General features: G+C 49.4%; 3 protein-coding genes and 1 non-coding gene across 9 annotated transcripts; 1 reads left to right on the top strand and 3 right to left on the bottom strand.

The window, feature by feature from the left end:
• Window positions 1-15,320: 15,320 nt before the first annotated feature.
• On the top strand, window positions 15,321-21,214 carry Tpbgl (trophoblast glycoprotein like). The gene has a single exon (XM_036176816.1). The coding sequence runs from the start codon at window positions 15,620-15,622 to the stop codon at window positions 16,772-16,774; it is 1,155 nt and encodes a 384-aa protein (XP_036032709.1). The 5' UTR covers window positions 15,321-15,619; the 3' UTR covers window positions 16,775-21,214.
• A 3,431-nt stretch (window positions 21,215-24,645) lies between these two features.
• Window positions 24,646-24,752, bottom strand: LOC118576791. Its single transcript, XR_004944002.1, has one exon. It is a non-coding gene; the product is annotated as a U6 spliceosomal RNA (small nuclear RNA).
• Window positions 24,753-45,222: 20,470 nt separating this feature from the next.
• On the bottom strand, window positions 45,223-110,738 carry Arrb1 (arrestin beta 1). 6 transcript variants are annotated; one of them, XM_036186953.1, is made up of 17 exons: window positions 66,825-67,071; window positions 64,225-64,255; window positions 62,422-62,482; window positions 59,632-59,676; window positions 58,741-58,967; window positions 58,053-58,112; window positions 57,340-57,407; window positions 55,427-55,562; window positions 54,129-54,213; window positions 53,698-53,770; window positions 52,061-52,198; window positions 50,757-50,840; window positions 49,767-49,790; window positions 48,136-48,206; window positions 47,052-47,103; window positions 46,827-46,895; window positions 45,765-45,825 (listed from the first exon to the last, which is right to left on the bottom strand). In XM_036186953.1, the coding sequence occupies exons 1-16, from the start codon at window positions 66,878-66,880 to the stop codon at window positions 46,874-46,876; spliced, it is 1,233 nt and encodes a 410-aa protein (XP_036042846.1). In that variant the 5' UTR covers window positions 66,881-67,071; the 3' UTR covers window positions 45,765-45,825; window positions 46,827-46,873. The 6 variants fall into 6 exon arrangements, with proteins under 6 accessions (XP_036042828.1, XP_036042800.1, XP_036042820.1 ...); XM_036186935.1 differs by lacking the exons at window positions 46,827-46,895; window positions 66,825-67,071 and adding an exon at window positions 110,575-110,738 and having other exon boundaries at window positions 45,223-45,825; XM_036186907.1 differs by lacking the exon at window positions 46,827-46,895 and having other exon boundaries at window positions 45,223-45,825; window positions 66,825-67,070.
• Window positions 110,739-129,051: 18,313 nt separating this feature from the next.
• Window positions 129,052-129,234, bottom strand: LOC118582076 (ATP synthase subunit ATP5MPL, mitochondrial-like). The gene has a single exon (XM_036184578.1). The coding sequence runs from the start codon at window positions 129,232-129,234 to the stop codon at window positions 129,052-129,054; it is 183 nt and encodes a 60-aa protein (XP_036040471.1).
• Between the last annotated feature and the right edge of the window lie 13,594 nt (window positions 129,235-142,828).

Raw genomic sequence — 142,828 nt, 5'->3', positions numbered from 1 at the left:
GATACAGTGGAGTGGGGGTGGCTGGGGAGGAGGAGGGCCAAGGCCAAGGCTGGGGTTGAGGAGGCTGGGCAGGGCAGCCAGCCAGCCTAGCAGCCTATGCCAGCACTACCTCAGCATCTTCTGCTAAACTGTAGTCCAGCATCTACACTTGGGTGGCAGCCGCAGGACTGGAGAGGCAGGGTGGGGTGAGTAGCCTGCTGAGGCCAGCAGCCTCCAGAAACCTCTCTGCAGGAGGAGAAGGCTGTAGAGAGCCAGGGCCCAAGCCCGGACTCAGGGATACTTGGAAAGGACACTTCTACTATTCCCCGGGGTGGGTGACTCAGGTCACCTAGAATCTAGACGTGGGCAGGCCCCCAAAGGATAGAGTCAGCTCCTCTAGAGAGCTGGAAATGAAGCTCAGTGGTAGAGCACTTGCCTAGTATGGTAAGGCCATTGGATTAGTTTCCAGTACTCAGTCTCCCCAAAAGAAGTTTCTGCTACTCCTCATGGATTCATGAGTCTTCTGGGGCAAGGAGCTCACTTATTCCCATAGCAGCTATTCCAAAATTTCATATATCAATTGTCAGGGGTCTTAGATATGCAATTACCCAGCATGCCAGGCTGAGTTCACCCTTCCTGTCCATCACATACATTGCCTTGTCTCTCAGCACATGCCTTGCTATCCACAAGCCAGAGACCATGCCCCAGGCCCTGATTCCATGTATGCAATCTGTCTCCCATCCCCCGGCACCTCCAACCCTCCCACTTCTCTGCATCCCTGCCCCTCCGCCCTGTCCCAGCATCAGTGCCTCTCACTCCTCATCCCTTTGTGTGTGTCTTGCACCTTGCTCCTTCAATCAAGCTGTGAGAGCGGCCTTTCGAAATGCAGTAACTTGGCAGCACCTCTCAGCCTAAAAGCTCTCAGAATCTCTTTCTGACCTCTGGAATAAAGGCCAACCTCTTTGTGGAGGGGGGAGTTTTGGGGGGGCAGGGTCTCATGTAGCCTAGGCCAGCCTTGAACCTGATGTGTAGATCGGGATGGCTTTGAGCCCTTGATCCTCCTGCCTCCACCTCCCAAAAGCTGGGATTACAAGTTTGCAGCACCATGTTCATGTTCAGCCAAGATCAACAACTTTAAGAACACCTTTGACTGAGCCGAGTGTAAGTCAACAACCTCTCCACCCCTCCCCCTGCCCTCCCCCCCCCCCACGCCTCCATTCCTCTCCCCCTACCCCTCGCCCTCTCCTCTTACCCCTAACCTCCGGTTTCTGACTCACCCGGTCTGTCTTCCACCTTAGAAACCTTCATATGTGTATTTCACCTTGTCTCCCTTGTGGGCACAAAGCTTGGGCTGCTCTTTTTTTCTGCTCCAAATGACTCCTAGGACATCTGTTCCTCACATGTCCCCTGCCTCTAAACATGAGTCCCCAGCCCATTCCACCTGCAGGAACAGCTGCAGGATTCAGCAGGGGGGTTACAAAGTAAAAGTGTCCAGAGCCAAAGTCCTGGAACCACCTATTGTGCCAAGAGGAACATCCCTGGCCGATTCCCAGGGCCTTCCAGGACTCCCATCCACTGCCTGCTATCGGCTCCCAGCTATGAGAAGGGGATTAAGGGTGGGGCCTGGCAAGCCTACCTCTCCCAATCTGCTCCTCCTGTGGCTTTGCAGTGGGCATCAGTGCCCCTTAACACTGAGGGACAAAAGTGAGGTGTCTAGCCTGGACTCCTAGCCAAGCCCACAGGCCTGGGTGCTCAGGCCAGGGGCTGCTTCTTGTGCAGGCTCCAGGGTCCCCTACAGCATTCTGTGCCCCCAGGGCTGTCCTATTCACCTGTTGCAGTGTGGGGTAGGGGCTCTTCTCTCATATCAGGGGCTCAACTTGCCTCAGGGTGCTAACAGGAGTTTCCATGTTAGCACCCCAAGCTTGGTTCCAGGACAAGCTCAGAAAAGAGGTCAGGAAAGGCTTTCCTACTAATTCAGGAATCATAGTATTGACACATGCTTTTTTTAATTGTTGTTTTCTTTTAGTACAAATTGTATTGCATGCTGCTGCCTATGTCCAGAACTTACCATGAAGAATCTACCCAAGGATGTGACAAACCTGGATTCAAAAACACAAACACAAAAAGGAGGTCTCACTATGTCACTCTGGCTTGTCTTGAACTCACAGAGATCCACCCACCTTATCCAAATCCCTCAAAATACATTCGATTGAATGGAAGAGCATAGGGGCCTAGGCCACTGGTTCTCTGTTGAGCTGACATGGACTCACCAATCTACTCTTGACACTGTCCAAGCAGCATGGTAGCCTCAAGCATCATTGTCGGGTCCAGCATCCAGACTCCCATCAAAAGACCTTGTCAGAGCTGGATGTGGTGGCCCATGCTTTTAATCCCAGCACTTGTGAGGCAAAGGCAGGCGGATCTCTGAGAGTTTGAGGCCAGTATGATCTACAGCTTAAATTCCAGGACAGGCTCCAAAGCTACACAGGGAAACCTTGTCTCGAAAAACAAAATAAAAAGATGTGTTTGAGATACAAATGCCTTTAGCAAATCAAGAGTCCACCATCACGAGAGAGGAGAGCTGGTTTGATTTCTTTTTCTTTTTAGGAGACAAGGTCTTTTGCAGCCCAGGCTAACCCTAAACTCCAGTGTTGCCAAAAACAACCTTAAACTTCTTGGAGGAGTATATGCCTGTGTCTAGTGTGGTGTGTGTGTGTAGATACGCCTGTGTATGCACCCATGTGTACTCATGTGATGCCTTTCTCTAGCACTCACCCCTTTATTCCCTTGAGACAGGGTCTCTAACTGAGCCTCAAGGTTCCTCTGTTGGCTAGGCTGGCACCAGTGAGCCCTGTCTCCACTCCCCAACGTCAGTGTTAGACGCAGGCACAGCCATGCTCAACTTTCACATGGTGCTGAGGGTTCAAACTCAGGTCATCACACTTGCACAGAAAATGATCTTACTCATCCTTCCAGCCCAACCTTGATCTTCTTGCCTCCACCTCGCAAGTACCGAAACCACAAGCGTGTACTACCATGCCCAGTTTATCCCTCATTTTTCTCAGTCTTTGTTAATGGTATTAAATCTGGAGAATTTTCAGTGAAAAGCCACACCCAGAAAGGATGCTGTCAGCACAGACTTACTTGCCCACAACAGACAGCTGTTGGCTGGAAACAAGTTAAAACATGAGTGAACTCCTGCCCCACAAAAATCTACTTCCTTTTTTGTTTGTTTGCTTAATTGTTTGTTTTTCAAGGCAGTGTTTCTCTGTGTAGCCCTGGCTGTTCTGGAGCTCACTCTGTAGACCAGGCTGGCCTCGAACTCAGAGATTTGAGTGTCTCTGCCTCTGGGATTGCAGGTGTGTGCCGCCACACCTGGCTAGGAAACCTACTTTATAAATGAACGAGTCTTTGGGGGAGTGATAAATGTCTGTTCTGCTCTGAGTCACTGTACGTGTGGAATGGCGAAATTCGAAGTTGCTGCCTTGTATTAATAACACTGTGCCAGGCGTTCACTTGATGATATTGTGTCTTAGTAAAAGCTTGGCTGCCTATTTTTAAGACCTAGAAAATAAACTTAGCTGACCACAGCTCTCAGATTTTTGTATGATTATTGAGAACACAAAAAGCCAGCACAGGAGGAAGCATAATGGAATCCAGCAGGAGTAATTTGTGATTAGAAATCCCCACGCCACATCTCAGCCAAGGATAATGGTGATCCATCTTAAGTGCATACGTGTCCCATGCTGGGCGCTGATGAGTCTAATCAGACCCACTTCACTGGCATTTTCCACAATACCAAGGGGCCCCTAATTGCCGGTGGGTGTGGAGAGCTGGGCTTCTTGCTGTTACTCTGGGGTAATCATAAAGATGAAGAGCCTAGAGTCAACTGCCTGGAGGTGTGATCCCAGCTTCCCGGAGCCTTTGTGGCATCTGTCTACCTCATTTCTTCATCTTTATTTTGTCTTGACTTGTTTTGTTTTTGTTGATGGGGTCTCACAATACAGCCCAGGCTGGCTTCAAACTCAACATGATCCTGCCTTTGCCTCCAGTGTGCTGGGATTACAAGGGTCTTATCTTTAAACTGGGGTTGACACCTTTCAGGATTGTGTTGGATGGTTTGGTTTGGGTTTTGTTTTATTTGTTTCCAGTCTCAGGCATCTGAGGCTGGCGTTGAATTCCCTACACAGTCCACCATGACTCTTAATTCTTAATCTTCTGTGACTGCTGGGATTACAAGCATACACTACCACGCCCATTTTCTGTTAGAAATAGAACTCAAGGCTTTGTGTACATAGGCAAGCACTCCACCAACTGATCTCCATCCCCAGCCTGTGGTGGTTGTGAAGACTAAGCCAGCTCTGTTCACCTGTGTGTCCCTCAAAGTGTCTGTCTTATCCCCACATTGCTAGTCCAGGGTGCCCACAGGTAGGAACAACCAAGGGCCCACTTCCCCATCTCTTACTTCTTTGTTAGGACATTTTGCTCTGCCAGAAGATCCAGCGTATGTGGAGAGTCATAGTGACTACAGTGGCCCTTCCTGAAGCCCAATGTACCCTCTGCTCCCCAGGGTCCACCACCCAACCTGGAATCATAGCTTGGCTCTGAGCATCTAGCCTGCTGATGATGTGCCTAGCTCCCACAGGGCTGCCTTGTTGCCAGCAAGGGCTAAACTTTCTTCAGTTGGTTTCTGCTTCATTTTAACCATCTGGGAAGGTGGGAACTTGGTAAAGAGAGGAAAACAAATTATCTGTTCCATGTTTACTTCCCCAGCCCCACCTTCCCCATCCTGTGTCTGGCAGTAGCTCAGTCAGGCGCTGATGTAGGCTCCTGGAACCCACTGCATGGCTTCCCACGGCCTGGAAAAGATCTCTCCGTCTGCCTTGGAGCACTTCCACCATCCCTCCATCTGTTTCCCTCTCTGTGTCCCTTCCTGGCTCAGCCTCACTTGCCCACCAAGTTCAATAGCCCTTCTCAGCCCTCATCACATGCCTGACCCTTCCTGAGGGGATCACTGGGGATACTAGAGTGCTACAGACCACAGCTCTGCCCTCCGAATGTTCCTATCTTAACACTAAAGCAGGCTGCAACTCTGAGCCCACCTCCCCTCTGCTGGGCCCCTTTCAAACCCCTTGCTCTTAAATCAACCACTTCATCTGAGTGGCCATCTCTGTATCTAAAAATCCTGGGCACAATCTGCATTTTAGAGGCATTGGGAGAAGCAAATACGATCCCATGCAGTGTTCTCCATGCAGTGTGCAGAGCACACACAATGAACGCATTCATAGTGAAGTCAGCCTGCCCTCCCTCCTTCCTTGACCATCCTCTCCCCCACTTCTTTTGCTCAGCCAGCTGCCTCCTCCTCTGAAGATCCAGCAGCATCTGTGGGTAGCTGTGGAGCCCTGATTCAGCTGGACCCCAGAAGCCCACATCAGGTGGGCATGGGGGCCAGGTCCTGTGATGGGTGAGGAGCAGCCGAGCTCTGCCTGCCAAATGCTTTCTTTTCAAAGGATCCTCAGCCCCCTGACCTCCTTTTCCTCTCTCACAGTGGCTAATTAGTGCCCATTGTGGGCTCCTTTTTAGCCTTTCCTTTTCTGAACTTCCAATTGGCGCCTTTTCCTTCCCCTGCCCTCTGAGAATGGGGTGGAATGCGTTGGCTGAGACAAGCTAAAACAGGCCAGGGCCTGTGCGAAGTCTGAGCAGAGCTGCTTGCCCCACTGTGTCATGGGGATTCTGAAGACTATCAGAAGAAGGGGTTATCCCTACAGGGGGGCTCTTTTTTCTGCTCTCTATCACCCATCATCCTGAGGTGTCTGTTCTAAGCCCAGGAATATACAGGGCAATGAGAATCAGTAGAGCATCTTGGTGAACGGTGGCCAACACAAGGCAGGAGAGTTAGAGGAGGAACTATCATGAACCACCCAGTGATGGGGAAAGTAGGATTGTGAGTTACGGGAACAAAGATCAGCAGTACCCAGGAGTACTGAGACACACACTGACAAAGATCAGCAGTATCCAGGAGTACTGAGACACACACTGACAAAGATCAGCAGTATCCAGGAGTACTGAGACACACACTAACAAAGATCAGCAGTATCCAGGAGTACTGAGACACACACTCACAAAGATCAGTAGTATTCAGGAGTACTGAGACACACACTCACAAAGATCAGTAGTACCCAGGAGTACTGAGACACACACTCACAAAGATCAGCAGTACCCAGGAGTACTGAGACACACACTCACAAAGATCAGCAACACCCAGAAGTACTGAGACACACACTCACAAAGATCCAAAGTATCCAGGAGTACTGAGGTGTCTGGACCCGGACAAGGCTACCACTTGTAAGGGAGCATGGGCCCATGGGAAGGGTAATAGGTCAGGCTGGCTCACTAAACTCAGAGCCTAAGCTGAGAAAGAGAAACCAGGGCCAGTGGAAGGCTTCCTAAAGAGGGTTGTCACTGGAAAGGTTGAGAGATTTTGTCTCAAAGGTTTGGGAAGAACTAGATTCAACAAGAGGGAGCTCAGGGCCTGCACTGGGCTCTGCATTCCTGGGTGAGGGAGTTGCTCTAAACCAAGGTGTCCTCATGCACCACTGCCAGTGAGTGGGGAGACCGCCACATGTTCCCAGCAAGCCTTCTCACCTGGAGCCAGAGCTGCTACTAATGGCTTCCAGATGTGTCCTCGGGCCTCTGAGGGGGTGACTTCCTAGAGGACACACCTGCTCTCTTGGTCACCTTCATCCACAGAGCCTGGTGCAGGCCACAGTGCATAGCTACAGTATCCATGTAGGGCCACCCAAGGTCAGAGAAGGATGACCTCTGACCCCAGAGAACTCCATAGCTGTCATTTCTGTTTCCAGTGTGGGACCCAGGAGGTCACATGAAAGCTGTCCTTTGGAATAAGATGGCTGGGTAGCCAGCCTCCCTTGGGAACAAGCTTGCCATGGACGTTCTTTCACAACAAGCATGTCTAGGCCTGTGGGTTTGTGACAATGGCTTATTTCTATCTGTGCCTGGAACTCTTTCTGCTCATCTGCCTTTGTAATGATTTACCTCTACTTCTGAGGAGCCCGTGTATTTCTCTGCATTTCACAGTAAAGTTTTCCTTATCCATAACAGCAAATTCCATCTGTGTTTATTATCTAATAAATGTAACTCCAATGTTGCTGCTTCTGCTTCACCTCTCTGTTCCTGGGTAACTGCAGCCTGAATAGGGGTGTCTGGATCACACTCTTGTTGTGCGCAAGAAGGAGAGAGGGCTGTGCTGGTGAACTGCAAAGGCACTGGGGGGTGGTGCCAGAAATTACACTTGGTGACAGAAGCAGGCCCTAAGGCCATAGACATTGGAGTCATATTGAGTCCATTTCCCATTCTCCAAAGGCTTATGCTTAACTTAGACCGGAGCTTATGTCAACACCCAGCTTAATTTCCTTAATCTCCACACATATCTCCTTCATCACTACCATCTTTATCACCAGAACCATCATCAACTGTCATTTTTCCCCTCCCCATTGGCATTGCTATCAACACTACAACGATTATACCATAATCATGGTCAACATCAACACGATTATTTCATTGTGAACATCAGACACTTTATAGATGCTTTTCAATAGCTACTTCTTTTGATTTCTCACCAGCAAGGATCACAATGTTCTATTTCTCCAACTCATTGATGATAACCAGACATATCTTGTAAGGGAGTGTGTTGGATTAAATTCAGGGGGTGCTCATAAAACAAGGAGAGGCTTTATTTACATTTTTTCTCCATCTGTTGTCTGAAGTGTTGGCTACTGCTTCTGCAGCCATTTGGACAACATGAGTAAGAACTGCATCCCAGGCAGGACAGACTGGAAGGCTGGAAGAAGTGTGGGTTCCTTCTGAAGGCAAGTGGCTAATTAGACTCTAGACTCCTCCTTCTGGACTTCCTTGCAAGAGAAAAGAGTGAACTTCTCTACTATAGCATTCAAGAGGCTGTTCTGGTAATTACAATACATACAATGGGACAGAGTCTTTATTATCCATCCCCATCACCACCATTATTTTGCACTGAGCAGTCCAGGCCAGTGATCTAAGAAGTCTGGGGAGAACACTAAGCAATGGTAGGATCCCCACCATGAGGAGTAGCTCCATTTGAGGGCAATCATTAGGAAAACAAATGACAGGGAACGGTGGTGAGGATGTGAGGAGAGGAATGCTCATCTGCCATGAGTGGGGATGTAAACTGGTACCGTCACTATGGAAGTAAGTATGGGGCTTCCTCCAAAACCCAGAAGAAGAACTAATGTGATAGAATTATAACAGCCCTAGGGATTTACCCAGAGGACTCTAATCAGAATATCACAGATACATTAGCACGTTCATGCTTGCTGACATGCCATTCACAACAGCCAAGGAATGGAACTAGCCTAGATGTCCATCATCACATGAGTTGATAAAGAACACACACACACACACACACACACACACACACACACACACACACACAGTGACATTTACTCAGCTACAGAGAAGAGTCAGTTATGACATTCACAGAAAAATGGATGGAATTGGAGATCAGTTAAGTGAAATAAGCCAGACTCAGATAGACAAGTATCACATGATTATTTCTCATATGTAGAATCTAGATGTGTGTGTGTGTGTGTGTGTGTGTGTGTGTGTGTGTGTGTGTGTAAAAGAGAGAGGGGGAGAGAGAGGGAGAGAGAGATGGGGAGGGAGAGAGAGGGGGAGAGAAAGGGAAAGAGAGAGGGAAAGAGAGATGGGGAGGGAGAGGGAGAGGGAGAGCACGCACACGTGCTCCTGAGTGCAGGTGCCCAAGGAAGCATTAGAACCGCTGGAACTGGAGTTACAAGCAGTTGTGAGTTGTTAGACATGGGTGCTGGGAACTGAACTCTGGTCCTCTGCAAGAGTAGCACAAGCTCTTAAACCTCTGAGTCATCCCTTCCGGCTGCAAAATTCACATTTAAGCATACAAACAGAACTGGGCACAGTCGTCTATGCTTGTAAACCCAATACTGGGGAAATAGAAACAGGTGGATTCCTAGGGCTACCTGTCATTAACCTATGACCTCCATGTACACACACACACACACACACACACACACACACACACACACACACACACACACACACACACACACACACACACACACACACACACACACACACACACACACACACACTGTACCTATCATATGCATGTACACACACAACAGAGACAGAGCAATAATTGGCATGAAGGAATTCAGCACCATGGACAGATCAAGGGCCTTCACTGGTAGCCCCAGGACAGCGCCCTACAGGGTAAGGATCTCTTTGTGAGGTGGTGGCTGTTCTTTGTCTAGGTCAGTTTCAGAAAGCCCCACTTCGAGCTCTTAAGACCAGAACGAAAAAATCAAAACGGGAAAGCTTCCTAGGGATGGAGGATTCAGGGGATGGAGAAACAAGACTGTGACAGAAGGAACAGAATATTGAAGAATAAGGGAGCATGAGGGTGGGGAGGTCTCCGTGCTGGAAGGACAGTGGGCCAACTGTTCCATGAGTGAAGGGACAAGGCAGCAATGGGTAGAAGTTAAGGAAGATGTGCTGGGGGGGGGGGAGGTCCTTCTACTAAGCTCTACATTAGTGCTTCCAACTTCTGGTCCCCCAACTCTGATGCTGGCATTGTAGGGAGCGTATGCAATGTGCCTGGGATTCGGTGCTTCTGATTCTCAGACTCTGCATCCCGTACTCTCTGCTGTGTAACATATTGCTCTAAGGTTCAGTAGCTTACAACCACCACTCAGGGGTGGTTCACAACTCTGTGAGTTAACTACTGGATAGCACTACTGCAGTTGGGCCCACACGTCATCTAGGATCTGGTTGGTCTCAGGAGATTGAGTTGAGATGGCTCACTCTTGCTCCATCCTCGAGTCTACCCATAGCAATTCCAGGGAAGCTAAAAAGGTGGCCCCGAAGTCTAAGCACTCACAAACCTCCTGCTTACACCGCACTTGCTGATGTGCCATTACTCCAAAGAAGTCATGTGGTCAAACCAAAGTCAGTGTGAGAAGCTCAGCGTGATAGTATAGATCAGAGTGGTAGGATGCATTCAGGAACACTGGGATGGCCTCCCACAGCTGTGCTGCGGTTAATTCCCCACCATTCCTATTACCAACACCACAAAAGTCTATGCTGTGCTTCGCAGACACTGTGGCTCTATGGTTCCCCAGGGCTGTGATTCTTAGAATTCAATGTTTTGATGTCAGGACTCTGTGACTCTGAGAGTGGAAGACTATACAGCTGAGGAAGAGCACAGGAGCCCAAGAGGAGGCTAAGGAAGTCATGCAAAGGAAGGGCCTGCCTAGATCTCAGCCCCAGCTCCATGTCTGGATTAGGTAAATGGCACCAGCAGCATGCTTGGAATTAGAAAACCTGGAATGTAGTTTCTGGGTCATGACTTCAAAAACAATTATGTGTAGGTATAGGGAGGGTATGTGCACACAAATGCTGGTACTCCAAACATGGATTTTTTTTTATTTGTGGCTTTTTGCAGTGTTGAAAGTGGAACCCCAGGGCCTCATGTATGTTAGGCAAGTGCTCTACCACTGAGCCACACTCCCAGGCACTAAACATGCCTCTACCCCAGCCAATGTTCTCCCACAGCCAACAGTTATGGAGCCCTGTTTTCTGAGTGATACAGGAGATCAACAAGGGCCATTACTGCGAGCCTGGGCTCTGTGCAGCTCAGGAAGAGGGGCTTGTTCCCAGCTCCTCCAACTGCACCCACAGCTGCTGAGACCTTCCCTGAGTTTCAAGGGAACCAAGATTTAAATGGGCTCTTGCTCTTGGCCCCTACTTTCATCTGCAAAAATAAAGAGAGGAGAGCAGGGGAGGGAAGAAGGGACGCAACCCTGCTCCTTCCTCTCTCCCTCCTGTCCACGTCTGACTCAATGGTCTCTTGGGCCAGCTGGTGGCTGTGCTTGACAGTCAGTAGCTGTGCCCCTTGGCTTTTCCCAGAGGAGTGATGGCGAAGCATGCTGTCTCTACAAGGGAAGGAGGCCTGGAAGAGCACAGCAAACCATGACAGTCCACTGCTACAGAGGGACCAGTGGCAACCACTAACCAAACCACCTTGTAGCACCGGTGAGGAAAAACCCAGGGAAAGACTGTGGCCTGCTCAGTCACACCCCAGCAGGAGACCAAAACCAAAAGCGTTGGGCTCCCTGCCCTTGGCTAAATGTAAGTTGCTGACTCTAAATGGGATCTCAAGTCCAGCCTGAAGCACCTTTGTAAGCCATCAAACTGAGTGCAGGGCAGTAAGGGAACATCTTTGTCAGTGGTGCGTGGGTGGAGAAGGGAGGTGGGAACAAGAGCACTTACACGTCCCAGGGACTCAGCCCACTCATTTATGTTAGCCTTTCCTTGGGGGCAGGACACAGAGTGGAGCAGAGTATTAAATATCAGAGAGTTATTTAAAAAGCCAATTGCCCGCCCTTCCCAAGCAGAGTATGGCCTCTGCTGACTCAACGGAGAAAATGAATCTCGGGCCTATGGATTTTCCTGTGTCTCAAGGCAGTGTGGGAGGAGGGAGGCTGTGACAAGTGACGGAAGAGGGAAGCCCACAGAGAAGTTCCCCCTCCCCCAGCCAGGGCAGGACAGAGACCGCAAAGAGAGGAGCCGTGTCTCCTGTCATGCCAGGCTGCTGGGATGCACCTCCATCTGCCATAGAGAAAGGTAGACACACACCTGAAAGGGACGGACACACACACACACACACACACACATTTATAGTTGCTTTCACTGTATGACTAAGCAAGTTAAGGCCTTAACTGCCATGGAGCCAAGTTCAAGGCCACATATGAAGGTGGAGGCACAGATATGAATGAGTTATATACTATTTCCATGCCTAAACATCTAAAGAGTCTAGGACTAGCCGGGCAGTGGTGGCGCACGCCTTTAATCCCAGCACTCGGGAGGCAGAGCCAAGAGGATCTCTGTGAGTTCGAGGCCAGCCTGGTCTCCAAAGTGAGTTCCAGGAAAGGCACAAGGCTACACAGAGAAACCCTGTCTCAAAAAAACTAAATAAATAAATAAATAAATAAATAAATAAATGAATGAATGAATAAATAGTCTAGGACTAAGAGGCCCTTTGCCCATATACATATTTCTTTCTTTTTGTCAGATAGGGAAACTGAGGTATAGAAACACAGAGGCTTGCCCAAGAATTTGAGTGATCTTCAACATCTCTAAGGGCATAAGGAGATGGTGCCTGCTGAGTAAGGGGATGCTGTTGGGTGACCCTGGGGAAGTCACGGACCTTCCTGTGCTCCAGGTGCACTGGAGCATAGAAGAAGCAGGGTCTTTTCAAAGAGAAAAAAAGGCCAGAGTGAAGGAACCTGAACACAGGAGGGGACACCTCCTTGCAAAGCTCAGAGGGAAATCCTGAGATCTAGGGGAATAAGAACTCAAGAACAGAGGCCCAAACTAAGCAGGATGATAATCTCCTTTAATCCTAGCACTTGAGAGGCAGAGACAAGCAGATCTTTGTGAGTTGATGGCCAATCTGGTCTGCATAGTAAGGCCAGCTGTAGCTACATGGTGAGACCGTCTCAAAACAGAAACAAACAAACCAACAAAACCCTGAGGCCTGGTCCAGGTGCACAGCTGCTAGTTACTCTGCGTAGATGTGACACCATACCTGCCTTGCCCTTAGCTCATGGAACTTTGAGAGGGCCAGCTCACCACCCACAGGTTCCCAGTCACACTGCTAAGAGGGGACCCTGGGCACAGAGGACTGTTATGGCAAAAGAGCTGTGGAAACCTGAGCTCCTGACCTGGTGTGGGTGGGAGGGGCGCACGCAGCCCTCCAGGTGAGGGTCTCCTGGTACACTTATAGATGGCAGATCCTCACCTACCTGGCCTCAAGCCAGAGACCAGAGACTTTCAATGGAGGTTCACTCCCTTGCTCCTTCTCCCTGATGAGCCCTGAGCTGTGTCCTGACAACACAGAGATCAGACTGGTCTGGAGTCCACAGTTTTAAAGCCCAAGAGAGTTCTGACACTAAATGACGTTCCAGGAGAAGACAGCAAACACAGCCAGAGGAGACTATCACAAAGGAGATAAACAGTCAGGAATCAGATACTTGCATTGACTGAATCAGGAAACAAACAACTTCAGCCCCAAATGTTTATGCATTTATTAAAACACCCACTGTACATAACACACTGACAACTCCCTGAGAGAGGGCTCTTCTTCCAGAGAACACAGCAATTTCCTCATTCCCATAACACAAAGAGCATGGGTCCCCCTGCCCAATGATTGTAGGTTCTCTGTGGCTTCTCTACCTCAGCTGAGGGGTTTAGCACCAATTAATGAAGGCTGCCTTCTGCCCTATAGCCCCTTTCCCTTACAGGGGGATCAGTGAGCAGCAATCAGAAGTCAGCCACCACGAAAACTTGAGAGGAAGCACTGGCCTTGGCAGTGGTCTACAGTTCCTTAGGAGCTGGAGGCGGAAGTTCTCCGTGCAGTCAGGCCAGGGAAGCAGACAATTCCGGCCACTCGTGTCTGAGCACATATGCCATGTGAGAAAAGGGACCTGTGGTCTCCAAAGACCAAGACCACAGTCTAGGGCTCCATCTGCACGTTTGCCCTTGCACACAAGTCTGCAAACTGCTCCTCTGAGGCTGCGAACCTGCTCTGGCCCAGTAAATGCGCACTCAAGCACTTAGGTGTACTTCTGAATCTGTGGACATATACCAGGTTGCACTCAAAGCTATATTCCGACATGAATAGGCACCAATGAGCCTGCATGTCTTTGTGTAAGACGAATCTGTTTGAACCTGCTGTGTGCAAGTTGTACAAGTCTCCCATGCACACACACACACATCCTAGTAAGAACGAATTTGTGACACCACACATGGACACGTGTAAGTCTGTGTGTGTAAAACTTGCCTTTCTGTGCAGAGGCATATATGTATGTATAAACTCATATCACCATGTATACAGACATGCCCAACTCTAAATGTAAATGGGAGAGCTACCATGGAGACAGGGAGAGAGGACTGGGTCAATAAGAGCTGGGGGACCTCCAGCATCACCAGCCTGGCCCTTTTGATGTTTGCTTGAGACCCAGGCCACCGAAGGGTGAGCCTCTAAAGTGGGTTCACCTGCTGGCCGACCTGTTAAATACAGCTTCAGGGAAGAAGTCAACCAACTGTCCCCAATTCCTGAGAGACAGCGACTGATTCTTGTAGGGAGGAGGGGAGCCTCCATCCCAACCAGCTCTGCCAAGTAAGATGCTCGAATGGCCTGAAGATCAAATGTCAGCTTCTCCAACCTGAATAATTCATGCCAAGACCAGGAATGCTCCCTTCTCTGGAGTCTGTCTCTTTAAATCAGGTCTTGAGCTTCCCAGTTCTGGAGAGAGAGAGAGGAAAAAAAAAAAAAAGTAACTAAGTAAAAATCTAGAACAAAACAAGCCTATTAGCAGCTCAGCCCCCACCTCAGCCCTGGAGCCTACCACACCCACACCCCGCACTGCATATTCAGTTCCTGATTTCCCTGCTTCTGGAGCCCTCTCCCCTAACCTGCACCCCACTCAATACTGACTGGCAGGGGAGTTTAGCAGGGCAAAGCTGACCCATCATATCTTAGGAGTGCTCAGGTGCTGGGGAAGGGTGGGAAAGCAGAGGAGAATCAGAGGCCAGGGTCCCTGAGCCTGGGGGAAGGGGGTCCAACCTGACGGGAGGAACCAATGGGAGAGGTCCTAGCCGAAGCAGCACAGCCTGAGTTAGGGGCATGAGAGGTTCGGGAACAGGGGGTACTGCAGACTTCCCTCGGGCATGGGACAGGGTCGACAAAAGACTGACGCACACAACCTGCAGAGGTGGAGAACCGGCCGCGCCTAACGGAACTGAGATCGCAGAAAGGCAGCCAAGGCTAGGTATTTTCCAGGCTCTCGCCCTTAGCACAGCCCCTTTCCTTGACTACAAGAAGAGTAACTTTCTCAGCCCACCCCACCCCTCTCTTCTAGCAGCAGCAGCTCTAAACTCCTCTCCCACCTTCGCGGGGTGCACAGACCCACCGGCGAGGTCAGCCCTGCGAGCCCCGCCCCACATGTGCCACGGAGGGGGGAGGAAAGAACCTGCCTAAACGTAGGGGGTGGGGAAAGAAGCAAGTCAGAGCTTGGGGAGCCAAACTTCTCAGCAGCTCGGCAACTAGAGAGCAGGGGAGCAAGAGAGCGCAGCGGCCCAAAGCTTGCTGCTGCGGAGCCTCCCACCCCGCCTCCCTCGGCGAGGAGGTGCGGAGACTCCGCTGGGGGCGGAGGAGGCGGCCGGGAGGCGGGGAGGGGGAGGCAAACCCTGCCCACTCGGCTCGGAGCCCAGAACGGCCGCGGAAGTCGGAGGCCGGAGCGCAGGGCGACCAGGGCACCGGGGGTGGGGGGCTCCTGCCTTACCCCTGTTGCCCCCCTACTCAGCAAAGTGAAGGCTGCTCGGACTTTCCAGGCAGAAGAAACCGATCGAGACTGCCAGCCGCTCCGGGTCAAGGTCTAGCCTACCCCCACCTTCCCGTACCACCCCCACCCCATCATCACCAAGCGCTCCCAACTCACTGGTGAGCGCGGCGGGCCAGGGGCTGGATGCGGGGACGGCCGCGATGGCCCCGCGCGCGGGACAGCAGGGGCTCTGGAGCCCGTTGCCAGGGCTGCTGCTCGTGGCGGCGGCGCTGAGCCGGCCCGCCGCGCCCTGTCCCTTCCAGTGCTACTGCTTCGGTAGCCCTCGGCTGCTGTTGCGCTGCGCGTCGGGCGCGGAGCTCCGGCAGCCGCCGCGGGACGTGCCACCCGACGCGCGCAACCTCACCATCGTGGGCGCCAACCTGACCGTGCTGCGCGCGGCCGCCTTCGCGGGAGGGGACGAGGAGGAGACGGACGGCGTGCGCCTGCCGTTCCTCACCGCGCTGCGCCTCACGCACAACAACATCGAGGTGGTGGAGGACGGAGCCTTCGACGGGCTGCCCAGCCTGGCGGCGCTCGACCTGAGCCACAACCCGCTTCGCGCCCTGGGCGCCCGTGCCTTCCGCGGGCTGGCCGCGCTACGCTCGCTGCAGCTCAATCACGCTCTGGCACGGGGCGGCCCCGGGATGCTGGATGCCCTGGACGCCGCGCTTGCCCCACTGGCCGAGCTGCGCCTGCTGGGCTTGGCGGGCAACGCGCTGAGTCGCCTGCCGCCTGCCGCGCTGCGCCTGCCTCGCCTGGAGCAGTTGGACGCGCGTGTCAATGCGCTGGCCGGCCTGGGCCCCGACGAGCTGCGCGCGCTCGAGCGCGATGGCGACCTGTCCCGGCCGCGCCTGCTGCTGGCGGACAACCCCATGAGCTGCGGGTGCACCTCGCGCCCCCTGCTGGCCTGGCTACACAATGCCACCGAGCGCGTGCCCGACGCGCGCCGCCTGCGCTGTGCCTCCCCGCGCGCGCTCTTGGATAGGCCTCTGATGGACCTGGATGAGGCGCGACTGGGCTGCACCGACGACGATGCTAACGAGCGCGGGGAAGAGGTGGACGTCGCCGGCCCGGAGCTAGAAGCCTCTTACGTCTTCTTCGGGCTGGTGCTGGCGCTCATCGGCCTCATCTTCCTCATGGTGCTCTATCTAAACCGCCGTGGCATCCAGCGCTGGATGCGCAACTTGCGCGAGGCCTGCAGGGACCAGATGGAGGGCTACCACTATCGCTACGAGCAGGATGCAGACCCGCGCCGCGCGCCCGCTCCGGCTGCCCCCGCCGGCTCCCGGGCCACTTCCCCTGGCTCGGGTCTTTGAGCCTCACCTCCCTAATGGGAGGCTGCCCCTGTCAGCTGATGACTTTACTGGGGCCACCCAGCCTTCCCCTGCCTGGCCTGAGCCCTGGAGATGACACACCAATGAGTTTGGATCTCCGAGACCTTTGGATCAATCCTAGCAGCTCTCCCATCCCGAAGCTCCAAAGTGTACTCTTTTCCCCTGGCCCAAGAGCTTCCAGGTCAAAAACCCAGAGATGCCCCCATCTGTTTCCAGAAACGAATCCTTCCTGTTCATCCTTCCCGGACCACTGAAATCCCTTCTCCCTATCTCGGCTTACCCAAAGACCCTGCTCTTCCATTTTGAAATCTCTAGCACTTTCTCCACCACTCTACATGCTTTGAGCCAGACACTTGGCCAGACTGCACTGATCCCTGGCCCCAGTTAGGAGCCCTCAGTCCCTTTCTCATAGCTCAGGGGGTCTATATCCCTTCTGGTCTTATCGGAAGGTTTTTGTGGAGTTTGAACCTTTTGTCCCACCCCAAAATTCTGAGCCCTCCATCTGGTAAGCCACATCCGGAGGCTCTGTGGCTTAAGTGGCCGCTCCTAATCTGACGTGCTTCCTATCCTGGTTCAGGCTCCTCCATTCCTTGGCCCTGGCTGGGTCTCAGCTCCCAGCCCCGTCTCTCTCAAGCCTTGGTATAGAATCCATCCAGAGCCTTTCCACGGGGCTCTGATGTCCCAACGCTCAGTCTTTGTCCTCAGTCTCAAACTCAGCTCTTCACCTCAGTCACTTTCAGGCCCTGGCCCAAGTCCTAGGCTCTCAGTTCCCTGGACACCCACCACTGGCACTTTTACCTGCCCCTGCCATTCACGGGTCAGGGTCCAGAGAGGAATCTCCCCATGGTGGAGTGCTAGCTACCCACTGCCCTCGGAGGAGGCGTTCTCCCATCCTGTAGGCAGACCCTAGTGAGAAAGAGAGCATGTGAGGTGCGCAGGGCCTCCAAACCGGGGTTGCTGGTCCATCTGGGAGAGGCTGGGAACCGCTGCCCATCCCATTCATCTGTGTTCTCTCCCACCCATGTGGTCCTCCCCTGGGAACTCCTTGCTACCACCTCTCATGCCTTCTGGAGGAGGACAGAGTCTGACCTCTTGTCTCAGTCGAAGGCCTTCCTGCTCAAGGTCATGGCCTCAGCGCCCTGCCTTCTGCATGATCCCAAAGCACAATGGTGAGTGAGAAGGGACTGCCTCCCTGCCTCTCACCCTATATCAGGCAGAATGGCAGGCCCCGCAGGCCTGCACAGGAAGTTTTCCTCCTCTGTGTATTGGCTTGAGGCCCGACTTCCCACCCTCAACTGAGAAATCTGGACCTCCCTTGGGCTGTTTTCTAAAGTCTGCAATAATCTCCGATACTCTCTGCGCTTGTAAGTGGTGCTGTGTTTTTCCTACTGACCTTGGGGCGCTGGTGGGAGCGAGAGGTGACGAGGGCATTTGGGGCAATGGCCTTTATGTGCTCTCTGGGGATGTGGGGAAAGAAATGGGCTGTGAACACACAGAGCAAGATTGAGGCTAAACACATGGAGGGGCTTTCCACCACTCTCTCGAACAGCCTGCTTTTTGATGGTCTCAAATGGGCTTATCCACTGCCAGCATGGGATTCTAGGCTTCCTTTACACTCCCTATCCCTTGTTTGGGGTGGGGTCTGCAAGGAAATATGTTTAGACTGACTGACCTCGCCTCAGATGAGCCTCTAGGGAAGGAGACTAGCTATAGAGGGGAGGCAGTTTACTGGGACAAAATTGTCTGAGGGGGCCATTGGCTGCTCCAGGTCCATCTGCTTGCTAGCACCTCCTGTGTCCGGCTATTTCATTTTAGCTAGAGGAGTTGAACCCGACCGAGCACTGGGTGTGCAAAAGGCAGAGGAACTGCAGCCTGGAGAGAGTAGAGCAAAGTGACCCCCTTAATAAAGGTCGATTTGGGAGGCGGGTAGGCCCCAGGCTGGAGGAAGGTGGAGGAAGGGGCTCATACTTCAGTATTTCTAGAATAGTTTACTTATGATCTCCAAGCCCTAAAACCATGAGGCAGGAATCTAGAGCTCCAGCATATATTTTAGAAGTTTAGAGCCACATGTTTCTAGAATGTGTGGCTTCTAAACATTGAAAAGGCGATCCAAGTGCCACAGGAAGCCTCCATTGTCTTTAGTGGGACACGGTGCACAGTCTCCTTGCCTTCCCCTAGTGGATGCTATATCTGTTCCCCCAGCCATTTTCCATGAACATCTGTCAGTGACCTTCAGTGTGTGCCCTAAGCATCCTCTAGAAAAGAATAGTGATGTTCTTATGTGGGTTAGGAAACCACCTCTCAACAGATCACCTCAGTGCTAAAAGTGTGCCCTCTGATGACTGCAGTCAACCCTAGCAAATAAAATGTGCTGTTGACTGCGGCTCATTGTCAGCAAACAAAGGAACCTTCTGCGGTAGTACCACTTTGGATATCTACTAAGCCCTAAGAACTTAGATTCCCTGAGTCATGAAATAGCAGCAGATATTTGGAAGATCAATTAAGATCTACTATATATGAGGCAAGATTTTGCCTTTATGTCTTTTATGGACTCCATCAGAAGCCAGCTCTGGTCTGCTATGAGGTAGTGATCTGCCAGCCCACATCCCCAGCCTTCCTCCTCGACAGATCTAGCCACACATTTCGCCTATACTGAATACAGCTCTGCCAGTCCTAAGGAGGCTAATGACCCAGAGGCCCTGACCCAGCCTTAAAGGACTTTGTAGATGAAGTAGCATTTGAGCTGAATTGGAGTTTATTCTGTTTTGGTTTTTCAGTGCTAGAGGGTTAAATCCAGATCCTTGCACATGCTGGGCAATTACTGTACCACTGAGCTATAACCCATAAACCACTGGTTTGTGTTTCCTTTGGTTGGTTTTGATACAGGGTCTTGCTTTGTAGCCAAAACTGGCCTTGGACTTAAGACCCTCCGGTCTGAGCCTCCTTAGTGCTAAGACTCCAGGAATGAGCCACCTTGACTCCCTGATAGCAACCACTCAGTCCATAGAAGTGCTAAAAATGAGAGGTGGGCAGAGGTCCAGAGGATAGGGACACCAGGGACAGAGTGACAGAGAAGAAGCTTTCTCTGGGATGTCCCTTACAGAGCAGGTAGGGCAGTGAGCAGGGGAGAGAGGGAAAGTGTGGTTGTAACTGAGAGTGTGGTAGACATGAACCCACTGCACACTTGGAGACACAGGCAGACTTCCCAGGCTGCTGTGACCCATAAGCAATTTAAAATTGCCATCCATTCACAAACTTCTCTGGGAGAAGCCTCTTGTGTCAGTGACCCTGAGCTTCCCCATGCCCTCAGAGCTGGAGTGAGAGCCAGTGAGGGCCTGGCTTGAGCCTGAGGACTGAGTTTGAATCTAAGCACCCCTCTTTCCGGGTCACTTGAATCCTTGGATCAAAATATCAGGTGAGTCCTTCTTGTGCATTGGAGAATGCTGCCGAGCAGGTCTCTCTCTTCCTAGCCCAGGCTGGCACTGTCCCCCAGAATCCCTTGCTTCTCTGCAGCTCTGCCTTGCTTCCATTCAGGCTGTGACCTCTGCAGACACTGCCTCCCACCGAAGCCCATCTCCATCTTCATTATGTCAGCCTGGCAGATGCTTGGCCCTAATTTACAAGCACGGCCTTTCCTAGGCTGAGGGAAGTGAGTAGGGCACTTAATATTGCTGTGCTCATGCACATGGCCACCTTCTGAACCCCTCCTTCCCAACCTCACCCCACCCTGTGGAATGCTTCCCTCAGCATCCTACAGGGGCAGCTTTTCCAGGGTTTGTAGACAGAGGTCGCTCAACACCCTCTTCCTTGGATGCCTGTGGAAGCCAAAGCTCAGAGGAGCCCCTTCAGGTCAAAAAGAGGCCAGAATGCCTGTCTCCAAGGCTGGTCTGCCCTGAGTCTGAGTACCTGGTAGGCCCATCACCTCCAAACTCAGCATCTTTTTATTCCTGTGGTACTGCTTCCAGAAGTCAGGATGAACCATAAGAACCTAAAGAGGAAAAAAGAAAGCCCACAGTGGGATAGGGGTGGAGGGGCACCATCAGCTGCTTCAAACAGTTTGAAGGAGTCCTTTTCTGGCTTCTTGGAGGCAGTGGGTGTGCTGGGAGCCATGTCTGCTGTGAGGGGAGCAGGGGTCTGGTTCTGGATGCCTGAGCTCAAGGCCCAACTTTCAACCCACCTTTCTTCCTCCTGCATTGGCTTTGGTGAGCACCTGAAGAGCACAGGGCTCACAAGCAAGAACCAGTTCTCACTGCTGTCCTGGGTCCAGATGGTGCCATACAAGGTCATGTGAATGTGGCCATACAAGCACAGGCTGTCAGGGAAGTCCCTGAGTTGACCACTCAAACTAGGAAACTTTGATATAAAAAGACTCACTATCAATAATCACATGGGGAGATTCTTAAAAAATAATAGTACAGGGTTGGGGATTTAGCTCAGCGGTAGAGCACTTGCCTAGCAAGCACAAGGCCCTGAGTTCGGTCCTCAGCTCTAGAAAATTAGTAATAATAATAATAATAATAATAATAATAATAATAATACACAGAAAGGCAGGCATGGTGGCACACACCTGTACCCCCAGGTGTCCAGGGACAAAGCAGGAGGATTACTGCCAGTGTGAGGGCATCCTAGGCCAGACGGAGACCTCAAACAACAGCAACAGGTACTGGAGAGGTGGTTCAGTGCCTAAGAGCACTCACTGCTCTCGTAGAGGACCAGAGTCCAGACCCCAGCACCCAGGTCAGGCAGCCCACAACTGCTACAGAGGGCCTATTGCCTCCTGCTGGCCTCAGACACCCACAGGAATGTACAAATACATACAGATGGACATAAATAAATAAGATTTCAAACATTTTTCATTTAAATTTCAAAAAGAGAAGCAGGCACTGGAGAAATGATTCAGGGGTGAAGAGCACTTACTGATCTTCCAATGACACTAGTTTAGTTCCCAGCCCCTTCACTGGGAGTCAGAACTGCCTGTAACTCCAGATCCCAAGGATCTGGGCCCTCTTCCAGTCTTAAAGCAATTATACATACATTTCATATACATACAGATGCATACACAAAAGTAAAAACTCCAAACTTAAAATTTTTTAAATAGGCAGGCTAGGGATGCAGCTCAGTTGAGGGAGTACTTTCCTAGCATGTACAAAGCCTTGGCTTTGGTCCTCAAAACTGCATAGATGGGACATAGTAGAATATGCCTGTAAATCCTGCACTTGGGAGATAGAGGTAAAATGAACAGTTCAAGGTCACCCTTGGCTACATAGAAAGTTCAAGGTCACTCTGGGCTACATGCAACCCTGCTTTTATAAGAATTCTAAAGGGGTGTGTGTGTGTGTGTGTGTGTGTGTGTGTGTGTGTGTGTAATCAAAGGGAGGCAGGGATTAATGAGAGCTGTGTAGGCTGCAGCCTCGGACCCAGTGACTTTTGACAAGATTCCAGGAGAGAGGGAAAGGGCTGAACTGTGCTGGGCTGCTCTAGCGAGCCTCCCAGAAATTCATAACTAATGCCCTTCCTTTCTTGCTCTCTGGCCGTGAGAGCTCCTCCTCACGTCGTAGAGATGCAGCCAGCTGTCCCCGGCCCTGAGTCTCCCTTAGCCCAGCACCCTTCCCCAGCATAGCATCAGAACTCTCTGTGCTGTGTGTCTGCGCCTTCACCTGCACTGGCCACTCTTCCTGTCCCCTGCCCACATCAGGACAAGGGTAGAACTGTCTCACTTTTAGTCCTCCTCCTAGTAACAGAGAACACTTTCAGAGCTCCTCTGCCCTCAGTCCTACCCATCAGATACACAAATTCAGAGGGAGAGGATCACACAGGGCGCTCTGACCTCCCTCTCCCGCTTCTCGAGACTCCCACAACCTCCCACCTCATTAAACTGGAATTGCAGTGATATAAGATGCCTGGGTGGCCAGTTCCTCCCTACTGTTCCACAAAGTGAATAAACTTGGTGAGGATGCCTCCTGGCTCTTGGGAGGCAGAAGTAGGAGGACCAGGAGTTCAAGGCCAGCCTCAGCTATTCCAAGACCAGCCTGAGCAACCTGAGGCTCCCCAACTCTAAACGAAACTTTTGGAAGGTCAACCCACAAGACATCATTTAGACTTGGCTCTTTCACTTCATTTTTAAGTATGACTTAGTCCTCTGGATCTCCTTTGGATACTTTTTCAGGGTCCTGCCTGGGCAGAGCCTCCCCAAGCTTTGTAGTGTGTATTCTTCATCCCAGGGACCTGAAGAGACATCCATTGGCAGAGGTGCACCTGAGTGGTGCCAGCTTTCTCTTTTCTTGGCATCCAGGCGCCATCTGCTGGTGAAGATAGGGCAGTTCCTTTCTTCTTTCCACGATCTATGTATGAGGTATTGAAGCGCCTAGGAACTGCTAAGAAACTAATGATAGTTTCGAGTAAAACAGAGAAAATACTATGTGACGACTCCAAGAATTTACTGTATGCCAGAGATTCTTCTAGACACTATTTTTCTTTCAACCTGTCGTCCTGATGGCAGTTCTTTGACACGGCTATCATTCCTGCCTCACAGATCAGGAGCATAGGTCACCAGGAGACGAATATGGCGACTAAGATCAAGATCACACGGCTAATAAGAGGCCAGTGGGCTTAGGACCCAGACAGTAAGCTCCACGACCATCTAGGCCGTAAGCAAGATACTTCTTCGGAAGGAAATGGGGCCGAGAATGGTAGGGAAAGACCTTTGAATGACGTAGTCACGGAAGGCTCTTCTGAGAAACCAGCTGGAAGACCAACCTAGGAAGAAGACACAGCCAGTGCCAAGGAACGGAGACCGAAATTTCCAGTTTGGGTTGGGAGCGAACTCTGGCCCTAAGTACCTCCCCAGTCTGTCCTCTTTTCCACCACTGCTACCTCCACCACTGCTACCACCAACTCTGCATGCCCACTTCCTTCATGACTTCCTGCCTGCAGCGCCCCCTCTGGTCCATGTTCAACACTGCAGCCAGGCTGATGGTGGGAACACACTAACCTTCTCACTCCTTTGCCACTAGCCCACTCTTTTGTGAGTGGTGACCTGTTGAGAGCTGCGTGCCGCACCCTAGAGATGGCGCTGGCTTCCGCCTTCCACCTTCCCGATGGTGAGCGCTCTCAGTAGTAAACAACTCCATATTCGGCTTGGCTTTAGGATCTGGCTTGCTTCCGTATACCTGGGCCTATCCTCGATGCCCACGTGGCGGTTTAGGGTTGGCTACCCAGAGGCTATTAGGGCTGAGGGAGGGCTCCCCCTGGGGTCAGAAGATTGTTCAAGGTTCCTGAATAAACTGCAGAAAGAAGAGCTCGGTGTTGCGTCTTCCTTGCTGGTCGAGGCGGTCGCGACAGTGACCTCATTCTTTGGGTTGATTGCCTTTGACCTTCTCCCTCTGGTCCAACTGGCTGCCATCAGACTTCTCTTCCTCCCAGAAGCCTGTCTGATATCCCTCTCAGCTACCCCAGCAGAGTATGAAGAGCCTCCTTAGCGTGGCATGCTGTACTATAAGTCAAGGCCATTCAGCAGCAAGTCCAAACTTTGGTCTTATCTTCTATGAAAGTATGAGCAATTGATGGAAGATTGCCACAAACCCAGCAAATGGTGCAAAACAATAAGCTATTGTTTGTAGTGGTTATCTCTTAATTGTTCAGCTTGCCTGTTTTCCCTCCTCCTCCTCCTCCTCCTCCTCCTCCTCCTCCTCCTCCTCCTCCTCCTCTTGTTCTTTTGGAGGCAGGGTCTCCCTATGCAGCCAAGACTGGACTAGACTTTCCTCTCCTGGACTTCTGAGCACGAAGATTTCCAACATGTACCGCTATGCCTGGCTTCTTTTCTTTTTTTTTTTTTTAAAGATTTATTTATTATGTAAAATATGGAACACTTCATGAATTTGCGTGTCATCCTTGCGCAGGGACCATGCTAATCTTCTCTGTATCATTCCAATTTTAGTCTATGTGCTGCCGAAGCAAGCACTTATTTTTCTTTCATGTTGAATTCAGACAGATAAAATCCACCCTTTGGGCACATGGGTCTAAGAGTTTTGAGGAGATATACAACAAGTCACTATCCTCTAAAATGACCCTCCTGATACTTCCCCACAGCCAGCTTTCACACAGTCCCAGCCACTGGCAAGTGCTGGCTCTGTTTCCCTCTTCACAGTGGTCCCTTTACCCACATGTGTAAGCTGAGCACAGATTGGTCCTTTTAAACTTACTTTGTCCATTTAGCATAATTCATCAGAGACTCATATATTTTGTGTATTATAGGCAGTTCGTTCATTTTTATCAAGGAGTAGCATTCCACTCAATGGGTGGAAGAACATTGAACTTCTTTCTAGTTTAGATTTCCATTTTGTCCTATGTTGTCCTATTTTGTGATAGAGTCTCACCCCCTAACCCAGGCTGGCCTTGAACTGCAGTCTCCTATATCATCTTTCTAGTTTTTGACAATTATGAATATAGCCCTTGTGGACATCTGTGTTAAGATTTTTGTGAGATTGTCATTTTTTTATGTCTCTTATGGAGAGGAAATGCTGAGTTTAAATCTAAGAAGCTTCCAGAGCTGCCCAGGGTACCATCTCCAGTTCCCTCCAGCAATGTGTGAGCATTCAGGTCCCATGTCTTCACCTGCACAATTTGTTGAAAATGACGGTTGAATTGCCTCTCTCTTTTGTCTAAATTCAAGTGGTCCTGTTTTGCGAGGCCATTTCTGGACTCCCACTCCAATTTTATTGATGTGAGTCTCATGTTTCGTGACCATCACAGTCAATTGCTTAGCTTCATAGGGAGTCTTTTTTAAAAATTCTTCTCTCACACATTACATCCTGACTGCAGTGTCCCCTCCCTCCACTCCTCCCAGTCCCCCTCCACCTCCCCTCTCCCCCAGATCCACTCCTCCTCTGCTTCCCTTCCAGAAAAGGAGCAGGCCTCCCAGGGATATCAACTGAACATGACATAACAAGTTACAATGAGACTAGACACAAACCCTCACATCAAGGCTGGATGAGGAGGAAAAGGGTCCTAAGAGCAGGCAAAAGTTAGAGACACTCCCACTCCACTGCTGGAGTCCCACAAGAACACCAAGCTACACAACCATAACACATATGCAGAAGACTTAGCTCAGACCCCTACAGGGTTTGTTGATTCTGTAGGCCATGTTCTTGTAGTGTCCTCAGCACCTCTGGCTCCTATAATCCTTCTTTCCCCTCTTCTGTAGGGCTCCCCTGGCTCCTCCTAGTGTTTGGCTGTGGGTATGCATCTGTTTCCATCAGTTCCTGGGCAATGCCTCTCTGATGACAGTTGGGCTAGGCATCAAGGCATGATCTACGAGTATAGCAGAATATCAGTTGGAATCATTTCATTGGCTTTTTTTTTTTCAGTCGTGTTTGGTTCTATCCTGGGTCTCTGGGCTCTCTAGACTCTGGTTTCTGGCCATTCAGGCAGTGTCAGATGTGGGCTCCCTCTTGTGGTGAGGGCTTCAAGTTGAGCCAGTCATTAGTTGGCACTCCCGCAAGTTCTGCGCCACCACTGCCCCAGCACATCTTGCAGGCAGGACAGATCCAAGGTTTTATGGCTGAGTTGGTATCCCAGTCCCACTGATGGGAACCTTGCCTGGTTATAGAAGATGGTTGTTTCAGTTTCCACATCCCCCATTGCTAGGAGTCTTCACTAGGGTCACTCTTCTAGATTCCGGGGAGTTTCCACTGCACTAGGTTTCCAAATAGTCCCCCAAGTGCCCCCCAATTTCACTCTCCTCTCCCAGTACATTCGCCCTGCATCCCTGCCTCCCACCTGATCCCTCCTGTTACCATACCCATCCACCCCCAGTCTACCTGCAAAATCTATTCTGTTTCCCTTTCCCAAGGAGATCCCATGCCTCCCCCACCCCTTGAGCCCTCCTTATTATTTAGCCTCTTTGGGTCTGTGGATTATAACATTATTATCTTTTACTTAATAGCTAATTGCCACCTATAAGTGAGTACATACCAAGTTTGTCTTTCTGGGTCTTTGTTGCCTCAGTCAGGATGATTTTTTTTCTAGTTCCATCCATTTTCCTACAAATTTCATAATGTTATTGTTTTTAGAAGCTGAGTAATACTCCATTGTGTTAACATACATTTTCTTTATCCATTCTTTGGTTTAGGGACACAAAGGTTGTTTCCTAGTTCAGGCTATTATGAATAAAGCTTCTATGAATATAGATAAGCAAGCGTCCTGTGGTATGATTGAGCATCCTTTGGGTATATGCCCAAGAGTGGTATAGCTGAGTCTTGAGGTAAATCAAATCCCAATTTTCTGAGGAATCTCCATATTGATTTCCCTAGTGACTGTACAAGTTTGCACTCCCACCAGCAATGGAGGAGTGTTCCCCTAGCTTTATATCCTCATCATCATAAGTTGTCACTTGTGATTTTGATCTTAGCTATTCTGACAGGTGTAAGATGGAATCTCAAAATAGTTTGATTTGCATTTCCCTGATGGCTAATGATGTTGACCATTTCTTAAGTGTTTGTCTTAGTTAGGGTTCTTATTGCTGAGAAGAGACACCATGACTGCAGCAACTCTTATAAAGAAAACATTTAATTGGGGTGGCTTGCTTATAGTTCCAGAGGTTCAGTCCATTATCATCATGATGAGGAGTATGGCAGCATGCAGCCAGACATGGTGCTGGAGTAGTAGCTAAGAGTCCTACATCTAGCAGGCAACTGGAAATCAACTGAGACACTGGTCAGTAACCTGAGTATAGCCCACCCCCACAGTGACACACTTCCTCTAACAAGGCCACACCCACTCCAACAAAGCCACACCTCCTAATAGCACCACTCCCTATGAGATTATGGGGGCCACTTACATTTAAACTACCACAGTGTTTCTCAGCCATTTGAGATTTTTCTGTTGAGAATTCCCTATTTAGATCTCCACCCCATTTTTTGATTGGATTATTTGGTTTCTTGGCATTTAGTTTCTTGAGTTCTTTGTAGATTTTGGATATTAGCCCTCTATAAGATAAGGAGTTGGTAAAAAATATCTTTCCATTCTGTAGGTTGCTGTTTCATCTTACTGAGGATGTCCTTGCCTTACAGAAGCTTTTCAGTTTCATGAGGTCCCATTTATTGATTGTTGATCTTAGATCCTGAGCTGTTGGTGTTCTGTTCAGGAAGTTGTCACCTGTGCCAATGCATTCAAGACTGTTCCCACTTTGTCTTCTGTCAGGTTCAGTGTATCTGGTTTTATATTGAGATCTTTAATCCACTTGGGCTTTTTATGCAGAGTAATAGATATGAATCTATTTGCATTCTTCTACATGCCAACATGCAGTTACACCAGCACATTTTGTTGAAGATGCTTTTTTTTTTCCATTTTGTATTTCTAGTTTCCTTATCAAAAACCAGGTGTCCATGGGTGTGTAGAATTGTGTCTGGGTCTTCAATTTGATTCCATTGATCAACCTGTCTGTTTTAATGTCAATACCAGGCAGTTTTTATTACTACTGCTCTGTAGTACAGCTTGAAATCTGGGATGGTGATACCTCTGGAAGTTCTTTTACTGTACAGGACTCTTTTAGCTATCCTGGGCTTTTTTGGTTTTTCCATATGAAGTTGAGTATTATTCTTTCAAGGTCTGTAAAGAATTGTGTTGGGATTTTAATGGGGATTGTGTTGAATCTGTAGGTTGCTTTTGGTAGGATGGCCGTTTTTACTATGTTAATCCTACCAATCCAATCCATGGGCATGGGAGATCTTTCTATCTTCTGATACCTTCTTTATTCTCTTTCTTCAAAGATTTGACGTTTTTGTCATGCAAGTCTTTCACTAGTTTGGTTAGAGTTACCCCCAAGATATTTTACATTATTTGTGATTATTGTGAAGGATGTTGTTTCCCTGATTTCTTTCTCAGCTGATCTGTCATTTGTGTATAAAAGGGCTACTAATGTTTTTTAGTTAATCTTGTATCCAACTACTTCACCAAAGGAGTTTATCAGCTGTAGGAGTTCCCTGGTTGAATTTTTGGGGTCACTTATTCATACTATCATATCATCTGCAAATAATGATACTTTGACTTGATCCTTTTGAATCTGTGTCCCTTTCATGTCCTTTGGTTGTCTTCTTGTTCTAGCTAGAACTTCAAGTACTATATTGAATTTACAATGGAGAGGATGTACAGCCTTGTCTTGTCCCTTATTTTTGTGGAATCGCTTTAAGTTTCCCTTCATTTAATTTGATGTTGGCTATAGGCTTACTGTAAATTGCCTTTATTGTGTTTAGGTATGTCTCTTTTATCCCTACTCTCGACAAGACTTTTTATTATGAAGAGGTATTAGATTTTGTCAAAGGCTTTTTCTGCATCTAATAAGATGATCATGTGGTTTTTTTTCCTTTCAGTTTGATTATATGATGGATTGCATTGACTGATTTTCACATATTGAACCAATCCTGCATCTCTGGGATGAAGCCTACTTGATCATGGTGGATGATTTTTTTTAATGTGGTCTTGGATTCAGTTTTCAAATATTTTATTGAGTATTTTTGCATCTATATTCATTAGGTCTGTAATTCTCTTTCTTTGTTGAATCTTTGTGTGATTTGGATATTAGAGTGACTGTGGCCTCATTAAATGAATTTGGCAATGTTCCTTCTGTTTCTATTTTGTGGAATAATTTGAGGATTATTAGCATTAGCTCTTCTAATGAAATTCTGCTAGAATTCTGTGCTAAAACTGTCTGGTCCTGGGCTTTTTTCTGTTGGGAGACTTTTAATGACTGCTTCTATTTCCTTAGGGCTTATAAATCTATTTAAATTGTTTATCTAATCTTGATTTAACTTTGGTAAACAGTATCTATCAAGAAAACTATCCATTTCTTTTAGATTTCCAACTTTATGGAGTAAAAGTTTTTAAAGTATGACTAATTATTTGGATTTCTTCAGTGTCTGTTATTATGCCCCCTTTTTGTTTCTGATTTTGTTAATTTGGATATTCTGTGTCTTTTAGTTAGTTTGGATAAGGGTTTGTCTGTCTTGTTGATTTTCTCAAAGAACCAACTTTGTTTCATTGATTTTTTTGTATTGTTTTCTTTTTTTTCTATTTTATTGATTTCAGCCCTCAGTTTGAGTATTTCCTGTCATCTACTCCTCTTGGGTAAGCTTGCTTCTTTTTGTTGTAAAGTTATGAGGTGTACTGTTAAGTTGCTAGTATGAGGGCATCTTTATGTAGGCACTTAGTGCTATGAACGCTTCCTCTTAGCACAGTTTCATTGTGTCCCATAACTTTGAATATGTTGTACATTCATTTCATTGAATTCTAGGAAGTCTTTAGTCTTTTCTTATTTCTGCCTTGACCCAGTAGTTGTTCATTTATTTCTTCTTTAAAGACCTCTGTCATCTTCATAAAGTTGGTTTTGAGGTATTTTCTTGTGCTTCAGCTGTGTTGGAATATTCAGGGCTTGCTGTAGTAGGATGGTTGGGCTCTTGTGGTGACACATTGCCCTGGCTGTTGTTGATTGTGTTCTTACACTGGAGTCTAGGCATCTGTGTTTGGGATGATTATATGATTATATTATATATATGATTATATATTATATGTGTTTTGTAAATTGGTTTTTGTTTCTTCTTTGGTCTTCTGACTAGAGTCGCCTGTAGTTGAGTAGAGGTCTCCACCAAAGTTGGGATCTGGACTTCTAATGGCTGGGATAGTCTCTGATCCAGCAGGGTATTTCCACCTGAGTTGGGGCTGGAGTTCTGGCAACTGGCATGGCCACTGGTTCAGCTAAGAGTCCTCCATTGGAGTTAGGGGTCAGGATATGGTAACAGAGAGGAGTGGGGCAGTTGGGATGGTCTGGACAGGCACTAAGTGGAGTTAGTTCAAGGGCAGATGGCCTACCTGGAGTTCTGGTGGCTGATGTAACCTCTGGTCAAGCAGGGGGCCTCTGCTGGAGTTGGGGTCAGGATATGGTGAGGGGAGGGCCAACTGGAGGTAGTGAAAGAATAGGGGCAGTCTGGTGGCCTGTGCAGCCTCTGGTGGAGCAGGGGTCTTCTGCCGGAGTTGTGGCCATAGTGAATCCTAAAATCAGATAGCAGATGCCTCCAACTTCATTATTTTTCTTGCTTTTTCCATTTTCCAAGTGTGTTGTGCATGTGTGTGTAGGTTTTTATATGTGTGGGGGTGCACACGTGTGCATACGCATGTAGAAATCCAAGGTTGATGTTGGCAGTCTTCCTGGATTTCCCACCATATTTGTGGAGGAAGGGTCTCAAACCCAGAGCTTGCAGATGTGGCTCATCTGGACAGCCAGCTTACCCTGGAGATCCCTGTATCTGCAATCCAGGGCTGAACCACAGGCGGCCACCATGTGGGTCCTGGGGATCTGAACTCTGGTTCCTGAGCTTGCACAAAAGGCTCTTTGACCACCAAGCCATCTTCTAGCCCCAACCTTATTATTTTTTAAAAGAATTCCTTGTCTATTTTAATTCCTTCGCCTTGTCATATAGATTTTAGAATTGATGTATCTACATGTATAAAAACAAAAAGAAAAAACAAAAACAAAACACTTTTCCTCAGTCTTGATTTGGATTCCATTGGCTTGTCAGTTTGAGGAAGATTAATGCATAATATCTGTGATCTTGAGCTCCCAGGCTTGGTGACTGTGAATCTCAGCATCTGGAGTAATCAGGCTTGGGACGGGTATCTGGTGCTACCAAATCTCCCACTCTGTGAATGTGGTGTAGCTCTCATTGTGTGTAGCTCTCATACTTTGATTTCTTTGATTAGTATTTTTGAACTTCCTGCACAGAGTTCATGTATGTATTTCCAATTTAAATTCTGTTGTCTTTTAAATTCCAATTGCACAACCAGCGAGATGGCTCAGCAGGAAAGGTGTCTTCGGCACAAGCCTGATGTTGACCTGAGTCCAATCTTTGGAACCAAGGTAAATGTGGAAGGAGAGACTGGACTCTACAAAGTTCCCCTCTGACTTCCTTATGTGTCCTGTGTCATGCCTCCTTTACACACATCATATACACATAGGCACATGAGAGTAATAAATAAATTTAAATTAAAATTCAATTTTGAGGCCAGGCAGTGGTGGCACACACCTTTAATCCCAGCAGTCTGTGAGTTCGAGGCCAGCCTAGTCTACAGAGTAATATCCAGGACAGGCACAAAAACTGCACAGAGAAACCCTGTCTTGGGCACACAACTTGAATCACAGCACTTGGGAGGCAGGGACAGACAGATCTCTGTGATTTAGGAGCCAGCCTGGTCTACATAGTGAGTTCCAGGACAGCCAGGACTGCATAGTGAGAGACTTGTCTTGGGGAAAAAAGAAAAAGATTTTAAACTCAATCCAGTTCAATATTCAATGTTACCATATGAAAGTGCAATTGACATTAATGCACTGATTGTATTCTTATATCCATCTAAATTTCCTAATATTTCTCCCACATTTTTGGTAAGTTTCTTGAGGATTTTAATGCTGTAATCAAGTCGTCTGTGAGTAGTGCCATTTTATTTCTTCCTTCATGAATGGTAGTTCTCTGTATAGTTTTTCCTTGCCTTTCCTTCTGTTGCATGGGCTAGGGCTCATGTAAGGTTGAGTGGAAGTTGAGAGAGCACTCTTCCTCACTTATTCCTAATTTTGTTTTGTTTTGTTCTGTTCTGTTTTGTTTTTGAGACAGAGTTTCACTCTGTTGTGTAGTCCTGGCTGTCCTGGAACTCGCTCTGTAGACCAGGCTATCTATCCTCCAACTCACAGAGATCCGCTTACCCCTGCCTCCCCAGTGCTGAGATCAAAGACATGCACCACCACTGCCCAGCTGCCTATTCCTAATTTTAAAGAAGAGTATTCAGTCTTTTAGCATGAAGTGTTAGCTGTGAGGTTTTAAATATGTATTTATTTACTTATTTATTTGGGGGCATGTGCCAGTGTGGGGGTCAGAGAACAACTTGCAGGAGTTGGTTCTCTCCTTTCACCACATGGGTTGAGGGTCTAACTGAGGTCATGAGTGGGTAAGTGCCTTTACCCACTGAGCCATCTCACTGGCCTGGCTGTGAGTTTCACAAACCTCCTTTATTGGCTTAAGATTTTCTAAGGCTGGAAAGATGGCAAAGGGTAAAGACACTTGCCACCAAGCCTGACAAACCTGAGCTCAGGACATGCATGGTGGAAGGGAAAAACCAGGTCTAGAAATCTATCCTATGACTTCCACACATGTGCTGAGGGATGCACAGACCCACAACACACAGGTATAATCAATCAATCCATCCATCCATCCATCCATCAATAAACGTGATTTTATTTTATGTGTATGATATTTTACCTGAATATATGCCTTTGTACCTCATCCATGTCTGGTACCCAGAGGGGCCAGTGAAAGGATGTTGCATCCCCAGGAACTGGAGTTACAGATGGTGGTGAGTTGCCATGAAGGTGCTAGGAACCGAACTCGGGAACTCTGGAAGAACAGGCAGTACTGAGACTGCTAAGCTATCTCTCCAGGCCCTAAATATAATTTCTTAAAAGCAGTTTTTTCTAAGTTTTTTTTGTTTAAAATCATAAATGGATAGTTTCTCAAGTGTCTTTTCTACCAAGATAATCACCATTTTAACTCTTATCTTGTGAATTTAAATATTTGTTCTTATTTTCATTTTTCCGTCCTGAAATAAAACGGTCATTAGCAGTAATGGTAGTGGTATTTGAGACAGGGTTTCTCTGTGTAGCCCTGGCTGTCCTGGAACTCACTCTGTAGACCAGGATGGCTGCAAACTCAGAGATCCTCCTGCCTCTGCCCGCCTGGTGGTGGGATATTGTTATTGTATTGTATTGGGTTACATACGGTCATTTTCATGCAAGTGTGTGAGTGTGGTCTGAGTACACCCCATATCCCACTACCCTCCCTTCCCCAACTCTTCTTTCACTTAATTCTATATTTATGCAGAACAATATTTCCTCTTCTTCCTTGTGAATTCCTTTTTGAGCCATTTAGAGGTGTTGCTTGAATTCCAAATACCTGCAAATTCCCCAGATACTTTTCTGGTGTTAATTTCCAGTTTATTTCTATGCTGATCAAAGAAAAGATTTTTTTTATGACCTAAAAATTGTAAGTTTATTAAGGATATCTTTAGGCATGGGAAAATATGAGCTATGTATTTGAGAATGCTTATGTTTTGTCTGAGGGTAAAATATTCGATGATGTCTTTTAGGCCACGCTAGTTGCATCATTCAGGCCTTCTATACCCTCACGTCAGCTGATGAGCGATGGGTATGTAGGTTCGTACATTTATCCTTTCTGCTCCATCCCTATTTCCTTGTGTATGTGGACATAAATGATCAGGTGCATTGTACTCTTAGGGTTATCATGTCTTGATAAGTTGACACTTTTCATTAGTACATATATCCTTCCCCAACCCTGTTAACATTTCTTGTTCTGAAATCTACTTTGTCAGTTACTAATATTGCATTCATTGTACTTTTTATTGTTTGCATGGAATAGCTTTCCCAACATTTGAAGGGCTATTTTGTTTTGAAGCTAGAGCCTTAGGCAGCCCAGGTGGACCTAGAGCTCACTGTGTAGCTGAAGTTTACCATCTGTTACCCCCTGACTGCTAGAATTATAGGTTTGAACCAATAAACCTGGCCTCTAGCCTTTAAAACTTAACATATCAACTAGGTGGTAGCTCACACCGTTAATCTCAGCACTCAGAAGGCTGAGGCAGGTGGATCTCTATGAGTCTGAGGTCAGCCTGGTCTACAGAGTGAGTTCCAGGACAGTCAGAGCTACATAATGAGACCCTACTTTGAAAAAAAATTAACTAAAAAAAAATAAATTTTAGCATACCTCTTGTCTTTATATTTAAAGCAGGATTCTTACAGACGGAATTTAGTGAGATGATAAAGCTGGTCTGGCAGTCTCTGCTTTTAAGTTACTGTATTTAGTACATTTCCATTTATTATAGTTACTGACATAATTAGTTTCAGGTCTACCACTTTTATTTTTCTATTTTTGTCATCTGTTTTTCCCTTTGTTGTAGTTGCTTCAAATTTCCTGCTTCTTTTGGAATATCTGAATTAATTTTTAATATGCTATTCTTTCTACTTTCATTTTTAGATTTGGTTCTATTTTTAGCTGTTGCTTCAAAGATCACAATACACACACCTTTTCCTGGCCTATTTAGGGTTATTATTTCGGCATTTCAAGTATAATGTATATTTTACATTTTCTTTATTACATGCATTTTTTTTTTGAGCTGAGGATCAAACCCAGGGCCTTGTGCTTGCTAGGCAAGTGCTCTACCACTGAGCTAAATCCCCAACCCTATTACGTGCATTTATGTGTGTTCATGCACATGTATGTGTGGGTATGCATGCACAACATACTTGTGGAACTCATAGGACAACATGAAGGGGTGGATTTACTCCTTCCACCCTGTGGGTTCTGGAGGATCAAACTCTGGTCATCAGACTTGGTGGTAGGCACCTTTACCTACTGAGCCATTTCAACAACCCTCAAATATAATATAGAAGATGTGTGAACAAGTAAGTTCTTTATTTCCCCTCACTGACTTCACATTACAGATGTCTTATGGAGTTAACTATTCATCAGTACTGGCAACCCTACCAGCTTTACTATCTCCTTTTCATTGGTCATCATCTTAAAGAAAAGTCAACAGAACCTTATACTTTTACCTGAATCACCACCATGTCTGCCACTTTTAATTCCTGAAAATCCAAGTTCATCTTTGTCATAATTTTCCTTCAACCTAAAAAAAATTATTTGCAGCTGGGCGGTGGTGGCACATGCCTTTAATCCCAGCACTCGGGAGGCAGAGCCAGGCGAATCTCTGAGTTCGAGGCCAGCCTGGGCTACCAAGTGAGTTCCAGGAAAGGCACAAAGCTACACAGAGAAACCCTGTCTCGAAAAACCAAAAAAAAAAAAAAATTATTTGCAATTTTTTTTTTTTTTTAGTAAGTATGATGGTGACATGTTCTTTTGGTCTTTCCTTCATCTGAGAATCTGTTTTACAAAGATTCTTAAAGGGTAATTTTTTTTACCCAGTATGAAATTCTGAGTCCACATTTCTATTAGCCTTTTAAATCTATTTCATGCTCTTTTGACTTCCATGTTTTCTCCTGAGAAACCTGTGTTTAGATAATATTCTTTAAATGGGAGAACATTCCAGAATACATCATTTTCTCTAGTGGCATTCAAGAGTTTTAACTTGACCTTGGGTTGTAGTAGTTTGGTGACATTTGTCTATATATTGTTTTTCTTTTACACACAGTGATGTTTGATCTTAATTGCCAACTCCACAGGATCTGGAATCACCTGGGAGATACACCTATGGGCGTGTCTTACCCTGTCTCCAGAGAGGAGTAACTCAGAGGTTGAAGGGATCCACCCTCAAAGTAGGTGGCATGTCCCAACAGGTGGCCCAGGTGTAAAGAGGTCCATGGAGGAAAGAGCTCTGCCTGTCTCCTTAGCTCCTGTCTATCACTGCTGCCACCAGGGATGCTGCTCCCCTTTGTCCTCCACTAACATCAGACTCCAGCTCCTTCAGTTTCCCAGTGTGGCCTGGATGCCAGCAATTCCCCACAAATCTTCCAGGACTTGACACCAGACTGGAGCTCCTGAGGCATCCAGCTTCGTAGGTAGAGTGGCTACTAGGTTCTCTACCTCTCCAGCAAACAGAAAGCCGTTTGTTGTTGGGCTACCCAGCCCATATCATGTAAGCCAATCTAAGAAATCCCCTTCATAATATATAGACACCCTAAGGTTCTCATCCTACACAGAACCCTGCCTGATTCACTTCTTGAATGTGTTAATGTGTGCCTTTCATCATTGAGGTGGGAGCAGTAGCAGCCATTATTTCCTCAAATATTTTTTTTTTCTGCACCAATGTCTTCCTCTTCTGCTCTGAGAATCAAATGACATGAATACTCTATGATCATGTCTCACGTGTTATCACACACACAGGACCCCAAGGCTCTATTTTCTAAAAGAAATTTATCCCCCCCTTTTTTCACATAGAATAATTCTATCAACTCTCTTCAAGTTTGGTGAATTTTTTCTGTTACCTCCTTTACGTGAGCCTAGCCAGGGAGTATTTTATTTCAGTTATTTTTTTAATTCAAAAATATCTGCTGGGCTGGAGAGATGGCTCAGCGGTTCTTCCAGAGGTCATGAGTTCAATTCCCAGCAACCACATGGTGGCTCCCAACCCTCTTCTGGCCTGCAGCCAGAACACTGTATAAATAAATGTGATATATATATCTGCTTTGCTATAGTTTCTGGAACTCTGCTTTGAATAACTGTCTTTCTAGCCATTTAAATTGTAACTGCCACCTCTGATAATAATCTAAGCATGGAAGTCTCCTAGAGCTGGCACCTTTTCTAACGTTTATCTTAAGTACTGGTCCAGGGTGTGTGTGTGTGTCTGTGTGTGTCATGCGTTCAGTAATCTTAGATCATGTTCTGGATACTGTGAATGTTACACTGGGTAGACTATGGGTCCTGTTGTAATCATCTATGGAATGTTGATGTTGCCAAGGCTATCTCAAGGAACAACCAACAGCTGGTGAGATGGCTCGGTGTGGAAATGCACTTGCTGCTCAAGCCAGTGGCCTGAGTTTGAGCCTCATGCTCACATAAAAGTAGATGGAGAAAAACAACTCCACATGGTTGTCTTCTGACCTCCACAAGTGTGCAGACATGACCCACCTCTCTCTCCTCTCTCCCTCCCTCCCTCCCTCCCTCCCTCCCTCCCTCCCTCCCTCTCTCTCTCTCTCTCTCTGTATGGGGGGGGGGGTGTTTTGTCTCTTTCTTGTTTGTTTATTGAGACAAAGCCTCCCTACATAACCTAGGCTGGCCTAAAACTTGCTATGTGGACCAGGCTGGCCTCAAACTTGTGGCAAGCCTCCAGCCTCTGCTTTGTACGTGCTGGGATTACAAGTGTGCTGAAATACTTATTTGTGTTTTGGGAGATGAAGAACAGATCTGGTCTCAGCTCTTATCTTCCCTTCTCTTTCTGCACTTCCAGGCACGGGCAGTAGCAAACTACATTTGCCAGAATGCCTTGAAAGTTAGCTGGGAACTGGGTTCAGCAATAGCAGGTACTGGAACAAAGCTGGAAGAAGGCAGGAGGAAGGCAGAGGCCAAAGTGTTGCTTCTACTCTCTCTGGTTTGGGCAGCATCCCCAGCAACAGCTGTGTGTGAGCCCATTTTCATTGCTGTTACAAAATGCTTGACATAAACACGCTGAAGGATGTATTGGCTCATGGTGTCAGATGTCATGGCAGGAGACTGTAGCAGAGGAAGCGTGGCAGTCAGAAAACAGAGGGAGAGACACAGCCTACACTAGCAGACTTCCTTCATTCCCTCTAAGCCCCTAGCCTATGGAATGCTGTCACCACCTTTGGGGCAGATCTCTGCTTTGCTAACCCTCTCCAGAAGGGCCTCTCTGATGCACCCAGAGATGTACTTTATTAATCCTGTGGGCACTTCTCAGCCCAATCAAGTTAACAATCAAGACTAACCACCTGGGTTGGGGCAGAACATGCCCACCATAAGCACGAAAACCAGGGTTCAGATTCTCCACTGCCCCCATATATGTATATATACATACATACATACATACATACATACATACATACATACATAGTCATAGTGGTATGTATGATCCTGAAACGGGAGGACTCTTGGGCTTTGCTGGCCAGTCAGTCTAGCCAAATCAGTGAGCTGCAGATTTAGGGAGAGACTCTGTCTCAAAAAAATAAGGTGGAGGACTGAAGGAAACCCTGAGACATGTACCCATGGCTTCCATGTGTGTACATGCAAATGTGTGCACACAGATGCTCCTCCCCCGAAACAAGCAAACAAAAAACAATACAACTCAGAACACTGACCATCACATCTGTCCCTTTTGTTCTTCCTTCTTGAGACACCTTGTCCCTCCACGTCCCTGCTTGGTTGCCCGGGTTCCTGGGCTGGCAGAGTACTGCCGTCTCCTCTCCCAGGCCCTCTACCCCAGGACAAGGGAAGGCCCCTCCTATCTGACCCCAGGGTCTTTCTCACACACTGTTTCCCTTTCATCCCCAACCTAGGAACATCACATTCCCTGGGGATGCAGGTGACTCCAAGGTTAAAGCGTGTGTTGCTCTTTCAGAGGACCAGGTTCAGATCCCAGCAACCAAGTGGTGGCTCACAACCATGCCTAACTCCAGTTCCAGGGCATCTGTGGCCCTCTTCTGACTTCCTTGGGCACTAGGTATGCACATGGTACATACACACGTGTAGGCAAAACACTCCTACACAAAAGATAAAAGGACCACATCTAAACATCAACAAAACAGATGAAATGCCCGTACACTCCTCCTGTCCTGCTCTGTCTATAAGAGAACAGCAGAAGGAAGGACCCACATATGGCTACTAAGGAGGGCAAGGATTTGATGTAAGTTGACACAATTTTATGGGAATATAAAAAATAAGTTTTCATCACATAATCAAAATTTTAAATTATTATGTTCATGAGACTCTTTTTTCTTTCTTTCTCCTTTTTTTTTTTTTTTTTTTTTTTTTTGAGACAGGGTCTCACTACATAGCTAAGTAGACTCAGAACTCACCCTGTAGTCCAGGTTGGCCTAAAATAGAGAGATCTGCCTGCCTCTGTCTCCCAAGAGCTTGGACCAAGGGTGTGTGCTACCTTGTCCAGCATGCCTTCTCTTTAATTGAAAATAAGACAGTCTATTAGAACGCTGGCTGGTCCTGTTCATCTAGGTCCCTCCTCTTCCCCTGTGTCCCATTAGCCCAGGAGCAGATAAAGCTTGGGGAACTGAAGTGACCTCAAAAAGACCCGGCAGAGCAGGCTATGGGAAGCAAGCAGAGCCAGAATCAGGACTGGGCTGAGGACTCCAGCTGAGAGGACAGTAACAGATGGGAGACAGGGGCTTCTGCTCAGGAGCAAACCAGAGCTCATGGAACCCAGCCAGTTCTGAGAGAGCCCAAAGGCTTGGCAGCTTCCCCTACAAGGCCCCTGAGGCTAGACACTAGGGAGACAGGTGCAGGGAACTCCCTCAGGAATCTTCAGGAGGGCACAGATGAGACACAAAACCAGAGCAGTCCAGGGCAGGGGGGCACTTCTCCGTCCCTGTCCTGTGGGCGCTTATGAGACAAGAAATAAAAACACAGCCAATGTCCTCTATCACAAAAGGCCTTTAATGGCCTCTTGTTCAAGGTTCTTTTGCTCATTTGTCCTGTTGGAGTTGAATAAACTATAATGACTTCATAGAACAAGGGCAGCCACAGGTACGACAGGTTGTCCTGGATGTGGTCCAGGAATGAATGTGCCATAAATCATCACTTCACAGAGGGTCACAGGCCTGAGGCTGCCCCAGCCACCCCTCCCCACCACACCCATCATATCAGCTCCCATCCCTGGCAAGAGGTAGCCCCGCAGCAGCCATGGCTGGACCTAACGCTGAGTGGAGATGCCCAGGGAAGACAGAATATCCTGTATATCCATTCTGTTGTGGACTCGGTAGGTTGGCAACTCACGCAAGGTGCTATTCCCTCACGTAGGCTGCCACCTCATATGGCCTCCCTTCCTACCCACTTATCTCCCTTCCAGTAGTCCCTGTGAGGTGGGCAGAGCCTGGTACTAGCCCTTTACACATGGGGAACCTGAGGTCAGTGGGGAACTCCTAAGTCATACTTGGACTGAACCCAAACATCAGTTGACATTCCCTCTCCCATACCGTGTGATTCGAAGTGCCCTGAGCTTCAAATCCTAACCTAGAATGCCAGGAGGTCCAGGCAGGGCTGTGTCAAAGGCTAGCCCAAGTCTCAACAACAAGCTGTCCTGGAAGTAGATTCCCATGAGAGTGCAGACCAACAGGGAGGGAAGCTGGTGGACTGCAGAAGGGGGAACCCACCTCTTTGGGCACAAAAGCCTCCTGCTGTGCACACGGACATCCACAGGTATGGAAGTGGGATCCTAGGAGATTTACTCAAGGAAGACGTGCTTAAAATGTCTCTGGAGAATCCAGCCTCATAAATGTCTCCCTGTAGTTTCACTTACATGAACCTGGATTCCCACTCCTTGGCTGTGTATAAAGAAGCCAGCCCTAGTTTCTCCACCCATTACCCCATCTTTCTGTCGAGCCATGGGCCTTGCCTGAGAATGAGTCCTGAGTGGAGACTGGGCCTGGCTCCTCGCTCCATGGTCCCATGCAGCCCACGCCAAGCCCTACTACCTTCACTGAGCATCAGGCCCGGCCCACATCAAACTCGTTCCCACGCTTCAGGGTAGGTCAACTAGAAAACAAGCGTCTGTGTGTTCAAATGCTTGGGCCTGGTGCTGTTCCAGCACGAAGTGTCTTCGTGTTGGGGTGCAGGAGTCACCCCAACACACGAAAGCAAGAGGAAAGCCTGTGCTTGCTGGTCTAAGATCAAACCTCAAAATGGTGGTTTGAAGATTTTTCTTCAGAGCAGTGTTTAAAAGTGAAACCTCAGGAGATAAGAGAGCTGAAAGCAGAGTTATTCTGGAGGAAGTGGAAATGAGGGGAAGGCCGGAAACTCAGCCTGTCCCCCCTTCCCCAACTTCTCCCGGCAGCAACCCCGGGCTATGTGGAACATGGAGAGGTCCACAGTACCTGGGGCAGACAGTGGGTCCTAGGGACCTGTGCTTTGACTGTGACCTCCCTTTGGGGGGGGGGGGTGACACAGTTGGTAATGTTGAGGGAGGGGGCATTTCCCCTTCCACAGGCCTCCCTGTGAAGCCAGTGTGCGTGGGGGGTGGCAGAGGTGTGGGTCTGCCCCCACCAGTAGGCTGCCTCAGGCCAGCAAGGAGGGCAGAAGTTATAGAGCTGCCTGGACCAGACCCAAGACAGGCTGTGTGGATAAAAATCAGAGAAGTCTCATTTGGTCCTTAAGTTTAAAAAGAGTAAGTGTCAGAACAGGCACCCGCCTGTGTCCTGGGAGTTCAAGGTTGGAGCCCAGCCCCTCTCCGGTGGATGGGAGCCACACATCCAGGCTTTAGCCATTGGTGAGAAAGAGCTGCCTCTGGGATGCAGAAGCTACTGTGAGTGGATGAGCTGGGCCTCCCCTCTCAGAGCAAGAGGACTAGACATCTCCAAAGGTCTCCAGGGAGCTGTGATGGTTCTGTTGATCCCGGATGGGACCTTCTACTTCTAAGAGACAACATCTATTTCCTCCGATGCTTGGATTTCTTGGGGGGCATGATGGTAGGTTTCTTGACTTCTGTGGGCTCTAGGAGGTAAGTGAGTTCAGGCCCAGGAAAGTCTAAGATGTTCCTGCCTGTCCCCCAATCACTGACAACATCCATGTCTTCTGTGTCCTGGTCCTGGGACCCATCCTTGGATAATTGCACCTACACATCTCCCCCAGTGTGGTCACCAAGGCCACAACAGCTGATTGTCATTGTGGCTGATATCTAACCCGGAAAATCCAGACAAAAGACTGGCAAACAGAAGGCTCATTCCACAGCAAGCTTCCTGGGTGACCTCGGGCCTCACCCCTGCAGTGACAGGACCACTTCTGTGTAGCAGATGGCAGCCTACAGAGTACTGGCTCCTGGCTCTCCTCTCAGCCTCATAGCAATCCCACAAATAAAGCAAACAAAGGCTATTGTTCCAGTGAGTAGGGACTGAGAGGTGACCTTGGGGACTTTTAGGACATGGTCCTTTTCACTGCACCAGGTGAGAATCAGGTTGTCAGCCACCCTCCAGCGGGAGTCATCTGGGCTTTAAAGCTGAAATGGCCATGGGGTCCAGCCAAGCAACTCAGTCCTTATCTTTCTGGGAACTGAATTCTTCTCTTGGCTGGGGTACTGGGCAAGTCTAGTTGCCCTCTATTGATGAGCTTTTACCAAAGCATGCTCTTCCTGCCCAGATTGGCATCAACATGTGCCCCTTGATCTACTGGAAAGTCCCAGTGTGGGCTGTTTGGTGGCACAAATCCCAGTCCCTCAGCACAGGAAAAGCCAATACCACTGGGTAGTGCCTGGAACCTCAGGAGGCTCCTTTGCCTCCAGGTTCATGCCAAGTACTTCCTGGCCAGGAACAAACACTCCAGGACAGAGAAGGGCCCTACAGAGAAACACTGGGTCACATCATGAGATGGGGGTTGGGCACGGTGTCTGGAACAGACCAGAGGTCTAGACAAGGGATCTAAGCCCCCTACTGAAGAAGAGGCCAAAGAAACAATTTAGCCTGTGCATCTCACCCAGAATGGCAGCACACTCCTGCGGAGCAGAGACAAGTGACACCCAATCCCAGCCTCGAAGAGTGTAATTACCAGTGTGTGTTTGAATCCACCTGGAAGGGGCACTGTGTCCAAACTCACATCAAGGCACTATGTGGACTTGTAGCCAGAGCTGTCAGTACTTTCTCTAACTTTCCCCTGACCAGGAGTTTTCTATAGACAGGGATCGAGGGAAAGATCCACCTCAGTGTCTATAGTACCCAGTGTTAAAGAACAAAGCTGTCAGCAAAGGATGGTTTAGCTGGAATCCAACTTGACCATTGCCCTTAGGCAGGCCCAGCTCAAAACACAGAGAACTCTGATCTTCCCAGCAGCTGGAGAAATTTCAGTTGATTTGTGGGATAAACCCAGAGGATGAGTGGGAATGCCAAAGTACAGGGAGTTCAAGAAACCGACTGAAAGACTTTGCTTGTATAAGTTAAGGATGAGAGGGAGGTTTGCCAGGGAGGGGTTAGCCCAAATGCTAAAGGGCCTTGTATCAGCTCCAAAGGTTCTAGTGGAAGCCAGTGGAGGGCACATGCTGGCCTTACACTGTTCAAGATTTTCATCAATTCTGTAGGTACAAAAGTGCCCAGCTAGCTCTGGCAGGGGAGGGAAACCAGGGGAGCCAGCAATTATGATCCCAGGGCTGGCCAGGGCACATGACTGTCTCAAACTGGCCATTCTAATCTGGAAAGAGGTGCCTTAGGTTAACTGCTTGAGATTTAGAAGGTGCAGGGCCAATGGGCCTGGACCATTTCACCATGAGAAATTACTGCAATCACTGGGCACAATGGACTAAAAATGGATGGGATCCAACCTGTAAAATAAAGTATGAAGCCAGCAATAGTGGAACATGTCTGTAATCCTAGCATCTGAGACAAGAGGATCAAGAATTCAAGGCCATTCTCAGTTACAGAGTGGGTTCATGGCTAGCCTGGGCTACATAATATTCTGTCTCACAAACAAACCAAAGCTGTGGTCTCCCTTCTCAGGCAAGTATGGAACTGGGAAAAAGAGAACAGAAATTGAGATGAGATCCTCTTGCCCTGCTAATCAATATATTTGATAAACCCAAGGTGTGCACACACTTCTCATGCAAGCCTCAGCAAACACAAGCTCTGGGACAGGGAAATTCATCAAGGCTGTGACCACAACTTGACATCAGACAAGCCGACTAGGGTCCAAGGTCAGCCCTTCCTAGGCAGGAAGCGGCACTCGGTACTCTGCCCAGCCCTGAGTCCTCAGGTCTGTGAACCTTCTCTGGAGGGGGCAGTTGACAGCCTCAGATCCATCTGGTAGACCAGAACTCAGAGAGCCACATATTTATAGAAACAAGAACTGGAAACTCTTGGGGTCATCTGGTCTACCTTCTGGCTTTCCAACAAGAAACTGAGGCCTGAAGAGGTGGAGGGAACTGGCCCAAGGTCACACAACAAGTTAGCATCAAAGACCAAACAAGGCTATCTCTGAGCACTGTTTGCCACCTGTCTGCCCTGTTACCCTGGGAGACACCCCAATCAAGTCACACTAACACCAGCTGATAGATACTGGGTACCCATGACCCTGATACTAATGGGATCAACTCCTCCAAGAGAGGAGGCACTTTCCTACAGATGAGTGCCATCTCTATGGGTGCCACCTTCTGGGATGGGCTCCCTTAACAGTGGAAATTGTTGCCTCAGGGACCTCTCTCTCTCTCTCTCTCTCCCTCCTCTCCCTCTCCCTCCCCCACTCCTAGCTGATGGGGCCAACTAACTGGAAAACTACTAGAGGAAGCTGGAAGATACAAGAGGCTTCAGCTGCCCATGACCCTCCATCCTTGCTTCCTGAAGGACCATCCACGAAGGGAAAGGAGGAGGATGGATGCTCATCCCCTACCCTGCCCTGTCTCTTAAAGCCCCCTCAGAAAACCTCCTCAGTAGCTTTGGCTCCCCGCTAGGGGCTGGCATTTGTTAAAGACCTGCTTCCCCTCTCTGTGCCCCCATACAAAATGCAACAAAGCTAAGATGACTCATCCTATTAGCACTGACAGACGTGTGGGTGGATCTGCAGCCTGCCTCGATCCAGGTGTCTGCTGGTTAGAAAGTCAGTCCATTGCTCTTCACTCCTGGGGTCTATGTGCCTCCCCCATGAAACACAGGGTCAAGGATGAGGGTGGAGGGAAGGAGTCTCTGGTGGGCCTAGACCACAAGAAACGCATCGAGAATCTATTCAGAGTCTTGCCCTCTCCAACCTTCAATACAGTCATCTTTTAGCTGCCCAAACTGTGTCGCCTCCTGGGACGGCAGACATCTTTTTGTGTGTCTTGAACCACCTTGCCCAGCCTCTCCACATCTTCATACCCACCATCACTTTGGCCTTCTGGCCCCACCCTCCCCTTTCTGCTCCCCAACTCAAGCCAAATCCCCAGGCCAGGTAGTGTGGCCTTCCTAGGAATGAGCGTGAAAAGGGAGTGGGCAGGTGGTCGCAGAGAGATGGCTGAGGAGGATGTGTGCTGTGGTCCTGCTGGCATGGTGATGTGAGGCCAGTTCTGAGGCTCATCACCGAGACTTGGAAGACCACTAGGGCCCCTTGGTAGAAACTGGAAGAACAAAAGGGAGGGGGAACCGGAATGGGAAGGAGACGAGAAAGCATCCGAGTGCAGAAGTGAACCTGGAGCTGCCAGGGCGAGGGCCGGCCCCAGTCTATCTGTTGTTGAGGTGTGGTGAGCCGGTGCCATCCTCCTCTTCATCCTTGTCGTCCTTCATGCCTTTCAGCCTCTGGCGGGCAAAGTCCTCAAAGACAATGTCGTCATCACTAGTGGAAGAGACAAGGAAAACGCCATGTGTTCGCAGGGGCAGACAACAGGCAGATCCAGAGGCCTGGTCAGATGTGGGAAGAGGGGCTCAAGAGAGACCCACACCCGCCAGGGTCTCTGGGATGACCTCAGATGGAAAGGCATGCTGGGCTGACCCATTTACAAACCCACTGGTAGCTGTGCGGATTGTCACATATAAATTCCAAGAACCTTCCCTCTCAATGTATAGGGGCTAGGAAAGTGGCCCACTTCCTGAGGGGGTGGAGAAGATAAGTAGGGGTAGCAATGTGCCTCTGCATTGGAATCCCCAAAGAACAGGCCCAAGGAACCCCACTTTACCTCCTCAAAATCAAACCAGCAAGGCTGCTTAAGGGACCAGGAAGTTGATTCTGGGCTCCAAGGAAGAGAAAGCCTTTACAGGCCCTTCCGACTAGAAACACTAATTCACATGCTACCCCCAAGGACCCTAAGTAGGCTAGGGACTTTTGAGCAGGGAACAGAGGAAGGGGGAAAGATGCCTCATTAGGGTTGCAGGACTAAGGACTGTTTCTTTCCATCATGTCACTTAGGCCCAGACAGAGACACATGAAGGCTCTTGCCCTATGGAGTTCAGCCAGCTGCATGGGCTTCCTCATAGGGCAACTTGAAACCCCCATTTTCCAGATCTCTCCAAAAAGTCGAGGAAAGGAGGTTTAGGGAGCTGGAGGGAAAAAGCAAGCCTGGCCCCAGAGGTGATTCAAGCCACTGAACCAGGTCCTCTTCCTCTGGCCATTGTCTGGTGCCTTCCACCGCAGGGGAATGCGAATCAGTTGGTTCTCAGGCGGCAGAAGTGACCAGAAACCTTCTCCACCCTACAGGCAGCCTCCAGCTGGCATGGGTCAGGTGAGAGAGGGGAGCCCAGGGTCTGAACCAGACCCGTGCCAGCCAGCTGAGTGAGCGCTGTGGATGGACGGACTGACTGGCGAGGAGGAGCGTGCAAGGACGAGAGAGGAAGACAGACCCCACCACTGCGGGAGGAAGAGGAACAGGCACGAAGGGTCCTTCAAGTCACATGCAGGCAAGCAGGTTGCTGAAGAGGTGATCAGAGGTGGCTCTCAGCAGACAGGTTAGACCAGCTGCTCCTCAGAGGTTAACAGGCATTTATGCAAATGACCCCTCCACCTCTCCCATCCCATCTCAAGCCCCTCCCACAGACATCACCCACCGACAGGGAGGTTTGGCTTACTTGGTGTCAAGCTCTATGAGATTGGTGTCTACTGGAGTCTCGCTCTCTGGAACTGAACATACACAAGGCATGTGAGGCGCCCAGGAGTTAGTAGGGGAACGGGATGAGAGATGAGGAATGGGACAAAGACTCCCCGCCACCCCCCTATCCTCTCGCGCCCCCCACCCACCCACCCATCCTGGGACTCCCTAGCTAAGATGGTGAAGTAAAGAAGGAAGGAGAGCAGGAAGCGTCCCAGGCCTCTGAATGACTCAAGTCTTCTCAAAAGCAGCAGAGGCAGGGAGGGAGGCATCCGTGCCCACCAAAGCCTCTGCAGGAGTCTCCAACATGAGACATATTCATTTCTTGCTTACCTGAGTTCCATTTACTCTAAAAAGACCATTTCTGTAGCCCTGGCTGGCCTCAAACTTGGGATCCTCCTGCCTCACACACCTCTCTCTGCTGGGATTGTGGGCATGTGCTGTCATGCCTGGCTATTTTTTCACATTGTAACCTCTCTGAATTCAGAGTGCCATCTGGGGCACTTCACCGTCTGTTTGTAGACACTGACTTCATTTACGTCATGGACTTTAACATCCCTTTCGATGTACTGTGGCCAATCTGTTACCAGTTTAAAAACCCAACCAATATAGGGACTGAGAAATGGCTCAGAGCACTGGGTCTCCTGGCTGCGTGTTCAATTCCCAACACCCACAGGGTGTCTGCCAACCATCTGTAACTCCAACCCCAGGGACTCTGACACCCTCTTCTGGCCTCTGAGGGCACTGTATACATGTAGTGTACAGACAGACATGCAGGCAAAATACCCATACACATAAAATTAAAAAAAAATTTTAATGGAAAAAAATAAAATAAAAATCCACCAGTAAGGCCTATCCTCCACTCCTGGCCTCCCTCTCCCATGGAGAACAGGAGTCAGGGCTCTCAGTCTCCTAGCTGGGTCAAAATCAAATGTGCTGTGGGCCCTGCAAAAGACTGGGGGCTCGGGAAAGGGTGATACTGGGCTAACCCAGAAAAAAGTGGGGTGGTGGGATAATGAGGAAGCTGGTAAGCCCCAACCCAGTGACCAATGGGTACCACTCACCTTCCCGATGTGGGGGCTCCTCTTTAGGCTTGGGGTGCATTAAGGTAAAAGGCAGCTCCACAGCCACGTCGCTGAAACACATACCCAACTCAGTGAGCTCGGAGGGAGCCTCAGGCTTTGAGACCCACTGCCCTGTCAGTCTGAGGCCTGGGAAGGTTCTTGGGAAAGCAACCATACTCCAGTTCTGCTACCCTGACCATCACCTTTTCTCATATCTTCACGAAGAGCTAGAAAAGGAACAGAAATTTCCCTTTTCTCCTAAGGATTGCCTGATTACCATGGCTGGGAAGCATGCCACTCACACCATGGTCAGTGGGTAACCCGAGTGGCCTGGGGTCCTGACCACCTCAAATCACCATGGCTTCCTGACATCACCCTTCTCAATTTTCCCCCAATCCTACCCACCCCATCTCCCAATATTCCCGTAAAGGGGTTCAGGTGACCCCAGGACCCTACCACCTACAAGCTTCAGGGACTGGGGCTCAGAGCTGTTGTACTGTGTGCAAGTTCTGACCCCTCATGCATGTGCATGTGACAGAGATTGCGGCCACCACTCACTGTTGATGACCAGGCCTTCCCTGATGTGTCCCTGAAGGACAGGCTGAGCACAAGAGCAGGCACTTGCATGGTACAAGCTGTATCTAGGACTGTTCCAAGACTCTCCTTGGAGTCCAACTCCTGTACTCCTCACAAGACCCCATTATTACCATAGGCGGCAAGGACCAGGAAGCTAGGGTACATGTAGAGTAAGTCTTGCCTCAGGCTGCACAGCTACTCAGTGGTAAGTAAAAAAAGATTCTGGCTCCATTGTTCACCCCCTTAACCACTGGATTGGGAGACTGATAAATAAAAAATTAAAAATTTAAAAATTTAAAAAAAAAAAAAGCCCCAGAGGTTCCTCTCTGCTAATGGTGGCATCATTGCAGGAGAGCCTCCCCTTACATTGTGAAGGTCTGCAGAAGAGACAATCACATCTTACTGAGAGGGGAAGGGACTGGGTGTGGTAACGGGGACTGGTAAAAGCCAGATCCAATCAACCTTCAGTGAAGCCATACGGGTCGTGGCTGGAATGACCTGGGCACCGGCTTTGCCAGGCTGTGAGTGGTAAGGGCACCAATGGTTCCCTTCTGAGATCCCAGCACTCTGCACAGGCCTGGCCCCAAGTCTGGACTCGGAAACTCTTTGCTGGATGACACTGAGCAAGATAGAATTGTCTCGTGAATCACTTGGATAGCATAGGATGGGCACACACACACACACACACACACACACACACACACACACACACACACTTCTCAGTGGAGCAGAAGTGAAAGCCACTAAGACTGCATATCTCTGAAGCATTCTGAATTCAGGTCAGTTACTTCAGTTGGCCCTCCTAGGGGCCACTGCCTGGGCCACTGTTGTCTACAAAGGTCCTGCCACTTGAGCGGGAAGGAAAACCAGTTGAGGTGTTCTGGGGGAACCACATCTCCCCACTGTCCCAATACACTTCCAGTTGCCACACCTCCTGCACCTGCAGTCTGAGATAACCCCCAGATTCCTCCCTCCCAGCCCCCGGTGGTTCTGATCAGCTGTGACCCCGGGACCTGTAGGAAGGTGGGCAAAGCAGGACACAGGGGGGACTTTACCTGGATGCAAGATCTCCCAACAGGCTGAGTGGGCCAGAGGAGGCAGAGGAAGCAGTCGGAAGCGAGTGCAAGGGGAAGAAAAGAAAAAGGACATTCGCTCACTCCTCTGCCACCCTGCCCCAGAAGACCCAAAGGACACACTCACCACCCTGTGCAGCTAACAGATCATAGAGGGCACTGAGGGGCGGGCTGGCTTGCAGAGCCCCTGAACCCCAGAATATCTGTAAGAACTAATCCCCCACTTCCAGGCTACCTAATGGCAGAGGAAGACTTTGGGGTCACTAGGATGTGGGGAGACTGTGGGTCCTGCAAGGTCACAGAACACAGGAGTGGCCACTGGGTTCAGAAATGGTCTGTAACAGGCAGTCAGTGTTAACACTGTCAGCCACAGAGACGATATTCTTTATTCTGTTGAGACAGGGTGTGTGTGATATAGTCCAAGCTGACCTCAAACTCGATATGCCACCAAGAATGGCCTCGAACTCCTGAACTCTTGCTTCTCCTTCCCAAGTGCTATGACTACATGGGTTCCATCATCCTTGAGTCAGAGGCAATACCCTAATAAATGCTACTTAGTTCTTTGGGAGAACTATTTAGGCCTCATTTCCTCCATCTGCAAAATGGGAAAGTCAGCCATGTTAGCAACCCCGCAACCCAGCTCTGAGTTTCTCAGTCTCTGAGAGTGGTGTGTGGGCACTGTGCCCTGAGATGTGAGGAAGGGCATGGTAGCCCCTGAGAGTCACAGTACACAGTCTGAGGACACCCTGACTCACATGGGCTGTGTCCAGTCCTGAGAGCCAGACCCAGGCCTACTGAAGGAGAGGAGAAAGGGAGAGAGATGGAGAGGAGGAGGAGCCTCAGCCAGTGGAGAAGGAAGAGGAACCAGAGGGAGGAGGAGAAGTCCTCGAGTCCCGCCTCCTCCACAGGAAGATGCAGCTGAAAGGCCAGGCAAACAGGACGGGGCAGGGGTACTGGGACACCTGGACTCACCCGCCCCGAGATACCACCAGCTTCACTTTCACTTTGTAGGAGACGATGATGCCCAGGATCTCACGGTTGGCACCTTCCCTCAACCTGCAGGGAGACGGCGAAGCTGATCCACACAGCTCTTTGGCGGGTGGGATGTGGGAGGCCGAGGAGTGCAATGGGAGGTACCACCGTCCTTCCCTTTCCTAAACCACTAGGTCCAACAGAGCTGGGAAAGTGACCTGTGCCCAGTGGACTGGACCCTGTGGCCTTGGGTTCCGTACATGTCTCTCTTTGTGGTACTAGAGACTGAATTCAGAGCCTCATACTTAATGGGCAAGTACTCTTACATTGAGCCACGGCCCTAGTCCCTTCTGTTCCACGTTTGCCTATGAGATGTCCTTGCTCTGCAGCCTCAGTGGGCCCTCCTCTGTGCCTAGCTAGTGCCACACAGTGCAGTGAGAGCAGGCCCTAACCAGTTTCCTACCATTCATTCGCTTCTCTCACAAGGTTTTATGCTCAGTAACCCATAAGCAGAAAAGGCCACACTGAGAGCTGAGAAGCCATGGGCAGCTGGGAGTCATGGTAGCATGGGAAGGATGTGTTCAAGAGAGATGTCCTCACAGGGGGAGTGGAGGGCAGGTTGGGTGTGAGCCAGGGTAGAAAAGGGACAAAGAGCTTGTTGATAAATGGGAAGCCTGGGAGAAGCGACATCAATGTGATGGTCTAGCCTGAGCCAAGAGGCTTGAGCTGGGAATGGTGGTCTCAGTTGCAACAGATAGAGACCAAATCCCTGAAGAGAGCCAGATTATCAACAGAGGGGATAAGAGTCCCCCACTATCTGGACTCCTCCAGAGTCAGGTAACCCTAAAGGCTCAGTGACACCCACAGAACAAAAGTGACCAGATGGCCTCATAGTACCTCGGGTAGAAGGGCCCCCAAATCTATCTAACCAGCTCACCAAGCCCCCATGTATCTCCTTCCAGGACCCTTCTAGATGCCATTCTCTCCCCTCCAACCTCGACAGCATCAGGGACACTCCCAATCTATGTTAAGGACTCTAGGCTAAGGGCTGCCAATGCTTGCAGGAAGTTTTTCCATTTGTGCCCCCCCCCAGCCCCGAGCCAAATGATGGGGCTGAGTAGTCTTTGAGTGGGCAGGTGGGAATAGGAAGACAGCCTTCCTGGCTAGTCACACTCTGGGGACCGACCCTGGTCAAGACTGGGAAAAGAGCCTAAACCTCGTCCTCACAGTGGTGGGGCCAAGAGGGTGGGACCCCATGCAGGGTGGGCATTAGGAGCATGGGACTTGGAGGGGGCAGTTCTCACAGAGTGCTGGAAGCCAGATTTGTGTCTTCATGCTTGAGTTTCCCATCCAGGGCAAGCCCCCGCTTCTCTCGGTTGTTGGCCAGAAAGGGAGTCAGTGTGTAGACCTTGCAGAATGTTGAGCTGGGTGCCACAGTGTCACTGGGAAGTAGAGAAGTGGCTTGAAGATGGACCTTATCACAGCCAGCCCAAACCCAGTCAAGATGTCTGGCCTGGCCCTATTCTAAAACTTCTTCTGTCAGCAAACCTCTGTATCCCAGATGCAGGGGACCACTTTGGCCAGGTCCAGCTCTGGCAGAAAGCCCACTGCCACTCAAAAGAGGCACAGGCACACCACACACAGGCAAGACTGCCCCTGGGCTAGGACTGGCCACGATGCACATTTAAACAGCACAATTACTTTCATCATTTACTTAATGATTAAGTTTGTATGTATGTGTATGTGTGTGTGCCTCCATGAGTGTATGTGCATCAACATTCATGCAAGTGCCCTCAGAGGCCAGAAGAGGGCGTCATATCTCCTGGAACTGGAGTCACAAGCAATTGTGAGCTGTGGGCTGTGGATGCTGGAAAATGAACCCCAGTCCTTTGGAAGACCAGCAAGTGCTCTTGCTGAGCCATCTCATTTACTTTTAAAAGTATCACTGCATACAAACCATGAGTAAAGCTACTAAATGTCTGGAAGTCCCCACCTAGGTTCTACCATTACAACCTTACTTGCTGTAAAGCATATCTATCAATCATGAGCAGGGCTTTGGCTGTTTATTTCTCCTGGTGTTGTTCCATCCCCCCTCTCCCTTTTCATGATGATGCAGGGGCATCACTTAATGATGCTGACACTGGGGCAGCCCTGGAGTAAGCCCCAGATTTGCCTCTTTAGCAGAGTCAGCCACATCTCAACCCCAACCCTAACCCCAACCCCACCAGGAACATGCTCACTGGAAGCCCAGGCATCTCTCCTTTCTCCAGGCTGCAGATGCAAGTATGTCACAGAATGTGACATTCCAGTTGGGACTGAATGCTATTCTGGCTCTGGGTCATTTCACTGTACCCCTGATACTCACCAGAAGTCTAAGCCTTGTTGCTTTTGGTTTTGTTTTTAATCAATAACGGATATAAGAATATCCAATAATGCATGAACATTTGGCCTGATAATAACATTCATCGGTAGGATACTAGAAACTATGTCCAAGTGGCAGGTGTGGTTGCTCACACCTATAATGTCAGTTCTTAGAGAGCTGAAGTACAAGGATGGCCATGAATTCCAGGCAAGCCTGCGCTACATAGTGAGTTTCAGGCTAGTCTGGTCTCAGAGTGAGACCTGGACTCAAAAACCAAAACAGGGGCCAGTGAGCTCACTCAGCATGTACAGGCACATGTCCCCTGAATTCTAACCTAGACACACATAATAGGAGAGAACTGACTCCCAAAAGTTGTCTTCTGACCTCCCTATATGTGCCACAACAAAAAAACAGATGTGGGAAAAATTTTTTTAAAGAAGACTCTTCCACACAGTCTACTACGTATGTCAAAAAAGGTGGAGACCCAGCCCTCCACAGTTGAGAAGAGATGCCTGGGCCTAGGCTTCCTATTCTCCTATCTAGTCCCACCCATCCAAAGTGGGCCTCAAACACACTCACTCGGCCTCCTCCATGGCCACTGGGCACTTGTACTGCGCTGTGTTGAAGAGGCAGATGTCTGCATACTGGCGTACTGGAGAAAGAGAGGCGGGGGAAGCAGGTGCATGAGTCAGGGGTCAGCTCCCAGGATGCACCTTAGGCTCCCTGGGCTAGGAGTGCTTAGGTTGAGACAATGACCAGGGTTTACCAGAGGCCATCACCCCAGCCTCCACCCAAAAAGAAGTCTCCACCAAAGCCCAGTCCCTTCCATGACCAAATCTTTGCTCCCAGGACAGCTTGGCCAGGGCCCAGAAAGCCTTTGGAAAGAAGCAGCCAAAGCAATAGCCCCACTGCCTGGGACCCCAGCTTCGAAGATTTTAACAGTACTTCACAGATTTTAACAAAGGGCATGCGTACAGCTATCCCCACCCTTGGGAGAATTTCCCAGCTACCCGAGATTTTGATCTTCTTCACAGTCTTGTTGGTGTTGTTGGTGACATGGACATTGACGCTGATGGGTTCTCCATGGTAATAGATCTGTGAGGTAAAAGACAGGTGAGTGTGGGCAGAGAAAACACCTGGTTATTCTAACCTCTGCCCCCAAGTTCATCAGCTACTTCCCACTGGAATAAAAGTGCCACCTAAACTACCAAGCATATCGACCTAGTACCATTGTGGGACCTTTCAATGATGTCTGTACAAGATGACATTCCAGGACAGGGGAATGGCTTTGTCTATAAAGTAGTTGTATTGCAAACACAAGGGCCTTTGTTCAATCTCTAGACCCATGCAAAAATGCTGGGTATGCTGGCCCTTGATTGTAACCCAGCACTAGGGAGGCAGGGACAAGAGGATCCCTGAGGCTCAATGGCCAGCCAGTCCAGCCTTAGTTGGTGAGCTCCGGGCCAATGAGACTCTGTCTCAAAAGGAAGTAGATTGTGTCCCTGAGAGTGACACCCACAAGGCTGTCATCCAGCTCTACACATGTGCATACACACACACACACACACACACACACACACACACACACACACACACACCCATGCACATTCACATACACATATACCAATAAGAAAAGGAAGCTGGTATTCCCGGCTTCAGTCCTGTTCTGACCACTAGCTAAGATAACAATAGTAACCATTGTGATGACCATTGCATGACCTTAGACATGCTATGTAAGTCTCAGATTCTCCTTTATTCGATGTGAGGGGTGGGATGGAGCAATGTCTCAAGTCCCTGTGGGCCCTGATGGTCTGGATTTGCAGACACAGAAAGCCCTGGAAGATTCAGGGGAAGGGAAGGGCTAACCAACTCGTTAAAGGATGCTCTAAAATCTCAGAGAAGGGCCTCCACCATATCTTACCCAGGCCCCTGCCTTTAGCTTCCCCAAGGAGAGTCACACCCACACCCCAGTCAGCTGTCTTAGAGTCCCCTGACTTCTTAAGAGTTTGTTGCCTTCTAGCTCATGGATGAGCGGGTAATGGTAAGGAATCCCTGGGTCCTGCTCCCCATCACCACCCTGCTAATACAGCTGGGCCTCCCCACCTAGCCTGAAGCAGGCAGTTATCAGGATGTGAGGAGGAATGGCCAGGACCCTTCCAAAAGGTACTTTGCTCCTGTCTGGTATGTGTACATGCATACCTCTGTCAGTCTGTTGGATTGCAACAGGATTCCCAAAACCCTCAAGGAAGGACAGGAGACAGTGGGGTCGGAAGGTTATCAGAGCTGGGGATGAGTCTTAGCCTCTTACCTCCTTATCCAGAGATGCCTCAAGGTGCAGGGGCTTGTCCGACATAAGGAATTGTCTGGTGGTCTCGGCTGTGGGCTGAGGGCCAGGCCTCTCAGGGGCATACTGAACCTTCCGGATGACTAGCCGCACAGAATTCCTAAGGAAGACGTGTGGGGAGAAAGACAGACAGTCACCAGCCTCCATGCTCTCATCTCTGAGGTACCTACATCTCTCTCCTGCTCAACAGGCTACTATAGCTCCCCGCTGCCTGCCAACCACAGAGGTTAGCCTGGAGGGCTTGCTGCCATGTGACTCAGCTCCAGCCTAATCCAGTCTGTCTCTGGGCAACCCCACAGCATCACTTCATTAGATCCATGTCCCGGTACCCAGCACAATGGTGAGAATGGGACTTGTTCTGCCTCTCACACCCTCTATCTCCTGAAGCTGCTTGAGGATGAGAGCTTCTTGTCCAGCTTGTCCACTACCATAGTGTCAGCACATGTGGCTGTACAGCTGCCTGGCGGCCTTATCTGTTAAAGACCTGCTAAGTGGAAATAAGCGGAATGGACAGACCCCCATCGGAGGTGGGGGATTTCTTTACAGGATATAGACTCAGCCGGAGAGGTTCAGGACAGGGAAGAGGTGACTCAGAGAAACCCACCGAGAAGACTGGCTCAGCGGAGGTCCCAGGGCTCAGGGTAGAAGCGAAAGTGAACTGCACTGGTGAGGGACAGGGTTGCACGCTACCTCAGTGGCATGTGGGGAATGCCAGCACCCCCATTTCTCCAGCAAGCCACCTCCATTCCCTGGAACCTGAGAGTCTTGGTGGCACACCTAGCTCTCCTCTTATTAACCACATGGCCTGAGGAAATTACTTCCCCGTGCCTCAGTTTCATCGGTAAAACAGCTTCAACCCCTCAGGGTCACTGGAAGGGTTAAAGCAGTCCACATCTGTCCATTACTCTGAACATGGCCAGAACCAACTAAGCATTTAAGAACCAACAGCTCCTGTGTCGTTCTTACTAGTGAGTCTTGGGAGCACACTTAAGATGACCCATGGGGTGGGGATTTAGCTCAGTGGTAGAGCACCCTAGCAAGCACAAGGCCCTGGGTTCGATCCTCAGCTCAAAACCAAAAAAACAAAAACAAAACAAAGATGACCCACGGGAGAGGGTGAGGGTGGTGACTCTCAAGGTCGCCTGCTGCTCATTGTTCTGCTCAAGATCCCGCCCACACTCCACAAAGCTGTTAGGTCCCCTTCATCTCAGGTCTTAAGGGGAAAGTTGGGACTAAGAAGCGAGAGAGAAGAGTCTAATCCACCCCTCCCACCCCTATACGGGAGCTGCCAAGCTGCAGCTTGAAATGCTTGTGATACACCTAGTCGCCACCAGGTGGCAAACCCGTCTCTAAAGAGGCTGGTGGACATCCCTCAGCTGACCCACCTAGCAACTGGACTTTGAAGGTAGGGGTGTGAGAGTCCTGAACCCCAAGGAGGGCAGCCATGAGAGGTCAAGAACGGCTGCTTTGTCCTCTTTCTGCCGAGCACTGCAGGAGAATGTCCCTTCTCTGAGCCACACTTTCTCCGTTTCCCTTCCTTGTTCAGATCCCTGCACAACACACAGGCTCCGCTCCTGCTCTCAGTGGGCAAGCAGGGGAGTGTGGACAGCCTGGACACACTCTATGCACTGTCGAAAGTTACCTGAAGTTGGTGGGGGGGCATTCTAACATCAAAAAACCTGCAGTCTGGAGGGTTAAGATAGAGGTAGGGGTGTGAGGAAGGACTAGCTCAGGCCCCTCAGACCACCTCCTCCAGGAAGCTCACCTCAGCCTGACAGCCTTCAAGACCCTTCCCACAGCGCAGGCCCTCCTCAGTGGTCCTCTTCGGACTTCCCCCTCCTGCCCTTCCTCCCTTCTCCCACCGGCGTCCTGCCCACCTTTTGTGGATCTTCTCCTCCAGGTTCTCGGCACAGAAGGCTTTGACTTCATAATCCACACCACAGGCCTGTGGAGGAAGCCATGCTGACCCCAGGGTATTGGGGAGACAAGGTCCCAACCACCCCTTCCCATCTTACAAGCCAGAATGCTGGGTAAGAAAATAAACTTCTGCCTCTTAAGGACTCCTTGATATGGATCTGAAACCCTGGAACCAATGTTGACCTTGTCCCGACGCTGCCCCTGACCCAGGACCTTCCACTGGAACTGTTCCTGCAAGCCCACCAGCCAACCCCAATCACTCTTGGGACTCCGGCTTCGGTCAGGACAGCCATCAGCAACGGGAAGACCCGTTGTCTCCCACTCTCTAACAATATGAGGGTGCATGTTCACTGTCTCTGCTGTGAAGATGAAAGGGTGAACGCTACAGTCTGGGGCCTGGGAGTTGCTGCTATGAATCCTCCCCAAGCTTCCGTGACCGCAGCTGTAAAACAGCAGCAATCCCATCTCCAAACAAGGCAGCTAGGGACTATGTGAGGCCACAGGTGGGTACTCAGAATCTGCTGGTCCTGTGGTATCAGCCAGGCCTAGGCCCAGGCAGCTTCAACAGGAAGCGAGGTTCCAGACGTCCACTACTATTCTATGAGGTGAAAACCAGGACTCTGGGGACATGAGAGCCTGGAACAAGAGAGATGGTCTCCTTGAAATGACCTACCTTCCCTGTGTCCTCAGGCCCTGGCTGCAACGTCACCGAGCATGGAAGGTTTGGAGGGATCTGTTCAGGAGACAAATACAATGAGCTAAACTTTCCCCTCTGCCTTGTCTTTCCCTACACACCCATCGGACCAAGTCCCCGGAGGACAGGCCATCTCTTCTCCCCTGAAATAGACTGGTCAAGCCATACCACACTATTAGTGCACACAGGGTCAGGGGCAGACTGGGGGAGATAAGAATTTGAGTGTTCTTCACCTAAGAGCTCAGCCCAGCCCCACCCCAGAATTGTGGAGTCTTGAAAACATGAAGATGTGAACTCCAGAAGCATGGAGTCTTGAAATGGTAAGGAGGCATGACAGAGGCATCAGCTGGGCATCTGGGCAGCCTGTTTGAGGGGAGATACACAGCAACACAGGGCCAGGCAGGACTGCCTTCCTTCCCTGCAACCACCCTGGGCCTTCCTTTCTCTAATAACTGAAATGCAGGAGAGCCAGAAGAGCAGCCTAGCCATTAAGGTGACATCTCCATAGTGGTCAGAGATAAGACACATAGCAGGGAATGTAAGTGATGGTCCCCGGGTCCCAATCGGGTGAGTCAAAGCAGCTGCCCCCCTGGCTTCCCCAGGTGCCTGCCCTCAGCGCATCCCTGGGGTGACGCTTCTGGACCACAGGCGGAGAAGGACAGCTGACCTCAAAGGTAAAGGGATAGGCATGCTCGCCCAGCTTCTTGATGAGCCGCTCCTGTAGCCGAGTCAGTGGCTTCTTGTCCTCAGGGGCCGGTGGGAAGGACTGCACGTTGGCCACAAACAAGTCTTTGCGAAAAGTCAGACCCAAGACATCCAGGTCTTCCCGGCCATACCGGAAGGCGCAGGTCAGTGTCACGTAGACTGTGAGGAGCAGGGGCACTGAGGAGGGGCCTGGGAGGGCAGCACACAACCCCCGCCCAGAGCTCCAGCTGCAGCCCTGGGGTTTGGCCTACTGGAGGCTATAAGCCTGTCCTAGGTTCAAGCGGGGCGGTCACACTGGCTCTATGACACAGGGTGCCTTCAAGGGCAGCCTTGATGCAGCCTCTTAGGAAGGGGCCTCCTTCCGGGCAGTTGTGCCCTCCTCCTCTCACTCCAACCCAGAAGTACGGAGGGGCAGAAGGATAGTCAGGCAGCCTGGCGGCTGTGGTGGTTGGATTAGGCTGGCAGACTTAGGAGAGGGGCGGAGGACAGCCTAGAAGGGAAGTGTACAGAAGGCTGTGTGTAAAAGGCATGGGATCTCAGCCCAGCCTAATCCTAACCTTGTGCACAGACCTCACCTCTAACTTCTGTGAAATGGGAGCCTCTCTCCCGTTCTGCTGTCATCCCCCATGCCAACCCTTGCTGTCTTATTGATGGGACAGGGCATAAGTTCTCCCATGGTGGGCATGAGGCAGGGCTGCTCTGGGCCAAAGACTAGAGTTCTTCCTACAGTATGCACTGGGGCGTTTAAGCATGTAACCATAGGATGGACAGAGAGAAGCCAGGGGAGGTCACCAGAGAGCAGAGGATGAGGAGCCACCCGGCATGCTGTGTGAGTATGAGGAACACAGCTTACCTCGCCTTTCCTTGAGATATTCAGGATCCACCAGGACCACACCATCTGGGGGAGACAATGAATAGAGTCCCCCAACTTGACCTTCTCAACCCAAGCCCCAAACATCCACTCAAACCAGACCCCAAAGGTAATAAGTAGGACACTTGGTCTTTGGGTACCACCCTCTGCAGGATGCCGCTGACACCTCCACAGGAAAACACAGCTCCAGTCACACACTATAGAACACTGTTTCAAAGAACACTATGTATTAGGTGGCCCCATACTGCCTAGGGACATCATGGTGATTTTAGTTCGTAAGCACACTATGTCCTGCACACAATGACAAAACCACATAAGGACAATTCTCAGAATTGCCATCATTAAATGACTAATCTCACCAAGAGGCTAACTATGGTAAATGGCCTTGAGTCATGTTAGGTCAGCTTGGTAATAAACAGAGTCTGCACCAGGCTTAGGAACGGTGAGATTTTCAGAGCCCCCTAGATATTGTGAGGAGTCGGGGGTGTCTATGATCAGTAGCTCTCAAGGCTCATGTGAGGACAGGGGGGTGGTCTGTGTCAATGTGCACATGGGTAAATTCTGTCACATATGGAAGTATATGGACAGCCCCTGGTGTATGTGAGCATGGCTGTCACAGTATGGATCTTAAATGTCCTTCAAAGGCCGATGTATTGAAGACTGGTCTCCAAAGCAACAGTGTCTGCCTTTGGGAAGTGACTGGCTCATGGGGGACCTAACTCATCAGCGAATTCATAGCTTAATGAGCTCCTGGAACACAGTGGGAACTTTCGGAGGAAGAATGTCAGTCAGTGTGCCAGGAAGGGTCTATTTGGTTCTTAGTCCTCCATCCTGCTCTGCTTCCTGGTCACTGTGAAGGAAGCAGCTTCATTCCTCCACATGGCCCTGTCATGGCATTCTGCCTCACTGCAGTGCCACAGCGCTGAGAATAAATACAATGTCCCAGTGAAGGCATTTGCCCCTGCCAGCGATACTTCCTCAGTGGGGTTGCGGGGAGGGTGACTTGCAGCCAGGCCCTACAGGACAAGGAAGGGTTACTCACTAGATGACCAAAGGACATGACAAGATAGCCCAGAAGGAACAGTTCAGCTCTGTGGCCTTAGAGCAGTGAATTGCGAAATCTGGTAGGAGAGGGTTCCCAGGGCTGGTGGCACATGCCCCATCAATTGGTCCTGGGCCCTGGACTAGCACCAGGTCCCTACCCCAGATGGGATGGTGCAGTTCAGGGAAGACAGAGAGAGGGCAATGTCATAGACAGAGGGCTTCTTAGAAATGAGGCTCATGGCCAAATCTGGACAGTGACCTAGGAACTCACTGGGTCCTCAGGTCCAGCAGGGAGCCTGGCATGAAGTAGGTCCCCTCTGGTGCCAATGTGTATACTGAGGGCCTGGCTCCCTCCTTCTCCAGCCCCTCCACAGCCTCTGCTGCTCCTTCCAGGGTTATGCTCAACACTGGCCCACAGAGAACTCTCTGGAATCCACTGCCTAAAGCCACGCACAGGTGAACCCCGGATGAACCACAGGCCCAGTGCCTCAGAAAAGCCAGTTCTGAAGAGATGCAAATGGTAGAGCATCAGAAGACCTACACACTGTCCCCAGGCAAGGCTGGAGAGGAAGAGTGGGTGGCCCTGTCCCAGGTCATAAAAGAAGGGGGCTGGAATAAAGCCAGAATCCGAGGCTTGCAGCCCTGCCCAGGGCCCCTGCTTACAGTCACAGGGTCTTTTCTCTGGTGAGCTAAAACCTGCTGCTATGTTCCATCCTCATGACTCTAGAACCACAAGGGTCCCTCTTAGCCCAGGGCAGTGCACGAGAACATAGCAACTTCTCTAGGACACCTCCCAAGTCACACACCCCGGTTTCTTCACCTGACCCTGGCCTCAGTTTACATCACTCTGGTTTGTTCATGACCATCTTCAAAAAAATGATGACGATGATAATTGAACCTCTCTGGCCTCAGCACTTCCATTTGTAAAACAGAGTGATTCTGGACCTCCCTTACCCAATACAAAAAGAAGCCTGAGGCCAGGGTTTTTCTATAGATGCAGCTGTTCTGAGTGTGGGCAATTCACTTCCACAGGGTCACTTAGCATTGTCCTACCAGTGGTGATGGGGGGGGGGGGGTGGTGGGGGGGGGGTGGTAGAGGTAGTTCTGGTACCTAATGGGCAGGGGCCAGGGATGATGGCAAATATCCTGCAGTGTACCAAGCAGATGCCACCAACAAAGAATAATCCAATCCAAGATGGCAACAGTTCCAAGGGTAAGAAACCCTGAACTCAGCCAAGACCTTGGGAGCCGATCTCAGCTGTGAATCAGCCTCTCCGGCAGGACATCACTTAGGTGAGAACAGCCCCTCTTTCCAAAATCGTGAGGAGAATTTCCCCAGGAGATAGCAGAGCCAGGGGCTAGAATGCAGACCTTTTGACTCACTAGCTCTGTGGCCTGGAACAAGTCACTGAGCCTCTGTTCCTCAGTCTGTCAGGAAAGCAGGAGATATTGCTACTGCATACTAAGCCTTATATAAGCTATGGCAGCTGCTGTCCATCAGGGCCTCCTTCCAGCCTTGGAGCAGTCAAAGAGGTCTCTCTCTCTCTCTCTCTCTCTCTCTCTCTCTCTCTCTCTCTCTCTCTCTCTCTCTCTCTCTCTCTTGACTAGGGAGGAGCTGTCCAGAAAGAAAGAAGCTCGCTTCCTGAAGCAGGAAGCCATGGCCACCCATTCTGACACCAGACCCTGGTGGAGATGGGGCTCTTCCCTAGCCCACCGCCTAGCACTCACCCACAGGATCCACGAGGTCAATGTGGTCCACAAAGTCCCGCTTCCCCAGGTAGACAGTGAGCTGGAGAGGAAAGGCACAAGAAGGTTAGTGACTGTGGGTCAGCATGACACAGGACGCTGACACCTACACGCATTCCTAACCCCTCCTGGAATCACAGTAAGATGTGGCCCCTCAAGCCTAATACTAATATACCTAATATTAATGATAGTAGACCTTTGAAAAGTTTTTAAACAACTCTGCCTCCCAAACCCCTATGAAAGAGTTGTTACTCTTCCCCTTTTACAGACAAACATACTGAGGCCCAGGGTGGTCTTCAAGCCAAACCCCCTGAGGAGTTGGAGGGAAAAGAGATCAAAACAGGAAAGCAGGCCATCCTGAGGAGGGTTGGTAAGCAGGCAAGCAAGCCACGTGCTCAGTGCAGGTGCTGACTCTGGTTCTGGGCTCTTCAGCTCTGCCTACCCTGCACTAACTGGGCAGGGAGCTACTTACATGAGGACGTTTCTTCTGGGGCACTGAGGAATCAGGGAGCTAGCTCCCTGCCCAATCACCAGCCAGCGAGGAAGAGCCCTGAGCCAGACAGAGCTCCACTGGCTCAAGACTGAACTGAGAGAGAGCACCATCCTAGACGGCCCTGCTCCTCAGCCTTCCCGCAGTCCTGACCATTCTACCATCATATTCCTCAAGGGACACCACATCAGTCCCTTTGACATTCGGCAGCTTCCAGCTGCTCACATCACCTTAGCCACACCTAAAATGCAAATCTAAGTAAGCCATTTCAGACAGCTGTGCCTTCCTGAAAACTCTAACCATTTCTTCCTGCCCGGAGGGAAGGATGACGGATGGATTTCACTCTAAGTACCGAATCTAATTGAATGGTCTAGGATGCCTACGGCCCTGGATTGCCAAGGAATCCAAGATAGGGCGGACCCTGGCTCAGCACAAAAGGTTAAAAGATGATCAGTGATGTCTGCTATGGACTCCAAATGGAGATACAGATGTGCACAAGGCAACCTAGGTGTGCGAGCTGCTAAGCCCGCCCACAGGACACCTGCCATGGGTCCTGTGTCATCCTCAACTCTGCTCCTTACGCTCACTTAGATGCTCACTAGCCTGGATGCCACCCACTTCCTTGGATTTTAAGCCCCACCCTTTAGTTCCCCCTTTTCACTTAGCGTGGCCTAGAGTGGTGTCACCTCCAGAGGAAGCCATGGTTGACACACACATCCCAGGCAACATCTTCCAGTCCCTGGGCATCCCAGGATCTCACACTGGGCATTTCGTGTGAGATGACCAATTTCTGCACTGTGAGCACCACGCCTCTCCTATCTCAGTACTCTGCCGACCCCAGCAGGCCCAGCCCAGAGCTGGTAGAGATGCCAGTACAGCCTCTTTGCTGAACAGGAGAGTAAGACAGGATAGAGCCTGCGGCCTGTGCAAGCAAGCCAGAAGCCCGAGTCCTGGGAGCCCCTGGAGGAAGATGGACGAGGTGACACCATGACCTCTCACACCAGGGGACTCGATGGCATCACAGTGGCCAGCTTGTCTCAGTTTCTCACACTCACACTGATGCCTCTTCAGGACAGTCCAGTCCATCTCTGGAAGCCCGCAGAGAAAGTTTCTGGGGAGCCCCCCATATCCCACACATACCCCATTTGGATTGGGGGCTCTTGAGGACAGAGCTGTGTCAACCCTAGACAGCTAGCAGTGTCTGTCTCTCCCTGGAGAAGCTGCTTCCTTTCCTAGTCCAGAGAGGTGCCTGGAGTGTGGGGACAGTGAGGAGCCAGCACACACCACAGACTCACCTTTCCATTGGGACTTGCCTTCTTGAACACTCTGTGGAAAGAAAGAGAGACGAAGCCAGGGTTAATGGATTCTGCCTGGCCAATCTCTTGCAAGTGACCCTGAGGCCTTGAGTGGCATCCGGGAACCAGCAAGGGCTCAGAACAAGACAGCGTCCATCCTTCTGCCTCTACCAGGATGATGCCAGGCGCCTGCAGCCCTTCTTCAGGCCTTCGGAGTGGACTGAGGGAGACTCTCAAGTTTACCCAGCTCGTGTACAGGAAAACCCTCGAGCGCCCGCAACGTCCCAGGGATCCGACCTTGCCTCTTCCCCTCCCTGTGAACCCCCCCTGCCACGCTCCCTTAGTCTCCAGGCTCACTGCTCTCCAGCCCTCTGTTCCTTGCTGTTCCTTATGCACCAGGTGACCCCTCAAAGTTCCCCTACCTACCCTACTCTCTTACCCAGTACACTCTCCCCAAATATCCACTTTCCCAATCCCGCTGCTGTCAAGCCCGGCCATCCCGCCCCCCATTCCTCTTCTCGATTCCTTCTTCCTTTCTTCCCAGCAAGCCCTGAAATGCCACATACCCTACTTTTTGCCCCACCTGTCTGCTCTGCTGGCATACATGCTCTACCACGATGGACTCTCTCCTGTCCACGGGTGCATCCCAAACACAAGGGCACACCTCACTATTGTTCCACAAACGTGTGTTAAATCACAGCAGGTGGCAAGAGCTCCAGAAACACTAGTTGAAACAGATAGACAAACGAAACATGCACGCACGTGTGTGGCTTTGTGGCTTCCCTAAAGAGACAGAGGCACAGGAAAGTCGGGGGATATGCCTGTGCTCACACAGCAGAGCAGTGGGCAGGAGGTCAGGTGGTAATGTAGTCCCTAGATACTGAAGAGTGCTACTGGCCTTCCATGGCAACCCTTTCCCCTATCCCAGAGCTGTGTCTGGGAGCCTGAGTCTCCCTCACCTACATACCGTCGGCCGGTAGACAATTTCTCAGCCGCTATTGGGGAGAGGCAGAAGAAAATGAAAACCAGAGAGCCAGGGATGGAAAGAAGGAGGGGAGGTGTGAAGAGAGGAGAGACAGAGATACAAGTAGGAAAATAAAAGATGAACAAGAGACGGGAGGAAAAGAGAACCAGGGAAAGAAAGAGAAAGGCTGAAGCAGAGAGATGGGACAGACCCAGAAAGATGAATCAGCTCCACCACGCTCAGCGGGGTATGCCCCAATCCTTCCCAGAAGCCTGTGACTGTGGGGTCTCCACAGCCTTGGCCCTGCCTCGCCTCCCTTCTGGGGCCCAGGGAATATTGACAGGTCTGAGTGTTGCTTACAAAGGAGCGTTTGGCCCAGCATTTCCCCCAAGGCTCCCCTAGGGGCCCTAGGAGCCTCTTCTCCTCATTATTATTTATCAGTGTTGGGAGTGTGAAGACACCACAACTGGCCTGGGTGTGATCATTGTTAAAGTAAGGGGAAAATGCAGAGCACTCAGTCTGAACAGGCAACGCCAAGCTAGGAGCTCCACGTTCCACCAGGAAGCCAGAGAAGGGACAACCCTGTGGCTTCCAAGCCTCACTCACTTCCAGCCCTTGGTAGCGGGAAAGGAAAGATCTCACACCCAGACAGCATAAACAACCAAGGAAAAGGCTGCTGAAATGGTTGAGGCACACCTCTGGCCAGGAGGAACAACATTCACCAAGCAGAAAGGGAGGGGAGGCGCAGGCGAGCAGCTAATTCTTTCTCATAGTAGAATGTGTATTCTAACTCCCACTCCACAGATAATTAACCGGAGGCTCCAGGCAATGCATTAACTTGCCCAGGAGCACAGCAAACAACCGGGCTAGGTCAGGACCCAGCCCCGCTTCTCATGGGGCCTCCAGGAATGGTGCCTTAATCCAACCCACTGTTTCCTAAATCCATGTTTCAAAAAGGCAGGAAGAACGAGAGGGGAGGGCAAGGGGAATAAAGGCAAGGTGACAGGGGTGAGGGGCAGAGTGAGGGTGATGAGGAGCAGGAAGCACAGCCATCCATGGGGCATGTCCTTAGTCAGCACCCGAGGCCACCTCCTTCAGGAAGCCCGGACTTTTGTGGCTTCCTCAAACAACAGCAGCTGCCTCTTTGCCCACTGGTTTGTTGCTCCCCACTCAAGCCTTTAAGTACTTTTCCCAGGGCAATGCTGATCCCGGACAATCCCATTTCAAAGACTCGGAAATTGAGGCTCGAAGAGGTCACCCCCGACGCCAGGCTCAGCCAGTCCTCACACAGCCAAGCACCACCACTCAAAACTCCACCCAATTCTTGCCCCTAACACTATCGGAAAAGAGGCTCCATAGAGTATTTTCAGTGTCCACAACCCCACATATGCAACACCACACAGACCTCTCTGCCTGAGGCGGGCACCAGTCTAACCTAAGCCCATGATCCCAGTCAGCCTTGCAGGTCTGAGCAGCTGCATCTGGTTCATCCCAGCCCTGCCTGTGCTCTACAACCTGAGCCTCAGTCACAGCTGGGTTCCCCAAAGAGATAGACAGGCAGCGTCCTTCCTGGTTAAGGTTCAAGATAGCTCAAGAGAAAGAAGCAAAGGTCCTAATAAGGAGGCCGAAATCTCACGGGAAGGATGAGCAGGCAGGATGCGCTGGGGCTGGAGCTGGGAATGGGGACGCCATCGGAGCCTCAAGCCGGAGCTCCCTGTCTCCACCGCTCCTTCTGGGGCTGCAGGTCCTCCTGGCTGCGAGGAAGTCTGTGCGGCTGCTCCATTGTCTCTGTGGACCGGCGCGCTCCGCTTACTCAGGGATTTTTCTGTTCCTCCATCCTTTGGGCTCGCATGTGACTCACACTCCAACCCTCTTTCTACCCTGCCTCTCACTCAGCTTCCCGCTGCTAACTGACTGAATGGCCCAATTCCAAATTCCCAAGAGAGGAATTTGATTGGCCAGCTTTGATTAGGTATCCCACCCCCTGGCCCAATCACCTGTGTCCAGGACTTACCCTGTGGTCCAGGAAGCATGGCCAGAAGAGGCTCTAGAGATAAGTATGTCCAAACCAGAGGTTGCAACTCTCTGGTTGATTAGGAAGTCTACTTCAAATATTAAGGGATGAGGGGACAGCTCAGTGGACAAATCTCCTGCCTCACAAGCATGAGGACATGAGTTTGGATCCCCAGGACCCACATAAAAGCTGGATATGGCAGTGTGCACCTGCAACCCCAGCATTGGGGAGGCAAAGATAGGCAGTTCCTGGAGGGGGTCTCTGGCCACACAGTCTGGCCTACATAAAGAGCTCTGGATTCAGAGAAAGCTCCATGTTTAGTGAGAGACCCTGTTTCAAAAACTAAGGCAAAAAATGGCAGGGAATGACAGACACCCATAGTTGACCTCCAGCCCCCACATTCACACACTCACACACATGTGCACAGACACATACAGTACACACATACAGAGATCTTTTTTTGAGGCAGGGTCTTACTATGCAGTCCTGGCAGGCCTTGAACTCACAAAACAGGCAGGCAGGCCTTCAGACTCACAGTGATTCTCCTGCCTCTGCCTCCAAGGTGCTGGGATTAAAGGCATGCACTCCTATGCCTGACTATATTTGAGGGTTGTTTGTTTGTTTGTTTGTTTGTTTTCAAGACAGGGTCTCACAATGTAGCTCTAGCTGTCCTGAAACTCACTGTATAGACCATACTAGCCTCAAACTCAGAGATCCTCCTGCCTCTGACTCCTGAGTGTTACGACACTCCGCTTTATTTTTTGTTTTTTAATGAAATGAAATAGACTAGAATATAGAAACCTGTTACAGACAACAAAGATGTAACAGATACTCCAATAGGTACCACCAGGACTCTGCCCCGCAAGGCTGGATGCATGGGATGCCAAGTGTCTCCCTTCCTGTGGAGTTAGACACCACCCTGAAGCTTATTCTGACCAATGACATAGGAAGTGCCACATGCCACTTCCAGCCAGATGCTCAGAAGAGGGATGTCCATGGGTCCCCAAACCTCTCATACTCATTTTCTGTGGCTGCTATTACAAAGTCCCACAAATTCAGTGGCTTCAAACAACACAATTATACTTCTGTGCTTCAGAAGTTCAAGGTGGGCCTCCCTGGGCTAAAATCAAGGTGTCAGCAGCCCTTGGTTCCTTCTGGAGGTTCTAGGGGAAAATCTTCTCCCTGCTCTCTGTGGCTTCAGAAGCCTCCTCCCTTCACCTTCAAGCTACTGAAAGAAGGTAGACTTCTCACTCTACTGCATACTCAGATCTGCCCTCTCTCTCCTTTCAAGACCGTTGAGATGTCACGGGGCCCATCTGGGTGATCCGGAATGATCTCTCTATTTTAAGGTCATCAGATTAGCAGCCTGAAGCCCATCTGCAGCCATGATTACCCATTGCCACATAGCACAACATTCAGAGGCTCTGAGGAGCAGGACCCAGACATCTTGGGGCAAAGCATTGCTTTGCCTACCACACTTTCTTTCTTCTGTTGCTAAATTCAGCAATGTGCTGGATTTTCTGCTACATGACCGTCCAGACAGAGAGGCTTGGTTCTTGTCAGATACATGATTTTAAAATTTGAAATTCTGAGCTGGGTGATGGTGGTGCAGGCCTTTCATCCCAGCACTTGGAGGCAGAAGCCATTGGATCTCTGTGAGTTGGAGGCCAGCCTGGTCTACAGAGCGAGTTTCTGGACAGGCTCTGAAGCTACACTGAGAAATCCTATCTCAAAAAACAAAGAAACAAAAACAAAACAAAATTTGAAAGCCCGAGGCATTTGTTACTACAGCAGACCAGCTGGAACCTAACACGGGGAATGCCTATGGTAAACAGACCCTAAACTTCACAGGGGCACGCCAGGGAACAGACTTGCCAAAATAATCTTGAAAAGAATAGACAAACTAGAAAGGCTTGGACTTCTCGATTTCAAAACTTACTGCAAAGATACAGTGATTAAGGGGGCTAAAGAGATGCCTCATTGGTTAAGAGCACATACTGCTCTTCCAGAAAATCTGAGTTTAATGCCAGCACCCAGATCATGCAGCTCACAGCCACCTGTGACTCCGGTTCCAGGGGTATCTGACTCCTCTGGCCTCTTCAAGTACCTGCACACATGTACACAGGCAAAAACATAATTAACAACAATAAATTATTTTAACAATAGAGTGACTAAGGTTGTATGTTACTGATGACACACAGATCAGTAAAAAGATAATTAACAGTACAGAAATAAACCCATATCCTTATGGCGGTTTATATTTAGTTATATTTAAATCATGGCATCTTTTATGATTCTTGACAAGAGACCTAGGACAAGGTGGTGAAGAGAAAGAACGGCTCTTCTGTCTGTCTTCCTTCTTTCCCTCCTTCCTTCCTGCCATCCTTCCTTTCTTCCTCTCTATGTATCCCAGGCTGTTCTCAAACTCCAGGTCCTCGTACCTCCGCTTTATAGGTGTGAACCACTGCACCGGCTAAAATAGTCTTTTCAACAAATAACAGAGGGAGTAGATGTCTACATGCAAAGAAATGAGGTGAGGCCCCCTACCTCACACCATACACAAAACTGGTTCAAATGGGCCAAAGATTCAAATTCAAAAGCTAACTGCCATGAGACTATTAAAGAAACTATTAAGTACGTAAATCTTCATATCCTTGAATTTGTCAATAATTTTGTTTTGTTTTTCAAGACGGTTTCTCCGTGTAGTCTGAGCTGTCATGGAACTCACTTTATAGACCAGGCTGGCCTTGAAATCAGACAGCCACCTGACTCTGCCTGCCAAGTGCTGGGATTAAAGGGGTGTGCCAAATTATCACCCAGCAGGCAATAATTTCTTAAATCTGATGCCAAAATCACAAGCAGCTAAAGGAAGGAAAAGTAAAATAAATATTTGTGCTAAAGGAGTTACTATCAAGAAAGCAAAAGAGAGCTGAAGAGATGGTTCCACGGCTGGGGTCACTTGCTGCTCTTGCAAAGGACCTGAGTTTGGTTCCCAGCACCCCCAGTTTGGCAACTCACAATCACCCATAATGTCAATTCCTTCTTCTGACCTTCAGGAGTTCGTGAGCACACTCGTGTGTGCTCACTGACCCCTGGCCTCTCCCCCACCACACACACACACACACACACACACACACACACACACACACACCCATCAATCAGTGCTAATCCCTCACACCCACTAAAATGACTGCAACAAAGAAGGACAATATAAGTGAGGTGACAAGAACCTGGAGGAAGTGGAACCCTCGTGTACTGGTGGGAACACAAAGTGGACAACGGTGCAGCCTCTTTGAAAGACAGAAAACTCCTCCAAAAAGCTAAGCTGAGTTCAGATGTGACCCATGTGGTCCACTCCTGGGTACAGACCCAAGAAAGCAAAAAACATCTTTAAAAGGTTTACCCCAGATGTCCACAGTAGCATCCTTTAACATAGCCACAAAGAGGGAGAGATGCCTGGCTGATGATAAAGTGAATGTCTACTTTAAATGTGGCAGACAGCTACAATGGAATATTATTCAGCCACAAAATGGGACAAAATACTGATCCATGCCACAACACAGATGAACCCTGAAGGCAGTGTGTGTGTGTGTGTGTGTGTGTGTGTGTGTGTGTGTGTGTGTGTGTATGTGGTAGGGGAGAGGCCAGGGGTCAGTTTCCAGATACTGGTGAAGTAGGTGGCTGAGGTCACTGGGTGTCTGAAAGATCCAGAGTATCTGGACATAGCTGAAGAGTGTCCCCAGTGTCTGGGCAAACCCCAGGAGGGCAAGCTGAGCTAGAGAAGGCTCCATTGTTTCTGGAGAGTTTCGGTCATGCCTATGTACAACTGAGTCTTAACACAGCAGGTAGATAGCTGTGAGGGGCCTTGAGTGCCGAGGCAGCAGTGGAGAACCACAGGCATTGAGAGAGGGCTGGAACCAAAGTCTGGACGCAGACACACCCTTGAACTCATAGCTTGCCCCTGCATCAGCCCCTGCTCCTGCCCCCACCCCCAATCCCTCCCCGATGGCTCTTGGGTGAGGTAGGGACTATGCAAGGAGGCATTACTTCTCAGATGCAGCCGCCCTACATTCTGACCCACTTTCTTGGGTGTGAGAACAGCCATCAGGGAGCAGGGAGGCGTGAGGAGCAGGTGGCAGCGGCAGCAGAGACTCAGAGGGCCTTACGATATTCTCCCTGGGTGGAGTTGTTTGGGTCCCGCTTGTCTGCTCCTCTGCTGTGAGGAAGTAGCGGGAATGGAATGCCTCACGTGCTCAACCCACCTGCTTCTCAGGTCAGTGCAGGCGGGGAGACAGGAAATGTCACCTCATCTCACAGACCTCCCCACTGTCGGGGGCCTGGGAGGTCACAGCACAGCCCTGGTGGAGAAACCAAAGCCTGGGGGGAAGCAGCTACTTGGATTGGAGCCAGCAAACTGGCTCCGACTTGTCACTGTGTCCCAGCCAGCCTGAAGTGAGCGCCCTGGGCTTCTGCCATCCTGCCTCCCATTGTGGGCCTTCTCAAAACTTCACAAGGATGCCCTTGGGCCTAACACAGCACAGAGTAATGTCTAGGAGGCCTGAGGGCTGGGGGCCATGGATGGGACTCTGTCAGATTTACCTGTAATTATCCATGCAGACAAGCCTCCAGTCTTTACTCACATAATCTCCTGGCCATGATCCGAACTGGAGAAGATTTACAGGGTAGGGCAAGCATGGGATACGTGGACTAGACGCTGTCCCCTGGACATAGGAGAGCACAGCCCATCTTCAGTGACTCTATGTCACTGGAGAAGGGAAAACCAAAGACTAATGCAAATTTTACTGAGCTGCTTGGCATCTGAACACAACGGCGCCCACAGATGACCTGAGCCTGCTTAGCTTTCTGAGGGTTGTTGGGTAGAGGCAGAAAGGAAAGGTATCAAAAGAAAGGGTCCAGAAATTCAGGCAGGTAGGCCACACCTGACTCCAGTTTTCCATCAGCTCTAAGGCTCCCTCCCCGGTATGGAGGGTACGGAGGACCATCCACCCTGCACCTGGGAATATCAGGGAGACTTGAACCCTATTTTAGACTCCATAATGGGAGTGGGCATTGCTGGTAGTATACTTCCTATGGCTATGAAAACAACAGGCTCCCTTTTGGGAACAGCCCCAGATGCCCCGTGAGCCTCCAGGACACCTACAATGTAGATGAGGTGCCAAGGACAGACATTCCACAAACAAATCAAGCTCTCACTCATAGGCACAGTGGGAGGATGGAGTAACCCCTGTGCCCAGCCACATCAGAAGCTTCCTCTCTTCCCAGGGTCGCCCTCAGCACCCACGCCAGCCAGCAGGGACACAAGAGATGGTCTTTCTTTTCCTGTTGCTGTGACAAAATGCCCTGGCAGAGCCAACTTAAGGACAAAGAGTTGATTCTGTCCCACAGTTCAAAGGCATCATCTGTAATGACAGGGAGGTCAAGGCTTCAGGAGCCTGAGGCAGCTGCTCACATGGCAAGCACAGCCAGGAAGCAGAGGGTCATGGATGCCTGTGCTCAGCTCACTCTCTGCTTTGTATACAGCCCAGGGTAATTCACTCACAGTGCACACGTCTTAATAAACCTAATCAACATGACCCCACACTGCTATGCCCAACTAATCTCACGATCCTAGATATGGAGTTGCTAACTGAGTTAACTGTCGTAGATGAGAAGGAAGGCCAGGAACTGACTCCTCCTCCAGGCTTGTTTTCTTCTGCACACAGCTCATGCTCGACAAGTACTCTGAACGAGTGACCAATTGAACCAGTCACAGACAAGCTCTGAGACCCAGAAACAGGGGACCTGGGCCATGCAGTAAATTAGGGTTGATAGCCTAGACATCAGGAGGTGCCTAGCAGACGCTCAGCTCAGAGGGACCAGTACCAACAGGGCACCACACACAAGACAGCTGACCCCTTGTTTTTACAGTGAGACACTCTTACTCTACTTTTTAAATTTTTAAAAATTATTTACTTATTTGTTTATTTATTTTGCAGGGAGTTGAGATAGGAACTCACTCTGTGGCTTAGGATGGCCTTGAACTCCTGCTCCTCCAGCCTCTACTTCTGGGATACCTGGGTGACATACATACGTCCCCATGCATGGGGGGAGATTTTATCGGAAACGCTGCTCGTATTTTACTTGGATTTGCTTTGATTTTGCCAGTGTGAGTGTGCAAACGTTCAGAATATGGAATAACACACTAGTATATTAAACACAAAGACAAATTCAGAGGTGTCACTCCCTTCCTGTTCTAACAGTTCAGAAGATGTCACAGGGATCCAGCAGAGAGCCTCCTCTCTGCCTGGGGCAGCCACGCTGTGGCCAGTCAGGGAGCTGAGAGCCCTCTGTTGCCAGGGCCTCTATGGGGACAGCTTTTGTCCTGAGGAAGAAGTTGGTCATGGTACCTGCAGTGAGCTGGAGCTGGCTTCTCCAGATGCCTGGGAGCTGCCCAGCACCACAGTTCTGGGGATTTCTGAGCTTATTGTCACACAGCCTTCATGAGAGGTTCTAAGCTAGGAGTGAGTTTTCAGCACAGGGGAAATTTGGAACATGTGGTCATGTTTTGTTATAATTTGATTTCCAGCTGCTTGCCCTATGCATAGGGCAGACCTGCCCAGCAAAGGTTCTCACTATTGGCCCCCATAGGTCCCATGTCAAGAAATGTCAATCCACACTGAGTAAATGACCTTAGAAACAAGAAAGCCATACTCAGCCCCATCACTTCCATATCATCTGACTGGATTTCTCTTCTGTTCTTGAGGTTGGTTATATCTACTGTGTCCTGTGGAGCCCTCTCAACCCTATACCCAAGGGCAATCACACTGGCAGCATGAACTCCACAGTGAGAGATTTGCTCTACAGGAAAGGTAACGGTTGGAATCCCCACACATACACCTTTGTTCTCTCCCAATGAGTCAGTGGTCCTCAGGGCAACACTGGGTGTAGCCCTAAGTGAAGTAGAATCCCCTCTACTCCAGCTCCAGTGCAGGGGGGTATCAAGGTATCAGCAGCGTGCAAGGACCAGATCATGGTCATGTGTACACACTCCACCACACATACACACAGAAACCATGCAAACAGCAGACACTCTGACACATCCGCACAGGCACACCACATAACACACCAACCACACCATGCACACATTGCAGACTGCTACCACACACCCTCCCTGGCACACACCATCCACACAGCATGTAAACACACATGTACTCCTACAGTAGTGCTCTACCCCACCAAGGAGTAACTGCAACCATGAGAAAACCAAGGAAAGGCAGTCCTCCTGATGGCCCTACCCTACTGAACACTGTCCCTGTCCTCGTTCTTCACGACCCACCCAGCCCCCTCCTCCAACAGCAGTCTCCTAATGCAAAAGTCTCAACCTTCCCCCAGGAAGCATCAAGCTCAGATGTCCCCTTTCAGTGTCCCTGGAGGCTCTGGCAAGGCCATTGGTCAGTGCTGCCTCAGGTCTGGCTCTGAGTAGCTCTGGTGCTGAATTTACCTCTGCCTTTCCTAGAGCCCACGGCAATCAGCACCCTGCAGAATTCCATCACTTGGAGCGCCTTGGTTGCCACAGACACAGTTAATCCCAAAGCTTTCTCTCCAGCTAGACAATGTTCCTGGTGCTCAGGCAAGCCTTAAGCAACTCCTCCCATAATGTTCTCCCACTGTGTGCTCTGCCCTTCCCAGCCCAGCCCAGCCCAGCCAAGCCCAGCCCTGCCCATCTGAGCCATCACACAGAGGATGTGCTGTGTGCACCTCTCAGGGACCAAGGGAAAAGTGATACAAAGCCACAGAGAGAGGAAAACAGCTGCTTCCTGGCCAGGCAGATGAGAAGTCTTACCCCATTTTGCAGACACAAGCCTCAAGCTTCAGTGGTGCCACAGCGCAAGCCCGGGAGGGAGCAGAGCAGGGGCAGGGCCCCTCAGTGAGACCCGGAGCTGGGGCTCCAGGCAGCAGCAGCCAAGCTAGCCCTGCAGACGGCTCTCCCCAGCCCCAAATGAGGGTCAGTTACAAAGAAAAGGAAAAGGCGTTGTTCCTGCTACGCGTCCTGTTTCCTCTCCTCCTCTGGCCTTCTTGGGCCATAGAGAGCGGATGTCTCCCGGCTGGTAGAACTTGGCCTGTGCACAGTCAGCCAGTGATGAGGGTCTCTCCAGGCCTCCCTCTGCCTCAGCAACATGGACCGCATGGAGATGGGTTTCTAGAGTGCCCCTCAAGGGCCTCCTCCTTGGCGAAGCGAGCCTCTACGTGTTAATCCTTTGTGAGTTAAGCCACAGGCAGCACCTGACGCTACCATAAAGACACCTCCTCCAGGAAGCCTTCCCTATCATTTTCGATTGCTGCAGGAATCCCTCTCCAGTCCCCTGTCTTCGCTCCTGTATCTGACTGCCCAGCTCATTCTTTACCTGCTGTCTGTGGGAGCTGGGCTCTCTAAAAGTCTGGCAATGGAGGGGATCCCAAAGTCAGAGCCCACCTGTTGAGCACAAGAACAAAATGTGCCTGCCGGTCATATAGGAGTCCTTCCTGAGGGCAGAGGTTAGGACCCCAGACAGCAGCTCCCTGAGGGGAGTGGCCATGACTCCTCTATCAGATTGGATGCTCCTAAAGGACAAAGGTCATGCCTCCATCCTTGGACAAGAGGACTACTGTGCTTGTAGTGGATAAAGAGTTCCAGGGACCAGGAGCTGAGTTTTCCCAACACACCAGAATTCCTCTCCTGGCAGACAGATGTGCCTCCTCCTCCATCAGATCAGTAGCTTGCCTCTTCCATCAGACCTACAGTCCCACAGCCGTTCCAGAACAAACCAGTTCAGACAAAAACATAGTGATGAACTCTCTTCTAGGGAAGAATTGGAAGGAATCTTGCCCGGGGGCCCCATGCCAACTTCCAACCCACACTTCAACTGAACTGAAACTTTGATGTTATTCTTAAGGCAGTCTGGTCAAAGGTCTATGCAGAGGTTATCAACTTTCAACTGAGACTATCAACTCCTGGAGGGATGGTAACAGTAGTGGGGAGATGTCTCTGAAAAGGGGGTGCCAATCAGACAGTGCACCCAGCTCTGGTCTTGATGCAACTGTATGTCAAGTCTCTGTGATCAGTAATGCCACCTCCCCATCTCCAAATGATGCTGCACCCACTCCTGGCTACAGTGACATGAAGCATCAGGAAGAATGGACAGTGGGGCCCATCCTAGGTCCTTCTTTGAAGGCAATACCAGCCTTCCCTGGGGGACGCCCCTGCCCCTGATCCATGTAGCCTTCATGTCCTCTTCCCTACCTCCACCAGCTCCAGGGGCAGCTATTAGCATCAGTCCACAGAGTGCTTGCAACACCTCTTAGGAACTCAGCCTCGTGTGTTCCAAGAACAAGAGGTGGAAGCAAAGGCTGAGGACCCCAGGCTAAAGGTAGAATCAGGGCAGGGTCTGAAATCAGACCCCAAGATCAAGGCCCAAACTGCCCAGAGCCAGCAGGCTGAATGTCAGCTGAACAGGTGTTCAGCAAAGTGGCTGAACTCTGGTAATGATCTGCATCTCTTCTTACTCAGAAATTATTGCAAAACAGATGCCTCAATGTTTACTACAAGCCAGGCACTATTCTAAATACTACATTAGCTCATTAACAATTAACTGTTATGCCCTTTCAACACACACCGCTTGATACAATCTTATTGTCTCCAACTGGAAACTAACACACTCAATAAACAGTTCACCCCAAATAACGGTGTAAGAAATGAACAATGTAAGCAGTTCAAAGCAGATTAGGAAGTCAAAAGGAAGCTGGACGGTGGTGAGACAGGCCTTTAGTCCCAGCACTCAGAAGGCAGAGGCAGGTGGATCTCTGAGTTCGAGGCCAGCCTGGTCTACAGAGTGAGCTCCAGGACAGCCAGAGCTACACAGAGAAACCCTGTCTCTAAAAACAAATAAACAACAAGTCAAAAGGAGGACCTGGGAGATGGCTCAGAGGGCAAGGACGCTTGTGGCCTGACCTGAAACACACAGAGTAGAAAGAAAACACCGACTCCTCCAAGTTACCCTCAGACACACACACACACACACACACACACACACACACACACACACACACACACACACTTAAATGTGAAAGCTGAAAAGTGCCAGGGTTCAATGGCAGAGCACTTACCTAACACAGGTATTGCTGTATGTAATGAGGCAATTCCACGTAATTTATCCAGTAATCAAGAGAGGTGTATTTCTGGGATAACTTACAGCCAATAGAGATTGGTTACAGGATCCAGGAGAGATGAGGTACCATCCAGCAGAGAACTCAGGCTTGGTTTCCCATCGAGATTCCAGGACCACGAGGTATCCAGAAGAGACCAAGCATGGATGCACCTCGAGTCTTAAGGGGCTCCCTCTCTGCCACGCCCCAGGGGCAGGTCATAAGCAGGTGTGACAGTGCCCGCTGTCACTCTAGGGGCAGTGTTTCAGGGTCAAAGATGGAACAGCTACTCACTACACACAGGGATCCCCAGTATCACCAACCCAGAAAACTAAAACCTAATAACAGTGCTTCTAAATACTGAAAGAAATAGATACTTCTAAAAGACACAATTCATCCTATTTCTGTTACAAACCACACACTTCATAACTGGACACAGGATGGTGCAGTTCAGGATGTGAGAGGGTCTCCAAAAGAGTAGCACATAATGTTTCTCAGGCATCTTAAACCACTGTTAATTTCTTTTCAAAAAAAATTTTTTGGTCTATGGTCTCAGTAGCCCAGGCTGGCCTCAAATTCATTATGTAGCCAAGGGTAGCCTGAACTCATCTGTCTGCCTCTGTCTGTGAAGTGTTGGGCTTATAGGTGTAGGTCACCACATCTAGTTTATGTGATGCTGAGGACTGAACCCAGAGCTTTGCACTTACTTGGCAAGCATTCTGCCAACTGAGCTACATCCCATCTTATTTATTTTCTTATTTATTGACATGGCTTCCTTATGTAGCTCAGGCTGGACTTGAATTCAAGATCCTCCTGTTTCTGCCTCCTGAGTGCTAGGGTTACAAGCATGGGTTACCACATCCTGTGGTGGTATTGTGTTCCCCACAATATTGTGCACCCTAATAAATTTATCTGGGGTCAGAGAACAGACAGCCACTAGAACAGTGCCAGAAATGGTGGCTAGAAAATGAGTCAGAGCAAGCCATAGCAGAAGCTGGGCGGTGGTGGTGCACGTCTTTAATCCCAGCACTTGGGAGGCAGAGCTAGGCAGATCTCTGTGTGTTCAAGGATACAGCCAGCATGGAGAAACACGCCTTTAATCCCAGAAATAGAGCCTTTAATCCCAGGGAGAGACGGCAGAAAGAGAAAAATATATAAGGTGTGAAGACCAGAAACTAGAAGCATTTGCCTGGTTACGCATTCAGGCTTTCGAGTAGCAGTTCAGCTGAGAGCCATTGGGATGAGGACACAGAAGCTTGAAGTCTGAGGAAACAAGACCAGCTGAGGAACTGGCGAGGTGAGGAAACTGTGGCTTGTTCTGTCTCTCTGATCTTCCAGCGTTCATCCCAATAACTGGCCTCAGGTTTGTTCTTATTAATAAGACCTGTTAAGATTCCTGCTACAACATCCAGGTCTTCTGAAACTTGTTTTATTAGAATTTAGAAAATAAACCCCCCATGGTAATTATTTTATGATTGTGTCTGACTATTGATGGGTGAGGTGTTGAGCACTTTACATGATTTTCAGGTCTCCTCTTTTGGAAAACTCCAATGAAAAGACATTATTCTCATTTTACAGAAGGAGAAGCTGGATCCAGAGAAGAAGAGAGAAAGCCACCACCATCCCCCAGGCTGTCAAAAGCAAGGCTAGCCTGCCAGACCCCAGCCTCTGTTCCTCTCTTTGCTGGGGGTATTGCTCACTGTGCTCTCTGAAGGAGACTGGGGAGGCCAGAGACCCCGAAGAGACAGCTTGCCCCTCTATAAGGAGCACTGACTCCTGGATGCTTGAGCTCCTTCAGGGGAAGCACCCATCTACACTTCCCTGTAGGCATGATCCCTTTGGCTGTTTGCCCTGGTGTGTGTGAGCACTCTGGAACTATACCCCCACCCTATTTGTTTGTTTGTTTGTTTGTTTGTTTATTGATACAGTCTCCTTATGTAGACCAGGCTGGACTTGACAACTCAAGATCCTCCTGTCTCACGCTGAACACAGAGAGCAACAATAGAGAAGAGCAAAGTGCACAGGCAGGATGTCTAATGGACCTGTGGCATCATAGTCCTGCTATTCAACTGCCCAGAGTGTGACACAAGGCTCTGGCGCAAGTGACCATAAAACTAACACCATCACAGCAAACACACCTGCCAGGTGGACTTGGGCAGGTCCAAGTCCCTCTTGGCTTAAGCTGGATCAGGGGCTCTCAGTGCAGTCATGCACAGGAGCCTGGACAGCTGAGGAGATACTAGGAACGATACATTCTGGGAAGACCACAAAGATCGTTAGTAGAACATGGCTGAATTATGGAGCACGTTTAAGAAATGCCTTCCCATTACTTCTAAGAACACAGGGACCTGAAAGTGAGGTCGGCGCCAAGAAGCTGGCCAAGAATGGTTGCATGAGCCCCGTGAAGCAGTAAGCAGGGAGAAGCATTCGGGAGCACCTCCAAAAAACTTTTCCCTGGACTTGGTAATAAGCACCCCCACATCCACTGTAAACCAACAACCTACTCCTCAGTTTTACTTCTTTTGTCCCCAGAAGAGTAGTGAAAAGCCAGCTGTGGGGAGCCACACTGATCCCCTCAGCCACCAGTTTGTCCAAAGCAGCACCCCCAGAGCCAACTCTACCACCCCAGCCTAGAGATGGACCATTTGATCCCAAACCCTCAGAGGGCTGCACGGGAGGAATGGATGTGAAGAGAAAACTAGGGGAAAGGCTGAGGCTTCTCTCCCGGCACCGTCTCCCAGGGCACCTTGCTGCACATGTCCTCATCTGGGTTATGGGAATGAGTGAACTGATGTCTTCATGCATTGGGCAAATAAGCCAGTTCAATGTATAGAGGCTTCGTGCACAAGAGAAGAACAAGACTAGAGAGCACAGTGCCCTCGGGGCTGCCAGGCAAGTGGGGGAAACCAATGTGAATCATCTTACATAAGAACAGCAGCCAGGAAAACCCACTGGCACCAGTACCAACTGGGTACTCTCTGTGAGTCCAGCACATCCCCTAGCTTGCACTTTCCATGCACTGGTTCAGCCATGGAAGACTGCTCAAGAGAAAGACTGTGGCTATGTCGCTTCCACGATATGTCCTTGCCACCTCAAGCCAGACCCCAGGGTGCCAACTTCCCGGTATCTTTGCCAGGCTTTCTCTGGTCTACCTCAACTACAGTGGCATTGGGAAGCAGAGGAGACTGCTAGACATCATCGCCATGAGACAGGGAAAACATAGCCCAGCCTCTAGCCCAACACAGGCACCGGAGGAAGGTTGCCAAAAGGAGGACAGTAACTCCAGAGTGAGATGGGATTGGACAGGACTACTTAAAAGTCAGAGAGCAAGATGTCCCTAAGCTGGGGCTTGAAGGATAATGCTGGAAGAGAGTTTATTAAAGCGGTATGAATGTGCATTCCACACTCCTTACGTAGCAGAGGGCACATCCACGATCCATTCAGAATCACATTAGTTCCATCCTCTCACAAGCCATAATGGTGTTAGCACACACACACACTCACCACTCTAGTTGCATCTTCTCACAAGCCATAATGGTGTTAGCACACACATACACACACACACACACACACACACACACACACACACACACACTCACCACTCTAGTTGCATCTTCTCACAAGCCACAATGGTGTTAGCACACACACACACACACACACACACACACACACACACACACACTCACCACTCTAGTTGCATCTTCTCACAGGCCATAATGGTGTTAGCACACACACTCACATATGCATGCATACACATAGGTGAAGGAAGATAAGAAGGCTAGGCAAGCCAAGACTGGTTTCTAGGCAGAGGGAGGGAGTTGGAGCTCAGCTGAGCCGCAGTCTGTTATGGGAGGCAGGGGGTCCTGTGTTCTTTAGCCAGCTCCCCACTTTCAGGCCTGCTGGTCCCTGGCTCCTCTCACCATTGCCAAACCCCATGCACACACTCTCAGCCAGGCCCTGGGACCTGTCAGAAGGGACCCACCCTAGGAGAGCAGTCAGCAGAGCAGAGCCAAGGATGAATCCTCACTCCAGTGCCTCTAAGTACTGATAACCTCGACCCCCCTGCTGTAAATCCGCTCTCCCATCAAGTGTACAAGGCCGCCAGCCTCTCCCATCTCCTTCCTCTGCCCCTCACCCTCTCCAGGGAGCAGTTAGCTCAGCCTTTCCCATCAGTGGCTCGGGAATGATGGGAAGTGCTCCTGGCCAGGAACTGAGAGGAGGCTGCTCCAGGGAGGGAGGAGAGGGGGCATCCTTGGGGCAAGGATCATGTCTGAGTTTCCTGAGCCCCAGACTGCCAGGAGCACAGAGGCCTGGGCTCAAGACCATGGGAGTGGCAGGGTCTCACTTCACACAAGGAGAGACAGAAACTCAGAGAGAGGAGAGAGGGGGAATTCCAGAAATTGATTGGCGTGTCACAGGTACAACCACCTTGCAAGATATGTATAGGTGACCTCCTCATGCTGAGTGCCAACATACTTCCTGGGTTACCTCTGCCACCACACAGTGCCTTTGGCTTAGTGAGGGCCATATTCTGCAGTGGGGAGACAGTTAGCAAGAGATGCACAGTGCAGGAGTGCTCTGGGGAGGTCATGCACAGCTAGGGAATGAACAAACAGGATCTGAGGAGTCACCAAGGGCTCCCTGAGGATTCTGAATGAGCAACAGTACAAGATGCAGCAGTGGGAACTGGGTGTGGGGGTGCTGGGCACACTGCTGAAGCAACAGGATGGACGTGCTATTTATTTGTTTCTTACAGTGATTTATAGTCATTGACGGAGAGTCTTGAGAGAGGCTGAAGTGAGGAGAGGGATGGGGAGATAGGGCAATGAGCTGTGGACACTGAGGAGAGGTCAGAGGCTATCTCAGGGTCTCATCTCCCTGGTCTGGGTCTTTCCTAGACCACATTGCTTCAGAAAGGGAGTGGACTCTACCCAGAGTTCCAGGAGAAGCGAGCAGGATAGCAAGGTGAGCTTGCGCTCTGAACAAGTATACCCAGCAGGCAGTGTGGTGTGTGATGTATGGGACCTGACTAGTCTCCCTAGTAGATTAAAGTCTTCTTCTCTTATGGTTCTGGAGATCAGAATCCTAAGATGGGTCAGCAGGACTGTGTCCCTCCTGGAGACCCCAGCGGAGAATGCTTTCCCTTGTCTCCACTGGCTTCTAGACACGGCCTGCATTCCATAGCTCCTAGCCTTACCTTGCACGTTCAGTGCCATCAGCAGACTACCTTCCAGTGACTCTGAAACTATCGCTTCTCCGACCCTGTGATTACTGTAGGCCTGCCCACATTAACTCAGGAGGCTCCTCCCCACCTCACCCCCGCATGCAAGATTTTTAAGCAGACAGACCACATGTGCAAACTGCCTCCATCTTACCTCAGGATTAGGGTGAGGTACTTCGTTCAGCCCGTATACAGATCTTTTTTCAGCCAGACTCAAAGCTGGGAGCTGCACAAGGCGTATTTAATCATCAGAGTCACTCAGGAGGGAAGGCGATGATCTGATCTTTGCATGGACAGGACGGAGAGATCCCGAGAGGGAGGGTCACCTCCTCTGGTTACCCAGCTAAGCTAGAACCAGCACTCAGGCTAGCTACACAACTCAATGGACCCCGTGCAAATGAAAACATGCACTTGACATCTTTGTGCACATGTCAAGACAGAAGCAGCAGTGTTAGAGCCCTAGGGAACCCTTTGACTACAGATCCTGGCACCCCTGCCTCCCAAGGGGCCCCCTCCATCAGCGATGCCAGACCACTCCCTACGCAATGTTCAAAGGCAAAAGTCCCAAAAGGCGTTGGAAGGCATCAGATCTCACATATGAGGAGGGGGCAGAACATGAAAGACTTGTTAAAGCAAGTCTGGTCTCTACCTCAAGAGGGGATGCTGGGAATTTCTCTCTCTTTCTCTCTCTCTCTCTCTCTCTCTCTCTCTCTCTCTCTCTCTCTCTCTCCTGCATTGTACACGTGCTTGTGTGTGGAGGCCAGAGGTCCGTCTTTCTCAGTCACTCGCCAATTTCAGCTAGACTGGCTGGACAAGAGCCAGGAATCTGCCTCCACCTCCCAAGTGCTGGGATCACAACCACATGCCCAACCTTTTATGGGGGTCCTGGGGATCCGAACTCGGGTCCTCCTGCTTTCATAGCAAGCACCTTACCCACTGAGCTGTGTTCCCAGCCCTGGCAGCTGCATTTTTAAAAAAGAAGATGCTGTGGACCAGAGGCACTGAGAACCAAGATGTCAGGTCTGAGGAAACCCAGTATCCTTCAAATTGTATTCAGGCCTCAGCCCTGTACAGGAGCTGGGGGGAGGGGGTCCTTCCCCAGGTTGCCCTGTCTAATCTTCCTTACTGTCTGGACAGACGACTCTCTACCCTCATTAGAGGTAACTCCAACTCCCCATAGTCAGCTAAAGGCGGTGAGCCGTGTGGCTCCATGTCACCTGCGGGTGACAACCTTCTTCTTCATTGCTGTCATCCCACATCCTACTCACCCAGAAAGCACAGCCAAACCCCCAGGAGGGATTCAGACAGCCTCAGGCCCCTCTGAGCCACAAAACCCTCCCTTCACCCACACTGCCTGCTGCCCCTCACACCTAGGCCTGGAGTACAAAAGCCAGAGACCAGCTGAGGAGGACCGTGCTGGCATCATCTGGCAGTTCAGGTGCTTATACCCAGATCAGACCTTTCTCCCACATCTAGATACATACCTCTCTCCAGCCCGCCTCCAGCCACCGCCGCACACATTCCCTAGGCATCAGGACACCTCACAAGTTTGCCGAGGCTGTTCTGATTGCCTGGGAGGCTCTTCCCATCTGGCCTACCTGTCCAACTCCTACTCATCCTTCAAAACCCGTACCAGTCCTAGCTCCTCTGGCAAGGAGGCCCTTGTTTGCCCTCACAGGCTCAGCTTCCCTGGGTGCTCCTCCACCATATTTACTAAGCAGCTGCACTCCCCTGACACAGTACAAGGTACTGAGGATACAAGGTTGAGTCTTGGCCCTGTCAGGCCAGGGTGTGGCTCTGCTTTCTCCTTGTGAACATGAACCAGACTGGACCAGTGTGGGTTCCCAGGGAGTGAGGGGACCCAGGCTTCTACATTCCAGGCCTCTGCTGAGGTTGGGGGCAAGACCTCTCATTTCCCTCAGGCCTGGGGTAGAGATGCTGGGTGAGATGATCCAAACATTTCCAAAGGAGAACAAGGCCATTATGAGCCTGTCCAGAAAACAGAGGCCCTAGAGAGAAAAGAGGCAGCCAAAGTCCACCCAGATCCACCTGACTAGGAGACTCCTCAGCAGGTGTGGGTTTTATGCTGAGAAGAGAGCAAGCAGGTGGTGTGCCCCCACCCTGAGGGCCTCGCTCTGCTCCATGAGTCCCTCAAAGAGCGGAAGGCATCGGGTCCACTATGGAAAGCCACAGCCCGCAGAAGCTCCAAGCAGAGAGGCTTGCTGCTGGTGCCCAAGGTGGACCCAGGCTGGAGTGGAGCCAGGCTGGCAGAGGAAACATCTTGAGCACCACTGGGAGAAAGGGAGGAGGAAGGAGAGGGAGGGAAGAGCCAGACACGCAAACGCCTCCACCTCCGCTTTGCCTCCTTCCAATCAAAACAGAATCCTGGCAGGCAGAGACCTGTGAGGAAGGAGAGAGGGCAAGAATCTGGGGCCTCAGGGGTCAGGGTGAGTGGCTGGCCCTGGGGCTCGGGCCTCTAGAAGCTGAGAGGTGGCAGACACGGCTCAGCCAATTAATGCCTACTCCTCAATACTCCACTCATGTACCAACGCTTCCCTAATCCCAGACCCACGGCTCAACAGAATTAGCACCAAATGGTGCAAAATTGGTCTGATCAGGGCAAGATGGAGGCCCAGCCTCGAGGAAGCCTCCAGCCCACTGGAAACCCATGGAGCCCAAAGGAGGGAGTGCAGGCTGAGAAACAACTCTGAGGTCCGGACAAGCAGAAACTGGTCCATGTCTCAGGTCTGGTGCAAGACTTTAACCTGGTGGGACAACAGGCTGGAATGAAGAGCCCAGAGGAGGCATGAAGACCGAGGAAGAAGGAAGTACCATCTTTGCCAATGAATGACCTTCACACACACATATACACAGGCACACAAACAGAGACACACACCCACAGACACACAAATAGAGAGACTGACACACACACACGCAGAGACACACACATAGACACAGGCACACACACATAGACACACAGGCACACAGACACACACACAGAGACACACACACAGAGATACGCACACACAGACACAAACACACACACAGAGACACACACACATGGGCACACACACATGGGCACACAGACACATACACAAACACACACACAGAGACACACACACATGGGCACACAAACACATACACAAACACACACAGAGACAAACACATAGGCATACAGACACACACACACACACAAACACACACACTTGAAGGCTGTGACTCCTGCACATTCTCCTCTGATCTCCCACTAAGAAGAGAAGCCACTGAACAGAAAATGAATTGTGTCTCACAGCATCTAATCCAGTTGTGTGTGCTGAATGTATGGGTACAGGCTTGAGACACACAGCTAAGAACTCGCACCAAAACTTGTAAACCTCCTTTGGAATAGTGGGATCATGCAGGACTGTCATTTTCTTTGTCCAAGTGGGAAGGGTTGCTGTTAAATTACTGAATGATAACAGTAATGCTTTCAGCTGTCCCCTCAGAACTGGGGCCATGTCATCCCACTCCTGTGTCTAAAGGAACTCTGTACCAGTACGCTAGCTTTTGGATGGTATTTCTTAGCCATTCTGTTCACTATTAGTGCCCAATGCCAGGACTGCACCCGGCAAATGAAGGTACTCACGGTGCTTGCTGAGTGAATGAATGAATGAATGAATGGATGGATGGATGGATGGATGGATGGATGGATGGATGGATGGATGAAGTCCTGAAACTATAGTATTCTCCTTATCTGTGTCAGGTGAAGGTGAGGTCTGTCCCATGTTCTCCTGGGCTCAGGTCAGAACCTGGTACCAAGGAGGTATTACCAAAGGCCTGTGGATGAAGGAATTCTCAATAAATGGATACCCTACCCAGAAGTCCTCCCTGGTCCCAGGATGCCAAGTTCCTGAGGCCTGGGGTCTGTGAGACTATGAGAGGAGGGTGGACACAGGGAGAAGATTGGTCTGGGTGTTCTAGAATACGGAGAGCTTGATCTAGCCAAGCCCCAACTCCTCCTGCTTCCTAAGGTCCCTTCTCTTTCCACGGTGACTTGGCCCACTGGAACATCCAAGGCCACAGAGGACAAGCCCTGGAAGGTTCCAGCTGCTGGGTCTTCACTATAGACATAGCTTACTTTATTTTATTTTGTTATTTATTGGAACAGGGACTTCCAGTGGGGCATCAGCTAGCCTGGAATTGGCTGCGCAGGCCAGGATGGCCTCAGACTTGTGCCTCTCCTCCTGCCTGTCTCCCGGGTGTTAGAATTACAGGTGTGAGTGCCACACTCAGCTCACTCACTTCCATTTTTTGTTTTGAGACAAGGGCTCACGTAGCCTAGGCTGCCCTTCAATTCCGTATTGTCATATCTCCATCCCCTGAGTGCTCAGGTGACAGATATGTACCTTTACACCATGCCCACTGTGCTGCACACAGCAGTATTTGGAAGAAGAGAGCAAGCTCCTTCTTAGAATGGTCCTAATGAATGCCGGTCAGGACAGCCTCAGGCACAGCAGGACGGAAGCCAGTGTGGGCAGGAGGCAGGAGAGATACAGGCATTAGAGTCACTCAGTATCCTGGATGGGAGTGGGGAGTACACCTGAGGAAGGCTTTGCTTTTGCATCCCGGTGACCCTGTGTCAGTTTTCATCACTGGGGTATGTGACAGTGACAGGCTGATCACCGAAGGTTCAGTGAGGGAAGTATGAACAGAAACCTAGAGGGGTTGACAGAGCATGGAGGAACAGTGGTAGAATAAGGTTGTTCTGAGGCGAGCTGAGGTCCTACTGAGCCTAAATGATGTGTGGACAAACACAGGAAAGAGAAACAGGGGTGGCCTCATCCAAAAAAGACAGGGCCCCCATTCTCCAAGGCTGCTGACCAGGCAGAAACCTCAGCCTTCCACTCCAGTTCCGACCTTGGCTGCCAAAATGGCGGTCCCCACAAAGTAGTTCACTTCTTTTTTTTTTTTTTTTTTTTTTTGTGGAGCTGAGAATCAAACCCAGGGCCTTGCTTGTTAGGCAAGCACTCCACCACTGAGCTAAATCCCCAACCCTGTTTACTTCTTATTAATTGGGTCTCTATAGGCACGAGAGCTCCAGCCCATCCCAGATCAGGAGAGTGAACCTGCAGCCCTGCTAAGGACAGGTGTGGCCAGAAGCCACCAGAGCCCCTCCTGCTCTGGGCTTGCTGTTCTCTTCTTCAACAGGCCCAGGCACGTCTCAGGGACCTCTGAGACCCTGTGGTCCTACTGTCCCTGCACTTTGGAGTCAGCCCCTGCCAGTCCTCACAACTTCAGCAAAAGCCCAAGGGACAGCTCAGCTCTGCGCTGGTGCAAGGGCTGGACGGCAGGAAAGTCTGGGAACCATTCTGAACCGTCCACAGCAGGCAGGGAAGCCAAAGCCCAGGGCTTTGCTGCTAGACTCCTTAAATCTTGTCACCAGCTCTGAGTCTGGTACATTTCAAAACCATTAAGAAGGCCTGCTGGGTCCCAGGGGAGGCGCCCGCTCAGCCAGTTCTGGAGAAGCAAAAGCTGATGAAGGCTTTTCATCAATAGCCAAGGCTGCAGGTGCAGCGGTGGACTCTTCGACCAGGATGTGAGGCGTTGCTGAGAGCAGGCTCTGAGTCACGCACACAGCTGCGTCTCCAGAACCCTGTCCCAGCCCTGGCTCCCTGTGCGTGCCCAGCAAATGAACAAATAAATAAAAACATGAATGAGTGATAATAACAGCTGCCAACGTGGAGTTCTTTCAAATATTAACTCATTTAATCCTCGGGAAAGCTTTAAGATCGCCACAATAGAAGATTTAAATTTCCATAATAAAAACTGTATTATTCCCACTTTCTAGATGGGGAAACTGAAACAAACTAATGATAAGAAAGCTGGCCAAGATGTCACAGCTTTGCTCTAAAGCTTTTATGGTTTTATTTTACGTCTGGGCATTGGTGGCGCACACCTTTGATCACAGCACTCTGGAGGCAGAGGCAGGCAGGTCTCTATGAATCTGAAGCCAGCCTGGTCTACAGAGTGAGATCCAAGACAGCCTAAGGATACACAGAGAAATCCTGTCTTGAAAAAATTTAAAAAATCTTACTCATGTGTCTGCATGTATGTATCCGTGTGCGTGTACATGCACATGTGTGTGCAGGTGTGCACAGAGGCATCAGATCCCTAGGAGCTAGAGTTACAGGCCTCTGTGAGTCACTCAACTCCAGTTCTCAGGATTGAACATCAAGCACTCTTGACCACTGGTCCATCTCTCCAGCCCCTGGGGATTGCTATGGTTTGGTTATAACTGGGTGCCCTCTCACCCCAACTCCACCACCAGGATTCAGGTATTAGAAGCCTGTTCCCAGTGTGTGGGCACTGAGGGGAGCTGGGCCTTTAAGAGGTGGGGTTGGCTGGGAGTGTAGCTCAGAGTGGAATACTTGCCTTGCATACATGAGGCCTGGGCTCCTAAAGGAAGGAAGGGGAGGAAGAAGCTTGCAGGAGGCAGCTAGGTCATGAGGGGAACTGCCCTCGGAAGAGAGTAAGGCGGTTACCATAGGCTACTTCTTGAGTGAGCTGTGGGCTCTGGAGACAACTTAGTCAGCTAGGAAAGCACACAGACCCACATAAGAAGGATTGCATGGTGGTGCTCCCTCATAATGCCAGCGCTGGTAGGTATGGACGGATGATTCCCTAGAGCTCATGGGGAGCCAGCCTAAGCTACTAGGTGAGCTCCAGGCCAGTAAGAGACTCAGTCTCAAAAGAAAGAAAACAAAAACAAAACCCACAGATACTCCTGAGGAAGCTGACTGCTGAGGAGTGGCAGCTGAGGTTGACCTCTAGCCTCCACACACATGAGCACAGGCACCCACACAAATACATGTCTCCACATGGATACACACATATACACACATGATCCAAGAGTCAGTCGCTAGGACAAGCCAGAGCCCTGAATGGCTCCTTGGTTCCCAATCTCACTGTGAGATCTCCCACCTACATGCCTGCCATGATGCCATCCATCTCAAGGTCTTCGCCAGAGCCTCGCCCATGCCAATGTTATTTCTTGGAACCTCCAGAATTGCTACAGCCTCAGGAAAGAGACCGATGCCAAGAACTTTGGTATCCACCACTGTGGAACCACTCCACTCTGCACCTAAAGCCTGCCATAGCCTCTTAGATCTGAACTTCCCTTCCCTCAACAGCTTCAACCTAAGTCCCAGGTCTCACCTCCACTGTGCCTCCTCCCAGCAGAAGACTGTTATCACCTTAAAACACAAACTTACTGAGATGAAATTCACATAGCATGCCATTAACATTTAAAAACGACCAATCCGAGCCAGACCCAGTGGCACATACCTATCATCCTAGCACCTGGAAGCAGGAGGATCTTGAGCTCGAGGTCAGCCTGAGAGACACAGTAAGACCCCAACCATAAGACTGTAAGGAAGCAATGAATCCGTTGGAGACCAGGGAAATGGGTCAGTTGTAAAGTGCATGCCACACAGACATGAGGACCTGAGTTTGATCACCTAGAACCTAATCCAAAAAAGCCAGGTGAGGGGGGTTGGGGATTTAGTTCAGTGGTAGAACGCTTGCCCACCAAGCGCAAGGCCCTGGGTTCGGTCCTCAGCTCCGACAAAAAAGAAAAAGAAAAAAAGGCCAAGTGAGGTAGCAGTGAGTACCTGTGACCCCACCATCAGGGAGACAAAGAAGAAGGGTCCCGGGGCTCACTTGCCTATCTAGTCAAGTTGGTGGACTCCAGGCTCCGTGAGTGACCTCGTCTCAAAAATAAGGTGGGTAGCAGCAACTGAGGAAAATACCAAACATTAACCCCAGCCTCGACATGCACACGTACCCATACACAAACACACACAATTAGTGAACTAACAATTAAAGTAACTTTTTTAAATTAAGCCTTAGCCGGGCAGTGGTGGCACACACCTTTAATCCCAGCACTCCGGAGGCAGAGCCAGGCAGATCTCTGTGAGTTCGAGGCCAGCCTGGTCTACAGAGTGAGTTCCAGGAAAGGCGCAAAGCTACACAGAGAAACTCTGTCTTGAAAAAACAAAAAATTTAATTTAATTTTTAATTAATTAATTAATTAATTAAGCCTTTGTAGAAAGTGAAGAAGTCAGGGGCAGTTGGCATCTTCTCACGGCTGTGCAAAACTGCGAGCCCCGTCTGCTTCCAGGACACTTCCACACTCTTCTTACCCATTAAGTCTTTTTCCTGTTGCTCACAACCAGCCAGTGCCTGCTTCCCATCTCATGGGCTCATCCGTTCTAGATATTCCACACTAAGTCTCTAATATAGTATGTGGCCTTTGGTACCCAGCTTTTATCTCTTAGCAGGATGTCTTCATGATGATTCATCCAATTACAGCCTGAGTCAAGATTCCATTGCCTTTCAGTTGAATAATGTTCTGCAGCATGGATATGCCGCAATTTGCCTATCTATCTATACACCTGTGACCAAACTTTGGTACTCTATTAGATATGACCTGCAACCCTACCCCCCACCTCGACCCCACAAGTAGGGATTATTTTGTTCCCATTACCGGAATGCAACACTAATGGTCATCTGTGGTACAGGTTATAACTTGAACCAAAACCTCTGGCCTCTGAAGTTAGATGCCTTCCCAGTGTGGTGTCCCCTGGAGTATTCTCTCACTCCACACATCCCTTCCTCTCTGACCTTCTGTGTCCACACCCCAGGCTCCGAGAAGTGGGGCTGACATGGTATGCACAGATCAAGCTGAGCCCAGACTCCACTATAGCCCAAAGCCACAGAGGCCCGAGGGCTGCAGCCCCACCCTTGGGGATGTGCTCCTGCCCAGTCAAGGGTTTCTAGGACCCCAGGCTAGAGACCAAGCACCCCATTTGTGCAGCAGGAATCTGCAGCAGTGGCCTGGTCTTGTTTTCCTCTGCAAAGAGGAAGGTGGCCCCCAGCAGATGGCCCTAGAGATCCATGAGCAAGACTAGTGAGCTGGGTTTGGCTGAACAGGGAACTGGGAAACAGACCAAGCATGGAAGGGGATGAGCATAGAGCAGTTGCTAATGAGCGGTTCTTGGCGGCCAGTGCCTTCACTCCTCAGTCTTAAACATCCTTGCTCTAGAATCCCCAATACCTCTTCCTGCCACCAAACCTCGAACCATGCCGAATCACACCTCCTCTGAGCCATCTAGCCCCACAGCAGAAGGGAGGTTAGTGATCTATAATCTAAAAGTCCTAAATACTCCCAAATCTGACACTTTCTGAGCATCAACAGGCCACAAGGGATAACTGTATACCTGACCTCGTGCAAAGGGTGAGTGAGGACAAAGAGGCACTGAAAGGTTTAAAACTGGAGCCAGGGAATTAGCTCAGTAGAAGGGACTTACCTAGCATGCACAAGACCCTGGATTCAATCCTCACCGTGTACACACACACACACACACACACACACACACACACACACACACACACACCCCTACAAAATCACCATTGCCATCAGGCTACCTACACAAGACATACATGAAACAAATGGATTTCATGTAAAATTGGGTCCCATCCCCAAGAAATGTTGTGCCATATATGCAAATATTCCAAAATCTCCAATCTAAAACATTTGCCAAGCATGAAGGATATTCAGCCTGTGTAGAATTCCAGATGTGGGGAGTTGAGCAATGAGGCTGCCCTTGAGGAGCTATTCCTGCTGACACAGCCAGGCCATCTCCATGTAAGACAGGTAGAATTTGACCACTAAAGTCCCTCTTAGGGCTGGGCAGTGGTGGCGCACGCCTTTAATCCCAGCACTCGGGAGGCAGAGCCAGGCAGATCTCTGTGAGTTCAAGGCCAGCCTGGGCTACCAAGTGAGTTCCAGGAAAGGCACAAAGCTACACAGAGAAACCCTGTCTCAAAGAAAGAAAAAAAAAAAAAAAAAAGACCCTCGTAGGCCATCTTGTTCCTCTTCTGTTTGGGGATAGGATCTTTAAAGTCCCCACCTATGTAACCAAGGCTCAGCCCTAGAACTTCTGTTGAGATAAGGTCTCACAGAATGAGGGAGCAGTGACAGGCACGCTGAGGTGAACCTCAGCCCTACACAAGGAGCTAGAGGCAACTAAGGAGAGTGGGAGAAATCGTCCTCCCCGGGGAGCACACCGATCATTTATCCGATACCAAATGGTCAGCCCTGAGAACACACACACAAGTCACAGACTGAGCAGGTTATATTTGGGAATATATATGTATATACATATATGAATGTAACAATTCATGAAAAAGAAACCATGAATTTGAAAGAGAGCAAGGAGGGGTGTTGTGGGATATTTGTACACTGTGTGAAAATGTATTTCTCTGAATGGCGTAATAAAAAGATGACCGGTCAACAGCAAGGCAGAGGTAGAGGCGGGACTTCCGGGCAGAGAGGGGAAGTAGGGGGAGATAGTGGAGGTACAGGGGAGATGCCAATGAGCCATGGAGGAAGTTGGACATACCGAATGAAAGAAAGGTAAAAAGCTACATAGTAAAACGTAGACTAATAAAAGCAGGTTAATTTAAGTTAAAAGAGCTAGTGGGCCAAGCCTAAGCTGAGGCCAAGCTTTCATAATTAATAATAAGTCTCCTTATCATTATTTGTGAGCTGGCGGCCCAAAGGAAAATCCATCTACAGAGGGGTATATGAGAGGGTTTGGAAAGAGAAAAGAGAAAAAGGGGGTAGGTGGGATGATCAAATTTCATTATATTATAATCTCAAAAAGCAAAAGAAGTAATAAGAATAATAAAAGATTAAGGTCTCACTGTGTAGCTGGAACTGGTCTGGAACTGGCTATATGACCAAGCTGGCATCAAACTCTCAGAGACCCGCCTGTCTCTGCCTCCTGAGTACTGGGATTCAAGGTGTTCACCACCACACCCAGCACTCTCTGTAACTTAGTCCTGGGATTCAAGGTGTGCACCACCACACCCAGCACTCTCTGTAACTTAGTCCTTTTGCTTTCACTACAGAGTACCAGAACTACAGGAAGGTGGCCGACATGCCCAGTTTATGTGGTGTTAGAACTGAACCTAGGACTTTATAAATGATAAGCAAGCACTCCAGCAACCGAGCCACATGCCTGGTCCCAAGGCCACCACTTTCTGACTACAAATTCAGCCACATTAGAAAAGTTCTACGTAGAGAATGTCACCTATTACCACTAGCCTCCTCAGACCCCCTTCCCATGTAATGAGAGCTTAGTAAATATGGATGGATGGATGGATGGATGGATGGATGGATGGATGGACAATGTTCCTTGCAAGATGTGTGGTCTTGGACAAACTGCTCAACTCCACCTGAGTCTCTCTTTACAAGTGGGGACCCTATCCTGGGATAATTTGGAAGACTGAAAGAGAGAACACATGCACAGGACCTCCCAGGCTCAGGCGGAAATGGGGCCACCTCATCCTGCCCCTCTGTTCCCAAGGCCAGAGGGAAGCACCCAGCCTCTGGGCTGGCCCCTGGCTATACGTAAATGTTTATGCCAAGCCCCAGCCTCCCAGAGACAAGTTATTTGTTTGGCTTATAATTAATTGCAGAAGGCCAGGCTGGGCAATAAATTCTGCTGAGGAAACATAAACAGCTTTGCACAGAGCTCCAAACCCCATTGTGAGGCCAGCAGCGAGGGTCCGCTAGGAATGGAATGTTTACACTGTCAGTCCCTCGACCCCAGGCAGACAGACGACAGGTCAAATGGAAGGACCCTTGAAGATCCTTGAAAACAGCCTCTGACTGCCAGCATTACCTCTTCCAGGACCCAGCAGAAAGAACACTTGATTTATCTGGCTGCCCAATCTGAACCTGAGGAAGCCGACTCTCAAGGAGCCTTGCCCCACCTAGAAAATGGCTGGGCTGGACAAGGAAGCAGGCTTGACTTAGGAGAGAGAAAAGCAGCCATGAACCCGGTCCTCAGCATGGAATTCCGGTCGCATACCTCTGGTGCCAGGCGCTGGAACCTGGAGACACAACTCCCAGGGTGTTTGCATTCCACGGCAGGGAGCTGCAGATGTCAGATTGTCACCAACAGCAATTTGATTACAGGGCTCTGCAGAGAACAGAATTGCCGGCCTGCGGGAGCCTAGCAACAGTCACAACCGCTGGAGCACCACAGAGCAAAAGCCACACAGCAGCCCCCTGGCAGGAGCACTCAGTAGGTGCACGGTATTGGAGTTTTTAGGTAAAAGAACATTCGTTTCTTCTTATCGGCCCTTTCAAAGTGTCTCAAAGGCCCTGTACATAGGCTGTGGAAGGTCACAAGATGACCTAAACAAAATCCAGGGAGCACACATTGACTCAGGGCACAGGCAGATGGGTAAAGCGCAGGATACAAGCTAATGAGGGTCCTGGGAAGGTGTGCTAGGCACAGTCTGAGTACCTACTCTGTGCCAGGTCCTCTGTGAAGTCCCCTATTAGCTCTTTCGAGGCTTACCACAACCCCCATGGCAGAAAGGACACTTTGAAGATGAAAATTTTTTTTTAAGTTCAGGAAAATTATATAACTATTTAACAACTTATCATTCACTGACTTGATGAGCAGGAAGAGGTGAAATTTGATTTTTTTTTTTCCTTTGAGAATGAGGTCTCATATAGCCAGAGCCAGCCTTGGACTCACTATGCTGTTGAAGATGGTCTTGAACTGATCTCCTGCCTCAGTTTTCCTGGTGCTGGGATTACGGGTGTGTACCATCACAACCAATTAGATGTGAAATTTGAAACCTAGCCCTATAACTATGCCCCTGATCTTTCCTTGCAGCCTCTAACCTGCTCTCCTCCCTTTCTCCCCTAAACTGGGCACTGAGGTTGGGGAAGGACAGTCCTTTGAGACTACAGAAGAGTACGGCATAGCCCATCAGCCTGGCTTCCTTAGGAGCAGCGAAGTTCAGCTAGCTGCCCCGGAAGAGTCCACAAGCCCCAAAGCAACCAGACATGTCATCCAGATGCTGGATGGCCAGGCCAGGCTTCCTCTAGCCCCCTTCCCGTGGAAAGCCCCATCGGGTTCTGATAGTCCTTTCCCAGTCCAGCTGTGCTCCACAGCTGATGGCCTGTGTCACCCTCCTGGTTTGTCCTGCCTTTACCTCCCAAGTGCTGAGACTACAGACATGCACCCCCTACATGGTTTGTGGGTGCTGGGAATCAAACCCAGGGCCAGGTACTGAGATACACCCACATCCCAGAAGCCTGCTTTAAAAAAAAAAAAAACCTAACCAACAAACAACACAAATGATCTTTCTTTGTCAAAATTCAGGAAGGCTCTGAGTCCCGGGACACAAGAGGCCCTGAGAGGAAGCCTGAAGCTAAGGTGCAGTTTTGCCTTGAAGTAAATCTGCCTCGGGACTGGAGGAAGGGCCCAGAGGCGATCTGAGCATAACCCGCCTTCACAAAGGCCCTGCCCCCAGCCCAACAGACAGATGAGGCTCCCGAGGAAGTTCTTCTGATGCAGAAGCCTCCCTGCCGTGGTCCAGGTCTGTGTGTCTTGCCACAGCTTCGGAAGTAGCCCAGCTCATCTGCGTCCAGGCCCTGCTGCTTTCGAAGGCCACACCGGTGGATCTCTTGGTGATCCTGACGCACATCCCTGAGAAGATCTGCCCACGAGTGGGCTGGCAGGATCTGCCCCCAGCTGCACCTGCCAGCTAGCACATAGCACAGCCTCAGCAGCTAGACTGGGTAAGTTGTTTTGTCCTGGTTCTGCAAAAGGAGATAGTGAGTGCCTACCAACTATGCACTAACACACGCACCAGGGGGCTTCCTGCAAGTGTCTTGATAAAGGGGAGGGCGAGTTCCAGCATGCACACACCAGAGCTGTAAAGACACAACAATGGCCTCTAAGGCAGTTTCGTAGTCAGTGTCTGCATAGCCTATGTGGGCAGAGTGTCGGTAAAGGAAAGGAAGGAGAAAGGCCTGGGCCTTGTTTGTTCATCTCCAGGCTAGGAGATCCCAAACCCCAGCTTAAAATACATCCATCTCCCCTTTTCTGCTGGTTCTGTCTGCTTTCTTCCAGCACCAGGACCAGGAAGGAATCAAGAAAGAAGGGGTGCTTCTCCTTTGGGGCAGCAGCTCAGGCCCACTTCCTCTGAGCCTACTCCGACCCCAAGGACAGCCTCTAACCGGACGGAGCACCCTTCCATCTATCAGAGGACCACCAAGGAACCACGAGGACCGTTTCTTCTTCCTCCAGGGAGCACAGAGCCAACAGAATGCTCCATGCCTGGAAAAGGTGCACAAGCAACTGTTCAAATTAAGATCTAAGGAAGGCGAGCCAAGGATGTAGCTAGGTTGGCTGAAAGAACACTTGCCTCACGTGCTGGAGGCCCGGGGTTCGATCCCCAGCAATACATAAGCCCATTCCCGATAGCACATGCCTGCATCCCAACATTCAGGATATAGAAACAGGAGGATCACACATTCAGGGTCACGCCTGAATATATAGTGAATTTGAGGCCAGCCTGGGGTGCATGAAACCCTGTCTCAAATGTGATGGATGGAGGGGATGGAAGGTCCTAAGAAAGGAGACAAGTATGGGAGCACATATCTTCATTCCCAGTACTCAGGAGGCTGAGGCAGGAGAATCATCCTTGAGTACAAGGCCAGCTTGGGTTATATAGTAAGATTGTGCCTTGAAAACAACATATAAAGAAGGTTCTACCAATTGGGGAAGGAAGGGCTATCCAAGGCAAAAAGCCTGATCAAATAGAGAAGCAAGGTGTGGAAAGTCAATGGCCACTGAGGTCAAGTCAGTGTCCACAGTGTGGGGAAAGCAGACAGGAAGTCAAGACAGGAACTGCAGGGTCCTTGGTGCCACCTGAAAGTCATGGATGCTCCTGTAGGGAGCAACAGTTATCTTTTAATCTAGGAAGGTCGGTCTGGTGTGTTTCTGAATGAAGGCATTGCTTAAGGCTTTATACTGAGCCGCAGGACAAGCAGAAGTCTAGTGGAACCGCGCAGGCCAGAAGCTGGTGGAATGGAGCAGCATTCTAAGACACACGCATCATCATTCAGACTGGATATCTGAACTGGGACCGCAGGGAATGGGTTTCTCCACAGGGAGGATGAGCTCCGGTCACCTTTGTTCCAGATACTCTCTTACTTTTTTTTTTTTTTTTTTTTTTAATTTATTTTTCAAGACAGGGTTTCCCTGTGCAGCTTTGCGCCTTTCCTGGATCTCCCTCTGTCGCCCAGGCTGGCCTCGAACTCACAGAGATCCGCCTGGCTCTGCCTCCCGAGTGCTGAAATTAAAGGCATGTGCCACCACCACCCGGCTTTTTTTCCTTTTTGAGACAAGGTTTCTCTGTGTAGCTCTGGCTGTCCTGGAAGTCACTCTGTGGACCAGGTTGGCCTCGACCTCACAGAGACCCACATGCCTCTGCCTCCCATGTGCAGGGATTAAAGGTGTGCGCCACCACCACCCGACATTTTTGGTTTGGTTTGGTGTTTTAGTTGTTTGTTTTACTACCTCACTCATAAGGAAGCTGAGGCTGGAGGAACCCAGGACCATCTGTGGCCTGGGCAGAGCTCATTATAGTCCTCTGAAAATTCCCTACTACGGAGTTCATTCTGCAAAATGGTGATTTCAGTCATGTCTGCTGAGTGGCTGCAAAGAAGGCAGCTCGCTGCTGCGTGTGAGGAAGAGCAGCGTGCATATTAGCTGCTTCATTATAACGTGTCATCAGCTTTGTCCTTTTTAGGATATTGAAGAAAAAAAACTTGCCAAAAAAAATCAAAATTCTCCTTACTAAGTCTTCTTAAATGCTTCAGTTTTCTCGCATGGCCCTGGGGCTGCACAGACTGACAACAAAAATCTCGCCCACCAGGTGAGCCCTGTGAAGATGCTGGGCGCTCTCATTAGCACAGACACTACAGTGAAGAAAAAGGGTACCACTTCCTCAGAACTTGAGCATCTCACTCATAGACAGATACAGGTATGAGGAAGAGAGAACCCTGGCCTACTGCCCTCTCTGCCACACCACTTGGCCTTAGTGCCACTAAAGATGGCCCTCTAAGGGGGTGGTGGTGGCGCACACCTTTAATCCCAGCACTTGGGAGGCAGAGCCAGGTGGATCTCTGTGAGTTCAAGGCCAGCCTGGTCTACAGAGCGAGTTCCAGGACAGGCACAAAGCTACACAGAGAAACCCTGTCTCAAAAAATAAAATTAAAAAAAAAAAAAGATGGCCCTCTAAGCTATAGAGACTAGCACACATGCCCCTTCCTGGCCACGACCCCAAGCCAGAGCTGTCTCCCCTAAGACTTAGCCCCCCAGCCTTGCACTCTGCTGGATACCTCCAAGGTCCTTTTGCAATGTCTGTTCTGCTAGAGAGAAGCTTTGAACTCTCAGCCTGCCACCAGGGTAGAGCCCAGGCAGACCTGGCTTCCAGTGCTGCTTGCCCAGAGTCTGCCAGTACGTCCAGCTGGCCTCTGATCTCACTAAAAGACTCACTGTACCACTTTCATTTCTCGCCCTGATTTCTTGGCCTTTTCGTTTGGGTTTTGTTTAGAAAGGGCTGGGGTGGAGGATGGAGGAGACTCGCTATGCCGCCTGGCTGGCCCAGAGCTTACTGTGTGGAGCAGGATGACCTCACACTTGCAGCCATCCTCCTCCCTCTTTCTCCTGGGTGATGCTAAGCAATGCACTCCCAGACTAGCTTCACTCTAGTTGTTTTGTTTTGTTTGTCCTGAAGCAATCTGCATTCCCAAGACACGCCTGTTGAAAGCCAGGAACCTCAATGTAGCACAGGGGCTTCTCCAGTCCCAGATGACGGTCTGTTTCACAGACCACCAAGCTCATCTTTGGGACCTATCAAATGAATCTCCCACAGCATGTTTGAGGGTCCCCTGTTCTACACAGAAGACTCTCAGCCTTAATCCTAGATCGCTGTCTCCAGTTATAAACTGATACCCCTTACCACTCTCTTAAGAATGTTACAGAGATTTATTTTCTGTCTCCCCCACACATACAAATGCCATGAGAGGCTGCCTCCACTTCCTACCTCAGGTGTCCAGCATAGGGCCCAGGGCCTGGCAAAATGCTCACAGAAACATATGTTCATCAGCACCTCCTGCGGGCAGAGGCATGGCCCAGTTAAAAGGGAATAAGCCATCCCTGAAAACCCCAACCTGCAGGAGACAGCTTTCCATTCATGAGAGCTCCAGAAGGACCAGTATGCCAGCCACAGAAAAACAGTCCACCCTTAGGTGTCACATGAAGCCAAACTGCTCCTTAAATGTCCACGGTGGTAGGCTGAACCACTCCAGGGACATGCCTGTAGTAGAGGTCTGGCGCCTGGCCAGCACTGGAGAAATGTTTGTGGAATGGAACAGAACAAACCGAAAAATGCTGGCGATTTGTTCTTCTGGCTGCAGAGGCCAGCTCCCCTCTGGGGGCAGTTTGTAGGCAAATGATCTCAGGCCCGCCGCCTGTTTCCTCTAATGAAGCTTTGCAGCTTCAGACTGCTCAGGGTGTGGGAGGAGGCGATGCTCCGTGCCAACCCAGAGGCCTGCACTGAGGCAGCCCACAAGGCTTGCCCCACAGGGTGTGGACAAAGAGACCACCCCCACACCTACCACACCCCAGCACAGGCTGGTCACAGTAACCTGCTGGGCCTAGGGATTCGGAGCAAAGCACACCTGCCTCCTGCTTGCAGGGTCTCAGTAGGGAGGGAAGGAGGAAGTGAGCAGGGAGCCTTGCTGACTTACATAACCAGCTTCCTAGGCGTCCTCCAAGTCAGAGGCCCTTGCTGGGGGCAGGTCACAGCCCGACTCTGAGGCTGGCAAGAGGCTGGGGAAACAGAGGCAGCCTCCTGACCGGTGCTGCTGGTCCCCCAGACCTCCCGACATCTCTCCAGCCCTTCCTGCTGAATGCTGGGAACCAGGAAGGGCTGTTGTTTTCCAAGTGTGTGAAAAAGTGGCCTGTCCGCTTCCCTGGCAGCAAACCAAGCTCTGGGCTGTGAACGGGGGTAAGGGCTCAAGGAGTTGGGGCTGAGTCTGGGATGCCAGGGCTCTCTCTCCACAACTGCTTCCAGCTTCTAGCTCTGCAATCTCTCCCCATTTCCTCTTAGAGAATCTGCTTTGGCAGACAGAGGCCAGAGAAGAGGCACCCCACTCCAGCCCTGCAACGCTGTCCCTGGACAATCTCAGTTCCCTTTCCTGTCTTGATGGGTCTTCTATGGCCCTGTGTAACACCACTGACCACCACCCAGCAGTGTGCACAGTCCTGGACCAGCTAGGGGCAAGTCAGGAGAGGAAAGAGAAGAACAGGGAAGGGATGGGTGGAGGGGATAGGATAGGCAGGCAAAAGCCAAAGTCCATTTCCCAGGCTTCAATAACAAGTGACGTGTATATCACATTTTATTATTTGCGTTCGAGTGCCTGAGAACCGGTTCTCTTCTTCAGCTGCAGGGGTTCTAGAGATCAAACTCAGGTAGTCAGTCTTGGCAGCAAGTACCTTCACCAGCTGAGCTATCTCACTGGCCTCTTTATTTCAGAAACCAGTTGGCCTCAAGTTCAAGGCAATCAATCCTCTTGCGTGCTCAGCTCACGGTGTGAACCACCATCCCATCTACAATAGTGATTTTATCAAACCCTTACCTCTGGGCCCATAGCCACCCAGTGTAATAGACAGGTGCATTGACTTCCCAAGGGTGGAAACTGAGTCCAAGCCCCTTGACTAAGGTCATGATTGAGAAGTATTGAGAACTCAGATGGCAGTAGCTGAGTTTATCTTACTGTAAAATCCACACCCAAAGCCTTGGGGCTCGACCTCCCATCACACACACACATGCTTGTGAGAGCACAGACACATACACACACAGGGAGAGAGAGAGAGAGAGAGAGAGAGAGAGAGAGAGAGAGAGAGAGAGAGAACTACCCGGGAAAAATTTTCTACAGAGATGAAAAATGATTGCTCCATCCCTGGAGAGGGAGGAGGGAACAGCACTTAAAACAGGTCCTTTCTGAGGACACTACTTGGAATCACAGGACAGTGGCAGGGCTCTCAGCCTGGGGATAGGATGGCCTGGGGAGAGCATCTGAGCTGGGCTACCGGCAAGCCTCCCCTTCCAATTAACCTCTGCCCAGGGCTGCTCAGACCTACAGGTTCCAGCAGAGCATAGCACAGTCTGCTCCTCCCTCGCTACAGGCTGCTGGAGGCTCCACCTCTGCTCCCGAGAACGGAACAGCATTACTTGGGCCTTTGCCTCCCTTCAGCACAGAACCTGAGGAACGAGGAGAGATCCCAGAGACCTCCTAGGCCAAGGCCTCTCCCACCTTGTCTTTGACACATGGAGAAACTGAGGCTTAGAGAGGAAGAGCAGCTTGCCAGGACGTGAGAGACTGAGGAAGTGGGGTTCGGACTCCCATTTTACCCGGGTGCTCTGCCCACATGGCACCCTCTCTGCACCTGCCCCTTCCCTTGCTCTCCAGCTCCGCTCCCTGCTTCCTGCTTCCCTTTCCCAGCTCTGGCCTGCAGGCTCAGCTCTCAGCATCCAGGCCTCATACTCTCTCTCAGCCTCACCACCCTCCTCAACCCCCCTACACACTCCTCTGGGCCAAACATCCATTCTTGGGTGGTTTAATTAGCTGATTTTGACCACAGCCTGCTGGATCCAGTGCCCAGAATTCTGTCCCTTATAATGAGGTGGGTTCTGAGCACTTGCCCACTGGGCAGCCAATGGGGAGTCCTAGGCTCTGCCAGCCAAGGCAGGCTCTTGAGCTGCATAAAGAGCTCCTTGATCCAGGGAGATCATGGGAAGCCACAGCCCCCTCCTCAAGCCAGGTCAAACCACACTGGTGTACTGTGGCCAGACCCAGATGTCCGCCCTCAAGTGGGACTCCCTGCTCGAATGCCACTGTCCAAGGCAGAGAGAGAAAGGCTCAGGGACGTCTGAGGATGACCGTGACAAAAGGAGACCACACTTGAAGGTCGGGAAGATGGCTCCACATCAGGGCACTTAAGAAGTGGGATTTGAGGCTGGGATACAGCTCAGCTGATGAAGTGTTTCCGTGTCTGCCTAGTATGAAGGATGCCCTGGGCTTAATCCCCAGCACCACATAAACCAAGCACAGGCCTGTAATCCCAGCACTCTGAAGGTAGAGGCAGGAGGACCCAAAGTTCAAGATCAACCTTGGCTATATAAGGGAGATGAAGGCTAGCCTGAGCTAACGACTCTGCCTAAAAACAAAAACAGGGCTGGAGCTACAGCTCAGCAGTAGAGTACTTGCCTCACACATGTGGGTTTAATCCATAGTACCTACCAGAGATTTGAACAAGCAGAGAAATGTTTGGACGGTGCTACCGAGAGGGAGGAGCAGCAGCAGCAGCAGCTCCAGCAGCTCCAGCAGCCACCCCATCCCCCCCCCCCCACCCCCCACCTCCCAACCCCCCACCCCAGCCAGGAAGTTCCATGATCAGAAACTATGTTTTTTTTAATGGAGAGAAAGTTGGCCATCCCATGACCTCTGCCTTCTGGGCCATGAGCCTAATCTAATTCCTGCGGCTCTACGCTACTCCGAGATCCCTCTCTCCTCTCTGAGGACATCTCCCACTGAAACGCCCACATTCAGCTTCTTTCACTGAGCAAATATTTATGGAGCTCAGGGCCATGCCAGGCCTGCACAGACACAGGGACAACGCAACGTGGACCAGGTGCCCTTGCAGAGTCCTTGCTTGAGAATATCACAAAGTGCAAGCCGGGAGAGAGTTAAGTGTGTGCAGGAGAAGACAGCACAGAGATCAGAAAGCTTTGGAGGGCTTCCTGGAGGAATCCGGGCCTGTCAAACGGGAAGGACATTCATTATGCGGGGCCAAATCACCCCCTGTGTACTAAGGATGGAGCCTTTGGGATCTGAAAAATGAATCAGCCGGTTCCCTCCCTGGGGGAGCTCAGCTTGGGAAGGAAGGCCGATCCAGGGAGAGCATTCTACAGCCACCTTCAGCCCTGACACTGTGCCAGGACTCTGAGCTAGACCTGTTTCAACTCACCTACCCCTCAAGACAGCCTCCTCCCAGCTTTCCAGACAGGGAGCAACAATTAGCTAAACAATTGGTTAGACAATCAGCGTTGGAGCGTCAGAGCTGGGATTTGAAACCCAGAAATTGGTTCTTCCCAAGAGTAACTAACCCATGCCTGGTAGACCTGATAGCGTCAGAGAGACCAGCCTAGAAGAGGCCCCCAGAGTACCACAGAGATTCAGACTGCTTCCTGAAGGAGATGATCCACAAAGACCCTTGAAGGAGCCAGGCGGTGGTGGTGCACGCCTTTAATCCCAACACTTGGGAGGCAGAGGCAGGCGGATCTCTGTGAGTTCAAGGACAACCTGGTCTACACAGAGAAACCATGTCTGGGGTGGGAATGAGGGAGCTGAAGAGAAGAGGGAAAACTGTTCAGGAGGGAATAGCCTAGCAGAGGCGACTGGCCTCAGGGACTTGCCAATGACTAGTTGATTTGATGTCCCAGGAGGCCGGAGATGAGACCAGAGAGTGGAGACCACTACTAAAGGAAGCCTTAAATGAAACAGAAGCCAGCAAGAGGCACATCCTTCCAGATCCTTATCACCATGGACTCTATACCCTGGACCCGCTTGCTTAGCAGTCTCTGCTTCACCAGTCTGTCACAGAGGCCCCAGCTGTCCAATCCCCCATTTTGGGCCCCCAGAAGAAAAGCCAGTCATCGGAATACAAGAGAAGGGCCTCACACACAAGCTCGTTTGACTTGTATAGGGACATGACGCTCAGAGTTGGTGAATCTCATGTCCTCGGTCACCCAGCAGTGAGTGACCACTCAACAAGGACTGGAGTGCTCCTAGAATGGGCCATCCCAGTCTACTCCCTTGGTCTTTTGCCAAAACCTTTCCACTTCTGTTGGTGGCAACACGGGAGGGGTAACCCTGCAGGGGCATCAAGGGGACCCATTGTGAATCCACAGGCCGCAGGCCAGCATGGAAGGGACATTCTGCCCCACAGCTCAGGAACTGAAGTCTTGACTCCTGCCACAGCCCCCAATTTGCTGAGGCTCCTTAGTCAACAGTTTTCTTTCCCTGGGACCCAAGCTCTATGGGGACCTTACCAGACGGGGCCCCATCCTTTCAGCATTGACTTCAATTACACAGACCTCCAGGGACCTGTGAGGTCCAGCCTCTGGGGACTGGCCTCCCAGGGCCTCATCTGGCATCAGGTCTCCTGAGCAGGAACAAGGAGTTCCTCTGAGGGAATTCTAGAGATGGGCCAGTCCCAGGAAGGAGGAGGCTGTCTCCGGAGAGATGACCCAGCCAGGGCTCCTCTGAGGAGGGAGGCTGAGAAGGGGCTGGACAACAGAACCCTTGTTCCCCTCTCAAAACAGCCACCCCGTCCCACCCCCATTCTCCACTCCCAAGCTAGGAATCAAGCCACCCACCCCCGGGGACAGGATCCATCCTGTACATGGCAGGGCAGTGCCCAGAATCTGCTAGGAGGACCCTTGTTCTGTCCCAGCATATATATATATATATATAGTGATGAGACTCACCCTCAGCAGCCCCATGCCCCAGGGGGTGGGGACATTGTCTGCTAGGCAGCCTCCAGTCTGTAGAGTACTACTGCCTCTACCTGGGACCTCCCAGTCTAAATAAGCTATGATCCCCTTCTCTGGACACGCAGCCCAGTGTGAGAAGCAGTGCTTTGGTTGTGAGGGATCCCTAATGGAAGAGATGGAATTTACGTCAGCACTTAGGGGGCCCCAGGGCTGAGAGCAGGGCATGGAGGACAGAGTTCAATTTAGTTCAAAAAGCACTGCCAGGCATCTTCCAAGAACCAGATCTGAAGGCTGGTGGGCCTAACAGACAAGACACAGATTTAGCCAGAACCAAAAAGAGCTCACCAATGGGGAAGCAACCCCCACCCCCCCCCCCAGATGATGCCATGTTACTCAGTTCCTCCAGTGCCTCGGGCCAGAGCTGGCACCTCTCTCAGCCCTCACAGTCCCCCACCTGAGCTAGCACCAACACCTTAGCATGGGCTCTTCTTTCTGTCTAAGGCACCCTCCTACCACCTAGGCCTTCCTTGGGATCCAGCACCCAGCTCAGGGTCACCTGATCCAGGAAGCTCTTCCAGACCTCCACTGGAGTCAGAGAACCCTCACTCCAGGAGCATGCCTGTCCTGGCCAGCTCACACACCACAGTGCCTTTTTTCCACCCTATAAGACCTGGATTCCTCCGGGAAGCCCTCCCTGATTGAAGTGCTTTGTGACCAGAGGTCTGGAAGGCACATAGAAAAGCAGAGGCTACCCGTTTCTCCTCTGTCTCCTGTGTTCAGCTGCATCCTCACCACTCCACCAAACCCCAGACTCCCATCCACCACCTGGCTACACATGAGGATCTCGCCGCAGCCCCTCCTCTGGCCTCTGTTGTCCTTTGCTGCTTCTGGGACTCCAGGCCCCAGCTGTCCTCAGCTGTCTGCTGATTCTCTCCACCCCACACACCAGGGCTCTCTCTGCAAGGCTCTGCTGTCCCTGCCATCTTGTCACGTTCTCCCTTCTCCCGACACCAATGTCATCTATATCCTCCAAGTGTCCACTCAGAAGACTGTCAAGTCCCCACCTGCCCCCTGTCCCTAGCCTGAGGTCCAGAGGAACCTGTCAAAGCCTCCCTCATCTTCCTCAGCCACTCCTGGCTCCCCTGCCACTCATGCCATGCGGCCCTGAGCTAGACTGTCAGCGGGTCACCCCAGCAAGCAGTAGAATGGACAGCCCGGTGGAGGTCAAGAGGCCACTCCGAGTCTCCCTGTTTCTGTCTTCAGTCAATACTGCCGGTGTGAAAGAACAGCCCTGAAGGAGGCAAGCCCACAACTAAGGACCCCTGACCCCATGCCAACTAGAGGTTTCAGTCTCGGGCCAGGAGGTCCAGACTTGAAAGGAGACCAGCCATCAAAGGAGTCTGCAGCCCGGAGGCCAGCTGGGAATCGGGGACACTGGGCCAGGCTCACCGCCACGCCCAGAAGCAACCCAGGAACACTCCTGCCAAAGCCACAGGACTTCCCTATGTTCTAGCCAAGAAGGGTCACCCAGGGCTTAACCACCTCAAGAAAGACAGCCAAGGTTCACAGGGAGCTGGTGATTGCAAATCCTATCACAGCCACCCTCCCTCCCTGGGGCTGAGTAGGGGGACATACTGGGGGAAAGTTTATCAGCATCTGCAGCAAAGGAAATTCCACTTTATCCCTCCTGCTGCCTCAAGATGATCCCTCAGGTCACTTTTCGAGTTAGTAGGACCAGCTGGGGGCAGTTGAAAGGCCAGCTGTGGATAGGACAAGCCCCTTTCCCTTTGAGAATCCAGTAGCAGAGAGGACCTGATGGACACAGAGACCTCTGTTCAGATGCTAGCTGGCTGAATGGTGGTAGACAAGCTTCCTCTCTCCTAGTTTATTTCCATATCTTTAAAATGGGAACAGCAATTTCTATGTTAACTGTGGGAGGAATACAGGGAGATTATGCACATGCTTCTTGTAGATGTGCTGATGTGCATGTATGTGCATGTATGTAAAGGCCAGAAGTTCATATCTGGTATTTTCCTCAGACACTCTCCACCCTGTTTTGAGATGGAGTCTCTTGCTAAACCTGGGCGCTAGGCTGGCTGGCCAGAGAGCTCCAGCAACATGCCTGTCTCCACAGCCCTTCCCCTCCTGACGCCCCCCCGCCTCAACTCCCAGTACTGGGGTTAGAGACCACCATGCCTAGCTTTTTTATGGGTTCTGGAGATCCAAACTCAAGGAAGGCCTCATGCTTAAGCAGCAGACCTTTCTGGAGCCATCTTCCCAGCCACTAAGAACATAATTCTAACACCAGACAGGCAGCAAAGGTCCAATCAACCATCTAGTTTTCTAGGCCCCACTTCCTTGTCCATATGCTGTTGATCAGCCCCATCCTCCCCACAGCCTTAGTTCTGAAGCTTCTTCCTAGAGTGTCTCTACCTCTTGGCCCGCTCCTCCCCTCCTCCCCCACCCCCCCCCCCCCACCCCCTGCTCCTGGTCTAAGAGGAAGATTCATGCCTGCCCCTCCATCACCCCACCCTTTCCTTTCAGCTGACCCTGATGTTGGGAGAAAAATGCTGTCCCTGTAGCCTGACAGTCCCAGGCTGGGGATGACAGGCCAGTGTTCACCTCTTGGAACCCACCCCTAGGCTGCAAGTCACCTTTCACATCTCCAGGCCTGGTAGGGTGCTCCAGATCCCTTCCTCAACCTCCTCAGGCTTCTAGGTAAATCTCAGCAGTTCTGACTAACCGGGGCAGCTTCAGGCCACATGCAGCCCAGAGCCCTGGGGCGGGGACACACACACACACACACACACACACATATACATACACACACACACACACACACACACACACACACACACACACACGCACACGCACACGCACACCTCTTCCACCGGCCACAGTGCTGGGTCCTGCATCACACACACCTGGGGATGGATCTTCTGGGGGTTCACCTTTGGAAACTCCAGCCCCAGGGTACCAAGAAGCCACTTGTTAAATGACTGGACCTGTGCTCCTGGGACCCCTGTTGGGGCTCCATCTTGGAACTAGCATGTTCCTGCCCTGTTACTCCTCTCTCTCAACCCAGGGGGTTCCCAGAGGATAGTGACAGTTTTGATTAATGTTCATTATCACTTCCTCTGTAGGTGAAGTTTGAGACAGATGGATAGTCATGAAGACTCCAGAGCCTGAGTGTTGGGTGTTTGCAATGTCCTTTCCAATTCACAAAGTAAAGTCTCACAGCTAATGGAACACAATGGTCAATGTCGCTGTGATTTTGCCTTTCTTATCCAGCTAGGTCTAAAAAGGGAGTGTCAGAATTTGAAGTTCTAGAGGATGGGGGGGGGGGCGTGCAGGGAGGACAGGTGGGGACAGGTGGAGTTTATCTAGTCAGACCAGTGAACGCAGTAAGCTCATGGGAACCATGATAACCAAAGTCTCATTGCTCCAATTTCCAGATGGGAATACTAGGCTTGCCCTTGAGTTAGAAGCAGAGCAGAAGGAATCAAGGGCAAAGCTCTGGCCTCAGACAGGTTCTCCAACAGGTGTCCAACAGCCCACAGTGTCCTCATCCTGTGACAATTCACGCTAGCAGGGAGGCATGTGACAATTCTCCCCTAGTTACAGAGAGGCCCAGCAGGGCTGAGTCACCCTGGTCACCAGCAGCACAGCAGAACAAAGGAGAAGGGATGGCCGCTGACTCCCTGCTATGCCCTGCCAGAGCAAAGCCTGACCTCACAGGTCGGGAGGGTTTGCATGGAGAGATGGATGTGGCTGAAGAGAGAGTCTCACATCCTTCCTCCAAGGACCGAGAGAGGCCTGGGTCACAGTGTTGGGCAGCCAGCTGCTAGGGGCTGGGCCTCAAGGTGAATGCAAATACTTCATGACCCTCTGCAGTCTCCCAAGGCCATGCCTCTGCACAGTGCGGGGACCCTGCTAGTCCTCACACCTGGGGTCCACACAGTGCCCAGTGACCCAAGGAGAGCCACAGACACAGTGAGTTCTGGCCTCTGCCCCCTCCTGACCTTTAAGCAAGCCAAGAGACATTTCTCATCCTCTGGTTCCTCTTTGGGGAAACCAGAAAAGGAAAATTAACCTCCTGGAAGAGCCTCTGTAGAGAGGCTGGTGGGAAGCAGCTTCTAAACATGAGGGGTCTGAGTTACCTCAGTGCCTCAGTTTCTGCCTCTGGAGTCCCTTTCACACACTGCTAAGAGTGTCAGCTAGCAGTGATCGAAAAATCTATTTGTTTAAGGGTCCCAACATGTGACAACAGGGATGTTTCTTCTCTGATCATCTCATATCCCCTATGCTATTTTGAGTATACAACAGGGGCTTAATAAATACTGGAAGAAAGGGGGTAAAGGCAGAGAGAAGGACACAAAGGTAAGAGTGGTAAGGGAAGCAATGGAAAACAGCAGGTGCAAGAAGGCTAGAGGAGAAGCCAGGCAGGACGGCGGTGAGACTTTCAGGGGCCAGGAGGGTGAAATGGTAGAAGCTTGTCCAGGGTTGGTTTAGGTCGTAAGGCTGACCCCAAGAGCTCCCCTGCCCCACCCCTACCCCCTACTTCCATTCCGAGGGCCTAACCTCTCCTTTCAAGGGAGGCTCTCCAAAACAGTTCCCCCACTTCCCTCAGCTTGTAGCTCCCAGCTATGCTTTGGAGGTCAGAGGGGAAGGAGGCCATGTGAAAGGGACCTGCCTTTCTTTCCAGGCCCCAGACAAACCTCCACTCTGTGACCTGTGTTTCCAGTCCTGCCATGGGGAGTCAGGAGTGAGTATACCCAACCCTCCCTCCCCCCAGTGGGGTGGGGGGAGTGTGGAACGTCAGGCCCCGCAGGCATTTTCTGATGTGCAGTGTGGTTAACGCTGGTGTGTCTCTAAGACATGTGGCTACATCATGTCATGTCGGTGTCGCGTCATTGAGGGTTGACAGACTGCGTGCCCCAGCCAGAGCGGGCTTTGCAGCATCCAAGTGACAGGATATGTGTGTTGGTGTATGTCCACATGTGTGCAGCAACATGAGGGTGTGTTACAGCCGGTGCATGTTCTAGTGGGACCTGTGTATGCTAACAGGACTGTCAGCAAGAATGTGTTGACAGACGAGTGTGTGTGCGCGCGCGAGAGAGAACGTGTGTGACGTCGTCGTGCCACAAATGCGAAGTGTGGCAGTGCTGTCAGTGTGTGCCAGCAGGAGGGTGCTCCTGTGTTCATGAGCATGTGTGTAGTGTGTCAGCCCGCCCCGGAGCGTCCTCGAATCTGCCAGCCAGTGCAGGATGTGTGAGAGCTCGTCTCACCAAGGAGCCGTGAGCCAGTGGGGGTGGCCCACCCTGGCTGCCTCGGTCCTTACACATGGTTCTGGCTAGCGACCACACAAGAGACTTGGGTGGAGAACAGAGTGCCAGATCCCGGGTGACGCTGATTGGAACCTCCGCCCGTGCCCTCGCCCAGGTCGTCCCCACGCGCGCGCGAGGCAGGGCAGCCACCCGCACTCACCGTGTCCCTTTGTCGCCCATGGTCCGCGGCGGCCGCAGGGAGGTCCGCGGCGTCAGCGCCCAGGCTGGAAAATTCCCGGCCGCCAGGAGGAGCGCAGGCCAGCCCGCTCCCGGCTACCCCGCTCCGCCTCCTCTCCTGTCGCCGCCGCCGCCCCCGCCCGCGTCCCCGCCCGTCGCTCGAGCAGCGCAGCGCCCCGGCCGCCGCCAGGGGCGTGGAGCGTGCGGGTGTGAGCGCGCGTGTGTGTGTGGCTCCGTGCGCGGCTCTGCGTGTGCGCGCCCAGAGAGTAAAGGCTGGGCGGCCGACCGCGGCTGGTCCACGAGAGCGCGTGCACAAGAGCGCGTGCCAGTGCGAGTCAGTGTGCACGGCTGCGCGCGCGAGCCTGTCGGGAAAGTGTGTGTGTGTGTGTGTGTGTGTCTGTGTGTGTGTGTGTCTGTGTGTGTCTGTGTGTCTGTGTGTCTGTGTGTCTGTGTGTCTGTGTGGTGTGTGTATGCAGAGGTGTGCACGTCTTTGTACAGTTGTGCGTGTGTGCGCACAGCCTTGGTTGCGAGCGCGTCTCCCGCGCACGCCAGGGTTGGCCTTTGTGTCCCCGGGTAGATGAAAGCGGAAAATCCGCAGACTCGGAGGCCCAGCCACAGCGGCGCCCCTGCGTGAAGACAGCAAGAGATTCCAGAAGCCTAGCCAGGCCTTCGCCCTTGCTCCACCCTCCCCGCCCCCGCCCTTCTGGAGAGATACCACCCAACAGCACAACCCGGACAGGAAGAAGGGGTGGGGGCGGGCAGCGGACAGCAACTCTGGAGAGCTGATGGGAGTGGAAAGGGTACGGGAGGGGCAGGCCGAAAGAGGAAGCAGTGAGAACTGGAGATAAGGAAGGGACAGAGAGCCGACCCGTTGGTGGCCGGTAGCATTATCATTGATAGCCTGCAATGGTGACTCTGGACTCCAGCCATCTCAGAGCCCATTTCATGTGTATGGGCTAGGTCTTAAAACCAGCAGGTGACCTATCCACAGGTTGAAGGGACTCACTTGTTCTTGTGGGCAGGCACCTGCATACAGTAGTGTCCAGCAGAGCCTACTGTCTGCAGCTTTCTTGGTATCCTTGGAAATCTTGACTTTCCTCAAGTTCCTACTACTGTAGAAGCAGCAGGTGAGGGGTGAGAGGGTGGAACCCAAACGCTAAGGAGGGGTAGGGAAGGGTTCTGGGTTTTAACCCGTTTTCTCCGAGCAGGGATCTTGAGGGGTACCTTCTTGCTCTGCAGACAGTGGGAGAATGTGAGGTCTTTCTCGCCACCTCACTGCTGGGGTTTGACTAATTGACCCTGATAGGTCCCTAATATCGGAGTATTAATGATAAGAAAGGAAGCTATCATTTACTTGGATACAATTGCGGCTCTGGAAACATCTCCTGTAATTACGTGCAGAAGCAGTTACCTATGCTGTTTACACAGAGTGTGCTGTTTATAGAGTTGGTAATAATATCCTAGGATAATGACTATAATTATGTCCAGATTGGGGAGGGGTGGGTAGAGGCTAATGGGCAGGCAGGGTGGTCCACATCTGGGCAATGATAAGAGCTAGGAGAAAATGGATTAAGGTCTGGAACTTTCACCTGGCTTTTCTTCACCCCTGGGATCTTCCCTTGCCCAAACCAGGGCAGAACAGAAAGCTACCTGTTCCTTCTACAGGAGTGGGGGATCTTGAAAGGAACAGAATTGAGTCCTCTGTTGATAGCAGGAAGCTCACTTTGGGAGCCCAAAAGGCCCTTAACCAATGGATAGGCCTGGTCTTGTTCTCTCCACATAGACTTCCTCCAAGCCAGAGGCTATCAATACACTGCCCAGTGCTAATTCTCAAAGCATTCGGGCAAATTCTTCATCCTACTCTATAAGTATCTGTGGTTATGTTACTATAACAAACAGTGTTTTAGATTACTTCCCAGTAAAACAAGCAGTTCAGAAAGACGCACCAGATGCTTCCAGGTAGCCCCCACCCCCACAGACTGCTTCGTGGACTGGCTTTGGAAAGCAAGGCTCTAAACACTGAGGGACACTGAACAGACTGGAAAATGGTGGCGTCGACATGCAGGATGTCAAGTGCATGCCTGCATCCCTTCTACAAACCCCACGAGGGGGCGGGGGTGCCTGGTGCTACTTGGTGCTTGCAGACCTGTGAGCTAGATCTTCTGTTGCCTTTTCCGGAATGAATGAGCCAACTGGTGCTTAGAGAAACTAAGTAGCTAGCCCAAATCCACAGCCTGCTCTTGACCTTGGCCCCTAAGCTCCCTTTCTCCAGTGTTCCTCCAAGGGATGCTGACACAGAGCAGGGCCAGAATTCGGCTTACTGTTTATTGAATGACTGTTTATTGTGCCAGTTGTGGTTCTGGGGAATTTACAGGTCAGCAGCAAATAGGACAGAGCTTTCAGCCCAGGGAGGGCTCTAGAATGGTGGGGGTGGGGTGGGGGTAAAGGGGACACTTTCTTTTTATCTGTCAGGCCTACGGAAAGCACTTAGTATTCACTCAGTAATCAAAATTAATAAAACTGTAAAAGTGGTCAGGAGACCTCCCTGTCAACAATGTCGTTTTAGTGATAAGTGTGATGAAGGAAACAAAACCCAGTGGTTGGAACTAAAGTTCTTAGATAAGGTCACCCAAGAGGTGACCTTTGGGCAGAAACCTGCACCAAGAAGCCAGTGACCTCTGAAGGACCAGCAAGGAACCAGGAGGGTGTGTCTGGGTTTGGTAAACAAGAGGAGTGGGTACAGGTAAGGCAGGCAGCAGCCAGATCACACAGGTCTCCTAATTAGGGGTGGGGTGCTCAGGAAGCCAATTTAAAGAAAGGCTTTAGGGCTTCGCTGTGGCTAACCTTTGGCCCATGGGCTACATGCAGCCAGAAATACCCATGAATGTTGCCCAACACAAAAGCATAAACTTCCTTAAACCATGATAAGATTTTTGTGTGATTAGACGTGCATTTCTGGTGTGTGAACTTTGTAGATGACAATGTTGTGTCCTAATGTTGAGAGGCTGGACATACCTGGCATGCAGGTAACAGTCCAGTTTTACATTTCCCAAGGTTGTGCTGCACTGTGCTGGATGGGGCTGACGTGAGACAAGGCAAGAGCAGAGGTCTCATGCCCCCTTGGTACAGTGTCCCGGTGCTGCAGTGGTTTGGACTAGAGCTGTGGCCCAGGAAACAGAGTAAAGGACTCATGCTACACTTGGAGGCTGGACTATACTTCCCTGTTGCTACGATAAAGCACCACGACCAAGACAACTAAAGGGAGAGTTGACTTTGGCTGATGGTTCCAGAGTTGAGAATCCATGATGGCAGAGCAGAGGCATGGTGGCTGGAGCAGGACGCTGAGCTCACATCTTCTAACAGTTAGCATAAAGCAAAAAGCACACTAGTAAGCTGGGCATGGTGGCACGTGCTTTGATCCCAGCACTCAAGAGGAAGAGACAAGTGGATTTCTGTGAGTTCAAGGCCAGCCTAGTCTACATAGTGAGTTCCAGGACAGCCAAGGCTCAGTAGAGAGACCCTGTGTCAAAGGGGGGGAAAAAGGACACTGGGTGTGGTGTGGCATTTTGAAACCTCAAAGCCCATCCATAGTGCCTACTTCCTCCAGCAGGGCCACACCTCCCAGACCTCCTCAAAGGAAACCATCAACTGGGGAGCAAGGATTCAAATGCCAGAGCCTGTGGGGGGCATTTTCCCATTCCCTTCATAGGTAGAGCCAGCTGCACCTGCTCAGAGGCTGGTGTGCCAAGTACACGGTTCAGGATGACTTGGGGGCTTAGGGCAGAGTCTGTTCAACACCCAGGCAGGCCCCTTCCTCAAACAAGAGAAGTCACGGTTCACGGAACTGGAAGTTCCACCCTTCCTGTCTCAACCAACCTATCTGATACGCATCCTCCACCAGAGAGATGTCCCTGTAAAGCAAATGGACTCCACTACTGAGGCCCCAGGAAACAGCCACCTCCAGCTAGGCGCCACTCAGGCCTGTTGCATGTCTTTAGTTTCCCACCCATAATCATAACGCCTTTCCTTTTTAAACTTTTTTAGACAGGGTCTATCGTAACCCACCCTGGCCTTTCACTCACTGTGTAGCCAAAGATGACCTTAACCTTCTGATGCCCTTGTCTCCACTTTCTTGCTGCTGGGATGACAGGTAGGCGCCACTGCATCCATTTTATACATTCCCGGGGATCGAACCCAGGGCTTTGTATGGTAGATATGTATTTTTCCAAGCGGAGTACATCCCCAGCTCCTAATAATTTTTTTTTTTTGTATTAAAAAAAAAAAATGAGCCCAGTGGAGAAATGGATCTGTGTAGCAGAAGTTTCTCCAGTCCCACCTGGCCCCTTAGTCCTGTAGCCATTTATAAAATAAGCATTCAGTAGCTTATATTAATTACCAACTGTATGGCCTATCGCAGGCTTCTTGCTAGCTAGCTCTTTCATCTTTTTTTTTTTTTTTTTTTGAGCTGAGGACTGAACCCAGGGCCTTGCACTTGCTAGGCAAGCGCTCTACCACTAAGCTAAATCCCCAACCCCAGCTCTTTCATCTTAAATTAACCCATTTCTATTTATCTATGTATCGCCACGTGTTCCATAGCTCTACCTGCATCCCATTACATGTTGCTCCTTGGACAGCGAGTTGGCGTCTCCCCTGACTCTCTTCTCTCCTTTCACTGTCTCTCCTGGATTTTCCTGCCTGGCTCCATCCTGCCCTGCCATGGGCCAGTGCAGCTTTATTTATCAACCAGTCAGAGCAACACAGATTCACAGCATACAGAAAGACATCCCACAGCAGATCTGTACTTAAGGTACTTAAGGGTGCTGCCCTTGCCGAGGACCGGAGTTTGGTTCCCAGCACCTATGTCAGGAAGCTGTTAACTCCAGCTCCAGGGAATCTAATGTCCTCTTTTGGCCTCAGCAGGGAACTGCACTGATATGCATACCTACACATAGACATGCATGCATAAGCATAATTTAAAATAAAAATAAACCTCTCTCTCTCTCTCTCTCTCTCTCTCTCTCTCTCTCTCTCTCTCTCTCAATGAGCCTAGGCTAACAAGATAGCTCAGCAGGTAAGGGTGCTTGCTACCAAACCTGACTATCTGAATTCAGTCCCTGGGGGACCCACATGGAGGAAGGAGAGAACACCTACAAGCTGTCCTCTGACCTCTACATGCACACTGTGGCATGTCTACATTGGCCCCTCCCCTCAAGCAATGTTAAAAAAAAAAAAAGCAGAGAGGAAGATATATGAAGTCAACCTCTGGTATCCAATGTGCATTCAGGCAAGTCCACCCACACACTCACAAGTGCCAGACACAGTAGTACACACCTGTAATCCCAGCACTTGAGAGGCAGAGGTAAGATTGTGTGAGGCCTTAGTGTGAGGCCAGCCTGAATAACTCTATAGCAAGTACCAGGCCAGCCAGGGCTACAGCATGAGACCCTGTCTCAAAACAAAACAGCCTACAAAATCCACCAGATCATTCCTTGACCTGTTTACTGATGCAGACTTCTTGGCCCAGTTCTTCTTCATGTCAATCCTAGCTAGACCCAAAGTTGCCACTCTAAATAAATTTCCCCTCTGATTAAAAAGGGAGGGAGGAGTGGAGGGGTGGGAATAATTCCTGCTTTCTAGAGGAGAAAGCAGGCTTCTTCAAGGAGGAAGTGCTAAGCCGAGGGCACAGTAAATGAAAGGCAGACTTAGGACTCAGACTCAAAGCTTGCTCGAGCCTTGGAAAGGCAGAGTGAGGGACAGAGGAAGTGGAGGTGTGGTCCCTGCATTTGCAGCTAACTGATGTTTCCTGGAGCTGCTGGGAGTTAGAAACTTCTTTGACTTGCCCAACCAGAAATCTGAGTATCATCCTTGAAGTGCTCCTTGCCTGCTACAGTCCATGTCAACCCAGTCTGGGACTTCTGTCTCCTGTGTGCCTCCAAGCACAGCTAGAGAAATGAGTAGGAAACAGACAACATCATGGCAAGGTGTGTGTGTGTGTGTGTGTGTGTGTGTGTGTGTGTGTGTGTGTGTGTGTATGTGATATGTGTGTGGTGTATGTGGTGTGTGTGGTGTGTGTGTGTGTGTGTGTGTGTGTGTGTGTGTGTGTGTGTGTGTGTAAGGAGTTTCATCTTTTTTCAGAGGTCAGTAAAGAGGCTGTAAAGGCTTTATGCAGCATGGGGACATGCTCAGATGTGCCTTGAGATCACTCCAGCTCTTATATGAAGAATAGACTAGACAGGGACAGAGGAAGTGCAGACCCAAGGAGAGCAAGGAGGAGGTGTGAGCAGGGAGGAATCAAGGATAAACTGCATCCAAGGGGAGGGCGCCCAGCAGCAGCAGCAGCAGCAGCAGCAGCAGCAACAGCAAAGGCCTGAGCGGAAAGAGGAGCCTGCCACTGGGAGGAATTCAGATAGACCTGGGGCCAAAGCCTGGAACAGGAGATAGAGAGTGGAAAGGAAACCCAGGACAGCAGGCTACCCTGCGGAAGCAGGCTCAGTCAGAGACTGGGCAGCTCGTCAACATGCAGAGCTATTCCAGCTTATTTTTGAACTCCAGTCCCCACTGAAAACCGTGCTGGAGTGTTCCTATTTGACATAAAATACTGGCATTGCTGAAGGTGATACAAACCTCCTGACAGGACACTACAGAGACGTCTTCAAAGACAAATTAGTAAAAAGCAGAGTCTTTAAGATCGGTCAGTGTCTATTACAGACAGGTAGATAGACAGCTAAACCCAGAATCTTATATAATTTTTCAGCTCACATATGCGAGAAACTTACTAAATATTTGTTCCAATTTTGACAATCTTAATATTAACAATACCGGAAAATAAAAATGTTTAAAAAATAAGATAAAAAAAGGGGTTGGGGGATTTAGCTCAGTAGTAGAGCACTTGCCTAGCAAGCACAGGCCCTGGGTTCAATCCTCAGCTCTGGAAAATAAAAATTAAAAAAATATATATACTAACAATAGCAGTTTTTGTTTTGTTTTATTTTTGTGGGTTTTTTTGGGGGGGCAGGGTTGAGACAGGGTTTCTCTGTGTACCTTTGACTGTTCTGGAACTAGCTCTGTAGACCAGGCTGGCCTCAAACTCACAGAGATCTACCTGCCTCTGCCTCCTATCACCTCACAGCTCTATTGAAATTTTTAAATGAAAGAAACTTGTGAAGTTTATTTATTTATTTTTTTAAGTGACCAGGTTTCATATAGCCCAGGCTGCCCTTGAACTCCACATGTAGCTGAGAATGACTTTGACTTCTCCATCCTGCTTCCTCCATCTCCCAAGGAGATGGGGTTATACACATGTGCTGTGGGATGTCTTTCTGTATGCTGTGAATATGGGTGGATCCCAGTGGATAATAAATAAAGCTGTTTTGTCCTGTGGCAAAGAAGCTTACAGCCAGGTGGGAAATCCAAGCAGAGATACAGAGAGAAGACATGAGCCCACGGCAGGAGAAACAAGATGCCAGCAGACCGGTAATGCCATGGCCATGTTGCAACATATAGCTTCGTAGGAAAGGGTTAATTTTAGATGAAAAAGCTAGCTAGCAAGAAGCTGAAACCATAGGCCATACATTTTGTAACTAATATAAGCTTCTGTGTAATTATTTTATAAGCAGCTGTGGGACCATGGGTGGGAGAGACTCATCCCACCACAAGGCTGGGCGGGACACAGAGAAACGTTCTTCTACACACATGCACCGTCACAAGTGTCTTTTCTAAACTGTTCACTAAAACAAATTATTAAAATTGAAATAATCACTAAAAGAATAACATTTTTAAAAATTCACAAGTTTAAGATGACCAGCCCATGATTTAACTACCTGTGAGAACAAAAGGAATGCTCTTCACAAATAGCTGGCGAAGCCAGGCAGCAGTGGCACGCACTTTTAATCCCTGCACTCAGGAGGCAGAGGCAGGCGGATCTCTGGGAGTTCGAGGACAGCCTGGGCTACAGTGCAAATTCCAGGATGGCCAGAGATACAGAGAGAAACCCTGTCTTAAGGGGAAAAAAAAAAAGAATTTCATAGATTTGATGAAAAGGATTTTGGCAAAACAGAAAAAGGGGAAAAGAAACCCACAAAGAAAATACCCAAGCACAACATAGCCAAGCAGCTGCAAACCAGAAAAAGAGAAAAACCTGAAAGCCACAAGGAGCCAAATAGCAAAAAGAAAAAGACAAGCCAGTTGGGTTTGACTTCTCAGAAGCCATAGAGGCCAAGACAATAGAATACCACCATTACATTACTCAAACCAAAACCCAAATAAATCCTGTGGACCCACTAAAGTCAAGATGCCTGCAGACAAATGAAAGCAGACCAGCAGTGAGAAAAGGAATCTCTTCAGGATGAAATGGAATGACATTAGACAGAAGGCTAGAGCTTCAAGACTGGTGTAATCAGACTTTTTTTGTCCCAACTGCTCAGTCCCAAATAACTGACTCAGAGACTTAATATTACTTATAAATGCTCGGCTGATAGTTGTTACTAGCTAGCTCTTACACTTAAATTAACCCATATTTCTATTAATGCTTTGTCATGTGGTGGTACCTTTATCAGCATGGCACATTTGTCTCCTGCTCCCTCTGGGTCTGACTGGTGACTCTGTTCTCAGCCCTTCTCCTTCCCATCATCCTTAGTTTGGTCTCCCAACCTATACTTCCTGCCTGGCTACTGGCCAACTAGCATTTTATTAAACCAATTCAAATCTTTACAGTGTACAAAAAGACTATTCCACAGCAGACTGGAGAGATGACTCCAGAGTTAAGAACTTGTGCTGCGCCGGGTGGTGGTGGCTCATGCCTTTAATCCCAGCACTCGGAAGGCAGAGCCAGGCGGATCTCTGTGAGTTTGAGGCCAGCCTGGTCTACAGAGTGAGATCCAGGAAAGACGCAAAGCTACACAGAGAAACCCTGTCTCGAAAAACAAAAAACAAAACAAAACAATAAATAGAAAGATGACTGTGGCTCATGCCTTTGATCCCAGCACTCAGGAGACAGAAGCAGGCAGATTTCCATTTGAGGTCAGTCTGGTCTACATAGAGAGTTCCAGGACAGGCAGCACAGCTACATAGACAGACTCTGTCTCAGAAAGTAAAAATAAAACAATCAAAAAGGATGGAATTTAGATGTTAGCAAAGATTTCTGGAAATGATAATGTATAAACAACCAAAAGACTTAAGTATTTTGTTTAATTTGTTTTATTACATTTTATTTATTTGGGGTGTGTATGACATATGCAGGCACACACAAAGTCCAAGGAGTCCTAGTATGGTGATGGTGGCATACTCCTTTAATGCCAGTATTTGAGAGGCAGAGGACAGCCTTGTGTACAGAATGAGTTCCAAGACAGCCAGGGTTACACAGAGAAATCTTGTCTTTAAAAAAGTTTTTTTGTTTTGTTTTGTTTTGATTTGATTTTTACTCTTTGGGGGCCTGCCACTCAACTCCCAAATAAATACAAAGAGACTTATTCTTATTTATGAATGTCCGGCCCTAGCTTGGCCTCTTTCTAGCCAGCTTTTCTAACTTAAATTATCCAATTTCTCTTTAACTACATTTTGCCTCTGGGTTTTTTACCTTTCTTTATTCTATATATCTTTCTTTCCTTCTTACTTCATGGCTGGCTGTGTGGGTGGGTGGGTGGGTGGACCCTGGTGTCCTCCTTTTCTCTCAAGCCTAGATTTCTCATCCTATTTATTCTCTCTACCTGGCAGGCCCGCCTATCCCTCTCCTATCTAGCCATTGGCCATTCAGCTCTTTATTAGACCAATCAAGTGTTTTAGACAGGCAAAGTAGCATAGCTTCACAGAATTAAACAAATGCAACATAAAGAATACAACACATCTTTGCATCATTAGACAAATATTCCACAGCATAAATGAATGTAACACACCTTAAGCTAATGTTCCATAGTGAAGAAAAATAAGCCTGAGTCCCTGAAATGTGTTTTATTTGTTTTGCAGGCTGGGGATTGAACCCCAGACCTGTCACATTCCAGGCAAGTGCTCTAACACTGCACAACATCCCAGCTGGCAAGTTAAGTGCCTTTACTAGCCTGACTCACTGACCCATCTTGTCAACCTATACACTTGGAAATGTTACAGGCCAAAATAACAACATTTTTGTGTAGTTAAAATTTGTTTCTATTTGGTTTGGTTTGAGTTGGGATTCTTTTGTGGGGATTGTTTGTTTTTTAGTTTAGTTTTGCTTTTGAGACAAGGTCTTATGTAGTCAAGGCTGGCCTTGAATTCCTGATCCTCTTGAGCCATTTCCAAATGCTGGGATTACAGGCATCTGCACCATGCCTGACTCTGGGGTTTTAAAATGTAGAATAGTAACTGCAAGCAGGTCGTCCATGGGATTACTATGTTGCAGTTCATACAGCCTCTTCTGATTGTAATAAGAAGACACATTGTATGTAGTCCTTAAATACAAAACACTGAGCCTGAATGGAGTTCAGTGTTAAGGGATTGCCTAGCATGTATAAAGTCCTATGTTTAATCCTTGAACTATAAAAAGTAAAAAACAAAATAAAAATACAAGAACTTGGGGGCGGGCAAGATGATTCATAGAGTAAGGGCACTTGCCAAGTCAGATGGCCTGAGCTCCACCCCCAGAACCCGCAGGGTAGAAGATGAGCACCGGGTCCTGAACGTTGTCCTCTGGCCTCCATGTGCGCTGTGGAGTACCCAGATTGCCCCCCCATGTGCATAGATGCCGCCCCATACACACACCATGAATAAATAAATGCACTTTCTGCCTCCTCAATAACTAAGATCACAGCTGCACCTTACCACAGCTGGCACCACCGGATTCAAAGTATCAGAATTTTTCTTAAGCCAAAGCCTGGAAAACTTAGTTACAAGCACACATGCAAATATAACTCAAACTCACAGCATTTTAAAAGCAAAGCTAGGGGCTGGAGAGATCGTTCAGAGGTTAAGAGTACTGACTGATCTTCCAGAGGTCCTGAGTTCAATTCCCAGCAACCACATGGTGGTTCACAACCATCTGTAATGAGATCTGGTGCCCTCTTCTGGCCTGGAGGCATATATACAGGCAGAACACTGTATACATAATAAATAAATAAATAAATAAATAAATAAATAAATAAATAAATAAATAATAAAAAAATAAATAAAAGCAAAGCTATGGTGTGGTGGCGTGGGTCTTTGATCTCAGGACTCAGAGGACAGAGGCCAGCGGGTCTCTATGAGTTTGAGGCTAGCCTGGTCTATGTAGCTTGAAGTCTATACACATTAATGACATTTTGGAACAAGCTACAATGGCTAAAAGCAGAAAAAATTAAAGCTGCTTTTCTTTTCTTCTTCTTCTTCTTCTTTTTTTTTTTAAACAGGATTTTATGTAGCCCAGGTTGGCCTTGAACTCACTACTCCCGATAATATGATTAGATATTATGATTAGAAACTTTGAGATGGTATTATCCTGCATCCACAAAACCAGAGAGAATTGCTAATAAAAAGGATCAATCTGGTAACATATGGTTTCAGAGAAATGAAAAATAGGAGGGCTCAAACAAAAAAAGTGTGATTTGGGGTTGGGGATTTAGCTCAGTGGTAGAGCGCTTGCCTAGCAAGCACAAGGCCCTGGGTTCAGTCCTCAGCTCCGCAAAAAGAAAAAAAAAAAAAAAAGCGTGATTTTAAATGTTTAGAGGCAATTGCCAGAAAGCAAAACTTAGAATGAGGCGTGTTAGCAGGATTCAGGAACCAAATGGAACAAATTCTCAACAGCCAGCAGCGGAACAATTTGAGCAATAAAATGAATAATGTCTTGGGCTGGAACCCAAAGTCTAAAATAAATAAACATGAACCCACAGTGATCTAAATGAGTAAATAAACACATAGAGGAAGTCAGCACTGTAATCCCAGCACTTGGGTGACTAGAGGTGGAAGTTCAGGAGTTCAAGTCTTTCCTCCACCACATTTCAAGTTCAATACCAGCCTGGGCCGACGGTGCACTGTTTCAAAACCCTGAAAAACAAAAACAACAACAAAAATAAAACCAAGGTGAAGAGACTTGGCAGTGACTTCTGTAATCAAGTGGTGCCTCCTGGCACCAGATGAGTCGGGCCCTTCTCCTAACCAAGGGGAAATCACAAGAAAAATTCCAAACTTTGTAGGGACATTCTACAAAATGCCTGATGGGTGTCAGGAGAGGTGGCTCAGTAGTTAATACCAGGACAGCCAGGGATACACAGAGAAACCCTGTCTCAAAAAACCGAAACAAACAAACAAACAAACAAACCAAAAAAAAAAAAAAAATAGAAAAGAAAAAAAGAAAGAAAAAAATGAATGAATGAGTGAATGAATGAATGAAAGGAAAAGAAAAGCTTGATTAGTGCTTTACAAAACTGTCAGGTATTTCTTTTACTTAACTTTAAATTTTAAATTCCTTATTTATTTGTATTTTGAGACAGGGTTTCTCTGTGTAGCCCTGGCTGTGTGGAACTCCCTCTGTAGACCAGGCTGGTCTCAAACTCACAGAGATCCTCCTGCCTCTGCCTCCTGAATGCTGGGTGGAATTAAAGGCATGCGCGCCGCCGCCGCCACCACCACCGCCTAGCAATAAATTTAAAAAATTAAATTAAATTAAATTTTAAAAAGCTCAGCAGTGGCTCTCTTTCTCTGTCTTTCCAGGCTAGCCTTGAACTCAGAGAAATCCTCCTGCCTCTGACTCTCAAATATTGGGATTGAAGGTGCACCGTTCTATTTAGCTCCACTTAGGCTCTGGTTGCAAAAGTTACCTTGAGTTTGTGGTCCAGGAAAACAAAGGGAAAGGGCAGAAGAGGTCACTCATTAGCTCAAGGTGCTTGACTCTAAGCCTGATGATTCTAGACACTACAGAGCACAAGAGAACTGACTTCTCCAAGTTCCCTCCAACTTTCACACATGGACCATTGCATGAGTGTGCATGCCCAAACATACATACCAAGTAAATAAACACATTAATAATAACAATTACTATTATTATTATTACAGCAACAATAACATTAAAGAAAGCAAAGGAGATGATCAGTGGACACTGTTGCTTGGAAAGTATAGTTCTGAGAGAACCTGGGAACATACTAGAAGTGCATATGCTCAGCTCCCCCATCCCACCCCCTATCCCTCTGAGTCAGAAACTTTGGAAGTGTGCCCAGGCACCTGCATTTGAGCAAGCTCTCTAGGCAAAGTGGTGCTAGCCGGGTCTGAGATCTGTGGGTAGGTGTGGATGGTGCTGGAGTTGGCACTGGTAGACCAATCAGACCCCCATTGAGCCTAGTTCTCCAAGCCCTGCCACTGCCACTGGCCCTGTCCTCAGGTGTGACAAACTAGAATTTCTCAGGACCAGGCTGAAGCTTGTCCCCAGGAGAAAATACTTCCATCTTAGCTCTGTCCTCCATCTTACCCTCCTCCCCTGTTACCATGTCCTCAGCTTCCCTCATTATCGTCCCTCCCTATGGTTTGTATGTGGTTTGAGGGAGTTCCCCAAGTGTTCAAGATAGGGAAGTTGGTTGCCTAGTGTGGCCCTGTTGGGAGATGATGAGGCCTAGTTGGGGTGGTTAGATCATAACTCTCAAAAAATTTGAAGAATTTCTTTGTTTGTTTTGTTTTTGTTTTTGGAGACAGGGTTTCTCTGTGTAGCTCTGGCTCTCCTGGAACTCTCTTTGTAGACCAAGCTGGCCTCGAACTCACAGAGATCCACCTGGCTCTGCCTCCAAAGTGCTGGGATTACAGGCGTGGGCCACCACTGTCTGGCTCGAAGAATTTCTTATAGGACCTTAAATTACTTAGATTTCCAAAGAGTGAGTTGTTACATGTAAAAGCCAGAGCCTGAGCCCCAAGTCACTCTTTAGTTTTCTAGTTTTTCCAGGTGATCGCTCTCTCTCCTCTATTCCTGTCGTTGTGATGCCGCCATTTGCCCTGAAGTCCTCAGAAGAACTGTTTGCAAACAGCACCACATTCTTGAAGCTCCAAAACTGTGAACTAAACAAACTTCTTTATAAAACAACCAGCTTCAGGCATTTTGTTACAGTCACAGGAAACAAACAAATACACTGTTGCAGGCACTGCCTCTGTGGATTCTAGTCTGGGATACATAGTTACTAAAGAACAATGTAACCAGTGCAGACACAAACTGAAAGAAACCCTGTAGAAGGAGCTGAATTGGATTTCAATCAGAACAAGAAAAGAGAAAGCTCCCATAATAATGCTGTTAAGACAAAAAGTATATTTCACTCGGGAAATCGTATAAGAAGCCAGAAACTCTTCCTCTTAGAGTCAAGAAACACACACTTCTTTTCTCAAAAAGAATTGGGAAAGGTGCCAAGAAACTTCAAGAAAAACGGAAGTGACGGGCATGAAGGCACATACCTGGAAGTCTGGCTGGCATTCAGGAAGCAAAGGCAGGGGACTACAAAGTGAACCACACAAGGAGTGTGAGGCTGTTCAGGACCAGACAAGAGCCTTCTAAAACCTAACAACATAAAACTGTATCGAGCCGGGCGGTGGTGGCGCATACCTGTAATCCCAGCAATCAGGAGGCAGAGGCAGGCGGATCTCTGTGAGTTCGAGGCCAGCCTGGTCTACAAAGTGAGTTCCAGGAAAGGTGCAAAACTACACAGAGAAACCCTGTCTTGAAAAATCAAAACCAACCAAAACAAAACAAAACAAAAACCTGTATTGCAAGCTTGTAATTCAAATATGATCATGTGGCTTTTTTTTTTTTTTTTGAGCAATTGATGAGAAGTAAGAAAAATGAAGCATTTGATACAAACATCTGAAAAAAATCTCATTTTCTTCTTTTTTTGACATTATTTTACTTTCATATAGAAAAATATAAACATATGTAGAAATTAAAAAAAAAAAAAAAAGCCAGGCCTTGGTGCATGCTTTTAATCCCAGCACAGGAGGAAGAGGAAGGCCAGCCTGGTCTACATTGTGAGTTCCTGGACAGCCAGGCTGTTACACAGAGAAACCCTGTCTCAAGAAAGAAAAAGAAAAAAAAAGAAGAAGAAGAAGAAGAAGAAGAAGAAGAAGAAGAAGAAGAAGAAGAGCAAAACTGAGCCACCCGGGCTGGGGATTTAGCTCAGTAGTAGAGTGCTTGCCTAGCAAGCGCAAGGCCCTGGTTTCGATCTTCAGCTCCACAAAAAAAGAAAGAAAGAAAACTGAGCCACATACTTACCCCTCAGCTTCAATGGTTATTATAAATGTCATTGGCATGTGTGTGTGTGTGTGTGTGTGTGTGTGTGTGTGTGTGTGTGTGAGATGTATTTATGTGTGTACATGCACGTGTGCATCTTTCCTTTCTTTGTGCTTATGATCCAGCTATAATGAAGTCTACAGACTGCCCTGAGTTCTGGGCTGTGTGGATTCCATGTGGACATCTCCACGTTAGGGGCCAGAGCTACATTTGCTTTTCCACCAAACTCTGTAGATGTGGTTTGCTCCTGCTGAAGGCCAGATCTCTGTCTTAGGTGCTGGTGCTTTCTCAAGCAACTGTTGGACAGTCTTCAAGTCGAGGCCACTTCAACCTTCTTAAATCCTCCATTTCTTTAGAAGCATCTCCAGTTTATTTAGCTCCTGAAGGCCCATTCCCTGGTGGTCCAGTCAATGTAGATGTTCAGGATACCCTGCTCCAGCATAAACATGGGGCAGGTGTCAAACATCCAGAAGCCTTCCTCGATTCTCTGTTTACCTAAGTTTACTAAGAGCCCCTCTGGTTACACATACGATGGATACAAGAGTGTCAGGCCAGATTAAAGACACTCAAACTGTGCTATAATTTATATCTGGGCCTCTCTAAAGTTCAGGAAGTTTAGATTAGGAAGGAAAAGCTATTTGGAGCTGTAACCACAGAAGACCCTCAGAAATAACACATAGCCACAGAGTCTAGGCTTTGCCATAGAACCCCTTGGCTGTGGAGATGCTGGAGGTAGCTGGTCTTGAGCCCACAGCCTGCTGCAGTACAATCTGGCCTTCTAGCCAAACCTGAGTTGTGGGTCCTGGACTTTATTCTTTTCTTTTTTTTATTAGGGTGGCTGGTTGGGGGTGGGGAGGGCAGCAGGAGCAGAAGATGAAGAGAGTTTTGGTCTGATTTGCCCAAAACTTCATTGCAACTCAGTTGTTGGGCCAGAATTTGAACCTGGGTCTGCATGGCTCTGTATATTAGCCTCATCTTCTCCCTCATAACTCCCAAGGAATCTAGAAAGCCAGGAAAGCCTTGATACTGCCTTGAGTGTTCCCTGAGGTAGCAAGCAGGAATGTCCGTTCTCAGAAGGGTCAAGTTTCCTGTAGTTACACAGGTGATTCATATAAAAGTCAACAACCACACCCAGAAACCTGAAACCAAAAGTTAACCAACCAACAACAGTCCTTTTAACAGGTGACCTCTTGATTAACCTCAATGCCTACAGGCCTTAAATTCCATCCACTCCCAAGTCCTGGGATCATAGGCCTGGGTCACCATGTTTGGCTGATCAATTATTTATTTAATTTTATTACTATTATTATTATTACTATTATTACTTGGTTTTTGTTTTTTTTTTTTCAAAACAGGATCACACTATGTAGCTGTGGCTGTCCTGGAATTCACTATGTAGACCAGGCTGACCCCGAACTCACAGAGATCCACTTGCCTCTGCCTCCCAAACGCTGGGATTAAAGGTGTGTGCCACCACACCTGGCTTATTTAATTTTTTTTTAGTTTATTTATTTATTTTTATTATTAAATATGTTTATTTATTAAAATTTTTTTCCATTGGGGTTGGGGATTTAGCTCAGTGGTAGAGCGCTTGCCTAGCAAGCGCAAGGCTCTGGGTTCGATCCTCAGCTCCACATACAAAAAAAAAAAAATTTTTTTTCCAATTTACATACCAACCCCAGTTTTCCCTCCCTCCCTTTCTCCCACCTCCTCACCTCCCTCCCAATCTGCCCCCATCCACTCCTCAGAGTGGTAAGGCCTCCCATGATAGTCAACAAAGTCTGGCATACCAAGTTGAAGGAGAGCCTAGCCCCTCTCCATTGTATCAAGGCTGACCAAGGTATCCTACCGCAGGGAATGGGCTCCAAAAAGCCAGTTCATGAATCTAGGATAAGTCCTGGTCCTGCTGCCAGGGACTCCACAAACAGATCGAGTCACATAGCTGTCACCCACATTCAGCAGGCCTAGTTCAGTCCCATGTAGGTTCCCGAGCTGTCAGTCCAGAGTCAGTGAGCTCCAACTAGCACTGGTCAGCTGTCTCTGTGGGTTTCCCCAGCATGATCTTGACCCCCTCTTCTTATTTAATTTTTTTAAAGACTTACTTATTTTAAACTGGATGTAGTAGCACACACACCTTTTAATCTCAGTACTCAGAAGGCAGAGGCAAGTGGATCTCTGTGAGTTCAAGGCCAGCCTGGTCTATAGACTTGAGTTCCAGGACAGCCAAAGCTACACAGAAAAACACTGTCTTGAAAAACAAAAACAAAAGAGTTTATCTTGTATGTGTGCATGTTCTGCCTGCATGTATGTATGTGCACTTCATGCATGTCTGATGCCAGGGATGTCAGAGGAGAGCTTTTGAATCCCCTGGAACTGGGGTTACAGGTGGTTATGAACCCTCATGTGAGTAGGTGCTGGGAACCAAACCTGGGACCTGTGCAAAAGCAACAAGTGCTCTTAACCCCTGAGCCATTTCTCCAGCCCTGCCTTAAATCTTGTTTTTCTTTCCATTATAATATTCATTAATGGGTATGTGTGCATGTTATATGTATATGGATGCCCAAAGAGAAAGAGGGTGTTGGATCCACTGGATCCATAGTCAGCAAGTATTTGTAAGCCGCTCGATGTGGACCATCCTCCCAGCTCCTTTCCATTTACTTTTGAAATACTTTTTTGAGACAGGGTTTTAGTTGCCCACGCTGGCCTTGACCTCCAGAATTTGGGCTCCTTCCCACTCTGGTTGGGATTAGTGGTGTGCCACCGAGCTTATTTTATGCTCTTATTTCAGCATTTCACAATTTAATGTTTTGTTTCCCCTTATCTTCTTATTGACCCTCATAAAAATTTACATAAGCCCTTAAAATAATTAACATCTTCTTTCCCAAAATATGAAAACAAGATCAGAGAAGCAAGATGCTAGGCCGAGACAAAACTGTTCAACAAACAATTATAGACTATTGGAATCGGTTTGTATCTAGACACCAATGACCAAGCTTTATGCAGCCCACACTGCTGCTCGTTCCTCAGGTTTCCTACAGAAGGTGGCTCAGAGGTTCTGATGGAGCCTGCTGCACTACAGAGGACGTATTCAGGGGAAGCAGAGAGGATATCCATAGGGAGTGGTGCTGCTCACATACATTTATTAACGCCACACTGTAAATGGTACTTAGGTAAGTGCACAGCGATGTCCCATGTTCCCATCTAACACAGCTTGCTTAAGTTTAGCCCACAGGATTCATTGTGAGTGGACTCCGGGAGCGGTTAATGATGGCCTTGGGCAGGTGCAGGACTGGAGCCTTGCAAAGCTCTCCTTCTTTTATCAGCAGTACAGATTTTATCAACGATGAAGGTCATTAACTCCATTCCTACCCAAATTTCCTGGTAAACCTGGGTATAGTAGGGTTTCATGGGGACCCAAGCATTCTTAATCAGGCTTTGATGCATCTCAGCAAGAGCAAGGTCACAGGCCACAACAGAATCCACTAGGAAAGGTCACTGAGCACACAGGTGCTGCCCCTGCCTTAAATCTTAACTAACTCATTTTTGAGGACAGAAGTGGGGATAGCAGGTGGTATCTTAAATATGGCTCATTGAAAACCAAACCTGGGACTCTAAGCTGAGCGTGCCGAGACACACACACACCTCCACCCCTAGCTCTTAAGGAAAGCCCGCCTGAACACTGGCTTCCTGTGAGGCTAGCAGAGACTGGTCTCTAACCCACCCAACTGCCAGCAGGGGGCCTGGCACAGAGCTACTGCTCACTCCTTCAGTGAATTTCCTGGTGTTTGGTTTTGTTTGCTTTTGTTGAGACAGTTTCTCACTGTGTGGCTAGCCTGGAACTCTCTATGCAGACCAGGGTGGCCTCAAACTCAGAGCTATGCCTACCTTTGCCTCTCAAGAGCTGGGGTTAAAGAGAAGCACTACCTATGACTCCCAGCTTGTGTGTGTACACTCAGGCGTGCTACTGGGCACTACGCCTAGGCCCTCGTGCATGCTGTGGTTGCAGGCTTCTTTGAAGTGACAGAGCCTATTTCTCTGGGGGCCTTAGCTATCGTGGAAAATGGAAAACTAGAGTCCTTGAAACTCATCCTTCTGAGCCCATTGCATCTGGGTTTATTGTCTCATCATCTTAAAGAATGGCCAGGAAGGATAGCAGAGTGAGGGCGAGTTTTAATGACGGTGGGAAGCGGCTCCCTGTAAGGGGACTCAAGAGCAAATTGCTAGCCAAGCCTCCTTGCCTGTGTCCTTTCTGCCCAGGGCATGAGCCTGATGGGCTCTGGACCCTATATAAACTGGGAATTGAGGTGAGAGGTTTCTGTCTGGTAGACTGAGTGGCTGTAGGGACTTTGGTTGGTCGGGAGATAAAGTAGGAAGGGCAAGCCCCCCCCCACAAAAGATAATTTCACTGGGGTTGAGGGTGGGACCAGGAAGTGAGGAGAGCAAGGGCCTGTGGTCAGTGGCCTTCAGAGCAAAGCTGGTAGGCATCTTAAGAGTCATGGCCCTTTAAAATTTACAGATCCTGGGGCTGGAGAGATCAGTGGCTAAGAACACATCTTATTCTTGCAGAGGACCCATGTTTGGTGCCCAGAACGGATGTTGGTTGGCTCACAACTGCTTGTAACTCCAGCTCCAGGGTATCCGATGTTTTGGCTTCCTCAGGCACCTGCACTTAAGTGCACACACATACACACAATTAAAAATAATAATAATAGGCGGGTGGTGGTGGCACATGCCTTTAGTCCCAGCACTCGGGAGGCAGAGGCAGGTGGATCTCTGTGAGGCCAGGCTGGTCTACAGAGTGAGTTCCAGGACAGGCTCCAAAGCTACACAGAAAACCCTGTCTCAAAATTAATTAATTAATTAATTAAAATAATAATAATAACAAAACAGGGCTGGAACGATGGCTCAGTGGTTAAGATCACAAACATACATTCAGACAAAACACAAATGAAAAAATGAATAAATATAATTGAAAAAATCTGCAGTGGTGGTGCATGCCTTTAATCCCAGCACTCGGGAGGCAGAGCCAGGCAGATTTCTGTGAGTTCGAGGCCAGCCTAGGCTACCAAGTGAGTTCCAGGAAAGGCACAAAGCTACACAGAGAAACCCTGTCTCAAAAAAACAAAACACAAAAAACAAAAAAACCCAAAAAATCTAATAATAATAAAAAATAAAAACCTAAGACACACAGCCTCTGAGTTAAATTTCCAGCTTTGAGTCGGCCCTTGCATTCACTGTCTGTGAAGGATTCCCGGGAGCCGGTTCTGCCACATTGTAGATGTTCCTTCCTCTGAGATAAGCTGCTGCCTTCTGCCTGCAGAGCTCTCACTCTGCTGGACCTCTCTCCTGCTCGGCTATCTGAAAAGAAGCTGCCTTCCTCCTCGGCTCTGGCACTAGGCTGGTGCTCTGCTACAACCCCAGTCCTTGACGACTGACTGACTGAATGACTGACTGACAGAGACCCATTCTCAATTAACCCAGGCTGACCTCTAACTCTCTAGGTGAGGATGACCTTGAACTCCTGCCTCCATCTTCTGAGTGTGGCCATTACAGTCCTGTGCCATCTAGCTTAATTTTGTTTGTTTTTCTGTGATACTGAAGGTCAACCCCAGGGCCTCTGCATGCTATTACATCCTACCAACTAAGCTATAAACCCCACCCCTTCTTTTTGTCTTTTATTTTAAGCCAGGGCCCATGTAAGTATCCCAGATTGACCTCTTTGCTCTGTAGCCCCCTGTGGGTCTTGAACTTCCAATCTTCTTGACTGAACCTCCTGAGGGTCTGGAGTGGCAGACATGTGCCACCAGGGACAGCATGAGTTCCTTTCTGAAAACCCCCACTTTCTCTGTCTATGCATTTGGTGATTGTGTATATTTTTTGTTTTTTAAGAGAAGAAACTGAGAGCTGGAGAGATGCTCAGGAGCTAAAAGCATGTGCTGCTCTTGCAGGGGACCTCAGTTCAGTTCCCAGCACCATTTTGGGTAGCTTACAACCACCTGTCACTCCAGCTCCTGAGGATCTGACACCTCTGGCCTCTGCAGGCACCTGTCCTCATGGGCACACACACCCCCCCAACACACACATATACATGATAAAAAATAATTAAAGTTTTTAAGAAAAGACGAGACCATAGTCAGGGGAAGGCACATAGAGGTGAAATGTATCAGGTGCCTATCAGGCGTTTTGTTAACTGTCTTCCTGAGAAAGTAAGGGGACTGGAGGGGGAGAACAGTCAGAACAACTGGACACTCCAGATTTGGGGTTCTGAAGGCGATGGTGGGAGCATCTGCTGTCTTGAAGGCTCTCCGTGAATCTGAGCCTTTCAGGAAGGAGACTGAGCTGGTGGCACTGTGAGGGACCCAGCCCCATCTCCAGTTGTCTCATTTCTGTATCTGTTCTGGAGCACCTATTCTGTCCAAGGCTTATTTGAAGTGCTAAGAACACAGCAAAAGCCGAAGTTTAAAAGTCCCCTGTGTCAGCGAGGCGGTGGTGGTGCACGCCGCCTTTAATCCCAGCACGTGGGAGGCAGAGGCAGGCAGATCTCTGTGAGTTCAAGGCCAGCCTGGTCTACAGAGTTTTAATGCAGCTACATAGAGAAACCCTGTCTCAAAAAACAAAAACAAAAAAGTCCTGGGGGCTGGAGAGACAGTTCAGTGGTTAAGAGCACTGGCTGTTCTTCCAGAGGTCTCGAGTTTGACTCCCACTCACACGGTGGCTCACATCTACTTATAATAGGATCTGATGCCCTCTTCTGACAGGTATATGTGTAGAGCACTCATACACACACACACACACACACACACACACACACACACACAAGCACACACACAAAGTCCTCTATTTCATGACTAACAAGATGGTTCAGCACCCACATTGTGCAGCTCCAGTGGGCCCCGTTAGACCTCAAACTGAGGACAAATGGCTAACTGAGATGCCTAGTAACACAGAGAGTCATCCCAGGTAGTGTGCCCCTCCCCCTCCCCTAGCAGGCCAGCGAGAAGGGCTGGGCTGCCCTTCCCCCAGATGCTCTTCCCTGTGTAGTCTCAGCCATCTTGGTTGCCATTCCTTTTACCCTTTGGCCTCTGGCCTCTTGACCCCTGCATCTCCCGTCTCCTCACATGGCCCGGTTCAGTCAGCCAGGCGTGTTCAGTCTGGACTGTCTCGGACACCTCTGCCTGTGCTCTCCTTTCCATCTATAATAAAACCCTCAGCCCCTTAGGAGCAGTCATGTCCTCCATTTACTTCATTCATCTGGTGCCAAAATGTGGGAATGAACCAGGGACCCAACACCCTCCTCTGGCCCCCAGGAGCACCTGAACACACATAGCACACAGACCCACACAAATATAAATCTATTTTAAAATCCTTTCTCTCTTGGACTGGGAATGTAGTATGGGGCCTAAAGTTGGGTTTTAAGTTTAAACTTAAGAGGTCTACAAAAGGGAAATGCCTCAAACCTGTATGACCTACTTGCCCAAGGATAGATGACTTCCTGGAAGGCTGGGGGCTGTTGTTCATGTATGACAACAAGCCACGTGTTTTCACTTCAGTAAACAAGGCTGGTTGCCCCAACTGCACAGGATGTGCTTGATCACACATAAGCGGGAGGTACGTAGGCAGGAAGTACATCAGGGTGTATGCTTGCCCTCGAGTGGGCAAAGGCAGGAAGTATAGGTTATGGGTTTTGCCTTTATAAGTGCCTGACTAACCTAATTCAGTGCATTCTCTGGGAATCCCAGGTATGAGCCTGTCCAGTGTCCATCGTCCCAGCCAGTATTAAATATAGCTTGCTTTAATTAGACAGTCATGGATTTGATCTTCCTTAAAATTTTCCATTTTAACAGTAGCTCAGTTGTTAGAATACTTGCCTAGTATGCATGGAGCCCTAGATTCAGTCCTCAGCTTCCACATAAACCAGGCAAGGTAGCTTCATGCCTGTAAGGATTAGCAGTTCAAAAACTAGAGGCTGAACTGGAGACATGGTGGTCGTGACAGGTGAGAGTAAGGGTAGTGGCATGCTGTGCAGCAACCTGGAGCTTATGCAGATGTAGACTCAGCCCCAGAACCTACTGCCTGTCCATGGGATTGTCCTGGCTCTGGGCAACAATGGAGACCCGAGATGAGGAAAGCTTCATTTTCTGGATTGGACCTCCTGGAAGGTCCACTGTGGTCCATGAGGCCACCAGAGGCCATGTTGGTGCCTGTGGTCCAAGCTGCTGCCCCAGACATGAAGAAGCCTGAGATTCCTGTGGATATTGGTTGTCTGGACCACTGACTGACACCTTGGTGATCTCCTTGGGATTTGCTGCCTGGAGGTGGGATGGAAACATCTGGATGTGAATGACGTGTTTAGCCTCTGGAGGCCATGTTGAGGCCATGATCTGTACAGCCACTGAAGGCCATGAAGAGGTTCCTGGCCTGGGCTACTGCCTAAAGCTTCTGATGTCCATGGGCCATACTGACGACCTGGCCCCATCTGGTGGTGGCATGGGCCAGGGAGAGCTGGCCCTACCCCTCACCAGGCACCGCACAGCTCTCCACAACTGATGGCTTCTGGCTGGAGTGGAGGTGGGGAAAGACACACCTTCCCTTGGGAGGCTGGCCATTAGGAGTTTGACCATGCTCCAGTTAGTAAGTATATGGACAACTCGAAATGTGTGTGTGTGTGTGTGTGTGTGTGTGTGTGTGTGTGTGTGTGTGTTGGCAGAGTGAGGGATGGACATGGTAGGTCTGGGTGCATGATATAAGATTTCTAAAAAATCAATAAAAGAAAAATAGTTCAAGGTCATCCTCAGATATTTATCAAGTTCTAGGCCAGCCTTGGTTATATGTGACCTTGTCTTTTAAAGTCATATTTATTTTATGTGTATGAGTGTTCTGCCTGCATGCAAGTGTGTGTACCATGGGTATGCCCGTTGTCCACAGAGGCCAGAAGAGGGTGTTAGACCCTTAGGGAATGAAATTACAAATGACTGAAGTCATCATGTAGGTGTTCAAATTTAAGTCCAAGTCCTCTGGAAGATCAACTAGTATTCTTTTTTGTTGTTGTTTGTTTTGTTTTGTTTTTCAAGATGGGATTTCTCTGTGTAAACAGTCCTAGCTGTCCTGGAACTTGCTTTGTAGACCAGGCTGGCCTCAAACTCACTGAGATCCTCCATCTGCTTCTGCCTCCAAGTGCTGGAATTAAAAGCATGCACCATCACCGTCCGTCTGGCTACAAGTGCTCTTAACTGCTGAGCTATCTCTCCAATCCAGTGACCTTTCTTAAAACAAACAAACCCCTTTTTCTTCCATAGAGCTAGTCAGGAAACAAGCATAAAATTAATAAGATAAAATTGAATCCGCGCCGGGCAGCGGCGCACACCTTTAATCCCAGCACTCTGAAGACAGAGCCAGGTGGATCTCCTTGAGTTCAAGGCCAGCCTGGGCTACAGAGTGAGTTCCAGGAAAGTCACAAGGCTACACAGAGAAACCCTGTCTCAGAAAAAGAAAAAAAAAAAAAAAATTGAATCCGCTTCCTCCTTGAGCCAGCCATCCCATTTCTGAGACTTCAGCCTAGAGTTTCATCAGTATGGTGTGATAATTCTGAGCGAAGTGTCCCCAGGGCACAGTCTGCCCTGGAGTGTAGCTAGAGTCACAGAATTCCCCCCTCCCAACCCTCCTCTCCCCCTCTCCCACCCCAAATCCTTGTGAATGTGTCAAGGTGAGGCAATGTCAGGCAGGACTTTTCTTATTGTTTTGTGTTATTTGAGACAGGGTCTCATGTAGCCCAGATTGTCCTCAATTTGTAGCTAATGATGACCTTGAACTCCAGACCCTCTGTCGTTACTTTCTAAAGCCCACATTTCAGGGCTTTACCACTACTCCTGACACAAGGTAGGACTTTTTTTGTTTGTTTGTTTTGTTTTGTTTTGTTTTTGGAGACAGGGTTTCTCTGTGTAGTTTTGGAGTCTGTCCTGGAATTCACTTTGTAGACCAGGCTGGCCTGGAACTCACAGAGATCCGCCTGCCTCTGCCTCTTGAGTGCTGGGATCAAAGATGTGCTCCACCACTGCCTGGCTACAAGTTAGGAAATTAATGAAAGAAAAACATGGGAAGTTTTGTGTACTTTCTCAACACAACCATGAGTGAAAGTCCCTGGATAGAAACCAAACCTGACAAAGAACCTTCTAGAAGGCTGATTAACTGATTAGGACCTCAGTGATTGTGGAGAGGTTGAAATGTTGCTGGTCTAGAGCCTAATTATACTTTACTTTGGCCTGTCTTTAGTCCTTTTAATAGCCATTCTCTGCTCACCTCCACGTCAAACCCAACGTCCTTGTGGCTATCACAGGAAACCTTTAGGAATGTATTAACTCAGCAGGCCATTAGCTTCCTCTGACCAACCGGCAGAGAATGTCATCACACAGCATCCGTGGCCTACAGCAGAGGCTGCATGTGTTGCTGCAACGGCTTACCTGACATCTCCACCCACGTATTTGAACCGACGTCTGGATTTAAGATTTTCTTTGTTCTGTTACTATGAAGTTTCATGAAACTGTTACTGTGTTAGAACACTGAATCTGAGGGAACCTGAATCTGTGTTCCTGAGCTATGCCCATTCCTATCTGGGTCCAAAAAGAAAAAAGATTTCTTTCCTCCTTGGAGGTGAGAGATGTGTTTTTGCCTCAATACTGCATGGGGGTGCTATACATTTAAAAAGCATTACTGACGCGGCTGGTCAGCAGGGAAAGGCACTTGTTACAAATGACCTGAGTTCAATCCCCATGACCCATGTTGTGCAAGAAGAGAGCTGACTCCAAAGGTTGCCTCAGACCTCCACCTGTGTGCACATGCACATGCACATGCACATACAATACATAAATCAGTGTAATAAAATAATTAAAAATATATATTATTCTCAGGCATAGTAATGTATACCTTCAGTCTTAACATGTGGGAAGCAGAGGCAGGCAGATTCTTATGATTTTGAGGCCAGTGTGGTTTATATAGCATGTTCCAGACCACAGGGGCTATACAATAATCCTGTCTTAAAATGTGTGTGTTGAGTGTGTGTGTGTGTGTGTGTGTGTGTGTGTGTGTGTGTGTGTGTGTATGGTATGTGTGTGGTGTATATACATGTGTGTTGTGAGGTGTGTGTTATATGTGTGTTGTGGTATGTGTTCTGTGTATTGAATGTGTGTGTGTGTGCATGTGCGTTACTGGGGATATAGCTTAATTCAGAGCATTTGCCTAACATGTGCGTGAGGCCTGGAGTTCAATCTGCACCAGAAGAAGAAGAAACAGTCAGTCCAGGATAAGAGCTGGTGCAGGCCTGTTCCTTTAACCAACACTTAGGAGGAAAAGGCAGGAAGATCAGGGATTTAAGGTCATCCTCAGATACACCGCTAGTTCCAGACCTTCCTGGACTAGAGGAGACCTTATTCCAAGCAAACAAACAAACCCACTAGAGCCAGGCATGGTGGCATATACCTGGACTCCTGAAACACAGGAGGTTAAGGACAAAGGAGCTTGATTTTGTGATGCCTATGATACACAGTGATGTCAAGGTGGCTACCTTTTCCTCTCTTGTTTCCCTACCTTTCTTCTCCCATAGTTCCTGAGAACCTGCTTGTAAGTATGTCTAAATTTCCAAATCTTTAAATATATAAGCAATAAATACATATATATGTATCCTGTAATTAATAAGCGTGTGTTTAAAAAATTAGAAGGCCTGGAAATGAGAGACCAAAGCCAATGCTCCAGCACCTCTGCATCCTGATGTCCCCTCTGTGCCGAGGTCACTGCTGCTGCTGGATGATGCTAAGCACAGGAGGGGCATGGCTCTACCTTTAGCTTTGAGCTGGTACAGTAAGACAGGATTACCCTCTATAGACAGCAAGCTTGTTTCCCTAGATATTTCCAAATGGTCTTATCATCAGCTGGACCACTTTTCTCTACAAAGCCAATATAGAAAGGACATTGTGAGGATTTGACACCTACTGTGGGATGTCGTTCTGTATGCTGTGAATATGTGCTGCTCTAATTGGTTGATAAACAAAATGCTGACTAGCCAGTAGCCAGGCAGGAAGTATAGGCAGGGTGAGCAGATCAGGAAAATTCTAGGAAGATGAAGGGCTGAGCCAGGAGTCACCAGCCAGACACAGAGGAAGTATGATGACAAGGCAGAACTGAGAAAAGGTACCAGTCATATGGCTAAACACAGATAAGAATTATGGGTTAATTTAAGTGTAAGAGTTAGTCAATAATAAGCCTGAGCTAGTGCCCAAGCAGTTATAATTAATATAAGCTTCTGAGTGATTATTTAATAAGCGGGCCATGGAACTGCAGGGGCCTAGCGGGACCAGAGAAAACGTCCAGCTACAGACACCAGCTAGAGGATGACCTTGAACTCCTGAACTTCAGAGCTGGGATTATAAGCATGTACCATTGGCCTTGCTTGCATATATAACTTCTTACATGTGGGGATATATTTGTAAGTTAATCACCTAGAAGTAAAACTTCTGGTTCACACCAGTGGTGGTGGCGCACCCCTTTAATCCCAGCAATCAGGAGGCAGAGGCAGGTGGAACTCTGAGTCTGAGGCCAGCCTGGTCTACAGATCAAGTTCCAGGACAGGTAGGGCTACACACAGAAACCCCATCTCAGAAAACAACAACAATAACAACAAAAAACCACCCAAAACAATAACAAAAAACATCTGCTTCAAAGAGCAAATGTGTTTTAAATGGTTAATTACGGTTAAAATGTTATTGATATTAAAGAAACTAATTTTTATAATAATAAAAAGATAAAAATAAAAACCTGTAGAAGGCACAAGCTCACAGATCTGCACTAGGGAAACCAGGAATGTTAAGCACTGGGACTTGTCTCTTCAATGGAAGGGATGCATACCTGTTTTCCACCCAGGAAGCTGGGAGTGGATGTAGTTAATAGCCTGGTGATCTGGGCTATCTGTAGGGCCAGGCCACACCTGCATCCCTCAGAATGTTTAACCCAGACTCTCCTTCCCTAGACCTTCAGCTTTAGCTTTCTTTCCTAGTCAATAGGACCCATCCTTAGGGGAGATGTCACATGTGGTTCATGGCCTGCTGACCTCTGTGCTGTCACGGTCAGGGACCACACCAGATCCTAGGCTTTTAAGTTATAGAACCTATCTTCAGGGTAGAGGTCACATGTACTTTACAAAAGAGTTTCCATGTACTCATGCCTTAAGCTTTATTGAACACTTGGGATTGGAATAATTATTACCAGGAAACCTTTTTCTAAATTTGTGCTGGACTTATGTCTAAAATAAACTGGCATCAGACTCTACGTCATGCTGAACCAGATTTCCTCCTTGTCTCTCTTGGATCATTTCTCTGACAGCTGTAAGCATTTGCAGGGACCCCTCCTCCCTTGCCAAAAAAATGGGATGTCTGTATCAACCCTCCATCACCAAGTTATAGGGACCATCTCAGGAGGGGAGGTGGAAAGATATAAAAGCTGGAGGGGGAGGGGCACCGTGAAATGCTGACTTCTGAGGCCATGCCGTGACCACTGAACTCAGGACTTCATAGCAGCTGTGGCCACCTGTACAAGACTTCCAGACTAGATGGGGGAGGTGTTCCCCAGGCTCCACACTTTATTGAAGAGCTCAAAGAAGTTGGTAGTTACCAGGGGTAGGAAGAACCATTCTTTTCTGAGGATATCCCCACTGATGAGTTCCCCATGTTCCAGTGGATGGCCTCATGCATACATGGGCAGCACTAATTGGACTTGTCAATTATCAAAAATTTGGGCGTAGGTGGGGCAGGCATGGTGGTGCACACTTTTAATCCCAACAGAGACAGGAGGATCTCTGTGAGTTTGATGCCAGCCTGGTCTACAGAGCAAGTTCCAGGACAGCCAGGGCTACACAATGATACCCTGTCTCACAAAAAAAAAAAAAAAAAGAAAAGAAAAAAAAAAAAAAAGAAAGAAAAAGCTGGGGGTGGGAGACAGTTGGAACAAAGACTCAGCCGTTAAGAGCACTGGCTACTCCAGAGGACCAGGATTTGATTCCCAGGACCCATATAGCAGCTCACACCATCTGTAACTCCAGCCCCAGAGAGTCAGTCAGTGCCCTCTTCTGGCCACTTTGGCCACAGGCACATATGTGGTGCATAGACATGCATGCAAAACAGAATATATATATACACACACATAATTTTTTAAAAAGGCGTGTCTGGGTGTGGTGGTGTATGGCTCTAATCCCAGGGGAGGCAGAGGCAAGTGGAGCTCTGTGAGTTGGAAGCCAGCCTGGTCTAGAGAGCAAGTTCTAGGATAGCCAGGACTTCGAAGAGAAACCCTGTCTGGAAAAACAAAACAATAAACAAATAAAAGACATGAAGTTGGGAGGGGACACGTTTCAGGGATCCAAAGGGAGCAGGAGGAGGGAAATGGGAAGTGGTTATGGTCATATTTCATTATTGTATAAAATTCTCAAGAATAAAGGAAAATTATAACAAAAGACAAGCTGCTTCTATTTTCTTCTTTCTTTCTCTCTCTCTTTCTTTCTCTCTCTCTTTCTTTCTTTCTTTCCTTCCTTCTTCCTTCTCTCTCTCTCTCTCTCTCTCTCTCTCTCTCTCTCTCTCTCTTTCTTTCTCTCTTCCTTTTTTAGACAGGGTCTCTCTGTATATACTTTTTGCTGGCCTGTGTAGACCAGGTCTCGAACTCAGTGAGATCCCCCTGAGTGTTCCCCACCATGCTGGGTTAAACTGCCTCTATTTTTAGCAGTAAATTAGCAGCATCAGAACTCAAGAAACAGAACAAAACACAAAAAAGCTGCCATGATCTCTGGCATCAAGTGTCTGGATTAGAGTGATGTGCCACCTTACCTAACTCTCTCCTCCCCGCATCCTCTAATTCAGAAGAAAAAACGTAACACCGCCATGGCCTCTGATGATAAAACAAAACAAAGATGATTTATAAACCACGTGGGGGGGAGGCTTACACAGCTGACACTGAGGTCTTGTGCTGAAGATCCCCTGGATGTGGGCGGCCGAGTCAGAAGCCAAGCCTGCACCTCCTCACTCGACAGGAGGCTGAGAGCACAGGCCAGCATGAAGAACCGAATTCCAGCTTCATTCACCTTGATGCCATGTGACTGCTGTCCCAAATACATACAGGACAGGTGGGGTGGGGCCAGAGTGACAGTGGCAGGCTCTCTGCGGTGAGGACAGTGCTTGGGGAGGGTCAGAGAGAGGAGTCACCACTCACAGACTGGCCTGGCATCCACTGACCAGGGAGAACACAGGTACGCACACAGCCCAGGCCTTCAGATGGAGGCAGAAGGGTGGCCATTAGCGGGTGCTGAAGCTGCCCCTCCCCTGCTCCCCCACCCACTTCCTTCCCCTGTCCCCTTGTCCCCCTGTCCCACTCCCAGAAGCTTGGCTCCACGATGGGAGGCCGCACAGGTGGAATTCAGCCCTGAAGTCAGACTCCTCCGGCCTCACCCCTGCCTTATCCCGGCCTCACCCCTGCCTCACCCCTGCCTCTTCCTAATTGATGGCCTGCCTCCTCCTCTGTACAAGAGAGAACGTCATTCACAAAGTTTTGGTAATTTAATGTTTAAATCACTGTTTTAAAAAGAGAGAGAATATCTGACATTTATCAGCTGCTCAGGAAGTGATGGCCTACTCATCATCAAACAGCTAATTTTGTGTTGTTGAGACAAGTTGTGCCATGTAGCCTTGGCTAGCCTGAAACTCATCTGCCTGCCTCCGCTTCCCACAGGAAGTTCTTTGTGAGTTCGAGACCAGCCTGGTCTACAGCTCAAGTTCCAGGACAGCCAAGGCTACACAGAGAAACCCTGTCTCGAAAAAGGAAAAAAAGGGGGGGGAGGGGAGGGCTACTAGAGAACTTGAAACTAAACCAAAATTTTCTTTAAAAAGAAGAAAGAGGAGAAAGAAGGAAGGAAGGAAGGAAGGAAGGAAGGAAGCAAGCAAGCAAGCAAGCAAGCAAGCAAGCTTGAGTTTATATACACGGCCCATGTTATGTTCCTCTTAAATATAGTTCTGGCCCATTACTCACACTCATGGCGATCCATGCCTCTGCCTCCTGAGCACTGCGATAAAAGGCTTGTACCACTATGCCCAGCTGTTATGTTTGCCTCGGGATCTTCTGGGGATTCTCCTGGAATCCTCACAAGACTCGTCCCCACAGCAAAATTCATCTAATAGATGGAGTTAACTATCTGTAGACACAAGAACTGCTAGAATCACAAAATACACATCGGATTTCAGACTTAATATTAAAATAACAACAACAACAACAACAATAATAATAATAATAATAATGCAGGCGACTAAATAAATTTTATATTAAAACATTTTGAAATACAGGATTAAATTAAAATTATTAAAATTATTTATCTTTATCTTTTTTTAATCTTTTGTTAGTAGGGTACTAGAAAATTTGAAATTAAAACATTTATTTAGAAAAAAGAGGAAAAGCAAGCAAGCTTGAAATTACATACGTGGCTCATCTTATGTTCCGATCCGATAGTTTTTGCTCCCTTCCCATCTCTTAGCTCTCTGCCTTCCTTCCTCTTCACTCAAAGCCGGGGCTCCAAAGAGACAGCTCCGGACAGGCTTTTAAACCTGTTCTCTCCCGCTTTCCCGACTGCGCCCAGGCCTCGCCCCGTGACGCTCTGCTGCCCCCTAGCGGCTGCTCCTCCACGCAGCTCTCCAGCGACAGCCAGCTTCGCTTGTGGGGTTTGTACCCAATCCTTGAAACACTTTGTGGTCCTAAACCAAGTTATTTCCGATCCTTTGACTTTATTTGATTCGGGTTGTGGAGACGGTAGTATCCGCCTTCAGTACCAGCGCTTTCGAGGTGGAAGTCAGAGGATGAGTTCAGTTCATCGTCAGCTACACAGTGAGTTTGAAGTCAAAACAGCACAAGACAGAACAGTTCATAGAAGAAATCTAGGTCGTTTCTTGGTCCCTGTTTACTATCCTTTTTGCTTGCTGCTGGCATGATTGAGATGCACCTTTTTTTAAAAATATAAGATCGT

This window comes from Onychomys torridus, chromosome 1 (assembly GCF_903995425.1).
Source record: "Onychomys torridus chromosome 1, mOncTor1.1, whole genome shotgun sequence".
Lineage (NCBI taxonomy): Eukaryota > Metazoa > Chordata > Mammalia > Rodentia > Cricetidae > Onychomys > Onychomys torridus.
This window is presented reverse-complemented; position numbering and strand designations above follow the sequence as displayed.

Bases quoted from the DNA above. Each gene is read 5' to 3' on its own strand.
- Tpbgl (XM_036176816.1), top strand. From the start codon at position 15,620: ATGGCCCCGCGCGCGGGACAGCAGGGGCTCTGGAGCCCGTTGCCAGGG.
- Arrb1 (XM_036186907.1), bottom strand. From the start codon at position 66,880: ATGGCGTCCCCATTCCCAGCTCCAGCCCCAGCGCATCCTGCCTGCTCA. The intron at 57,408-58,052 runs GTAGGTCATTTC...CTTCCTCCACAG, and splicing joins GGCCTGAGGACACAGGGAAG to GCCTGTGGTGTGGATTATGA. The intron at 47,104-48,135 runs GTGAGTGGTACC...GTGTATGTTCAG, and splicing joins GGAGCCCCCACATCGGGAAG to TTCCAGAGAGCGAGACTCCA.
- LOC118582076 (XM_036184578.1), bottom strand. From the start codon at position 129,234: ATGCATCAAAGCCTGATTAAGAATGCTTGGGTCCCCATGAAACCCTAC.